A 133,863-nucleotide genomic window follows, 5' to 3' on the forward strand; every position below is an offset into this window, starting at 1 on the left:
AACCCACATCTCTCTCTTTCTCCTCTTTCGTACCTTCTTCTTCCCGATCGAGCCCATTTCAGGCCGGCCCACTGTCCCAGCCCGCATTCAGATACCTAGACGTCTGCTGCTGACAAGTGAAACAAACACAGTGACAGATCGCTACCCCGTCTGTCAAAACAACAAACTGCTCTGATCTCAGATTGCTCAACATGCTGCAAACAATGCAGAATATGTGTGTTCCAAAGTTGTTTCCATATGCGCATTTAGATCCATATACAGGTAAATGAACTAAATGTTCATGTTTTAGACATAAATTAGATTCAGCGTTCAGATTGGTGACACTTCTTATTTGTGCCAGCCTTGCATTTACAAACCACATATGAAACTGTAAAGATATTATTGTAGCATGAAGCTGTAGTAAATACTGACAGGACAGTGTAAGGCTCTTTGTAGAATAGCATCTGTCAGCAGTTGGGGGGGTGGGGGTGTCTTGAAATTGGCTGTGAAATTAAGGCGGGTTTAATTTTCAGAATTAGTCCAGATGGGATTCACAATAATATGAATCAGCAGTCTATCTATCTACATCTTAATGAGCTCCAGCTTGGTTTATTTTCATTCACTTCACTGAACTGCATTAGAAGAGATGTAGCAAATTGTCTTTGAAAGAACTATTAAAGTCAAATGTCAGGGTGAGGGAGTGTGAAGAACCGCACATCGTAAAAGCCTTGGATCCACTTATATGTTTAGCCCAGAACACAAACAAATGACACTACGTTTATATTTTCCACGAACGCTCATGTTCACTTATTTGCATATAAGTAGAATATAGGAAGAAAGGAAACCACCTACTCATGCTTTAGGAACAAAGATGACCTCAATGAGGATTACACCTCTTTCATGTTTTGTAAAAAATGTAATTGTCCCAAGCCTTTATCACGAGACATTATTTTGGCAGCAATTATTTAGATGAAATATTGGTAAAAATGTGAAAGCAAAGTGTTATTACATCCTGCCCGCCAAATATCTTCACAATGCAGATAGAAAGATAAAACAAAAAGCAAATTACTCGGGCAGCAAAGGGCATGAAAATGAGATGATGACCTTAACCTTGGGAAAACTAGGTCAAGGTCAAATTTCTACATTTGTACTCATTGCAGATTTTTGGAAGGCAGTCACGTGATACCGTACACGCATTCTAATGGCGGAAGTGCGCTACGTTCCGTGAGTCTCAGACTTCTGTGAGACACAAAAGTGCTTTAAACAGTCGATAAAAGTGTAGGAAAAGAAAACATAGATAGAAAGTGGTTTAATATCAGTATGGGGAGGGTTCATAAACGTTTGAATTGCCGTAAATAATAAGATAAATAGTTGGTCACTCTATCGCGGAATTTGTTAATTGCGTGTGGTTCCTGGAACGCATTAACCGCGAGAAACGACGGTGCGCTGTATATCTTTTTAGGTACACATCTCTGAAACCTGATGAGATGTAATCACAAAACAAAAAGCAAAATTTTTAGGAATCCAGACCCACAAAAATGTGTAGGTCAGGGTAAAACGTTGTCATGGGATGTTGCAGTCTCTTAATGCTTTGTTTTCTCTGCATTTGATTACTTTGACAATGCAGTTAATCCAACACCACACTGTACATTTTTCAATATTTTGTTTTCCTTTTTAATACATGCAGAAATATCAAATATGATTTAGACATTTTTAGGCATTAAGAATGGGTGGTATTTTTATTAAGCCCTTGTCTTATATCTTCTTGTACAAGATATCCTCTGTTGTTCTGGTTTGAAACATATCCCCCCTCGTTCTATTTTTAGACAAATTTGGACATTTTGTCTGGACCTTTATGATGCATACTGGGTTGTTCGGCATCTATCACACAGAAATAAATAAATCTGTGTAGAGGTTTCACCTTTTTCTTTCCTTATGTCACTGTCACACATTCCTTCTTATTGATTTTTGTTCACATAGTCAAATAAATAGCTCCATGTGTCAAAACAGACATAAAAGATGCAATCACAAAGACTTGATTACTGTAACTGACCATTAAAATGTCTGATAAAGGCCTGCATTAGATGATAGAGGTCTTGTTATGATGTGTGACTTTTTAAAACCAACATGAAACAAATGACAAATGACTGAATAAGGACATTATAAATAAATTTTTTTTGCACAGAACTGTTTTCTTTGATCTGCTAAACCACCATGCATATACAATGATAGAAGGACATTCCTTTAAGATAATAGGACTGTGATATTCAGCTTAATAACACATAGATTTTGGGAAACATGCACAACTCATCAGGGATGATGGAGTGCAGGCAGGTGGTCTCTGGAGGCCAGGAAGTAGGTCAGATGTATTTATCTCCTCTGTTACAGAGAAACAAACATCAGAGCATGTCACAGGTTTTTTTCTGACATGCATATGGTGATGACAAGCAGCATCCTGCAAGCTCTCTCGCTGAAACTGAGTGCATCTTAAAATAATTTTGATTTGATTTCCCAATGGTGTTGCTAAAAAAGAAATAATTTAAATTTTCAGAAATCTTAATTTTTCCAATGTATTTGGATAACAATAACAGCTGATCAGCTAAGACCTCATTGTGCAGATCAATTTTACTTTTTCATACGTACGTCTGAAATGTGCGGGAGTGAGTGCTGTTTAAATGTCTGTTTTGTACCCCACAATTACTGCCAGTGCCTTAAAACAATGCTAGTGCTGGAAAATATAGATATATTAATCTTTATGAAACAATTTATTAAACATATATTTTTATAAATATTTGATATAGACTTAAGGTCACACACTGCATTTGGAAATAAGAAAACATGATTAGTTTTATTAACCTATTGAAAATTTGAATTCTTCTGCATTTAACACCAATAATGCATAGAAAACAAGAAATTGGCTGGCAAACTTTTCAAAAGTTTAACAGAAACCTGCTAAACATCCTAAAGACACAAGGCCAGTGTGGGTTTTTTTTTTTGTGTATGTACCCAATGGTTGGGTTGAAAACAACCTACTTTGGTATTGCCAACCATGAATGTAAAACCACCTCAGATAATTTGTCAGGTTTATTCAACTTCCTCACTTGCAAATGTATTCGTTTTGGCAGCCAGCCTGTTTTATCTCTAGGATAAGATTGTCGGTATTATTTCAAAACATTGTCAGTATTGGCTGGAAGTGAAAATGTGGATCTCAGATACATTACTACTCCTGTTACCACACATGGTGGTGCCATAGGACTTGTTTCATGTAAAGCTTTATTACTTTGACATTATGGATTGAAAAATAAATAAATAAATGAAAAATCCCCTTTAATCACCTAGACAGATTTACTGTCAAAAACATAGAATGATATTGTGCATGCATCCTTGCCCCAGGAAAATCTAACTGCACCCCTCCCAGCCTATAGCATGTCAGTGAAACAGATCCTGATCGTGGCAGAGAATATTCCAGAGATTCTTTGACTTAATATAGTTTTACGAATCATAATTAAGCATCGACGTGACGTTGATTTAAAGGAAAAGCTCTTAAATTTCCATGAAAGAGAGGAAAAGCAGCTCTCCTGCCGACGCACTTCTTTTGCGTTGGGGAGCGTGTTTAACCAGCAGGATCGCGTGGCACGGGTGGGAAGCGTGGCTCGCATTCTAATGAGAGGTGGTGTGTCGAGGGGGGGGGGGGGTTCGCTGAATGAAAATCACGACAGAGTCGGGTGGAGGAGGAGAGAGGAGGTGGAGTGTGAAAGAGTGGGAGGGGAAGCAGCTGCTCCCCAGTCCATTTTCAGTCCAACCTCTGCTTCTTGCGCACAACAACGCGCACGCACACGACCGGTGGTGGTGGGAGCGCAGCAACCGGACAACAAAGGGGCGCACCTTCGGGGCTCAAAGGGGGGTCTCTGCAGCCAGGACAGGACTCCTCTTCATCAGCTGAACTAATCTATTTCTTTTACTTTTATTCTCATATATTTACTGCATAATAAATAATCAGCCAGTCTGGAGGTAAACGTCACAGAAGCTCTAATTGCTCGCGTAGGTAAGTCCATCAATCATCTGATGCATTGATTAATTGCTTAAGTTAACACCTGCATGTTCTTTTATCACTTCTTGTGTTCAAGGATCCAGTTTGATCAGATGAAGAAAAACTGAAGGAATGGGTTTTCTAGATTTTAGCCGTTGTTTGGGTGAAATTCTGTTTATTTTGGGGGCCTCAGTTTTATGTTGCGCCACTCCCCGTGCAGACTGCCATTAGTCCCCCTGCGCGAATAATTCTAGAAGGACTCCAACAGACTGGTCCATTCGTGACATCCGCGCTCTCTCGAACCCTTTGCGCGTTCAGATCAAGCGCACTTTAACGCACAGTGTTGGGCCGTCGTGATGCATGCTGCCCCCAGCTCGGCTTAACAACACTTAATCTGTCATTAAGGGGTTATTTTGAGGCGGCGCACTAGAGACGGACACCGGCTGACCTGCTCTACAAATACCCAACATCTCCCCGGTGATCTTTCCTCTACGTCTCTTCTTTGTATTCACTTAGGTGTAAACTTTTCTCCTTATCCTTCCTCTTGTTGTATCTCCCAGAAAGTACAGCCGTACTTGTGAGCTTCAGCACCGACATGGAGATGGAGCATTTCGACGAGCGGGACAAAGGTCAGAGACAGAGCCGCTCCAGCGCGAAGATGAACGGCGTGCCGAGTCCGACGCACAGCGCGCACTGCAGCCTGTACCGGACACGGACCCTGAAGACTCTGACCTCAGAGAAAAGAGCCAAGAAGGTCCGCTTCTACCGCAACGGAGACCGGTACTTCAACGGGATCGTGTACGCCATCTCCGCAGACCGGTTCCGGACCTTCGACGCGCTGCTGGCCGACCTGACGCGCTCGCTGTCCGATAACGTCAACCTGCCCCAGGGCGTCCGGACCATCTACACCCTGGATGGCTCCAGAAAGGTCACATCCATCGATCAGCTGATAGAGGGCAAGTATAATAAACCTCAATAAACTCGATGACTTAGTTAAGTTTAAATGTTGGCAGGACTTCTCCTTTTATCCACCTGAGCTCTTGGTCATGTCAGCATCCAAGACGTCTGTCTGTCTGTCTGTCTGTAAGAAGGATCCCTGTTGTAGGAAAGCAGCCAAACAGTATGAAAATGCATTTAAATTTACTGACTTGTTTGAAGATATACACAACAACTCTGCTCCATAAAAATCGAAACCCTTTTAACAGACTGGAGGTCTTTTTAATGACGTTTTGGCTCCGATTAACTCTGGATGTCTATAAGAAGGGATAAGAATTACAACTTGCTGCTGTTACTTTTGGTTGATATGAAAACTGAGAGCTTAAAACTATCCAGTATGAGTTTGTTTTATGTTTTTATTCTGTTTATCAGTGTTTTATCCATTCTGGTGACGTGAGAAAGGCAGAACGGCTGTTTTTGCTCACAGTTTTACTCACAATTTTAAAAGAAAATCTTTTCTCCCTTGTCTTGACTGTTTTGTTATTCATAAAACTCATCCCTTTAACCCTAACAGGTGATAGCTATGTCTGCAGCTCCATCGAAGCTTACAAAAAATTGGATTACACAAAAAACGTCAACCCCAACTGGTCGGTGAACGTCAAGGCCTCGGCGACCTCCTCCCGCGGTCCTCTATCTCTGGGCAGTACCAAAGCCGGCGCCCCTGAGATCCGCGAAATCAAGGAGTTCATCCGTCCGAAGCTCGTGACGGTGGTGCGGAGCGGAGTGAAGCCTCGCAAAGCCGTGAGGATCCTGCTCAACAAGAAAACAGCCCATTCGTACGAGCAAGTCCTGACTGACATCACCGATGCCATTAAGCTTGACTCTGGAGTGGTGAAGAAGATCTACACGCTGGAAGGAAAGCTGGTGAGAGAAAAACATTTATGTCATTGTGGCGTTGTCGAGGGCTGGTAACTCTGGGGTTGCCCGTTTGTGTCTGTGTCAATCGATCTATCTGACACAGAGAGATCCGACTGATTCCATATTTTTAAGACCACCTTCTCTTTTTCATAACTTGATTTTGTGAAACAAGGGTTCCCATTCAGAACCGGGAGCCGTGACGAGAGAGTGACACGTGTACTGAAAGGAGCTGAGAGATAGGTGAAGACGAAAGGAATCTATGAATGGAGTCTGGGCTCTCGCCCACGCTCTAGTGGCGGTGTATGCCAAAGCCTGGACTCCGAACACGGAAATAAATCAGAGTCATGGCCCCCTTGATAGTCCTCCCACCCATTCAGTTCCCACTCTCAATGGCGAAGGGAGACGCTATAAAAAGATCATGTTTTAAAGCTGCGTAGTACACACACAAGCATGAGGATCCTCTCCACTGTTGTGCTTCATGGAATACTGCATTTCTTCTAGTGCATCAGTGTTTCGTATTGTTCGTGACATGCTTTTCCTCTCCAGATCCACCCTGTGTGACAGAACTACTTTTCTCAATAGGAACATTAAGAGTGACACCTGTATTTTGTAGTAAATTACATTTGACATCAAGGTTGCCCTGCCCTTTTATCTTGTACAGAAATAACATTCCGTGAAAGACCAATCTGTGACTCATTCGCACGAATGTGCTCTTTTCCCGACGGGCTTTTCATGTCTAATTTCCATTTAGTATCGCTGTCCTATACCGATGAAATATCGTATGTTAATACTAGTATGCCATCCTTGTCCGACAAGCCCCGCCGTCTGTTTAATGATCCACCATTAACATGACCTGCTGTTACATCTTAGCACCAACCAATAAAATCCCCAGATCAGGTTTCCCCTGAAAAACCTCCTGCTGGGGATTAAACTGACGATGTTGAACAACGGTCACTCACTCTGCGTTTGCTATTAGTTGTGCTTACCTTGGAGATTATACAATAAATGTTGTCCTCAAAATGTTCACCCCTTTGAGAGTGAATAAAACTAGTATGATTATGCTATTTTTAGTCACAGCATTGGTGGGGCCTGTTGGCATGGTAACACATTCACTATCAAATTGGCGGGGTCAGGCTGAGTGCAGCTCCTTCTCTATTTCTGATGTGCGAATGTGTATGCTCGTGTGGGTTAAAGCATGTGGGAGCGCCTGTGATTATTTTTATTAGGAGAACAGAAAATAGAATATAGAATGAGACTGCAGCAAGATTTATGTGGAAGAACTGGATTTTAAAAATACTCAGTGGATTGGATCGGTGCTGCTGTTGCACATAGGCTGAGTCTGTCTGTCAGTTGCATGACAGGAAATCCTGGTCACGACCTGAACAGCCTCTGAATGGGTGAAAGGTCTCAGAAAAACTGTGCATGAGCTTGTAGCACATTTAAACCCCAGTGAAATGTGGTTAATCCACATTAACTTCACCAGTACTGACACATACGCGCACACACAGACACACAGACGCTATAACAGCTTCCTCAAGCTTCTGTAACAGAATTAATAAAACATTTCAAATGATGAATTGAGAGTTACACAAACTAAAACACTTCTGGATGAGTGAAGGCAGGAGGAGTCCTGCCACTTGACAATACATTATCAGCTATCAGGTATGCTAAAGTTAATTACCCAAGTGTGCATTGGGATAAAGTTACTTAAAGGGTTAAGCAGTGTGTGTGTATGTGTGTGTGTGTGTGTGTGTTTCTGGAGCTGCCGCTGTCAGCTGAGCCGCGACAGACATTGAGTCCACAGCTGAAGTAGGTTTCTGGGCCTGCCAGCCGGTAACACCGGGTCCCTGCGGACCCAGAGAATCCTGGGAGAGAGAGAGCATCTGAGGGGCGAAGCTCCGGCTCCTCGTCTTCATTAACCTCCATAACGAAGTTGGAGACAGGGGGGCAGGATGTGGGAGCATCCTCACCGCCCCCTTTTTCTCCTCCTCCTCCTCCTCCTCCTCCTCCTCCTCCTCCTTCTCATTCTAATCAATCTTCTTGTTTTCCAAAAAGGTTTTTTAGATATTTGTGAAAGTTTTTACAGACGCTCAACTCTGTAAAAGTAGCGCAGCTTAAATGTGCCAAATGAATAATTGATTGCGTTATTGGCATGTGAAGTTAGAAGAGGAGTTCTGCTATTTTCAGCCGTGGTCTGCTGCCAGCTATCCAATAATGAGTCTTTGCTGTATGTGTGTCGATACAAATGTGATTCAGTTGGTTTTCTGGTTTGGACTCCAAAAGTTGTTTTTTGCTTCGAAGAATGCAAAGGCATCTAGTCAACTATGGTATGTTTTCTGAATATAAGTAGTCACACAGGAACTTTTCAGAGTACAAACATACAGAAGATACTGCAGTTTTGCAGTTGAAGTAAGATAGAGATTCTGATGAAATTGTGACAACACAAACTTGATCAGCATTTGTTTTGTGCCAGGTACTCTCTTCGCCCTCTGGGACCTTACTCTGTGGTCCTTTTGGATATTGGATTTCAGGTTGTAACAAGAGCAACTGAGTGAGAAACAATATACCCCCCCCACCCACCCCGCGAGCTTAATTCACTCTCTGTCTCAGGTCTCACTGCATCCGATAGTAGGTCCTTTTCACTTAACACCCAGAGATACGTCCGCCCCATATTTCACAGTAAACTCTCCGCTATGGAAGTTTTCTTTCATTGGTTTTGTGGGAGGTGTGTGTGACCTGCTGTGATGTCACACAGAAACACCTCAGGGTGGTGCAGGCGGAGCGGCCCGACCAAGAAGATAGACGAGCCCTAAGTGGCTTAGGACGTGGACATGGCTGGACTATTAATACATCTAAGCTCTGTTTACACACACACACACACACACACACACACACACACACACACACACACACACACACACACACACACACACACACACACACACACACACACACACACACACACACACACACACACATGCCAACACACACACAGACAATGGATGGGACCCCAGCTGCCACCTTTGAGCCTCTCTAGACATACTCAGACGGGGACACGTGCCTTTTTTAAATGGACTCATCTTGATTTCTTTCGCGTCACCAGAAATTAAGAGCAGGAAGTGATTCCATGTCATCAACTCTTAGGTCGTGTTTCATTTATGAGCTTTGTGTATTCAGTGTGGTTAGAGGTTTTGTTTCCCACTGTGACCATCCACGTTAAAAATTCAGCTCTGTAAACGCTCTCACGTCATCCCAAAAGCGAACGGTGTCCCCGATCCCCCAACGCAGGCCTGTCATTTGTTTTCCTGCCCGTTTGGTGGGGGATGTTTAATCACAGGTTGTATCTAGAGATTGTGGATGAGTCGCTTGTTCACCATCTGCAGTGCAGCTCTCAGCTCTCAAACCGCATTGTTGGCCTGTTCTTCTGCTCCTTGGCAGAGCTGAAGAGCTTTTAATAAGTATTTATCTTCCTCTGGTGTTCCTCCCTACTGTCTCCTTCTCCTCTCCACATCTCCCATCCCTTTTCAATCCCCCCCCCCACCCATCCATGTTTGTGCTCCTCTACCTATCAGCATTGTTTCTCCTCTTACATAATATTATTTTTCTTCGAACACGCTCGAGCCGTCACATCACTCAACTGTCGACACTCCCTCTCATCTTTTTCCTGTCTCACTGTCTCTTGCTGTCAGCACACCATTGTTTTACGGCTGTTTAGTCGTCATTTAATTAGAACGCTCTGTGTGCACCCCCATGTCCTAGAGCTGCAACATATGGTGTGCCTCCCCCCACTGCCTGCCTTCCCATCTCTCCTCCCCCTCTCTCTCTCTGTGTGTTCATTCCACCTGCACTTTTATCTTTATTTATTATCCTGCACTTTTTTATTTCATGACTGTATTTATTCCTCCCTGTCTTATTTCTGATTATCGATCTGTGTAATACTGTACCACTGCTGCACGGCCCTCCAAATCGTTTTATTGGTTCTATATATGTTATATATTGGATACTGAAAGATGCACGGATTGTGTTCTAAGCATTTATCTGTTTGTAAGTTTGTTAGACTGTGTTGGTGATGTCATTTTGTTCTGCATAGGAGGATTGTAGGTTGTTAGTTCCATCTGCTCCTGCTGATCTGCTGAGTCACAGTCTGCTTTGTGTGTGTGTGTGTGTGTGTGTGTGTGTGTGTGTGTGTGTGTGTATGTGTGTGTTTGATTATCAATTCTCAATAGAAAACTTTTAATGAAATTATTTTTAAGACTGGCAGTCTGTCTGTCTGTCTGTCTGTCTGTCTCTCTGTCTGTCTGTCTGTAGTGGCAGAGGGCAGAGAACTTCATCACACCACCTCTTCATCACACACATGCACAAACACACACACACACACACACACACACACACACACACACACACACACACACACACACACACACACACACACACACACACACGCGGCTCTGAGTCATGCTCTTCTTGATTCAGTCACTCTCTAATCTGTCTCATCTCAATCTGCTTCCAAGGACTCTTGTACTCGGTGCTTCTAGTTGCTTAAGGAGAGTAAAAACCAGTAATCGTGACTTATTGAGGGATCCTCAGAGGATCTTGGAACATTTGGGACAATCTTCTTTTGCTTTGGTAGCAAATGCCTGAGATGTGGCTCCATCTTTGAAAACAGAATTAAATCGTGTAGATTGTGTTCCCATTTCAGTCCGTAGATAAATCTTCCTTCTGTATCAGTTGTAACTTTACAAACTTTGTAGATAATAAAGGTCTCCTCTACAGAATGCTTTCCTCTGTCAATGACATTTCCTAGGGTAAAAAAAAAGCTTAACACTTTTTATGTGTACCTAACTTTGCACTTCTAGCTTCAAATATTATATTTTGTCTTTTTTTTTTTAATCTTTGTGTGAAAGTGATAGAAATAAGCAGTAAGAAAAATGGGGGAGAAAAAGTTCCAGCGTTTTTTATGTCGTATCCAGTTCCTGTATACGACGTGTGTCAGCTCTGTGGGGATGTGGGCCACTTAAGGAAGTTGCAAACAATGTAAAAAATGAAAACCCATTTATGTTACCAGTTTGGGTAAAAAAACAATCGTTTTCTGATGTTCATCATTGTTTTCTGTAAACTTTTTCATGGCACAAATTTGTTCACACTGATGTCAGACACTGATCACATGCAAATTAATGAACATAAACACAACACAATCATAAGAATTAAGCTGAAAGATAGTATAGTTATAGTTCTTTTCCTATTTCATACCTAGTATCATATTTTAGTGGATGTTTTAGCTTCATATAGAGAGTTTGGGAAGAGACGCCATGCTGCCTCTTATAAAACTAGAAACGCTGATCAAGTCTGAACCACAGTCCAGCTTATTGCTAGGAATTATGAACCACTGGGGTTGGAGGATAGGGAGAAAGTCGGATAAAACCAAGACTACACGAGATGACCAAAGCCAATCAGAATTGGAGTGTGACCAGACTAGAAGAGGGAGTTGAAGTTGAGGCCAAAAAACAAACAAAACAAAACTAACTCTATTTAGGCTCATGATTGACGCTCAGTGAGAAGCACCGCTCCAGAAGAAGTGCTGCCATCCCCGTGTGGAGAGCTGAAGCTGTTACATAAGTCGTTATGTAACGGAGCAGCCAGCCAGTCTGCTGCACTGGTTTGAGGTGAATGCGGTACTTAACAGAGGTACCAACTCAGCCCCATGCGCACTTTATTAGGCTCCCGTCCCGACTTCCCTCTCTGCCAGACCCTTCAGTCATTTCCCTTCCCCTGTCAGCGGTCCGATGAGCGGTGCTGATGGCAGGGTGTCTGTGGGGGTGTGACTTCCCTCGGGATGCATATGGTCTAATCCTCAACTCGTGCCTCTTTCAGATCGTTTCCTGCCTGCCTCTTTTCTCGTCAGCCGGCACGGCTCATTGCCTGTCTGCTCCTTGGAGGAGATTATTCAAATTTCCCCGATGTTGTAGGGAATTTGAGCGTGAGAATGTTTTCATGAGGAAATTTTATAGATCTATATATTCCCGACAGTGACAAGGGCTTTGACCCTAAAGGACCCTGGTACCAGCTGTTAGCATAACTTATTTAAATTATGTGCTCGGGTCAGATGGGTCACTGGGATTTAAAGCAGCATTTAAGGGTGATTTTCCTTTCCTCTTCAGTTCTCTTATTATTGTCCCAATAAAAAATCCCTTATAATAACATGGTGAACATATGGTGCCTCATTGAGCAGTAAACATAGGTGTTGTTTCTTGCTATCTTTTTAATTTGTTATAAAAACAGTAAATAATACATTTCTCTTCAACATTAAATCCCCTGGTTTTTTCTAATGAAAGTTAAACCTGTATCGATCGTAGTTCATCGTGCTTCAGTTACTTCCAGCACATTGATCATTCATGTTGCACATAAAACATGCTGCTGAAACAGGCTGTCAGTTTCCAATCCTCTGTTCCTTTTCAGCCCCTCAGTTCAGAGGATCTGCATGTTTCCAACAAATACTTAGTCACTTCCGTCCCTTTTTTTTATCTCTTCAGAACATTAATCTGTTTCTGTCAGTCTTCCTGCCTCTCAGCGTCCATCTGTCTGTCTCGCTGGTATCTCTGAACACAGACAGCAGCGTGGCGTGTCCTGTCAGACAGCTGCAGCTGGTTCAGCACCAGGGACAGTGCCGCCGGCTAATCCCTGGCAGAGTGCAGCTACAAGTGAACACTTTGAAATATGCGCGACATAATGCTGACCTGAAAACGCCCTCTGTGTAACCACTCTGGGTCTTTTCAGGAAAATCAGTACTGATTAATTTCCATTACCTTTTCTTTCTTGGTTTTTAAAAAAAATTTTTACTGCAGTTTGCTCCTCTGAAGAATACCTTGAATACCTTGTAGATTTTTATTGTAACGACTTTTTTTTTTGTCATCGGTGGACATTTTATTCATTAATTCATCAGTTTTTTAATCTATGAATGTGAGAACATTTTTAAAGTCAGTTTTTTCCTCAAAAGTCTTGTTCAAAACATCGACATGTTCTACAGTATATAGCAGGTTGTAAACACAGATAAACAAAAAAAGTCTGTGCTTGTAAGAAGTTGGAACCTGTTCTTCTTGATAAATGATCTGAAAATTCCTCAGATTTGTTGATCAATTATCTGGAGAGATGCTCATCATTAATCCTTTTTGGATTTAGACTAATAAACTCAATTGCTCATTTGCTACATAAGTGTGCATATGTTTGTTCTTGAACATTTACAGCTCAGCTGCCTCTAAGTGGCTGTCAGAAACACCCTCTAAAGAGAGAGCAGCTGACAGATGAGTCCTCAAGTAGACCCGAAATCTGACAGGGAAACAGAAATAGCAGATCTAAATGAGCAGATTGAGCAGAGTTGTCAGTGATGGTTTGTTCCCAGCGGCTCATCTGCAAGAGGAGCAAGAAGAGTTGTGTGTGTGTCTGTGTGTGTGTGTGTGTGTGTGTGTGTGTGTGTGTGTGTGTGTGTCTGTGTGTATTTTTTTATTTTTATAATGAGTACGATCATATGTGTGTTTGGTAACACCCAAATGAAACCTCCGTACTGCAGCTCTGAGCCTCTATTGTGACAAACAGCAGATAGAAATGTACATTTTTACTGGTTGACTTGATCAAACAAAATCTTCATGTGATTCAAGGTTTCTTTCTTTTCCTCGGATCAATTATTTGAGCATTTATGTTGTGTCTTCCTATCCAACGTTAGCGAAATTGACATCCAGCTTGTGTTCCTTTTTACTGCTGTTGATTTGTTGCCATGTGGGATGGATTGTGGTTATTAAACAGCGCCACCATGTGGCAACAATGATGCACCATCGCAGACTTGCAGCAGCGTGTCCACCCATCTCAGTTCATATCTCAATGTGACTTGTAATTACTCTTAAAGGAAGGCAGACAAAAATAAGCAAGAACACACACAAGCCAGGAAATGGTGGTTTTCTTGTTGTACACTAGGGGGCGTAGTGAGAGTATAAATGAAGACTGACTATATCCAGGGTAAGTTATTTGTTGTGTAAGGCAATTCAGAAAGACTTGATGTTCACATTCATACAAGGTCACTCTCTTGATGGAGTGCTGTCCTCTAACAGCTCCTCTCTTCATTTCTGTAACAAATACTCCTTTTCCCTTTGTCAGTGATAATACAGGACGAGGTGAGGGATTGTCAGGCCTCACAGATGTGATGTAATAGATAAATGTGTCAACAAGGAGATTGTTTTTTATACTACAGTATTTGAATAAATAAGCAGTCATGGAAATTTAAAGATGATTCATCAAGAAAAAATCTTAAAGCACCAATTTATTTGTGACATCTCAAGGTGATGAAATTGCTCGTCTTACTTTCATCTCTTTTTGTTTCTCTATCCTGGTTTTAAACACCATGGATCTTGTCTAGCTGTGCCGGTTCAGAGCACCGGTGACATCAGAGGAGCTGGTTTTGTCTTTGAGTTCAGAGAAGGAGCTCAGAGCAGCAGTCAGGAATAGATTTCCGGTTTCCCTCTGTCTGATTGATTCTCACAGACTGCAGCGTAAAACTGTAACTAGAAGAATTCAACAATCATTAAAATAATCCTATTTTTCATATAAGTTCTCCTCTTCCATCTCCTTCCTCTCATCACCATTCCTTTGGCCAAGAGGCTTGTCCCTCTTTTTTTTTTTTGTCATCTTATCTAACAAGGATTATTTTGATCTTACCTGGGTCGTGAACCACTTCCTGTTTACATGTGAATTGGTTTGATTGGTGCAGTTCTGTAGAACCCACAGTAGGTAAAATATGAATGATATACCTCGTATCACAGAGGGCACAGCGTGCAATTAGTAGCACACACCAGCCATGTAGCGATGCCTAGAGGGCATTATCACCATGGCAACCATACTTTTTCACACCCATCTTAGTAATACCATATGTGTTTGCTCCATATTAGGACAACCCGCCTCTCGAAGGTGCCTTCAGAGGCTGCCCGACTTCTCATCGTCGTCATTGCTGATCTCATTACATGCTGCGAGCGTTCTCTCGTTTCCATTCACCCAACGTTTCTGGAGTGCAACGGCATCTATCTCAGGATGAGCAGCTTCAGAGAGCCTCCAGCAGCACCAGTGATCAGACTGGATGGTCAGACACGTCTTACAGAAATCCTCCCCGATGGGAACAAAGCTCTCAAAGGGACACATGAAACAGGTTATTTATATACCTAAAAAAAATAGCATTCTTTTAGGTTATTTGGTGAATTTATTTGTCTCATACAAAATAGAAGTGCTGTTACATTTATTTATTGGTTAAACTAATATCGATTTCAATCAGAGAGTGAATATTACATGATTATTCAATCTGTTGAAGTCTTCGGTGCTTCGACTATAGCAGTTATTTATCTGTCAAAGCTTAGATGTTAAATGTAGATGAAAAGGGTTCTAATACACCAGTAGGATTCACCATTATTTCACTCATAAATGCATGATTCCACGTCTTGGAGTTGATTTCGTGTAAAGATCACGGTAAAGCCACATCACTGAGGTAACATAACGTAAATGTTTGCTCTGCAAGCAACACATCTTTGTTTTGCTGCTCCATGAGGAATTTGTGTTGACATATTGTAGCATGGAAACTATTTTGTGATTGCTTAGGCTTTGTGTCAGTGGCCTTGGTGGAGGCAGGCGCTCTCTCAGCTTCTTTAAGTCTAATTAATGTGTTAATTGTTTCATATTTAAAATGACTGGAAATAATGAGAAATTCCCATCACCGTTCCCCGAGCGGAGCTGCTCACAGATAGCTGTGGGAGAGCCTGTCTAGGAAGATGCTACAAAACTTAAATGCAATATTGAAGCAAAGTTATTGTCCTCAGTAAACATGCATACTATAGGTGCACAACAAAAAGCAACAGTAAATTAATGTAAAGAAGGTCAAGTAACAATGTTTTCAAATTAAAATACCATTAAAGGTCTAATGGCTAAATCCACCTACAGCACCGACACACACGAGTGTTTATAACACCGATATCTGTATCACAGGCATCTAGTTAGAAAGTGGAAGCGCTTGTCACCGAAATAATCACCGGCACACTATCAGGGGAGATCAGGGAACAAAGCAATATGCGCTGCTATGAACTGAGAATATCAATCGCTCAAACACACACACAAACAAACACAAACACACGCACTTTAGTATCCATGTGCTGCGCAGGTGTGTGTATTTTCATGTGATGTGTGATTGGAAGCTTGTACACGCAGGCACACACACACACACACACACACACACACACACACACACACACACACACACACACACACACACACACACACACACACACACACACACACACACACACACACACACACACACACACACCAAGCCTTGATTTGAAAAGTTAAATGAAAGCTATCGCTGCTCCACAGAGAGCCTGTGTCTGAGATTAAACTTGTTTTTTTGCTTCCCTGTCGGCTCATTTGGAGTCTGCGGGGGGCAAAGCAAAAAAAAACACACACACACACACACACACACACACACACATACACACACACACATACACACACATACACACACACACACACACACACACACACACACACACACACACACACACACACACACACACACACACACGCAAGCACACACACACACAAGAAGGCCTGTTTTTATTGGGTGTTCTGTTGATAAACCTGTTAGATCAGCTGTGACTTTCTTTTGGGGATCGGTGGCTAATAGCAATCTAAATTAATTCTTGGATGTTAATTACCAGGACAATGGAATAATAGCATCATTGTGTTTGTATGCTAACTCCAGGCGGTGCTAGACATGCGTGCAGTATAAATTATAATAGCTCTTAAATGGGTTTTTGGGGGAGAGATTCGTCATAGTGGATGAATGAACCATTATCTTCCTGCAAATCCTTTTTGAATTTACCACTCTCTATTTTAAAAGAGAATTTGTTGTACTGATTGCAGGAGGATTGAAATTTGACGGTTGGCTTGTAGGGTGTGATTAAATGTACGTGAATGAATCATGCAGTGTGTATCACATATGGAATTAAATCATATAGAAAATAATGAGCAGCTGCACGTTTTTTTAAATTTATTTGCCATATTAAGCCTCCTTTTTATTCTAGGAGAATAAAAATAAATAGCGTATGACCTGTGAAGTAACAATAATCATGTAATTAAGCTTCTGTAGACACCTCCTTAAAATAAACAATGCAGTTGGCTCTTCCTCTGTGATCAGACAAAAACAAACTTTAACTTCTACACTTGCTAGCCTCTCTGGCAACCTATTTTTTCCGTGTCCCTCTTTACCCTCATAAATTCACAATCTTAGTTTGCTACTTTGGTTGGTTTAATATTTACTCATTACCATTCATAAGATGCAAGTGTTCAGGAAAGAGACCCCCTGCCTGCCGCTCTGGATGTTTGGTCCACGTGCTTGAATGCATCAGCAAATTAGTGAGTCAGCAAGGTCTCTTTATAGTTGCTGGTAGACTGATTAACTGGAGAAACAACACAGCGCTGCAGCTCAGGGACATGTCAGCCATATTCAGACGCGTTCACAGACGAGCAGGATGCAGACACTCCTTGTGCTCCTCATCCATCTCCTGGGGCTCATTGCATGTGCTTTTTCACCAGAGCACAGGAAGTTTGTGAGCATGTGCAGAGCAGAGGAATATGTGGGTGTCTTTGTGTCTTGTGCATTATACTGTGTATTTATAAGCATACATAGCCTAGAAGTAAGGAAACTATGTTTCTTTATATAGAGTTGCTTGAAAATGTTCCGTACAATGAGAGGGGAAATTGAGAAGATCTCATTTCCCTTGATGAACAGCTGAGGTGCCCTTGAACAAAATCATTCATCTGGAGGCTCTTGGCAGCTCCCAATCCATTAACTTGGATTCTAAGAGAAATAAAGGACACAAAAACATAATTTCTGAACTCAAAATGTTTGTCTGTGCTTCCAGGTGTCATGTCTGCAGGACTTCTTTGGCGATGAGGATATTTTTGTCGCATGTGGACCGGAGAAATTCCGCTACCAAGATGACTTGATGCTGGATGAGAGTGGTGAGACGGACAGTTGTTGTTCTGACATTTCTATACCTGTCTTTTGTGTTTTTACTCCCATCTGATGGGAGTAAAAAATTTCAACCTTTGAAAGCAGATGTTGACTGCTTTCAAAGGTTGAATCATTCTGTACAACCATACTGTGACAGAACAGGGTTGAAGTGATTTTCAATATTTCTAAAAGATATTTCAAAAAGTTTTTACCACCATGATAACTGGCAAACATGATAATTTAAAGGTTTCCTAAACACACACCTCATCATTGACATAACAAGAGAATAAAAGATAGAATTATTGAGAAAGAAATTAGATAAATGAACTTATTCTCCACTTCCCAACCAGTTTCAACTGTCATCTGCCTTCCAGCATCAATGCAATTTATTTCCCCACAACACTGTTTTTGTGAAGCAGTGACTTGATTCCCCAGAAATTCATAAATTGAGCTCAGATGGAGGCTCACTTTGTTCAATCTACATTCAAATGAAAGCAGAAAATGGTATTCCTGAATTTGTCTCAGGCAGGGGAATAAATAAAAAAAATTGTATATTACCTAAAAAAACAATAGAAATCCAGCAAATCACGTAATAACCAGACAGAGCAGAGAGCACAGACTTCTGCCACGCAGCCCAATTTCCATGTTATGTCTACTGAAAACCAACAATCCCTTCATTATGTGACTTTCATATTATGACTCACTGACCGCAGAGATATGCTGCTAGAATTTGTAATGAAATGAAATTGGTATCAATATTGACTTTATAGTCTTCAGGAAAGAAACAATATTCCACTAATGTGAGCCACGTCTGTAACCTTTGAAGATCAGCCAAATCTGAAACCAAAGTGAATCAGCACAGCTTTGGTTTTATTATTTAGTCTGCAGCTTCATTATTTTTTCTCTCACAGTAGCAGATTTTCCTGGAGCACTAGATCTAGAGTTTACTTGGACTTGGTCGATCTTATTCTGTGTACAAACCTCAAAGATTTCTTACAAAAAAAGGTTAGAAACAAAAAAAAATCCAAATAACGATCCAAATGAATCACCACAGACAATACAGAAGCATACAAAATCCCATTTTCTGCACAAGTCTGGATATGGTTTTCTCTGTTTAATGTCTAAAGCAAACCAGATTAAACTAAAAAAAAAGACAAACACCGTCATATTGTTGGAATTGAATGATTAGCTGGACCAATATTTATCTGCCTGTATTCTTTTCTTTATTTGTTTTAGCTTGGGCATTATCCATATTCTCCTACTTGACTTGTAAAAAAAAAAAAAAAAAATCAATTCCTGCTCTCTTCCTCTTCCCTCCATGTGACACATTGCCCTGGTTCACTTGGCAGAAGACTGTGTGGGCTGTCCAGTTCATTACAATTCATTCCCTCACCAGACCTCCTTTCCTCTCCTCTCCTTTTTCCTCATGGAAGGAGAGGTCTCCTGCACTCGAGCCATCGCCTGACTTTTTGCACTGCTGCTCCTTTTTTCCCCCCTTCTACTCCTGTCTCTCCATCACGGTCTGCTGGGGATAAACTCTGTCCTCACTTCACCCATCTGTGTTTCTCTGCCTGTCTCTCCTTTCAGCTTCACCGTCTGGCTGCTGCTGCTGCCATTTAGTCCTCATCTGTATTCTCACCCTCTCATCTCTCCTCCTGTCTCCTATTTGCAGGAGTGTGCCGTGGCTTTTGTTCAGATTCACTTCATTTGTTTCATGTGCAGCCTTTCAACCATTAAATAATATGCATCCCACCTGAATTGCTGGCCTCCCCCTCCCATCCCTTCTTTCTCCTTTTTCCTCCCTCTTTTGCCCAGTTCTTTCCTTTCATTTGTTAAATATAACTGCTGCCTCCACTTTTATTTTGTTAGTCTTCCATTCTGTTAAAAAAACGGTTCTTTGGAAGCATTAGCTACTGATGAGCCTCTCCACTCCACTTAATAATATATAATGATAGTAAGTTAAGCATCTCTTATATTCTCGATGTTAGAGTCATAATTCCTGTCAGTTATCACTTGTTCATAGCATGTGGAGTTACCAGTGTAGCACAGGTTTATGCAATAAATATAAGTACAGATCAGGTTACATGCTGGTCATAAAGACCAGCAGGTCTAATGGCATTTCTATGACAACAGGCTCATCTTGCCTATACAGTATTTTCTGCACTATAAGGCGCACTGGATTATAAGGCGCACCTTCAATTAATTGTTTATTTTATAATTTATTTCACATATAAGACACATCAGATTATAAGGTGCACTGTAGGTGTATGAGAAAATTATATGCTTTTAGGTGTGCCTTATAGTGTGGAAAATACTGTACTCTTTTTTTTATTTTTACATAGGCAAAACATGGCCTTGGTGCTATTTTTTTTTAACCTCTGTCAAAGCCAAGGAAATAGCAAGGGCAATGGTGGAGGCAGGTTTGGCTACAGGTTGTCCAGAGGGAATTTTCATTAACACATGTCATCACTTAGAGACGGGACAAATGTAAAGACAAAAGGAGGCAAGACCCACCATGTTTAAACAGTCTTACAGCTGAAACACTGAACACAGCCCTTCCTGTTCTTAATATGTACATAGTAGTTTATTATTGCAGGTTTGGAAACCATGTTGTGGTCAAAGGAGGATGTGACAGGGTTTCTTTGTTTGGTGACACAGTGCCTTGTGTGTGTCACGCTGAAAATGATGCAATGATATGTTTGTAGGTAGTTGCTATGGTTATCAGGTGCACTGTCGTGTAAGTGCAATCGTACCAACAAAAAAGTGAGTGGAGAAGTGACCCAATACTTCAGGCTAAGAGAAGCACAAGTCGAGGCAGAACTAAACATACACGGTGAACTGGGAGACAAACAATGGATTGGATGGGATGTCAGACAAAGTTCATGTGGTTGTTTGTTCACTGATGCTGTTGAACGTAACTAGAGTGGAACAATCAGAAAATAACTTTTTATTTCCCAGTTTTCCTCTCTGGCTGATCCAGTCACTGCTGTCTTCATTGCATCAACCACAACGGGCTCACCTTGAGTGTTAACAAACCAAGTTTGCATAATTTATCAGTACTTTTAGATTGATAGTCTTTATCTGCACGTGTGAACATTTAAAAAAACCACAATGGTGCCACAAGCACTGTTTTCTCTACCGTGTGCATCTGTGTGCCTACTGGAGTGCATGAGGGAAAATGTTTGAAACTTATGTCTGAATTGTCGAGGAGCCTTGAAAATGGAGTTGAGGAATGCCGCATTTCCCTCCAATAATCCTTTATAATCTCTTGCATACTTGGCGGTTCTTAATGAAGCATTCAGGAGCTCCTTACCAACTCAAAAATTAAGAAAACATTGCATGATTTCATCTCAGTTGCTCTGTAGGATTGCTCCAAGCCATGAATTTCTATTAAGCCTCCAACTCAAATAAGTTTACAAGGCATAAAATAAGCCCTGCAGCTGACATCCTTCATTTTAATGCATATACAGAGAGAGAGAGAGAGAGAGCGCAGTGGGCAAAGGGGGGGACAAGAGGCTCAAGACAGAAGCAGAATGACAAAAGGAACAGACACAGTAGAGACGTAGTCGGAGTCAGATCTGCAGACAACTTCGCCTCCTGTCTGCATCGCTATAATTATCGCTTCTGCCTCAGCTCTGGCAAACTGTCATGATGTTAAAACTCTGCATTGAACATTAATCACCAGGCCACAATGATTGTCACACACAGACACACACGGACACACACAGAGGGATAGATGCTCAACCATACTGTCATACAAAGACACACACATGCAGATGAGGACACACACCAGCCTGGCTGAGTGTAATATCTACTTCCCCCTGGTCTAAATTGGTAATGAGCTATAATGGGGCTGAGGTAATGAACAGGAGAGGAGCAAAGTTTTGGAGATGAAGGAGGCAGGGAGGATGTGTGAGTACCATCACATGGCTCATTTAACAAGACTGTGTGTCTATAAAATATCAGACCTCCATGAGTCATAGCTGTCACTCCCTTAACGCTGCAGTAATTGCATGTAGAAAGCAAAGCCCAGTGAAATTCAGAACTCATTTTGGTGGGGGACCTGAAGGCAAAACCAGTCACTGCTGTGTTAATAGATTAGTGATTCTGTGTAAAGGTCAGAATCAATCAAAACTCTTACAGTAGTGGAATAGAAGACTGTGTAATTTGAATGCCATATATTAAATGCTCATGGTTGTAATGTTAAAGATGTATTTTACATCCACATCACAGAACACAATGCTGCCACAGTATCACACTGAATTCTCACATGTAGACTTTTTTTCTATTACACACAGGTATGCCGGCTTGTGACTAAAGAATTTTACGTGACAAAAATATGTATTTTCCAAATGGCATTTGACCATCGTTTTGCTTGCAGAGTGTCGCTTGGTGAAATCTGTAAACTACGGGAAGATGTCTGGCTCTCTGGGTCGGGGCTCCCCCAGGGCAGTGGTCCAATCAGGACGCAGCAAGTCCCCTGCTTCCGGTAAGAAAATAAGTTTATTTTTATTTTTCTTCTGTCTTTGCTCAGAAAAACAATAATGAAAACATTTGTCAATGTGATTTTTCACGACTAATATCATGATAAGATGACATCGAGTTGAATTAAAACTAACTGTGAATAAATCAACATTCAATTTTTTTTTTGAAAAAGATGAAAATATGACGTAGCTAAAAAAAACACACACTGTCAAAACATTTCTCTATTCCTGTTCACAAAAAGTGGAAACTAAATATTAGTTAGTAGAGTGTAGATTGTTCTGTAGAGATGGGGCATGAGTGTGTGTGATAGAAGCAGAAAGATGGAGACGTATGTCTGGGCATGTTGAAGCTATAAGAGACTCTGATGGAGGCAGTAATCACCCAACCGGGGTACAGAAGGAAAAAGCTGGAACCATCTGGTAGCTGGTTTTTTCCTATTGCCCACAAAATAGTTGGTACTTATTTGGTCTTGCAGTTTTATCTGATAAAATGACTTAAATGACTTGGGTTGAAATGATCTCAACTTATTCTCCATCTTTGGGTGAGAAGCTGCGATGACTGGTTCGAAACCGAATGTGCTTCAAAATGAATAAACAATTTAGAAAATGTTCCACCTCTGAATTCATTCCTTATCTTGATATCACCAGACTCAAACCTGCATTCTTATTCGAGTGGTTTTTGTTTTTTTTTCATAGAAAACTGTGATAAATCTAAAGCAGAAAATAACGGTTTGATTAGGTTTATTGAAAAGTTCAAAAATGACCTGATATCTGAGTGAAGAATAAAACTTTAACACTTCTCATTCAGTAAAAGTATCTGAAAGTATGGTTTTCTTTCACAGAAATAGTACTATAATGGTGAGACAAAACAGGATAATACTGATTAAATTAAATTAAATTAAAAAGTAATAGAATAAATGAAAAAGAGCTGACAGCTTATATTATGTTCTTTCCAGTAACCTATTCTTTTTTTTCCTGCATGCTGTTGTTGTGTGCTGGGTGTGTCTGCTTCACACATGATGGGTGATGGTTCTACCCTAACATTATTTGCATGAGTGCAAAGAGGGGTTTTTTTTGTAGCTGATTACTTAAGTAGTATTTCACAAATAAAAATAGTATGAATCAACATTTCACTGGCAGACACTGCAGACACTGCAGGGTGTGTGTGTGTGTTTTCAGAGAGAGAGACAGAGAGAGAGAGCTGTGTGTTTCGGCATGCAGAATATGAATTGAAATGAGAATGATTTCACAAGGGGGGTGGAGAAAAAGGCAAACAGGGATGAAGGCGGTAAAAAAAAAAAAAAAGGGAGAAGCTGGAATGAAGATGATAGGGAAAGAAGAGGGTTGGTGACTCAATCTTGCAGCCATTATTCGCCCGACAAATTAATGGAAGTACTAAGATGGTGTGTACTTCACTGTGTCTGGTAATGACCCTTTTACGAACGTCTCACAACAAAACTCCCTCCTCAGCCACGTACGAAACACAAACACAAAATAGAAAAAAAACTGGCTCACAGTAGTCCTAACGACTAGATGGGGTGGGATGGGGCTGGGGGGGGGGGGTGATTCTTTTCTTGATTTGACCTTTCATCATTAAATTACATTAGCGATCTTTGTTTGTTATTTTCTACTTTGTCTGAGAGCGTAGAGACACACTGGGGGGCCAAATGAGTCTGTGGGTGATGCAACCCACAGAAATGAGCCAGAATGAAGCTCCACGCTGCTGTTGCATGTACACACACACACTCACACTCACACACACACATACACACACACATGCACAGAACAGGCATGTAGCAGTTCAGAATGAAACTACAGTTGTGAATACAACATGTTTTGTGATGCGATGTGGAGGGAAATTTAAAGAAGGGTGGGGGAGAAAGAGGGGGGGAGGAAAGGGGGAGTCAGAGTGCAACACCACTGGCGTGAACAGATTGCTCTGGATTCTGAGGGCTTGAAAACTTTGGCAAAAGGTTATGAGAGTGAGTCATATTCCATCTGATCTCATTGACTGTAGCATGTCTGGAATGACGGTGTGTGTGTGTGTGTGTGTGTGTGTGTGTGTGTGTGTGTGTGTGTGTGTGTGTGTGTGTGTGTGTGTGTGTGTGTGTGTGTGTGTGTGTGTGTGTGTGTGTGTGTGTGTGTGTATGTGTGTGTGTGTGTGTTTGTGTGTGTGTGTGTGTGTGTCTGTGTCTGTGTGTGTGTGTGTGTTTGTGTGTGAATGAGAGAGAGAGAACTAAGATGGGGTGGGTGTCAAGGGGACTCGTCTTGGTTTCCATAGAAACCGAGCACAGTAAGAGCAGCTACATACACAACAGTCTGTGACGACCATATATGGCAGTGGCTTCCTGTGAAATGGCTTGTAGTGGAGAAACGTACGCTTGGTCCTAGAATCCCGATTCAGTCTCGACATTTCCCTCTTCTGAGGAATGCTGTCCTTCATCATCATCATCATCATCATCATCATCATCATCATCATCATCATCATCATCATCATCATCATCAGTGGTCCTCACATTCTGTTGACTGATTTCTCCCACTTTGAATAAAACATTAGTTCATTGCAGAGAAGTTCAGGGTGTAGCGACAGGAGGAATTTTAAAAATAATCGACTGACCTGCTGTTTGACCTCGCAGTCAAAGCAGGTTTTTTTTTTAAGTATCCTAAAAAAAGCCCTCCATGTCCTTCTTCCCTCGAGGACAGTTTGCTCATGTATTATGCTAGCAGTCAACAACAGCTGATACTCTGAGCTGTGAGTTGCGGCTGCTAGCGTTTCTCCTCTCATTTCACATAATCACTAATAAATTATACATTAAATTAAAAGATAGAGATCAGATACATTATGACAAAGACATGACAGATGAGCGTAAGGAAAACCATGAAACAGCAATGTAAGAGGGAATACTGTATCTCCACACTTACTGTTTGCCAAAGTTATTTGTGGTTTATATGATTCATAAAACAATAAATCAACACTTGGATAACTAATAATCACCATTCTATTTTTTAAATAGAATAAAGATAAATGACGTACATTGAGAAAATTACTCAGCTGGAGCTGTATATTAGTATACGGCTAGTATTGGTATATTAAATTTAATGATCACATTTGACTGAAATGAGGAAGCGTTTGACTGGAGGTTGGCCGTCTGCTGGTTCAGGGTCAGCAGCTTCATCTGGAACATGTGTTACCGTTGCATCATCATCATCTACATCATCATCATCATCATCTTCAGGTTGAATCCTCTTGTCTCATGTAGAATATGTAACTGCAGGATCCTCATTGTGTATGCACAACTTATCAGCGGTGACAGAAAGAAGATGTCTGTCATCTTAACATAAAATAACACACTGCATACTCCAGGATAATCTCCTGCTGAAAAGCTGCATGTCTCTAATAGTTTTACACGAGACAATGGTGTCAGGATTTAAGCCCATTAACTCTGCAGAATACTGCATTCAAATAAAGGTTGATTTATTATTCAAAACGGTGTCATCAGTTATTTAATTACAGCGGCACTCAAAACCATTCTTTAATCCAAGACCCTGTCAATGAAATTAACTGTATGAATGTTATATAGTCTTTGTCTTGTCATCTATAAACTGTAGCTACAATGATTTTATTAATTCTCATCTGTATTTGGAGCCAAGGTGCAGCCTTTAAGTCCTACATTTATTTTCCATGCAGTCGACACAGACATTAATAACAACCAGGACAGACAAAGCCGTACACAGATGATTTGAGGCTTGAATTATGTTTGGGATTGAGAGAATTCAGGAAACACATGCGCTGTCCTGCCCCGCCTGGTGTCCTCGTCACCCCTGACGACTGAAGTGTGTGTTCTGGACAGATGAACATCCAAACACAAACACACAAAGCAGACAAACAGAGGATCTAAATTCCAAATCAGAGATTGTGCATTCTATTCAGTGTTTTTTTCAAAAAATTTTTTATGTGGGTCAGGTTAATAAGACTTGGTAAACTAATGCATGTTTGAGTGTCCAGTGAATGTTTGTTTGTTTGTTTGTTTGTTTGTTTGTTTGTTTGTTTGTTTGTCAGCAGGATGGTTCTTTAAACTGCTGGTCAGACCTCCACGAAACTGAAAAAGATTACAATGAAATGATAGCTTTGGCATAAACAAGTGGCACAGCTCTGTGATTTTAAAGTTATTGGATTTCGAATAGCGTCATATTCTAAACAAATCTGTGAAAATTACAATAAGTGAATAAGTGTTTATTTACATTTTGCAGTTTCAAGGCAATCTTACTTTGAGAGAAATACAAAACCATTCCGACCATTGTTTACCTGCATGTGTGTGCGTGCGTGCATGTGTGTATGTGTGTGTGTGCGTGTGTGTGTGTGGTTATGGGCAGGTTGTTGTGCGTCACCCCTCTTCATTCTGTCACTTTCTTACACAAACCCAAATGAATGCCTGTTCACAAACAGACCAAAATAAAGTGAGAAACAAAGTGCCCTCAGACGTAGTTTCTCTCCCTTCCTCGCCATCTGTCTCTCTGCTCGCCTCTTGATTCCGCATGTCAGCCATATTTAACAAAGAGCTGCAGATGGTGTCGGCGAGCGTCACTTCTCATGCTTCAGGTTCTCACCTTTCTCTCGCTGTCATGAGCTGGAGACGTGACACGTTGAACTGTGACGATGTCTGCAGCTTTCGTCACTTTATGTGCTTTTAAAAAAAACTATTCTATTCAGGACGAGTATGATGGTACTCTCTGAGGAGAGAGAAGCACAGGGATGTAACAAATTAAAGAGGCCGCAAGAAACAAGAAAGTATTTACATTCACACCAAAGGGGGATAATGACAGTCCTGAAGGTAGAATTGTACAGTATTTGTGAAACAGCATAAATTTAACATATTTGTCCGTATGTTTTGGGGAAACAGTTGTCCCAATCATATCTTGAGGTGCAATTTGGACTTTTTTTTTAATGTCGAATTTTCCAGAACAGAATTAGCAACAAAAAAAAAGAAATCTGCACCATGTGAGTGTGTCATTATAATGTTACATCTTAAATAATTGAAATTAAATGAAAAGATTACTGTAAGTGTTTCCCATGATGGAACAAAAGTATATTCTTCTTGCATGGCAATATGAACTGACCCACATAGGTTTCCATACAGATAGCTGTTCAACTGCTTTGGGTCAGAATTAAAAACTCTTTAGGTTGAATTGTGGTAACTTTCTTGGTTCCTGAAATTTTCTAATATCGACTGTATAATTTGCCCTACAAAAATAATGACATTCCGAAGAACTCAGATGTACATTTTGTGTTTAATATTAGTGCTAATGTGCAAATTTGTTCTAAAAATTTGCATCACTGTCTGCAAAGTAAGCGTAAGACATTGACCTTATAGTGGGTGGAAATCGTAAATATTCAGCTTGAATGATGAAAAAGCACAGGGATGCATGCACACACAAACACACACGCACACACAAATGCACGCACGCACGCACACACGCACACACACAAACATATTTAAAGAGCTGTTGTGTAATTGTCTCTACAAATAGATACAAAATACATACAAAATCCTATCTAGCTCACATGTACTGTAGATTTGTGATTCAGCAGACCTCACCAGATTTGTCAAAAAACTAGTCGCTGTGATTATTTTATAAATGAAAAAGGCCCACATTTAATTTTAGTTTGTGAAAGATACAATCAGACCTGTTTACATAAAAAGATCACTCCAGGGACATTATAGAGGAACCTTAATGTTAATTGGGAATACAATAGGACTGCTGGTCGTTACCGAACCAGCTTTGACTGTATAATATTGATTATCTATCAGACACGAAATAAAAACATACTAATCACTTTTAGTTTTTGTTACGTTAGTATTGTAATCGTGAATGCTGATTGGTCCCCCCACTACCTAGATGTTGTGTAGTGAATATTTTTATTTTTTCTACTTTGACATTTCCTACATTTGACTCATATTAGGCCCCTAGTTGTCTAATTTTAGCAGCACGTGTTATTCATGTTATATTCCATAACCACTGTGAGGAAAGGTTTTCTTATTTCCAGCATGCAGCCTACTGGCAACATCCGGCAAATCTCACAGCAGAGGCAGACACATGAGGAGATCGCTTATTTTCATTTCTGGCACAGCTCCTTCATGGAGTTTTATGCAACCAGAGTATCTAAGATGGTAGGCGTTCAACAACCTGAACACCATCTTTATCTTCAGCGGATCTCGATATGTGTCAAAGCAGGATAAATGTGGACAGAAGGATTTGGGCTTCTACCCACAGTCAGTGATAAATTATTGGACAAAAGGCTCCATCGCTTTACTCCGTTTCATACTTCTATCTATCCATTATGCTTGCAGGGTTGGAGATGATCCGTGTGGTACAGCAGGGGAGTGTTGCCAGTTTATCATGGGGCCAACACACAATCAGATTCAAACCCACGGGCAGTTTAGTCACCACTGCATGTTTCTGCAATAGGAACCCACACAGAACATGCAGACCCCACAGAGATAGTGAAGGCAGCTGTGACGAGACAGTCAGTCAGAAGACCACCATCCTGCATGTTCGCTTTCCTAAAAGATTTATCTTTGATGTTTCACATTTTGAGACGTTATTTGTGGGTTCAGTCTACCTGAGGATAAAGAGGAAGTTAGAGTCTGATGCGCACCTGAGGATGTTTGGAAAAATGACTGACTACCTCCCACTGCTCACCAAGTCCCCTAGAATGATGCCCTTTGTGCTGTACTCTCTCTCTTCTGTTCTCACTAGGAAACTATGTTTCACTGCTTCCTAGACTGTCAGAGATTCGGCAACCTACTCCTGTTTTTAGAGGGAATCTTTCTCTCATTCGATCTTGTTTTTGTCAAACAGATATACATTATAGGTTTGAAACGCAGGAAGAATTAAAAAATTTTAAAAAAGGATTGACAGATTCTAAACTTTCTTCTGGGCCAAGCCAAGATGGCAGTTCATCTAAGCAGGAAGGAAAAAAATTGAAGGTTCATCTGACTGCAGTGCGGAAATAATTTAACAAGAATCAGTATCGATTTTAATTATTTCAAAACTATGAATGATTTAGACCCTTTTACCAATCTATGGTGGGTCAAAAGTGTCTTATGTTCCGTGTTAAATGAGGAACTCATGTTCAGTCAGTGTTTGGTTTAATTCAAGTATATTTTACCCACATTTTATGTGATTTTTTTTTTTCAAGTGTGTCTTCATGTTTGAGTGAATCTCTCATGGATATTGTTAACGTAACTATCTTGTAATATGTGATTTTAAAATGTGTAATGTGATTTTAAAAAATCAAATCTCTCTCTGTGTGTGTCCCTCTCTCCATCGCTCCCTCTCTCTCTCTCGCTGCCTTCGGTGCGCGTCAGAGTGTGCGCAAACATCCTCCCCGCCTCTCCGTGTAGTTTAGCGCCGTTCGTCTCCATTCACCTCACTTTACTATCACACCGGAGCGCGCGTAGAGGTGCTGTTCTCCTTCTCGTCTTTACCCCCTCTGGATTATCACTGTGTTTGCCATCATGCTGGAAGTGGAAGGTAGGATCTTCAAATGACGTCTTTATAATAAGCAGCTTTTTTTTTTTTTTACCCCATTTAACTTAAACTTTAATCCCATTGATTCGGGTGGGTTTATTAGAACGGAACCTTATTCTTCCGATGCGCCAAGTCTCGTCCTGGTGCCACAGCGCCGAAGCGAGCTGTAAGGTTTTTATAACGTGAAATCATCGAGAGACGATTTCAAACGTTGACGCTCGTCGTTGTGTAACCGGGAGGAGTATCTGTCCGTGTGCGTAACGCTGATGCTGAATTTCATCAATGAAAATGTCCAGGAATCGCTGAAACAATTGCTCGTTTCTGCGCGTCGTCCTTTCAGGACGCGTAAGGGAAATAAAAATATTGCCGGGATGCGGTGGCAGTCGGTGAGAATTCAGTCTCTTCTGTTTAGAATTGTAAAAACAAAAAAACAAAAAACGATTTCATCTCAGCGGGGGAATTATACAGTGACGCCTGGACCACTTTACCCCCATTGGTTTTATTCCTCTGCTGCATCAACAAGGATTGTCTCCGAGTGTCAACCACATCTTTTCAATTTAGATATCTAAAAAAAATGGAGAAGGGTGTCTCTCTTTTTTTTTTAACCTATATCTCAGTTACATTAAATACTGACATAATTTATTATCAAAGTATCCTGACAGCCTTATTTTGCATCCAGGAGATTTTTTGGGTTTTTTTTTTCTTAATTGTCCATTCAGGGAAGTTTTACATGTAGACATGTAGGTCAGACAAAGCAGCTTTGAGTTCATTTGAGTTGAGGAGGGGTGTTATTGCCATGGGATGATAGCTAATTTTTTAAACTAAATCAAGGACAAACTCACATTACGTGCAGGTTAATAATGCCTTTTTAAATCTCAAATTTTTCTTGACCACACACAGGATTCAGCTACAGCGTTAATTAATCCAGTGTTCTTGTTTAATGAGGCAGCGCTGCTGGGTTTCTGTGCTGTGCAGCAGCTGGAAAAGTAGACCAAGCTGAGGTCATGAGTGCGTGGAATAGAAGAGCTGGTCGGAAACGAGGACAGGATGACTTCTGGCCATGCAGCCATAACATGCTCTGTTTATGAGATGCTCATTATGTTCACATGCTCAGATGTGTCTCTTTATCTAGGGACATAGGAGCAACAGGATTATGATTTTAATTGATAAAATGCAGAAGAGTGCATTTTAGTTCCTTCACTGTCTTAGTATGCCTTTCTCGCCCTCTGATCCTCCTCCTCTGCCTTGTTCTTGTAGATGGATAGATGCTGAGGGCGGAAGTGTAGGTTGTTGCTGCACGCAGAAGTGTGACTCTTTTTAGAAAACATGCACTGATTTACAGGAACATCTAATTCTAGATTTACTTCCATATCAGCCTTTCCTTTTTCATTTACACTTTTTATCACCTTTCCCTCCTCCAGTGAACGGGACGCCGGCCAGTCAGCTGTCCACTCCTCATTCGGGAAAGTCTCCCAGCCCCTCTCCGACCAGCCCGGGCAGCCTCAGCCGACGCCGAGTAAGACAACAACCAAACACAAACAGTCATCTATAACGTTTACTGACACTAAATCCTTAACAAGTTCTCTATGTTCTCAGGAAAAGGACAAAGCTGTGACTGAGCATAGGCCAACTACATCTTAGAATCACTAGAATATGAAGAGTCTACCACAACATCTATCCCAACATCTTTAGTGTCTGAGAATGGGCGGCGCTTTGATTTATGACCTCACGCATTGCTACTCAGAGATTCCAAGCATGGCAGGCTCATGTTAGCATCCTCTAATGTTACATCACAGATCCAGTGTTGATCATTTTCTTTGGCAGTTCCTCCTTTGCTGTCGCTTTCCTGTCACACCCCCTCATGTGGCAACCCATAGTCTTTGGTATATCCGTCACTGGTAGCTCAACACTGACTGATGCTCTCACTGACTATTTTAGTCAGTAATCTGTTTAATATCTGATCTAAAGAAGAGGTTTGGAAATAAGCAGCCTGCTCCAAAGTTCAGGTCTGCATTTATTCTGGAAAAATTCTTTTTAATTCTTGGCTAGCTATCAAGTAATTCAATATTTAAAAAAAAAAGAAAAAAGGAATCAGTCCCTATGGCTGAGCTAGTGCTGTCATTTTGTACATGTACTTTTGTGAAAAGCATTTAGAGACATATTTTATACTAGCAAATCAGTTTTTTTTCAGCTATTGTTTTTTTTTAAAATAATTTATTTTGTTGTTGTTCAGGGTTTTTCAAAAAATCCCTATTGAAAAATGTAAGTATGATAATCTGATTTATTTAGCTGACGGAATGAGGAGCATCTGAGATGTGAGAAAACTGTGTATACTGGAAGGCTGTTTATTGCCTGACAGAAAAGGCTACTGTGCAAAGAGGGAGCATGCAACTCAATTGGAAACCGTTCAAGTCCACATTAAGGAGTTCATACTTATGGTGTTATGTGCGTGCATGTGCGTGCACATTGAGATCAAAGTATTAGTTTTTGACATTAATGATGTAGAGCTTATAATATTAGCCTCAATCCTTAATCAGGCACCGCTTTCTCACAGCAGCTCTGAGCCCGCTGCTGATTTAGCTCTTTTTCCCTCATAAGCAAAGGCTGACAGGCCTTCAGTTTAAATCACCCACATCCGCAGACAGACAGGAGTTTATGCAGCCCTGTCATGCATTCACACTGGCTTCCCACCTGCGTATGTTTGTTTGTGTGAAAGCGGCAGCACGTGTGCACCCATTTTCTAGCTGACAGGAGGATTGTAGCTGTGATTCATTCGTGGTTATTTCGCTATTTGTTGGTGAAGGTGTGATGCGTTGTTTTTCTATGAAACAAAAAGGCAAGAGTTTTGGTTGGAATCAATGATAGGACACAATGTAAATGGTTTGTGGAGTATTTCTGTGTATGGTTTTCAGCTCTGTATGCTAAAATTAACATAGCATAAAGAATTAATATCTAGGGCGTGGTAGCTTCAATCTCATGCTACATTTGTTGTGCCAGGAAGAATCAATGGATGGTTAAGAGCCCGGCCCCTGGGCGTCTGACTCCATCAGTGATAAGGTTGTATTGATGTGATATAAAGGTCAGCCAGTGCAACAGAGCACATCAGATTGTAAGTCCGGGGAAGAGAACAAGGTGTACGTGAGTTTCAGCATTCATCTGTGAGATGGAAGTGGGTCACCATAGATTTTAGTGATGAAAGCAATAGAAGTTGACGGGTGCACATTGGTAAACTGTCTCCTCTGCCTAGCTCTCATTTAAAATCAGCCTCTTACGCTCCCTGATGGTTTCCTTAGCCTTTGTCTTTGCGCGTCTGTTTTCTCTTCACATCAAACATTAACATTCACAAATTTCCTTTGCTGTGCATTTCTGACCTCGACATTACCGTGGGTCAGTCGTACTTCTGCAGGAATTCACGAGTTAAGTATGCGTTTCCTGACGACGGTGATTATTTTGCTCTTTGTACTGGCTGGCTGTGCTGAGCCTGCAGTGGATGGGATGGAATGAATGGAGGATGCTTTACAATCCTTTATCTCTCCTCTCCACTCGGCAGCTTCACACATCAGCTATATGACAATATAATTCTCTCTTCCACATCTTAACGTCTTTCTGTATCAGCTGTTAGTCATTCTCTCCCTTCCTGACAGTTACTAATTACACCCTTTCTTTGCATCTCCCTCCCCAATTTTGCTATCATTCACTCAGCCAACTGCACCTTTTCCTTTTCACTTCCCCATGTGAAAGGGTATTAACTTCATACAGAGTAAATTATATTCCATACTTTCCATCTCTGATAGATTCTGAGCTCCTTGGAAAAGTTACTGATTCTATATTTGAACACTATTATTCACAAGGTTGTTGGATCCATCCCTGAGCCCCTGCTACATGTGCAGATGTCCTTGGGCAATACCCCAAACCCCTGGATTGCTCATCCATCCAGCCCAAATGCATAACTAAATTCAACCATAACATCACAAAGAAATTAGCTTTCTCCTTAAAATGAAACCTGAATTTTAATGTCTGTATCCTTAAAAGAACCCTTGCAGCTAAAAAAAAAAATGTCTAAAATCAAAAGCTGAATCCATTCCAAGGCAGCCACAGAGCCTCGCTGACCCACTACGAGTGCTGCATTTAAAAAGTTCACCTTTTTAGACCCTGTATTTAAGTACTTAGAGGCACTTTGCTGCCTGATGTAGGTTACTGCCACAGCTTGGACCTATTTCCCCGAGCACGATATTTAGACAGGATAGCACCATGTTGTTGTTTTTTTTTCCTTTCCCTTTTCATGCATGCACCGCTGCAAGCACACATCTGAGTAAACGGACACGGAATCGATTACACAGTCATGCATGCCAAAGAAAAATACACTTTTGTAAGTGAAATCACTAAGCAGACAAGTTGGCTTGATGCATGCAAGCTTGTATGTGTGCATAGATGCATTTGATGCACACCAGCATGACCCACTTTTACCCATTTTACACGCCTGAAAAACAAAACAAAAACAAAAACGGTCACCATTCTCGACATAATCCATCCTTCTCTCATTCTTTTTCCTTCTAAGTTATTTCAGTACCACAAGCATCACTGAGAGCACCCTAGCTTGCTGTATTTATATTGCCTAAATATTTTATATAACCATACAGAGGGATGCATGAAACAGACCCCGTATATTTCTGTTTTGTGTGAATATTCTCTCAAAACAATGTAAACAGATGAATCATATGTGCTGGTGAGGATTTTGTGGTTGTTTCGGAAATTCAAAGAAAGGAAAGTAAATCATTTACAATCACAATATGTAGGGAGCAGTGACTGACAGATTTAAGGCAGGACAAGCAGAGGGTGTACGATGTCGACACAGCAGCTGCCTTACAGTCAGTCACCTGTTTGTCTGAGTTTATGTGAGAGAAAGAAAAGGTAGTAGTCAGTGGTAGTATCATCTCCATCCTCCTCTCACCGTGAGTCACCCGTGTCCGTAATCCATTGATTTGCATGCTCCACCTCTTATTATATAGTCCATGTTTTGTGTTGGGTGATTCATAATTAAATTGTATGTGTGTGCGTGCGTGTGTGTGCGTGTGTGAGAGAGAGACAGAGAGAGAGAAAGTGAGAGAAAGACAAAGGCAGGGAGAAAGCAGCTTGAAAGAGAATGTATGTTTTTTGAACGTGTCTGTTCTCATTTCACTACCTGAACATCTTGTTAATTAAGATTGTATGTGTTATTTGTCTGTTTGATGATATTTCTCATTTCATGTTGTGTTAAAGTTTTTTTAGCAGCTTGTCCACCTTTTGTTTTGATGCCAGTCAGAAAGGCAGAAGAAAGTGTTAAAAAGTTTAAAGCTCACACACTGTTTTTATCACCTTTTATCCCTCCAAATTTAAATGCCCGGCTCGTATATATGTAAATTTAATGGATTCAAAGTCTGTAATGTCACAATTACCAATGGGCTTCTGGGTATATATTTTTCTACACTGCCATTTTACAAACATGTAAGACATGTACAATAATTGCAAAATGCAAAATTGTCTGTGTGTTCTAACAGCACAAATTATACTTGATAAGTTGCTCCATTGTGATTTTGTCATGTGAGTCTGCCATCTCTTCTTGGCTCATTGGTTTTTGTTTGTATTTTTCTTTCCTTAATGTATTAATTTCCATTTGTTAATATCATCATTAAAGTCATTGTCATTTCATTTTCATTTTGGTGTCTTCTTCTCATGCTCATTTGGGTCCCACTCGCATCATGTTCGCTGCATACAAAAACAAATATTTGCGGTCGACGGTGGATGATCACAATGATGATTGTACTCATTTGCATGCTTACGATGGTTTTTCCTTGTTATACTTGAATCTACATGCAGAAGAGCAGGAGATTATGGTACAAAAGCGGTCCCAGAGGTGTGTTTGTGTCCCACTGCTTCCATTCTGGATGGGCTTTTTTTAAAAAATGTATATAAGCGAGACAACTCCCCCCTCCCCCTTTCTCTTTTTTCTTTCTTTTTTTTTTTTTTTTAGATTTTCCTGAGGCATTAATCATGTTCCAAAGATTTCACCCAGATTTGCAGTCTGAACACAACATGATTAGAAAACAGCCCTGTGTCCAAATGGCATTCAGTGCAGAGACACTGAATCCCCAAATGTTGTTGATCTCCTCACAATAGATTATGTTTTCTGTCTGTCTAGACACCATAACAGACACGAAATATCGTCTCCTGTACTTTGTGTTCTTCTGAGAGGCTGAGTAGGGACGCGGGACAAAATAAAGTACCTTGTTTCTGTTGAACCTTATTGGAATTTTCCACCAAAGCACACACCAATAAATCCTGCTTCGGCTGGATATTTCATGATAGTACAAGTGACAAGAAATACTGCTTGGAGAAGAGTGGCAGAGAGTAAAATGGTTTTAGGATGTGCTTCCTAGTGAGACTCAAGCTGATGCATCGAGGCCATGGTGAACATCGCACCTGTGCTGCTTCTGTGAATGTGTGGTGGAGTTTATGATGCCAAACACGACAGGTGACAGACTTCATATCCTCTGCTGCACATCAGCTTCTGCCATGACGTGCCGCGTTTCTGGTCAATCACACACATCCTGTTTATTCACATTTTTTCCACGGAGAGCAGCGTCCAGCCGCTGAGCGATGCCCTTGGCAGGTTTTGAAAAGCAGCGGCCGCAGTCATGATGTAAAAGGTTTGGTCTGTGTGTTTTTTTTAGTTGTGTGAGTCATAGCCAGAGCGAGATAGTAGAGACGTTAGAGATGTCGAGCCAAGAATAATGTATGTTGTACTTGTTGTGCAACAGAGACAAAGCTGGATGTTCTTGAAATAATAATACCGTTCCTGCCAAAATGTAACGGCAGACCCGTCGCCATACATCTTTTCCTCTGTCTCATCATTTCTCCTCCGTTCCCCAGCCAGGTTCTCGTCCTGTCTGCCATTCCATCTGCCTAGTAGTTTTTCCACACAGGAAAAGAGAGACACAATGTTCACAGAGGGTTGAACCACTTCTCAACACAGAGACAGGAAACGGCCATATATAGGCTTCTGCGTCCACACTGGAAGCCTCATAAACCGTCTCCTCTCTGTGAAGCAGTTTCCACAGCAACAGTATTTTGTTTCCCTCTGTGGCGGCGAGCGAGCGAGATAGGAGTTCAAAATGAGAAAGCAGGGCTGGATGAGAGATAAGAGCACAATGGAGGTAAATGCACGGGTCGGGATGAGAAATGAAAGAGCAGGAGGAGGATGTTTTTGTTGATAAAGCACAGCAGGGTCATCATCTTTCCGGGCATTAAGTGGGTTTTCTTGTTCCGGGATGAACGCCCATCCAAAAACATTACATAATTACATAAAGCGGAGCCAGGCTGACTCACAGCTACAGTTACTCAGGTGACTTCCAGGTCACAGCAGTAGAGATGAGTAAAAGAGCTGACAGCCATTTGAGCAAAGATAGAATACAGCTCCACAGTTTGTAAAGTTTTCTGATCTCTGTCATCATCCTTCCTCCTCTTCAGACGGCATCTTATCCGACTGGACACCAAAGGAACATTCAGGCCGAGATAAATGAATAGAAACCCAATGAAAAAGTACGCTGTTTAAACCCCACTGAAGAAAATCTGAATAATGACACAATTTCATAGGTTTGAACAAGTTTTGTGCAGAAGCAACTGGGGTGTCATCATAATGACTGTAAGAAACACTCATTTTGAAAGTTTTTGTGCATCTCCTGATGTGCGATTTATGCTGTGTGAATTAAACATGACAAATTATTTAAAAAAAATATTCCACCTGCACTGAAATGAGATGAAAGAAAGTCCACAGAGGTCAGGCTAACAGTAGACTGCTCTTTGGATTCTACATCACAAGCAAGTTGTTGATGAAGCTGTCTTCATGCGTCTCACAACAGTGCAGACCATCTAACCCTCAAACTGCACTGCTTAATAATTCACATGGACTATTGCGCTTTTCTTTAGCAAAGTGATCGCATTAAGGATTCAGAAATACCATAAAACCACAGAAACGTTTCACTGGCCTCAGGACTGACTGAGAAGAGATGACAGTGAAGGGAGACTAATGAGAGGGAGAAAAGACAGATATGGAACAATAAAAAAAAAAGCTTATCTTACAAATGAAGAGCCCGACCAGCCCGACAGGTTCTGTTTATGATAAATGAAGCAAAATGAAATTGTCCAGGGCAATAAATTGATTTAAAACTAAGAAGATGAGGGCAGGAAGATTGAGTGGAGCGGAGGGAACATTCTCATTTACAGTCCTGACTAGACCCTTACTCCCCATCCTTGTTGCTCCCATGACAACCGGACAGGAGTTTATAGGAGGTGGAGGGCATAATGAGTTTTGTTGTCTTCAGTTAAATGCAAATGCCACATCTCAGCCACTCTCTTTCTGCCTCCAAATTACCAAGCAGATGAAAGGCTCTGTTCATCTTGATTACTGTCACCAAAACCAGCTCTTTATGATCTATTAAAGGCTGTGATGAGGAGTAAGAGGAAGGTGCAATTAAATGGAAAATACTTTAAATTGTGTGGCTGAGATGGACTCACACAGATGCTCAGCTGAATAGGAACAGATGAGCAGCACAAATCAGCACACAGACACACAATCAAAGCTGAATTTGAAAGTGTCCTTTTTTTTTTTGACATGCTGATCTGTTTGGGCTGGGGTTGTCACAGACGTTCGGAGTGGATCACTAAATATTTTGGGATTAAAATCATGGTTGGCCTCCTTTCCTCTTCCCTCCCTACTTCATCTGTGCAGGGATCACAGGGTTCTTCCACCTGTCTGTCTTCCGCCAAAGTTTCCAGCTCAGCCGAAGATGGGGATGGACTTGTTAATGAAGGTGAGGAAAATTCATGTTGCATGGACATCCCATCTGCTCGTTGGTGGGCAAAGGAGATGTATCTGCTAGTATCATGCATGTCTGAATCATGTTCCTGACCTTTGATGCATCGATGTCTCACATCTCTGTCCGCGTCCCACTTTGGATCTGTACATCCTGTTCTCATCACTTTCTTTTCCTCACTTTCCCTTTCTCTGGTCCTTCCTCACCCCTCTCACCACATAAGACTCACCCCAAACAATGACATAGTAATGTGCTCTCTTTTCGTTCAATACAAGAACCTTCTTAAATCTGTATTTACAATTAGCTGTTTTTATCCACAAGAATGTAAACAAGAATTCAACTGAACTTGGTTTCTACTGTCACGTCAGTGGCTCTTAATCCTGTGCTTCCTCCCTGCAGCTGAGATTCTTGTTGATGCGGTGCCGGCTGTGCCGTCCTACATATCAGATCGCTACAAGGTGGGACGCATGTTAGGCGACGGGAACTTTGCAGTGGTCCGAGAATGTGTGGAACACTCCACGGGACGGGAGTACGCACTGAAGATCATCAACAAGGGCAAATGTAGAGGCAAGGTAAGTGATGACCTACAAAACTGAAGGAGAGCCATACGGTCCAATCATGTAATATATACGTATATACGTATATATATACATATATATAAAAACATGGTTCCCCGAAGATAATTCTGAAAAGTTAAGCTAAATGTAGGCAAATTAAGAAAAAGACAATAACAAATATGATTTGTTAGATACTTTCTGTTTAAAAGTGTCCCTTTATTTATCTAATTCAATCTAATTGTCTCACTTGTCTAAAATCTATTCCTCTCTTTACTTCAGGAGCACATGATCCAGAATGAGGTGGCCATCCTCCGCAGGGTCAAACACCCAAATATCGTCCTGCTCATTGAAGAAGTGGACACTTACAATGAGCTCTATTTGGTGATGGAGCTGGTGAAGGTGTGTAGCTGTCTCTGCAGCTGTATTTACATGTTTATTTTAGGATATTAATGCATCGTCTGCTCTGGGCATAGGCATGTTGGGACATTTAGGTATTTTACTCCAGTGCATGTTCATTGTCTCCAAGTTGAGTGCAATAGAGAGGAGCAGGGAGGCAGAGAAAGGGGACAGAGCATCAGCATTCAGCCGGGGAAACAAATGACGGATTCCAACCATTCATACAGTGTGGAATCAAGAAAATTGGTCTGTGGCCTCGAGCGGTCGTGTGTTCACATTCTTTATTCCTTCCCACTTTCTGAGTCAAGAAATGTTTGTGCATAATTCAGGAGCCAGGAATGTGATCCATCTGTTCCTGTTGCAGCGTAGAGTACTACAGAATATAGATGAGAGGCAATCTGTCGAAGGAACGTGTGTACGTGTGAGTGTGTCCAAATGAGAAGGAACGAGTGGAGTCTGTGCATGAATGAGGTGGAAATAGACACTTCAAGAGTGACGCCGTTGAGAGGAGGAGAGAGACAGATGGTCCCATTAAAATGGGAGGTGAATTAGGCGTACACTACCTCGTGTCCCTTTGCCAGGTGCTGTTTCTGTCAGGGTTAGGCCCCTTTGAATTAAGGCAAAACTGGCAACGATCAGGCTACATTAGTGGCCTTTTAATTGAGTGGGACAGTTTTTTTAGAAGTGAGTTGTGGCATTTTACAGTCCACATGTCTAAGTTTTTACTGTCGGACTGATAAGGAACTCTTTTAACTCGAGCGAAAGAGGGAAAAGTAAGAGGATGTTAGGATTCATGTAGAATGAAAAACCTGAAGAATTGAAGCAGAAAATAGACTGAGAAAACAAAAATAAATAGGAAATATTGGAGGTGTTTCAGCCAAGGTGAGGAAAAAGGACACAGTTTACCTCTCCAGCTGCTGAGCAAACAAAAACCCCTTGCAGCTAAACCAACTTTCTTGCCAAAAAGTCATCTCAGCAGAAAAGATGAGCGTGTGTGAAAGCTCAGATGTCAATTTGTCAGAAGTCTGTGTGTGAAATTGCCCCCCCCCCCAAAAAAAAGTTCCACCTCTCAACCTGCCTGTCCATCGGGATTTATCCGCAGGGGGGAGATCTGTTCGATGCCATCACCTCTGCCAACAGATACACGGAGCGAGACGCCAGCGGGATGCTCTACAATCTGGCCAACGCCATCAAATACCTGCACAGCCTCAACATCGTGCACAGAGACATCAAACCAGAAAACCTGCTGGTGAGTTCACGGAGTGGATCCATACCGGATGCACGGTGGTATAACTGGCCTCTCTTTATTGCTCCACTTTCTCAATGAATGGTGAACTTATATACGCGGCTCCGGGCTCTCGCTAACGAGAGGGATGACTCATCCCTTCTGCCCTCACACCTCCGTCACACTCTCACTCCAGCCTGCTTCATTTCTTCATCCTCCCTTCTGTTGATTTCCTTGTTTTCGTCTCCTCCTCGTCCCTCAGCGGCTACAGCTTCATCACCTCCGTTTGCCCCATTTCTGCCACCCCGTGTTGCTCATTATAAGTGATGGTTGAGTCAGACTCTCAGCTAGCGTTGTCCACATTCACCTTTACTAAGACCGAGCCATAACTCCTCTTCTCCCGTCTCTTCATTGCTCTGTCTCTATTACATACAGTATATACTGCTGATTGTGAGCGGGCTGCCAAAAGAGAGATTTCTGTGTGGTGGATTTTTACTGCACTTTAACTTCAGAGATTTATTTCCAATACATGTAGCAGGTGAAGACCTGGCACAATGCAGTGTTTAGTACAATATACTGTATTATCAAATCTGCTCTCCACAATCAGTAACAGATGTGTCACTACACAGTTTTAAATACACATTGCAGTCTATTCATCTAGCAGATGCTAAGCATCACTAACCCTTTTGCAAGCCAAGTATTATTTACTTCAGAATCAGCTTATAAGTGCATTGGCCTTGGGTTTGGTATATAATATTCAAAGGACCAACATTCTTCTTCATGGCAATTCTGCTAAATGACAGGTTGTTTTTCTTTGTGCAAAATGCCAAGGGCTTTTAGTAATGTGTCTAACTAACCAGAATTTTGGAAATTGGACAGTGTGGTTAATCATAATCATAAAGAAGCTGTGGCACAACAAAGCAAACAAAAAAAAACTGCAAACCCTTGTTCTCAGAAACACTGAGAATGAAATAATTAGGAAGAGGCTGTATTGACTAAACAACAGGTATTATGACTTGCAGTGTAGATTTTGCTAATGTGAATATTACTCTTTTATATACTGTGATTAGGTCTATGAGCATGCAGATGGCAGCAAAAGCCTGAAACTGGGAGACTTTGGTTTGGCGACTGTGGTGGATGGACCCCTCTACACTGTCTGTGGGACCCCGACATATGTAGCACCTGAAATAATCGCAGAAACAGGGTAAGGGCTTCGAGGTCGCAGAGGAGCGACAGAAGACTGTCATAAGGGAGTTGGTCGTGGTTTTTACAAAGTTCTATTTCTTTGTAATTGTGCAGGTACGGTCTGAAGGTGGACATCTGGGCGGCCGGAGTCATCACATATATTCTGCTGTGTGGTTTCCCTCCCTTTAGAGGGTAAGACAACAGCAGCAAAATTTCCAACATTACTTTGGCTGCTATTAGAGTTAACCTTTAAATGGATTTTAAATATAGTTAGAAGGAGTTGTGTGTGAATCCCTCTGATACTTACTCTTTACTCCTGTGAACAGTGTTTATGAGAGTAACATTTTTTTTTTTTTTTTGCAGGAGTAGCGATGATCAAGAAGTGCTTTTCGACCAGATACTAATGGGACAGCTGGAATTCCCTCTGCCGTACTGGGACAACGTTTCAGAGACAGCCAAGGTGACTATAACATCAGTTTATGTTAAGAAAAGTGTTGACCTAAAGACAATAAAGCCTGACCGCTGTGTGTTTGCTGCTGAAGGAGCTGATTCGATCCATGTTGGAGGTGGAAGTGGATCAGAGATACACTGCCCTCCAGGTGCTGGAGCACCAGTGGGTCACAGTATGTATTGTGTTAAATGATTTGAGCCCTCACATCTAATGAGTGATATTTTTTTCCCATAGGTTTTAATTAGTTTTCTCCTTTGTGATGCAGGATGAGGGTCTATGTGAGAACGATCATCAGCTGTCAGTAGCAGGGAAGATAAAGAAGCACTTCAACACTAATCCAAAAGTCAATGACACCACTGCAGGAGTGTCAGTCATTGCTGTAAGTCATGACTTCCTAGATAACATTGGACACATTGTGAGCTTCATGTAAAAATATATATTTTGTACCGAGTTGATATGATTACGTAGATTTCCCTCCTTTGAATGAAGTGTCTCTCCGTGTCAAAAGAATTATTGTTTAGTTTGTTTTGCTGGTTTCTCTTTGTGTTCAGCTGGAAGACAGTTTTTCTATGCAGCGGTCTGGGTCGTTGGATATCTACCAGCACCCGGCCATGTACTGGATAAGGTACGCCAGGTTTCCATAGAGACACAACCGGGTAGATGGTTGTGAACCTGTGAGAAATCATAACAAACCAATAAAGTGTCTCTGAAATTGGCATCCCCCTCCTCTGTGTGTGCAGCCCTGCTCGCCGGCTGCTGCTGCGCTGCTTTGATAGTTCACGTTGCTCCGTGGTCTCGCTGTTTGGCTTTTTGCTTTTCTTTTCATCCCTCTCTTGCTGTTAAAAAAACCTTTTCACCACAGTATGTGCATCATTGTTTTCTGTTTTTTAGAAAGACGTGTCCTGGATGTCACGTTTTTATATCGATGTTTCAGTGAACCTCTGAGTGTGAAAAGAAGGACGTGGAAGTTACCTTTAAAATGACCCATTAGACCCTGCAATAACACTGGAAACTTATACCCGGCTGGGATTGGATCCAGTATAAACCTGCGATCCGGATTCGTATAAGCAGTGATTATCCATCAGGACTTTTCCTCTAAACATTGAGGTGTTCACTGAATAACAGTCAGGTGTTTCTGCTAAACAATGTTTTTGTGAATGCTACCCCTAAAGAAAAAAACAAACCCTGTTGTGTCTCAGAGGGTTTGAGTGCTTGTTTGTTGATGTCATTCTTCCCACTGGGCTGCCTTCCACTAACACCAGAGCTGTCCGGCTTCTGCTGTGTTTCACTGTTGCAATATGGAGGACCTGGAGGTTCATGGTGTCAAAGGTCGTGGTTTGTTGGTCCAGTAATTCCATTAATTGGACACCAACAAGAGGGATTATTGACTTGAATTGACTAAACTGATAACAAATACATGCATGAATAAATAATTAAATAGAGATTATTACTTATTAAAACTTTTTCAGTGTTAACATTTAAAATCGAGTCTACATAAACATCACATAAATCCAATTTAGGACAAACAAATTTTCACTTACATATGATTTCAGTAATTTTTTTTCCCTGTGTTATTCCAATTAAAGATGGTGTAATGATTTAATGAATCAGGAGCTCCTGGTCCTCCATACTGGATCATCCTCTATGCTGCTGGATCCAGCAATCAGAAGATCTAATAGCTGTGTTCTCCTCTTCCTCTCATGTTCAGGCCACCCCTCTTGATAAAGAGAGGCAGGTTTTCGGACGAGGACGCCACTCGCATGTGAAGCCACTGCTTTTGCAGATGATGCCGTCGGCGACAACACTGACAACAAAAACTCTATGGGCGGAGCCTCCCAGTTGCCTCCCCGGCTTGTCCATAGCCCTTCCCCCTCTGACCCCTGACACTTGCTCCAACCCTTCTCCGAACCCTGGCCTCCCATCTGACTCTGATGACATCTCCATCAGCTCAGCCAGCACTTCCTGCTCCCCCAACTCACTCTTCTAGACCGAAGGCAGAGGGAGAGGAGGAAGAGGAAGCGAGGAAGGAAAATCCTTGTCCAGCTTCTCCGTCTATTCGGAGGAGGAGGAAGAGGAAAAATTACCCACAGTCCCATCTCAAAGTCTGGGACTGAACTGGCAAAAACTGATGAGGAAAAAAAAAAGTCAGATAGAAATCTTAGACTTTCTGATTCCATCTTTCTAAACTTTTGAGGAGAGACTGAGTGACGGTTGGGGAGAGGAAACAAAGGGTAGAGAGGTTGGGAGAAAGACCTGAGGGGCAACAAGAAACATATATCATGAAGAAAAGAGAGAAAACATTACAAGGTGAAAAACTTTTAATGTATTTATTTTGACGTTCTCTCATCTGAGCAGGTTTTATAGCTCAAGGAGCCAGAAAGGGCATCCGCATTATTTCCCCTTTCAGTGATGATCTGAGCTCAGCGTGGACACTTCCTCATGATGGAGCAACTCTGAAAGGCAATATGAGAATATGGACCAACGTTCATGTTTTATTGAACCTTATTTATTCATTCTTTATTCAATGCATTTTTTGATAATGTATTTCTCTTTTTCATAAACGATAAACCTTTGTTGACTTGTGCTAAGAGTTTGGTGGGATGGAAAAGAGTGGATAAGTAGCTACAAGTAGAGTTCAAAGATTGTGGATTAGTTGACCGTAGACTTGACGAATGGTGTAATTGTGACAGAAGGAGAACTACATCATGTAGAGAAATGAGTTGTTGTTTTTTTTACACAAATGTGTTTGAAGCATTGTTGATCGATCAAAGACTGCATTTGCGCTCTAATTCTGTGCTCCACACAGCACTGGCGTTGCCTTCCTGTAACGATGGATCGCTGTGTTACAGTTTACATTTTACACAGACTGATAATGGTGCATTTGATTCCTGTTTTTCCAAATGTTTTTTCTTTTTTTCTTATTCTTCATTCATGACACATTGACACGTATAATTCAACAGCATTCGAATGCTTGTGTAGCAAACTAAACATTGGAAACGTTTTCCTCAATGCACACATTTCCATAGTCACTCTAGATATCATGTTGATATTTTTTGATGCTCATGTAAACATAGGAAGCCTTGACTACATTTCCCCAAATCCAACACATATTTCATCAATGAGTTCCAGCTCTAAAGACAGGCGTAATGGTTGCAGATCAGAAGCACCACTTACATGCTTTTGGGGAAGTGGTTTTGAAGGAAAATGTTTATGAGGGAAGCTTATTTGCACACAGTACTGCAGCACAGGTGCAGTCAAGCAGGCCTGAGCAGACAAACAGTATTGATACCAGAGAACCAGCAGTACAGTTAAAAGGGTTGAAGAGGATTTATTTCAGCTCTGTGCGACCTCATTCATGGCTTCATTTATTCAGATGGAAGCATGACAGACATACAGTAGCCTATTCTTATAATAAAAACGGTTCGTGTTGGATTATGGTTTATATGTTATGTAAATAACATAACTGTATTTATTTTGATAGTTCACAATACAGTATATTTCTTTACTTGTAGTAAGTCTATTAGAACTGTATAAAAGTCATATATGTGTATCCGTCAGTCAGCAGAGACAAAAAAAAAAATCTTGACAATGTCAGGCTGGAATGAATCAATTTGAGGAAGATTTTTTAAACCTGATGAGAACCTGGATGAATCTACATGTACAAATCTCATGAACATGAGATCTTTGAGGTCTTTGTCTCTTGTCAGAGACTGGGAGTGATGTTATTTCCTTTGCAAAAGCAACTAGCAAAAGGATTTCCAGTAGTGAGTGTAAAGAGAAGAGATGCCAGTGGAGTGAAAGAAATGCAGCGATTTTATTTAATTTTTTTTTTACTGATGGTCTCTCTGCAATTACTACTCTTGTCTATAAAAGGTTTCTGTATTTATTCTCCTCGTCACACATGGACAGTAATGTGCCGCCATATTGACCAGATCAGAATGAATTTGTTGTGCTGTTCGAATCCAAACTCTGCAGCACATGGACACATGCGGTTTACCAAAGTGCTCTCACAGCTGCACTACAGTATTACAATCTGTTGCAATACCAATACCTGTACCTCTGTTCAACAATGGTCTATTAATGATAATAGTAATAATTAAAATGTTTCAAAACAAATGGTCCGTGTCTGTTGTTTAATGGCTTTATGTCACATTCTTAAGACCTCTGAGTTCAGTGCTTAACATTGCATCGCTACTTATTTCAGAGGTTGTGTTTCATCTTACATTTGTCTCATCAAATAAGTGCACATCATCGTACTAAGACCTTTTTGCCGCTCTTAACTATTTCTGCTGGGAACACACTCCATTGGAGGAGTACTTGATTTGATGTACTGAATCCCATAGTTACAGAGAGAGGTGCAAGTTCTCACAACTTCTGTTCTCTACAAGGCAGGTGTTCAAAACAGGTGGTGTGGAATTAAATTTATTTTGGCTTTACCTCAGTTACATAAGAAAGCCATTTTTATGTATATAACATAAGGACTTTGGCAAGCAGCAAAAACAATAAAATTGTTTCTGCCCTTCGGCATTCTTCCAGAGCACAGCTTCCTAGTTCATTTAAAGCAAAAATCACATGCAAATTGCAGGCATTGAATGTCTACACTGTGTAACAGTTTACTGATAGACCTGATGCTGCGTTTCGTAAAAACAAGCTGTCTGCTGAGCTCTCAGCTTCTCATCTGCTTCATCTGGTGGTGCATACACATTAAATCATGCAAATCAAATCAGTCACACATACTGGTTTACCTTGAAATGAATCATGATGTCCCTCCACACTGTTGGCATTTTTTTCTATGTGTGTTTAGAATTTTGTTTTTCAATGCAATGCCACAATAATAACATCACTCTATCTATACATGATGTAAAATCAGCATATCTGCTAACTGTTTTAGTGGACAATCACGTCTGTCAGCCATGTTCTCTGCTACCACACGTGTGTGCGCTCTTTCAATGATGACAACCGGATTTGATTGATTTGCCGACAACCTATATTTTAACAGAGGAAGGATAACTCAAACTAAGCTTTTCAACTAACAAAATGAGCCAAGTTTTTCAGCTTTAGTCCAGACATGTGACTTTCATGTCTCTAGTCTCATCCAGAAGAGACTTGCTGACAGTAATTCAGACAAGAGTCATGATCCTCCCTGGTTTCCAGGGTCTTCCTGTCTGTTGGTGCTGGTGATTACTCTACTTGCTCATGGCTTATGGCTGCTAACCCGTATAGCACAAGTACTATGACCCAGTGTTATGAAAGTTCTTGCGTATCCGTGATTCTTGTTATCAAGTTCCCGTTCAGTAATCTCAGTTCCAGGCGTATGCTACCTCTTCAGGTAACAAAATAACCAGGTGCATTCTTCAAGTCTCCAGTCTTAATCAGACGCTCACAGTCAGAACCAACAAAGTTCTGTTCCAGTTCCAAGTTCCACTAAATTTAACACAATCCACAAGGAATAATCAACTCCCACTTCCAATGCTATCCTCAAATCGCCTTTCTATCCCTCTAATCCTAAATTGACCAAACTCACACTGCTATGACAACAGTGTGTGATTCAGTGTTGTAGAATTTGAGGTGATAGTTTTGTTAGATATTCTTTTCTTCTAAATCTGACATTCTTCACTGAAATATAGTGTTTCAGTCAAGTAAGACAATTTTGTTTTGCGGACACCGTTAGTTTATTTAAGGCTAGATTAAAATCGTGCTTATTCCATAAAGTTTAGAGTCAGGAACAACCCATTAAGAGTCATGCTACAATAGGCCCAGACTGCTGAGGGAGTTCTTTCTCTCCCGTTCAAGGGAGTGTGGAGCTTCTATTTCTATTTCCTTTACCCTCCTCTGCATTTCCTCAAGTTCTCCCTTCTCCTATAAAAACATAAAAAATGATACTGCTGCAGTCTCTGTGTCTCTTTGGCAGGCGCTGATCTAGACCTTGGATGGCAGGTACTGGAAACATTCCTGACGTCTTCACCTCTTCAGCTGAGGCCACGACTCAGGACTCGGGATACACTCGTCCATCTCATCTAAACATAGACTCTTTGTAACTCAGCGGTTTTGTGTATATGTTTGGATGTTCTCCTGCTGGCTCTCCTTGACCTATCTGTCACTCTGGTACTATCTCTGTCTCTTAAATTTTCTAGTTCCTTTTTCACCCAACCGGTCAAAGCAGAGGACCAGAGAGTCTGGATCTGCACCAGGTTTCTTTCCAGTGGGGAGTTATTCCTGGCCACGGTGGCTTTATGCTTGCTCTCGGGGGCTCAGTTGGTTTCTTATTTTTCTTCTGACTTTGTAAAGCGCTACGAGGGACCTCTGGTATGATTCGGCACTGTATGAATAAAAATTGACTTGACTTTTTAGAATCAGAAAATGTGAAGGAAACTACTGAGCTGCAGTAGAACTGTAGATAATTCTCCGTGATGGAAATGTCTCGTAATTTGTACTGATTTAAAAGACTGACAGCTCCCTAGTTTGACTAACTGTTGTTACACTAATTGATTGATTGATTGATTGATTATTGATTCCTTGATTCATTGATTGATTTGTTATTTTGTTGTTAATAGCAGCACAGCTTCTTTGAAAATGTGAGAAGAGGCTTCTACTGAGGGAAATAAACATTGACTTAATGAAGTCAAGTCTTGGTTGGGTTTATTTGAATAGATCATTTTTACTGCGAAGAGTTAGATAATTATAATAGTATAATTGTCCTCATTTTGTTAAATTTATCATGATTTCAAAAATATATTGTGTGTTCATAAAACATACTATAACTAAATTTCATTGTATTTAATGATGTATTTCTTCAAATGAAATACAGCTTTTTATGAATGTTTCACAGTCCAATCAGTTGTGAAAATAGCAGCGTGGTGAAGCTAAAGACCCTGAACTTGATTTTTATTTGAAGTTTTCACCTCATTCACTTATTATTACCATTTAAATTTTGTTTTATCTTTTCTGTCTGTTCTGTGCTTGAAACTTGTGCATTCCTCCTTTGAAATTATCATACATGAACAACTTCAAGACCATGTGGTCCAATGACTTTTACTCAGCTTTGGCTGAGTAAAAGAAGCAGACTGTTCAGCTTGTTTTTCTGAAAGCTGCAGAAAATCCGGTCAAAGCAGACAAGACACTCAAACCAACATGTGATGATGCTCTTGAATATTTTATTTAAACATGATTAATGAACATATTTAGCCATAGAGGCTAATAACTTTCCTTTTTCTCTCTTGCCTTTTTCTCTCTTGTCTGTGAAATCTTGTCAGCCACAAATAGACAAATAGTCAGAGGTTTGTGATGAAGTCCATCAAATCTGAGTCAGTGCTTGCCGACTCAAGGCCATATTAGTCTTGGAGCGAGACATCCTTGTATTCTCCGGTAACCCTTTTGTTGTCTCTATTCAGTGCAGTGATGATTTAGAAACGGTCTGTTTTATCTGTATACTTTGTTTTAACTGTAGGTAGAATGCTAGTTAGCCAGACATGTTAATTTATCTAATGGTAGAATGAACAAAAACACTGTTTAAAGCTTTTGTCTTTAGCCAAATGAACATAAACTGTGATTGGATAGATGTTGGTCAAAGGAGGGGTTTAGGATATGATCATTCACAAACAAACTGTCACATTATATTGCTATCTTCTTCCTGAGCAGAGACATTTTACTGCTGCCTACCATTGCAGTATTTGGATTAGTTCCATAGTCCACATCTAGCTGTATGATTTGGGCGTGGCACTGATGAGCCCTGTCACTGACTGCTGATCCAGGAAGTAAGGACCTGCCAGATGATGTCAAGCACATCACCTGTGACTCCTGTACGAGGATTGTACATCCCACCAGGGCTCAGGTTAGTGATGGCACTACCGATGGTGAATAGGTGGATTAAAGAATGGTACTTGAATAAACCCCATGGAGAAATTAGTGCATTTGGTCAGGTATACTTCCCAGGATAGGTATAAACTACATTTATGATCACATGACATACTGTTTTTCCAGGAGGAGTCAGTAGTGTGGTTACGAAATATTGATTTTCTTGAGGGTTTGGACTGGAACAGCCTCCTAAAACAGCATGTCCTTCACTTTTCCAGTATAATTTGGTTGGAGATTCGATTTCTTGGAAATGTCTGGTTGAAATTTAATTTTGGATTAATATCACATGATTTTTTCATGACTTTCAGTGCATAATGGTTACTGCTGTCTTCCCTACAGGCCTGAATTGTTGGAACATCACCCCTGTGTTGCTAACATCATGAACAGCAACCCTTGTGATGATGAGCCTGCAGCAGATGAGCTGACTGTCATTAACTCCTGTCACGACGAGCCTCCTGCTGATGTGAGGCTCACAAACAACAACTCCTGACTTTATGTCTCCCCTGCTTACACTGACTCATCTGTACTTCTTTGACTTCTGCACAGTTGTCTTTGTTGTTGTTGTCCAACTCCTCAGCCTGTGCTAATATTTGACATTGTCTGTAAGTATGTGTATGTCAGATTTAAATGACAAAAAGACATGTGATGCGACTTCTTTATGAAATGTTTCCTGGATAATCACCATCAACAAAATGTGTACCTCTTACCCATGTCCCCTCAAGCTCCAGGCGTGCAGAAGTCCAGAGAACCTTTCCCTTGTCAACTTACTATCAGTAAATTCCAGACACACAAAGGAACTGTAGGAGCAGGAAGAGGTAGATGAAGGACTCAGTGGATGTTAAAATAGGAGCCAAGAGTGATTAATTACAGTCCATAAAGAAAAAATATGAACTACGTGTAACACTTGTAAAATAATAATTAAATATTAATCACCTTCAGACTTACTTTAATCTTAATCTAAAAACATTGCATCTGATTAATGGCTTTGTATTTTTGGTAGGTCATCACAATGAAAGTTCTGAATTATTCTTGCTGTAATTGAAACAGAAATGAAACCAGCATTTTATTTCAATGTATTATCTTTAAGTCAGGTGTTTTGAGGGACAGCAGATGTTTGGCAGACCCTCTTCCTCCATTGTCTCTAAGAAAAACGTATTAAAATGCATATTAAAATGTAGATTTCAAAAATGTGATAGACTTCACAGAAGAAGTTAAAAAAAATTTTTTTATCTGCTTAAAATTGCTTTAAATTCTACCCATGCTTGTTAATCATGATCAATATGTAAATTTGCAAGAGATTCAGAAATATTAAGGCAGGGAAAATGGTCCATCCCTGCCAAGACACGTACCGGAACACCTCAAATCACCTTGAACCTTTGGTGGATCTTTGCAGCCCTGTGACATTCATTCATTCATTCATTCATTTATATTTTGACCGCTTTTGCGGGTCACGGGGGTTGCTGGAGCCTATCCCCACTGTCTTGTAGTGCGCCCTGTGATATTATTTAGTATGGCCGGTCGGATGAGCAGCAGTTCTCCAGCGCACCACTAGGGGTCGCTGTCACACCGAAACAGACAGCACAGCGAAGAAGAAAAGCCCTCAGCTGAAATGCAGACCAGAGCAGTGAGAGGCCGGGGCTGAATAGGTGTTATGGTGACAAGAAGTCGTAATACCGTATTTATTTAACAAATTATGACGAAATTATGACATAACGCATTCGCAAATAATCCAATGTATAAATGAAGGTAAAGAAATGTATGCAGCATTACAGGTCAAATGTTAATTAATGGCTGCATTAGCGAAATAATCCAGCTAGCATGAGCTGACTGACGGGAGAACAGCTGCCTAGCCTGCTGCACCCACGTTAGTTCACCGCAACCATGAGCGAAGATGACAATTCAGCATCAGCAAACAAGGACAAAGAATCCACTCTCCTGCTCACTAAAGACGGACAAAGGTACTACGTGAGTAAGAGCGGCGTAGTCGATAGTAGAAACGTGACAACGCCGCATGAATCAGAGAACAACGTCCCCTCCTACGACGTGGATGATCCGGACGAGGAGAGCGATGTTCTGGACACTTCGGATCCCAGGGACAGCACCGCTAGTCCGGAGGAGCTCAACGACGAGGAGACCTCGGAGGGAGACAACGCTCCCAAACAATGCACTTACGAGGGATGCAAGGAGACTTCCACGCAGGTGGCCAAGCAGAGGAAACCGTGGATGTGCAAAAAACACCGCAATAAGATGTACAAAGACAAGTATAAGAAGAAGAAGAGCGACCAGGCCATGTCCAGTGGCAAACTGGAAGTAAGATCTCAGCTTCATTATAAGATTTTTATTTCACATTCATGTCAATATACTGTTTGTGTGACTACTTCAGTGTCAAATCTATGCATAAGAGCACACATTTCCAAATCAGGTGTTGTTCAACTCTGTTCCAGCCTTCTCAGATTTACTGTGCCAGTTAGGGCTAAATTTAGTGGGTGCAGTATTTTTATGAATCAGGAGCCATGGCTACATTTTATAAATGGTTTGATAATTATACCTTCAAGTAATTGTTGTACATCAGAAAAATGTAGCAGATAAAAACACTTTAATTTTGAGCTAGGCTATATAATAATGACATATTTTTCTAATTATGTAAAATGATAGAATATGGTATTGAATTGCCGATGTAACAATATCACAAAGTATCCATAAGAAGTCATGAAAAAAATGTTTTCAATAATTTTACAGCGGTCACAAAAGTTAAGATTTTTTAAAAATTGCATTATGATGTACAGTAGATAGTTACCAAGCATGAAATATTGGAGACAGGACAGTGTCGCTTCAGAATTTAGCTGAGGTCCTGTGATCAGGGGTAGAAGGATTAAGCTGATGCTGAATACTCCTGCCTACAGTGAAATGTTGAGGATCCTCTGGGGCTGCATTGCTTTACTATTGGAAACCCGCAGCTTAGAGAATAAGATGGATTCCATCAAGTATCAGGAAATCCAGGGGGAAAAAAAGTTGCTGTCAGGAAGCTGAAGAATATTGGACATTCCAAATGGACAATGATCCTAACTAGACCTCAAAGTCTACTGATGCCTGGTTTTAAGGGAAGACCTGGAATATTCCAGACAAGCTTGATGTCTATAGAAAATCAGCGGTGGGATTTGAAGAAGGCAGTTGAAGCCAGTAAATCCAAGAATACTACAGAACTGCCTCTGTGCATGAGGAATGGGCTAAGATTCATCAGGAACACTGTCTGTATCCAGGTTACAGCAACTCACAGGAGAAAAGGGTCTTCCTCAGAGGTGGTTGATATTATGGGGTTGAGTTATTTTGAGACTGTTATAGTCAGTAAAAGCTTTTGGTGTAAAAATAAAAGCCATTTTGTTGTACTGAGCTACTATACTTTTGTGATTTTGTCAAATAGAAGTTTTACTCCTAACTACGTTTGTACTTAAACTTAATTAATTTGAATAATCAGGAGACATCACATTTAAATTATTTTTATTGGTCAAAAACATTTTCCCCAGTTAGTTCCATGTTTTCATGTCTTTGTGTGATAATTCAGGAAAATACGGAGGAGCGGCCTGTCTCTGTGAACAAACAGCGTCTCGGTACCATGGGGGACCGACCAGCCAGACCCTCCCTGATAGAGCAGGTCCTCAATCAGAAAAGACTGGTGAGTCACAGCCGGTCGGATGGAGCGATTGTTCAGTGATGCAGCTCCTCATAGGTGGCAAATTTAAAAAAATGACAAGCTTAATCAACCAGGACATTGTATGTCCCTTATATGATTTGCTTTGTTTTGAAATTCACCATCATGTTCAATGTCTTTTACTTCTCTTGTCAAGGTAGAATTAGGATGTTGATACATATTCATTGTTTAAATTTCACCATGTGTCTTTCAGTCTCTGCTCAGGAGTCCGGAGGTGATCAGCTTCCTGCAGCAGCAGCAGCAGCTCCTGGCCTCACAGGGTCACAGCCAATCACAGCAGCACTTCCAGAGCTGCTGACGCTGCATTTAGGAAACACTTGGGAGATAGCGGCACTGCAGTTATGAATGGGTTTTGACCGTACACTGTAAACATGGAGTTCCTCAGACGGACAGGCAGATAGTTTAACATGTTAATGGAGGGTCTTTGTGAATCTCAACTGATCTCAAAGAAATATTCCTATTTCTATCAATATTTCAGTTAGTGTTAACTGATTGTGAATTTCTTTACGAAGTGGGTACCCAATTAAATTTCTGTTATTTACTCAGTGGGGCAATAACTGGTCAGTCAAATTCAAACCTCAGTTGAGGCTCAGGAGTCCCCTATAACTTTATGAAACCTTGACCAAAAATCAAACTCAGAATACTTCCTGTAAAATAAATACCAAACCCCCTAAAAATTTGTCATCAAGAGAAATTATCTCACAATGTTGAACATGAAAAAAATTCCTATGTCTGATCTAAAACTTAACACGGCCTAATCTGACCTGTTTCAGGTTTCATGACAATATATTCACTAGTTTCTTCATCAACATGAACATCTCTTCAACCATCACTCACTTGCCACTGGTGCTGAGGCAGTCGGATCATTTTTGTTCTGTTATGTTCAGATGTTTAAGAACTTCTCACTAGAATGATCCTGAACTCACCTGGATCCTCCATTGTTTTCCATTTCTGAAAGCAAGAACATTTTCTTTGTGTGTATTTATAGATTGTGTGATTCTTTTAACATTATTGTTTGAGAAGTGAACAATGTGGTTTGAGTGGTTTTTTTTGTTATTCCGTGTGACAGTCGCTGCTGTGATACATGTAGTAGCCTCTTCTCAGTCAACATGAGACAGTCAGGTCTTGTTTCTAACATTTTATAAACTTTTTTTGATAAATCTGTTACCCAAACAGTAAAATCTAACTGAATTAAAAAAGGTAGCTATTTGCCTGTAGCTTTGTGTCAAAAGTGGTAAGACATCATTTAGTTTTTGTTCCGTGTGTTTTTTTTTGTTTGTTGGATTGTACAATATATATCCACTGCTGTGAATAAAAGTAACATTCTAATGCTAACACTGACACATTTCTAAGACTGCATTCCTGGTTTTTTATTGCAATGTAACATGAGAAAGAAACTGGTGCTTAAAGAAAAAACAACTTTAATAGAAAAAATAAGCAACACAAAGTCAGACAGACATCACATAGACGTACAGTTAAGAATGTTCTTCCATAATTACATTTAGTCTTGGAGTACCTATAAATAAGTCCCATTTTTCCTGTCTTAAGAGTGCAGTAACTGTCCCAAAAAACAGAGGATAAATACTTTATTATCATAATCTTATTGAAATTAAGGAACATGTTATAATTTAACTACATGAGCTGTAAATGATCCACAAAATGCTGACGGATGTGTCACGATGTGAAACACTTTTTTTTTCTGTGAGATGTCAAGGCAGGCAGTGAAGCCAAACGTAGCAGAACATACAGAATTTATGACTAAATGTGTGGACAAATAAGAACACCCTGAAAAAGTGTGTTTTTATGTTATGACACTGAAGAAATGGGGTTGTGCGGGGAGCCCATCTGAGTGAGGACCTTGTCTAACCACTGCAGGGGTCCATGCAGGTGTACCTCGATCCAGCAGGGGGTGCTAGTCACATCTTGGCGGTGGTATTCAGCTCCCCATCCCTGAGGAGAGGACAAGCATTTCTCATTTGGCCTTTTATATTCCGTCACAACACGATGCATCGCCCCATATGTTTGCTTTATAAGAGAGGCCAGTACCTTCACAAAGCTCATGCGGATGGTGCACATCTTAGTGAGCTCATAGACCACCTCGAAGCCGTGGTTAACCGATTGGGCGAGGAGCTGGGCGAACAGCTGGTTGTTGAAGATCTTGAGGCTGCAGCCGCTGGGGATCTTGCACACGGTGGTGGCGTGGAAGCCATGCTGGAAGTTACAGTTACGGCTCTGGACGAAGATGCTGCTGTCGCTCAGACACTCGGCGTACACCTCGCCGCCAACGTAGTACAGGTGTAAACCTGAGACGCAGGGAGGATACATCCAATTGGTTTTAATTGATAAAGAGCAAGTAAGTACTTCAGATGTCAACCTGGAAATGTTTTCCTCTTAAGTTGTACTCTTGTAAATGAAATAATGTCTAAATAGTTTCATTGGTGTCCATGAGCTGGGGATCAACTACACAAAATCACCCAAATCATTGAAAACCACACACATCCTTTCAGTATGCATCTTATTATAACTGAGGGGAGCTGGATATTTAGCTTCACAAACTCTTACAGTGACAGAAATATGTCTGAATTTCTATCCCAGGTCACTGAGCCTACCTTTGCCGATGTGTCTGCGTGTGTGTTCGATGGTGGAGTTGCGGTTGACGTTGGAAAGCAAGCCCAGGCAGAAGCGGTTCTTGTTGTTTGACGGGTCTGTGAAGCCGTCCACCAGAACGCTGCGGGACGACGCGTGGAAAGTCTCTCCCACCCGGTTGTTCAGCTCGTAGTAAGCTACTGAACACCAATACTCTGGTTCCTCATAGCACACGGGCCGTAAGTCTAAAGGTGAGCATCGGGGATTAAATTATTTCTACTCTAATATATTTATATATTTTAAAATTTCTATAACCACATGTATTGAATCCCATTTTGCACAAACTGACCTCTGTGTGAAGATGAAAATGTGAGTTTGATGGTTTCCGTGGAGTTGCCAGGCTTAACATCCTCTGGGGGGCTGCTCTCCATCATGCTGTATGGAGGTGGGGGAGTCTCAGCTGGAAAAGCATGTCAAAATGAGAAGTATTTGCTTTACACTCAGGAAATGGCGTTTCAGATTTTATCACACAGTGATTAATGAGAGGTAAAACATGGTGGGTAACAGAAGCATCCCCTCACCGGACCTGAACCCCTACCTGTCATGTGAAACGGACTTCCGGGGTCTCCTGAGCTGTTGGGGGAGTCGGGGTAACCCTGTGAGGTGGGAGACTGGGCAAGAGAGGAAGAGGAGGAGAATGAGGAGGAACAGGGCAGTGGAGGGAATGAGTCCGGGTAGGTGGCGTTCTGGGGCATCAGAGGTTCATTGTGCAGGGAAGCATTCCTAAACTTTGCCAACAAGCTGTGCTGAGGGTTGAACTCGCTGTGGCGTGGGACCAGAACCGGTGGCAGCACTGAGAACAGAGAGCAAAGGCTAAGAGGGAGCAGACGCAGACAAAAAGCCAGACGCTGTTTGAACAGATCAAGTTACTGCAAACGCTTTTGGCTTGGAAACGCTGTATTAGATTACTGTCAAACAACTACCCCGGCAAAAAAAACAAGAACCAATACAGTCAGGGACTTCAACACCCTGCGACACCCCTGAAATCAAAATTTTACCCTCACCTACTAGCATAGGTCAAAGATCAAAGCTAGTGCTCTGACCTACTGTCATTGATCATAGCACTAGCTTTGATCTACGGTCTTACTCATACTAGCCTTCTCCCTCGTCTTTCTATCTTATCCTGTTCCTGAGTGCACAAAAGTACAAATTTGACCTTGACCAAGTTTTCTCAAGGTCAACGTCATCATCTCATTTTCATCCCCTTTGCTGCCCAGTTACGATATCATAAATATAACCGCACACTTTTCAGGTTCGTCTAGACAATGTTCTCTGATTTGGTGTACCTGGAGTCTCCACGCGCCTGTAATGGTAAGGGTTGACGCAGATGTCCTTCTGCTTGGAGCCGAAGGCGAACTCGCAGCACTCCAGGGCTTTCAGCTCGTGGTGGGACTGCAGGTCGGGCCAACGCCACACCCGGCAGTAGATGACGTGGGGCAGGCCTTTCCTGTGGGACACCTGCAGCCTGCCGTCCAGCGAGCGAGGAATCGTCACGCACTTACCTGAGGGATTCAGACAAGAGGACCATAATACAGCTTGTTTTGTGTTACAGTATTTGAAGCTTTAATATGTGAGGCAGTTTTTTTTTAACGTGGTGACTCAAAAAAAAAAGAAAAAAAAAAAAGAAGAGGACTCAACACCTGCTCCTCTGCAGAAATATGCTTCATGCTGTTAATGCCAAGGAAGCACTTTTAAAACAGAAGTATGCAAGATACAAGCCTGACTGAGACCTGCTGTACTGTTGTGTTGTTATGTTCTATATTGATATGAATACAAACACAAATAATGGGAAACGATGCAATAAATTTCTATATTTCAATATAAATGACAAACTAGTATAATTTCACATTTCAGGTGTTTTCGTGAAGTATTTTACAGCTCACTCAGGGTAGACAAATTATATCAAACTTCCTCACAGGTTGGAAACTTTCCCTGAAACTGAGTGGAACCCCAATAAAACCCTCTTTCCAATTCTTAAATGATCCGTAGAAGTGTCGCGTTCTGCACAAAAAAAAACAAGAAAAGCAAATTTTGACTAACAGTAGCATGTTTTGTCTTCCACCCTGTTAATCGTCTCAAGGTTTCCTTTGGGAGGATCTGACCTCCAGACTGGAGTTCAGTGTACCGACTGAAGCTTTAGAAGCGTGACACTCACTGGGTTGCCCCGGGCAGCTGAGGGCTCTCTCCAGCTCCTCCATCGCCCCTTTCTTCTTCTTCAGTTTCTTCACTAGTGAGTCCACAGCCTTCTCTGCCCACTTCTCCTCCTCGTCGCCTTGCTTCCAGCCGAGCAGGCGCTTCACAGCTGGGCTCGTGAAGGAGAACAGTGACGTAATGGAGGCAGACGAGTTCATTGTGAGACGGGGAAATGGATGGCGAGATGAGCTGACAGTTGCTGTGAAGGGGGTTTAAAGTGCCCCTTGAGGACACAACTGTGAAGGCAAATAATGAGATTCCAGGGCAGAGGTAATGCTAATAGAGGTAGAGCGATGGGTCTGTGTAAACAGAGGCTGTATTTTGATTTCCAATGACTTGAGCTCTCTCCAGTCTCTGCTGGCACAAAAAACCACCCAGCAGCTCGAGATGCAAAGGCTCCCGCGGGGAAGTTTGTTCTTCACACGGTCAGAAATCAGGTCGAGTTTCAATCATCTGGCAAGACAAGTGATAGACAGTATCAACTGCTAGATGGAGAAAATGTGAAGTTAGATAGGAAAAAAAGACCCCATTATTCAGAGTGGAGGCAAATTTGGCCGCAGTTAATACACTGGAGTATTATTCTGATCAGGAGCGTATTCAACAACTGACCGCCAAGTGACAATCTGGGAATTACTGGTGAAACTCCAGAATGTTGAAGCTGTATGTGTGTGACAGTGTTTCAGAGCTAATCTGATCTCACACAAACTAGACACGGTTATTATTCTCCAGGAAGAAAAGAACAGAGTACATAAACTGTCTTCAGAGAACGAGCAGGCCAAGATGACCAGTCTCATTTCTAGATTCACCAACAATGCGGAATGTCCTTACTGGCCTCTGTCTCTATGAACATGCCACTGACGCCCAGGAGCCATTCTGTCTGGCCAGAACACATCAGAGGACAGGAGGGGGAGAGGGAGGGAGACAGACAAAGAGAGACGGAGAGTTCTCTTTCCTTTTTCTGTTTGTTCATATTTAAAATAGACAAAGAGAGACAAACTACTCTACCTCTATAGTTAGTTATGAATAAACTTATGCCACTAGTTTTGATCTCAAAAACTCTTCAGTATGCATAATTCCAGCTGCATCTTTGTGATAAATCACTCAAGCTTTTCTCAGATATGCGTACAATGAAGTCAGTCTGAGTCACAGAAGTTTATTATGGTGATCCACTTGTTTTATCTGTTGTTGAGCAACATGTGAAAATAAGACATGTAAGAATGTTGTAAAAACAGAGCAACCTTGATTTTTTTTTTTTTTTGAAATTATGTTGCATAAGGTGTTGCACAACAATACAAACAGGTAAGAAGAGGCAGATTGTGCCAGCATACCTATATTATTCCGTGTTCTCCCAGACAGGCAGACAGCTGGGGGTTACAATGACAGCCAGGCGCTCCAGCCCAATGCGGTATCAGTCTGCTGCGGTTACTTTATGGAGCCTGGCGTCACCCAGTCTGCAGCGCAGATAGCCTAATTACCTAATGCTTTATCGCCAGGACACCCATTCCCAAAAACGTAAACACGCCTGCTTCCTTTTTACTACTACTACGAGTCACGTTACCGTCAGAGGATCCAGGTTCTGCCCCAATCCCGGAAAAGCGCATCTTAAACAGCGGCCCATAATAATCTGTCATCTTGATCAAAATCAGCTTTGTTAGTTTAATATCAACAAATTCTGCAAAGAGGCACATATAGTAATAATACTTTAATATTGTGTGCTACTTGGAAACTCATATTGCAGATTTTATCATTGGAAAGCCTCTGGGTCAATTAATGATGATGAAAACAGATTTATTCCACATCAACGCCAGTGAGGACATCACTGGGAGTAAAACAGCCCACTTGATAATTTAATTAGGAAACAGCCTTCAATAAATTAATACATTAAAAAGTCATTCAATCAATCAAATTCTGGAAATGCACAATATTTATTATAATCGTATATGTCTCCTCACCTCTGTTGTGACAACAAGAACATCACAGACGACTTCCCTGTCTACAGACGTGAGGGTCAACTCACCGTGGCAGCGAAGGTGCGTGTCTGTCTGTTTGTGTGTGGATGGAGTTTGAATTTGTGTTGACATTGAAAGGTCAAGGCAACCTCAACACGAATTACATCCAGCAGCGTATTTCAAAATAAAAGCGTTTGTTGTTTAACGCGAGCTACGTCAGCAGGTGTCTACATAAAGGACTATTTAAATTGATTTTATCATGTCATAAAATACTGAATGTCATCCAAAAAAAAAAAAAACAGACAAAATGAGACCAAATCAAAATACATACATAAAATACTATATAAAATATAAGTTAAATATTGATTTAATTAGTATTCTTGTTGCCTGTGAGTTTACAATTAAGACGGTACAGTCCAACAGGTATTGACTGTAAAATTTACCTGTGGATAAACATCATTATACAACTAACTAGGTAAAGCTATAACATTGCACTTACTCTGATTCTGGACAAATCAATGGTAACAAAATATTTAATTAATAAGGGAACAATCGTGCCTATTACAAATTAGTTAAATCCAGTTTGTTTACATTTATTTCAGAATTGACATTTACACTTTACGTGATGTCAATAATTGATTATTTGCATTACATTATTATAATATTTACATGCACATATATATATATATATAAAATATTTGTTCCTTTATATATTCACACACATACACACACACACACACACACACACACACACACACACACACACACACACACACAATATTTGATATATTTACTCTGTGTGTGTGTGTGTGTGTGTGTGTGTGTGTGTGTGTGTGTGTGTGTGTGTGTGTGTGTGATTATTTAATGGAAGGTATTCCCAAATAATCTCATCTAATTGTACTGGGAATTAGAAGCAAGGAAGAATCTAAACTTCGAACAGCTGTATAGAATTAGTAAGTCACATGTTTGACAAAAATGTTCACAATTAGTTTAAAAAAAAAAAAACAGGCAACATTTTTCCTCCAAACCAGTCTGTCTTCTGATGTTTTTGCATTTAATTACCATAAAAGTGAGCAACTACAGTATTCTGTTCGGCGCTGCTTTTATTGTGATGGTCCACGTGTACCGTGTTCCGGTATCCTCCCGGCCGTCTGCGGTTCCATTGATGCAGGTTTGAGGAGCCGGAGTCTCGCTCCTGCAGCAGCCCCAGCCCAGCGCCACAGCCTCGACGGCGTCAGCCTGGCTGGAACCGCAGCGCCTGCATGTAAGATCCCTCCGCCTTCCTCTGCCTGGAACTTTCCCAGGATTTCAGATTCGGGCGCCGCAGCTGCGTGCGAGCGCGCGCGTCCAGGCGCGTGAGTCCCACCTGAGCGCAGGCTGTTCTTCCGGACACGAGACCAGGAACTACACCGATCACACCTGTTCCCCGGTTCACACACAGCTCTGATGCGGTCACGCAGCAGTGTGAGGACAGTTAGTGATTTTTTTTTTTTAATTCATAAAACTCTGGGTCTATTCTTCCATCGCGTTCGATTTTTTTAACCTTGATTACATGTTTGTAAATATATAATTTACGGTATTAATAGAAATGACAGGTCCCAGTGCAACGCTAATGGACAGTCACAGTCACCAATTTCAAGATTTGTTTGTATTTCAGTTCCTGTTTTCAGACTGGACTGTAGGTACTGTAGCCTGCGGTAGGTTTTTAAATTAATTTTGGGTCTTTAGTGATTCGGATTTTAACGACCTGCGACGCTCTACAGCAATAGATCCTTACGCCAAAGGGGTCGAGTATCTGCTGTTAAACAACACAACCGACACACACCTGTAGGCTGAAGTGTGGCAGGATAACTGCACCTAGAGGAGGCAGCAAGCTATGCAACACTAATTCAATGATGTCAAAATAACACTTCCGAGTTTTGCCCTTCATCACCAGAAGCCACTTCATCATCTGTTGTGGGCTCTCGCTCATTGCGGATGGACACGATCCTTTATTGGGAGTGCAGTGACTGGTCCGTTTAATGACGCAAGCCCCACTGGCGACAGTGAGTCTACAAGTTTGACATTTTCAGTTTACAGCAACTGCTGTGGAAAGTAACAATACACCCACCACGAAAAGAAACCACTCGAGGGATTCCTTTTAAAACCCCCATGCCCCCCACCCCCACCCACCAGCAACCAGGTGGATGATTAAAGCGCACCAACACTACCTGCTAAATAATGACCCCTTTGGTATTCTGGTAGATGTCTGTTATCTACCTATAAAATATGTATACGGAGTTATATATAGTAAAAAATAAACTACATCCCTAGAAGAAAGGATCTCATCCTCCCTTCCACTTCATAGTGGGATCCCTCCACGCTCCCCACTGACTGCCTGTCGGGCAGGGAACAAACAGGATGCACTCCCGGGGCTCTGGGAGGCCCCAGCATCAGTCCGGACCAAAACAGCACCAAGATGACCCCGATTTACTCAGTTTGCTAAAAACACGACCCAATAAATTATTAATAATGAATCCCTACCTTCAATAAAATTGATAATCTCAATTTCTTTGTTGGATTTTAACAAAGTAAAAATGAACTAAACCAAGTGCAGCCAGATCCTGCAAATGTAAAGATATCAGACTGACAGACCTTTGTCCTTGATATGAGAAACAGTAAAATAAGATGCAAATGTGAACCCTCCACCCTGTTATAATACATCAGTTCTATTTTGCATTAAAAAAATTCAACACTACAAAAAAAATGACAGACTTTAAAGGTATGGGCAACGGAAGCAGGAAAGGAAGGAGTGCAGAATATATCTTAGTGACATTTCAAATGCTGGAAAAACTGCCAAGATAACCTGATGTAAATTCAACAGGTCACATTGCGAATAAAATGTTAGATCTTCCCCACATCATCGCCGTGTCAGCACCATTCAGGTTTTGTGAGATGTTGAGTCTGAAAATACATTTTATAGAGAAATATCCACAATTCTTTCATTTTAATAATCCCAAATTACCAGTCTCTTATTAAACTAACCCACCTCTATAAAAAGACAGAGTGGGGGGAAAATTACTTACGGATGATTTGCCAGGGCAACACCATCTCCATCATTCCATCATGTCAGCTGTAGGTCTGGAGTTCTGGACTAGTCAGCGACCAGCCTTGATCTAAATCCCAATAAAAACCTGTGGTTGGATGAATGAGCATCGAACCCATGCAGCTCTGCGTAAAGAGTGGGCCGTAACCCCCCAGGATGATGTACCACTCCTCTAGGAGGATGATGACTGTTGTAATCAACGCTGAAGGGGGGAAACTGGGTAACGTGTTTCATACTCCAGATGAATCACCACATAGTTTTGTTGCCATCATATTGATGTTCTTGTTAGGAATTGTGTTACTGATTAAATTAAGATAATCATTAAAAAGGTTATGCTAACAAAATACAGGAAATGTTCATTTGACAAACTACACTATCCAATTGTTAAACACTGGTGTTTTTAACATGTAATACATTCACACAGAACGGGTCTCTAAAGTAATTATAATTGATTATTAACAGGACAAAGGAGACCTTATGTGTTGAACACAGGTGGATGTTCCTGCTTCCTTCTTAAGTAACACTATAATATTAAGTCTTCGTGAACACAAGTTAGTGAAATGGAAAAAATCTAACAAATATTATGACAATATGTTGGACTTTATTTCGATTTTCCAATGTACTTTTTACACGTTTGAGCCCTTTGGGGTATTAACACCACCTCCAGTCCTCTTAAGTACTTTAGAACTTTAGAAAAATGTCCTTAAATATGTTTTTGAAATTAGGCTGATTCTAATGATTATTTTCAGAACTGCCTCTAATCAAAAGTAAATGTAGATAATACAAAATGGAATTTAAGAACTTTCAAGAGGCAAATATTTTAAATTTTAGTTTGACAAAATTTCAATCAATCGAATATAGTTACCAAACTGAATTTCTGTTCAATAACTTACGTTAATTGCCAAACTCTTGTTGCTTTATTTATCAGTTTAATAGTGATGATAAAATAATAAATCGGATGTCTTTATTTTGGTAAGTTGCATTCGTCCAATCAGGCCAATTAACATCAACATTCACTCCATCCATCCATCAGATGAAGACAGACACATCTTCAGATCCTCTGCATTTCACTTCAGCTTCCTCTCTTAGTCGATTGGCAACAAAATAAGTAACTCGCTACACGGATCAGTCATACAGATGTTGTGTAAGCCGTGACAACATAATGCGCATGTAACGTGGCCACCACAAGCCAAAATCACAATAAGAAAAAGAAGGCAGGACCACAGGTTGGTCACGATGGTGTCATTACTTCACGTCCAGAGCATCTGGAGGGAAAGGATGTGACCGCCTGTCAGTCAGTCTTTGTTGTTGTTTACAGTGAATGGTGAACGCGTTGCTCATTCCACCACAGCCAAATTTATGGGAGCCCTATCACAGGGCTGTCTCTTTGTTAACAGGGCTGCTCTCATTGGCTAGTCAGTCTTAGTTGGTGGCTGTAGTTTCCAGGCACCGGTGAGGTAACGTAGACGGATGAAGATCAGGTCTCTTCCCATCTGTAGCCAGCTCCAAAACGGGACCAGCTTGGACCCTGGTAGAGGAAACAGATGATGCCTTTATAGAAGTTTCAATGGAAACACACCTTAACTGACATTAACATTAAGTGTCAGTCACGTTGTCAATTTGTGACAAACTGAACAATGCAGAGAGAAAAGACATACAAAGATATGATTTTAGAACCACCTACAATGGAGTTTTTTTTTTTTTTTAAATTGGATTTAGGATTAAAATAACCACAACAGTGAGAAATAAACATTACATCAAACCAGTCACACACTGGCCTGAGATATTTATAGAGCGGCAGATAAGTGGTACAATGGGACGACACATGCTCACATATTCCATGAAAAACCTACCTTCTATTTCAGTCCAGTTTACAGCCACCTCTGCTATGGGGATTTTAAAACACTGAGCAATATACAGGAGCTCCACATCAAACGCCCTGAGAGAGGAATGATTGAAATGCACAACAGATGTTAAAATTAATGTTTCACTGCAGTTAAAAAAACCAAAACAAAACCCAGTGGTCTAGTCACTATGGCTGGTTATGACACATCAGTACTGATCTAAATATGCTCATAGCTCCGGGCATTCAAAATAGACAAGCATTATAAGTTTGCTTTAGATTTCTGCTCAGATCTTATTTACTGATTTATAGAAGATGAGAACTCCTCCAGACCCCCACACAACCTACACAACAAATACATCAGTATGACATACCTGTTATTTTTATGTCAGGAGATCAACAAAATTATTGAAGTTCTTAAATAGCAGAAAACACCACGGCTGCAGTGTATAGGAAGTTTTGTGGAAAAAATATGAAATAGTGAGTTGCCCTCTGAAAATGAAACGTGACGGACCAGTTCCTATGCAGCCTCTTCAGTTGGTTCTTTTAGAACATTATCCAAAACAGTATGCTTCACTTCATATGTTTAATGTAAACAACATGATTTAAAACTCAGTTTCATATTTTTTAGTCTCTGAGGAGGGAAACTAATCCTGACTACACACTGATCAGTTACAGCACCCTCAAAGGATCAAAAACCTTTATTCAAATAAGGCAGTCAGAGACTGCAACATCCCGCGACACCCCTGAATTCAAAATTTTACCCTGACCTACTTTCATAATGGTCGCAGCAATTAATTCTATATTGTACTATTGAGTATTTGGCTTTTCATTTTATATTTGTAAGTTGACCACTGCTAGAGGTATACTGTAGCAGACAGACTCAGGACAACCTGCAATATTGTTCTGTTTAAAACTTGAAATTTGACCTTGACCTAGTTTTCTCAAGGTCAAGGTCATCATCTCATTTTCATCCCCTTCACCACCCGAGTAATGTGCTTTTCCTTTCATCTTTCTATCTTGCAACGGTTGTGAAGATATTTGGTGGACTAACGGACAAACGGATGGACGAACACACAAACACTGACACAATACATTACCGCTTTGCGGGTGACATAGATGAATGACATGCCAAAAAATACCAAGATATAAATGGAAACCATTGCTTTTGAATGCCACTTTATACTTTTACAATAAATAGCAGGGAACACTGTTAAAAAAGACTGATAAGCATTTCCTGACCACAAATTCATGTTATAGAAACAGCCAACGAAACTTTCCAGAAAATGGTGCAATTTTCACAAACTGATCACTGACCACATTCTCAAGTAATACACTTGGCAAACGTGCTCCTGCAACATAAGCTGCATATTTACTTTATATAAACACCATTGTTTTCCAGAAATCCAGCAGGAACAGTACAACGGGCTTACTCTAATAAAACAAACCAACTAACGGTGGCCACAGTGGTGCGAGGCCTTACCATCGCTCCACATGGAGAGAGGAGAAGGTCTTAAGCGCAGCCTCGCGGGTAAAAAGCTTGAAGCCACACTGGGTGTCGTTGATTCCTCTCACGCAGAAGAACCACACCAGGAAGTGAAAGCCATACATCAGGAATGTACGGAACACAGATCGCTGCAGCAGACATGACAGTGGTAATTTAATGGTGTGAAGTCTGTTATAATATGGTCCTCATGGAGAAAAAAGTCAGATTACCTTTGCTACAGATTCTTTCTCCAGGTGAGCTCTGGAGCCACAGGAAATCGCCATATTTTCCTAAATGTATAGAAAAGCATTTTCAGGATCGGACTACTATGAATAGTAGACATTTGTGTGATAAGAGGACAGATCATGAACACTACTGCACCGGCTTAGGGTTGAGGTCATCAAGTGCTGCCTCCAATTTCTCAATATCAGGAAACTTTGTGGCTCCATCAGCATCTGCCATAAGAATGACTTTCCCTCTGGAGCTCATGGTTCCCTTTTTTTTAAAACAGGAAAAAATCACACACTCAGTTCCATACTGCTACTTCACTGCTCAGCAGAGACATACTGTAGACTGACATCTGCAGCATCACCATTCTCACAGCTCCTCCTTTCCCCCTGTTCTTCACCAGCGTCAGCACCCGAAATTTATCTGCACCGTACGTCCTGGTGTAGCGCATAGCAACCTGGTGACATCACATAATAAATGTTACCAATACTGTACACTGAAAAGTTAAGCGAGCTGCAAAGGAACAGAAATGTTTTACAAATACTACCAAAAATATTTAAGAACATCACCTCTGTGGTTTTATCTTTGCTGCCATCATCAACCACAATGACCTCATAGGTGAAGAGGGGGTGTCGCCTCTGCAGTGAAGAATGAGGAAGTTACACATGAACCTTTTTTTTAAGTTGAGTGCTTCCACCTAGTGGCAGTTCTGAGAACAACCGATTCATTCTTATAGAAAGATTAGAGTTCAAGTTGTGTCCGTTTAACCAAACCACAACTAAGTTGATTGAAACATTTAATAATGTTTATTTTGCCCGTCTGGGGCAGAACACTTACCTGTCTGTTTTCCAAGTATTCCATAGCTTCATCCAACATCACAGGCACTGTAACAACACAATCAGATCATTGTAGCATCTACAACCTGCTGCAGGTAACAGAGACAATACTACCATGGAATTTAAAGTGCACCAACCTTGAAGGCAAGTAGCCAACAAATGATTAACAATTCATTGTTCGACACAGATTCATCTGCGCCTTTATTTACTCACACTCACAGCAAGCAAATATTAGATCCTTAAAACCAGACTTCGATTGTTTATAACACTGCGATATCTTGTAAATGTGCAGTTAAGCATTTCCATATCTCTTTCTCAAAGAGGGTAGTGTTAGTGTTTACAGTCTACTGCATCTGCATTTATACAAAGCTGAGCAGCGATGGGACTTCAACAGATAAAACAACTTCTTGATAGACACAAGAGTGTCACACCCACACTCCACCCGACTCACTTCGGAGCTCCTCATTGTAGGCCGGGATCACTACGGACAGCTGCCTGGAATGAGGATCATGCAGGCTTGGGAACGGCTCCTTCTCTCCTGAGACGGTGATGAAGCATTTCTCCTTTTCATGGCGTGCCAGCTTCATCTTACCAGCAGTGAGATGTGCTATTAGGAGGACCTAAACAGGACACAATATAACTCTCCTTCTTACTGACGTTGGGTATTTTTTTTAGAATTATTAATATTTATGTCTTCTATTTTTGATAATGAATATCAGAACTGATGTCTATAATGTAGCTGAGACATAACAGTCTTTGTGATTGTAAAGAATGATCCACTTTTAGTTAAGTTGTGAGATGTTCTTGGTACTGATTTCAGTACATTTCCAGTTAATTTGTCAGTTCAACCAAATTCCAGTCTGGTTTAATTCCTTTGACTCATTTGTCATCTCTGTGCATCCATGTTGGTCTGAATCTGTGTTTCTGATGATTGCATTTCATATTCTCTACACTGGACAAGTGTGTTGAAAGAATAACCACAACTTTAAAAATAAATTTATAGTGATAAAGAACCAAGCAAATGCTAACCCAAAGACATGCAAAGCTAAAATGATAGATTGAGTATTTTCAATACTATTTTAGAATATTTTTCTAATAATATGTAATGTCATATTGAGATTACAAAAACGACTCAAGCGGTGAATTAGTTCATTCTTTTTGTATAAATTCCATCAAATCTTGCTAAAACCAAGGGAGAAGCAAGTGGAAATTAAAAACAGGAGCAAAACCATGAAGCACCAGCAGAAGGTACAGGATGAACGTGAGTTGTAAGCACTTTAATAAACTTAACCTGACCACCGATACTGTCAATTAGTCAGTGCAAATATTCATATTAACATTACAGCCTTCAAATGTGAAAACAAGCGACAAGATATTTCTGTCAGCACAACAATAACTATTATATATACTTACCACAATGAGACCCAGAGCTGCCAGTGCGACCAAGGCTTGAACTACTTCACAGAGGAGCTCCATCTCTTTAGCCGCTGACAACCACTAGCCGATGCGGCTAGCGAAGGATAGCTCCCGGTCCTCTGAGTGTCTGTTCACCGGTGTTCAGGTGCACCGGGTCGGACAAGAAAACACAGGCTTAAGCGACTGTTACAGAGACTAAAATGCCCAAACACAATTCTTTCCATAAGCTTCCAATCACAAACGAACACAAAGACAACGCGGAAGTGACAGCTTTCAAAAGACACATCATCAGTTGGAGACATGAGAACACCGAACTGTGGCGGCCTCTAGTAGACAGACCGCCATCTAACGGCCGGGAGGGGAACAACAACAGCAACAGCAACAACTCCATACGTGACTATTTAAAGAGAACTAACTAAACCAATACAAATAAAACACCATAATAATTGTCACACGTTTATAGAACGATTAGACCTTTTTCCACATCACTCTTACACCTGGAGCTCTGAACTCACCTCTCATCAAACAGGCCTCTTCAATTCTAATTGGATGATGGGGACGTCCAGATATTTAACCCAGTGGGAGTTGTCAAAATCTTAAAATCATAATGAGAGTCTCTGGAATGTCATAGATTTAACAAAGGCTCAGTTGGGCTACCCCTTTGCAGTTGAAGGTACATTTTGGGCCTGATGGTTTTTAGGGCCCCAGTGACTCTGAGTTTGTGTCCAAAAAAGCCAAAGCCAATGGAAACATAGAAAGCAACCATGACCTGAATAACTCAGAAGTCTAATATATGATAACATAAAAAGCAAAGATGCAACTGATAAATATAGTACATCATGCATTAACAATTAACAGCATTAACATACCTGTATTCAGGAAAACCACACCAACACAGTCAGACACCTGCTTCATAATTGAACTATCAACATTACATTACAACAACTCAGGGTAATATTTGTTTGGTTCCTCTACTTAATTATTTTACACAACATCAAACAGATAGTCTTAATTTGTTGTGCATACAGAAAATTAATTCTTCAGTAATCAAATACCTCAAAGACATTATTTCTGAATTACAAATAGAGTTGTGATTTATACAAACAGACAAAAAAATTGAAGTACTTGACAAAAAACTTTTAATTTCAATTTCAATTTCAAAGAGGAAGACACAGAAAATAGAAATTGCCATAGAAAAAGATGACAGGCTGTGGAGACCCCTAAAGGGACAATCTGAAAGCAAAAGACCTGTAACTTTACAACTTCTTCACACACACACACACACACACACACACACACACACACACACACACACACACACACACACACACACACACACACACACACACACACACACACACACACACACACACACACTTGAAAATCCCGTTACAGTACAGTACTTATTTCAGGCTGTGGACAAAAGTCGCAGCTTCTGATCCTCCCGGCCACCGTAGTTCACAGCCCGTTCACGTGGTTTATCAAAACAACATGGCGGCTGGTTACAAGTAAGACTAATAACTTTTAGCTATTATATACTAAAGATTATTAGGATGTGTGTTTTAGTTTTAGCCACGTGTCAGTTTTGTTAAACGAGTTTACTTAGCACTAATAATTTATGAATTTCAGTAAATTTTAAAGCAAACGACTCGCGTTGGAAACCCATGTAATTCACTGATGAAGTTCGCCCTGTTGTACCGTTATCCCACACATTCACATCATATTAATTCTCTGTAAGCTGGAAACTACATTCCTCTTCCTGTCGTGTGAACTTGTATTCCAACAGGACTGCTGAGCCTCTGGAATACCACAGGAGCTTTCTGGTCAGTGAACGCAACACTTTTCCATGTTCATCCCACGGATAAATGAATGAATGAATGAATGCATGAATGAATGAATGAATGAATGAATGTTCTGCTGAGTGACGAGGGACGGTTTCTCATTTATTCTGTTTCAGAAGGAAAACTGTCGACCTGATGGGCGGGAGCTGTCAGAGTTCAGAACCACAACGCTGAACATAGGTGACACACACACACACACACACACACACACACACACACACACACACACACACACACACACACACACAACACACACACACACAGTGACTTCATGTCCTTCATGATGCATCAGTGTGTTTACCTTTGATCTACCTGTTCAGGATCTATATCCACTGCATGTGGTTCAGCCTTGGTGAAGGTTGGAAACACTACGGTCATCTGTGGAATCAAAGCGGTAAACGAATATAGTTGAAAACCTCTGAAACTAATCCTGAAAGTTAAACAGAAACCTACAGATTTCTTGTTTCTCCGTCACAGGAGCTTGCAAACCCTACAGTGGAGGCACCAGGGAAGGGTTACATCGGTAGGTCAAATCAGGGAAATAAGTTTGCACCTCCTTTTACTAGTCATGTTTAAAATAGGATTTTTTTTATTTTTAGAATTTTCTTTTAATAATCTCCCATATTGTTATTTACTAATTGTAATTCTATCAACAGTTAACTAAAGAGGCTAATTGTGTAGTAATATTTAATTTTGTAGCATTTATCTGGTGTATGTAATAGACATTATGTCATTTAAATTTACTAAGATAATACTTATTTAAATCCGGATGACGTTTTGTGATTCAGTAATTATTGTGTGTATTGAATGCTTTTGTATTAGCTTTTGCTAAATGACACTTACATATCCTTGTGTAGTGCCAAATGTGGACCTGCCCCCTCTGTGTTCCACCCGGTTTCGGCCGGGTCCACCAGGAGAACAGGCCCAGGCTGCCAGCCAGTTCGTCGCTGATGTTATTGAAAGGTGCGAGATTTTAAACTGCCTTGATACTCACTTCACCACACATACAGGTGTGTTACACCTTCTGAATACCTGCCACTGTTCTTTGTTTTTTGGGGTGTTGCAGTGCTGAAATAATACAAACGGAGGACTTGTGCATCGATAGAGGGAAGGTAAATGCAGAATCAGGGACAAACACAGGACCTGTCAGATTGTGTTTGTTGTACATCCTGTTCTTTGGTCCTGATTCTGCTTCCTATCATTGTAGCTCTGCTGGGTGCTCTACTGTGACCTGATGTGTCTGGACTATGATGGGAATGTGTTGGACGCCTGTGTCATTGCCCTGCTGGCTGCTCTGAAGGATAGTATGTGCAAGAAAAACCATAGTTTATCGCTAAATAAAAAACAACACTTATTTGTCTTTAACTGCTGTAATAATTTTTCACAAATAATTTTTCATGAACACACATGCTTTCCCACCTCCTTTCCCACCAAGAGATCTGTTTTATTTTAGTGTATTGAAGTCAGTTGTCTTGTCTCTGCAGCACAGCTTCCAGAGGTCACCATTAGCTCAGAGACATGTGCACCAGTGGTGAATACAGAGAAGAAACATAGGCTGCACATTCACAAACATCCAGTCAGCGTCTCCTTTTGTGTCTTTGATGAGTAAGTGTGTTGTTGTCGGTGTGTGTGGGTTATAAAATCTGCAGTCTGTGCTTGCAAGGATGACAGGAAATGTTTGCTCTCTGTGCAGCTCCATCATGGTGGTCGACCCCACAGTGGAGGAGGAGAGTCTGTCCACCGCTCAGCTAACAGTGGTGATGGATGAAGAGCAGCGACTCTGTGCTCTTCACAAACCAGGTTAGGAAGACCGTCATTATTGTGTGCAACTTATGTTGATTTTTGATGGATAACACAACAGAAAAACTCTCCAGAAACCCCTAATGTCAAAAATGCAGGATTGAATAAGCTCATCTACCATTGATTTTTTGTTCAAAAAGACAAAGGTTGTATTTTAACCTGTACAATTAATACTGTTATCTTAGTGTTAGTATACTTAAGCTTTTTAAACTTGTATTTTTAAACTTGATGAAGTTTTTATAGTGATCACTAAACCTGTCTCTAATCATTTTTTTCATCCCGAGCACATCTGGTTAGTTCTTCATTTATATGAACCATGATAGGTAGTGGTGTATTTGATTATTTTTGATTTAGAAGTCTTTTGAATTTTTCATGGGTAGACTATTTTAAAGTCACATAACAATAGACTTGTTTATCACCCTTTGGTGCATTGCAAGGACATTTCATTAGTTAGTGATTTTATTAGTTTGTGAGTCTTAAAACAAATCCTCAACTTTAGTAGGTAATCAAATATGTTTTACCATAGTTGAAACTCTTTTTGCCTCATGTGAGACAAATTCTACCTGCACTACTCTGAAGGAGAAGATTTTAGAGTTTGGTTCAACTCACTGCTAAGCAGAGGAACTCATGCAGTATGAGGAAATCCACATAAACATATTGTTACATAAATTTATGCCTGTGATGTTTTCCCTCTGGTTCAGGTGGAACGCCGCTGTCTGGAGAGAAGCTGCAGGAGTGTATCAGCAAAGCAACGACCAGACAGAGAGAGATCCAGGCTCTTATCGATCGTGTCACATGTAGTGTAAAACCCGTGAAATAAAGAGCCTCATACATGTATTTTTATCTAAAAGCTGTATTTTTCAATGTCAATATATATACTTTTTAATAACAATAAAACTGCTGACAAAGACTGCTTAAAAAATTATCTGTGTGTCCAGAAATGTCTCACAAGAATACGCTCATGGCTCCTGAACTCATTAAAAGGAAATAATGCCTTTTCAAAATGTGCTGTACAAAAGCAGATACACCGTCTTGCATGTTGATTCTGAGTCCCTCGGTTGAGCCCTGTGCCTAGACAGCAGACAGAAGAAGCACTTCCAACAGACTGAGAGGTAGAGAGCTGCCCCCAGGCACTGCGCCGAGATCAGATTTGCATCTTCACAATGTAATGGTTACGTGGAGGATTTTGGTGTCGATCAACGTAGCTGGGATCCGTGCTTAAAGGGCAGATACTACCAGGGTCAACCAAAGCAGAGGCAGGCTCATTTGGAATCCTCTGAGAACGTGCATTCATTATCCTCTTGATTCACGGGGGGGTTGGGGGGGGCACACCCATAGTGAAAAGTTTTCCTGAAGGGGCGACACGTTACTGTGAAAGTCCGCTACCTGTGAGAAACGTCTTCTTATTTCATCTCGAAAAAAATATTTAGATTCTTTTAGTGCAGGGCTCCCTGTTCTAAAAAACCCTTCCTCTATGGCGGACACAGTTTTGGATTCTCCAAAACTTCTGACGATCGTTATATACAAATTTGTCAGCTAGAAAAAGACACACAGAAAAAACAAGTGTTTTTTCTTTGTCTGCAGTGTCCACAGTGAGGCAGACAAAGAGCACAGTATGGATCATTCATGTTTTTTTTTGTGTGGCGGGGGGGGGGGGAGGAGTTCTTGGGCGTGATTTTCCTCATGACTTAGGGAGGGGCTGCGGGAGGCTCCTCTTCCTCTTACTTCTTGGTTGGCTGGCGGTATGTTGTTGTGGCGGCCCCCCCTGAGGAGCTGCTGCTCCCATAGCCATTTGCTGCTGCTGCATTTGGTGCTGCAAGAATTGCAACTGTCCAGCAGGGGAGGAGGGTGAGAAACAAAACGTGTCAGAGGAGAATTGAGTGCGTTAAAGGCAAGCAACAGAATGCACGTGTGTGTGTGTGTCAGTGGAGTTATCGTGTGTGTGTGGAAGCACCTTTAGCAAAGTTAAAAACTGGCACGAGTGTTAAAATGGGCTCTCTTGCTGAAACTGGAATCAAACGGTACTGCATCGTAAACATCTATGGCATGTGTTAGTGAAGCTGAACTGAAGACTGATATGACATACAAGAGGGGGGAACAGAAGGGTGGTTAATGGGTTGCAGAGGGAGAGGGGAAGGAGATACAGATCTGGGGCAGGTTGGAGTGTGACATAGGATACAGTCAAGCAGCACCAGTGCCATTCTGGAGACATAAAATTACTGGCTGTGATCCCGATAACAGACATGCAGCTCAGCAATGTTTTCTGCCTTTCTGCTGACAGTCAGCAACTTCAACAGGGGAAAAAAAACAAAAAAAAAACCCTCTTCCAGCACCTCAGGATTCATGCCCACGGCCAGTGATAGCTACTCTGTCAGGACACAACCAGCAGCATTTAAGCAGGAAGCAGCCCGTCCTGCCGTTAAAGAGAGAGCATGCCTCCCGGTTCAACACGCTGTTAGTTGCTGCCGTTGGAAGTGCCACAAGCTCTGGTGTGTGTGTGTGTGTGAGGGTTGCTGGGAGTACTGGTACTGCTGCGGTGTTCATCAGACAACATATTAACGAAACATACAGCACATGATGGTGTGAATGGTGTGGCTCTATAACAGATAAAATCAGGCCAGTTGGTTACACAGTTGAACTACTACTACATATACCCTCATTCAAAAGATTCATTTGCCACAGAAGAAACAGTAAAAGCTTTGCTATAAAAAGTATTTCTTACATGGTTTGTACACTAAACGCTTTTAAAAGACGAGCCTTTAAATTTCAGGGTCCTTTTGAGACAGAAAATTTTTTGTGACATGTTGTAAACAATCATTTAAAAAAGATTTTATCAAACTCTACTCAGAAATGATGTGAAATGATCATCCCCTGACAGCTTGTAGTTTAGCACAACACACACCAACCCGCTAGGTAAAGGCATGGAGACTCGGCTGATGTCTCAGTGTCCTATTAATGTGAATATGTGTATACAGATGTTAAAGTTGCAGCATTACTTGGATCTGTGGCTGGTGCTGCTGCTGAAACCTTGGAGAAGGCAGCGGGGGCCCAGACCCGTCCAGCCCACAGCCCAACTGGGACAGCACTAAGGGGGTAGGAGGGAGACAGGGAGCCCCAGAGGATGTAACGGCAAGTGGGAGAGAAGTAGAAGAACGATGGAGTGGAGAATGAAGGGAGGAAATGCACAAAGGGAGGCATTGAAAAGTTTGGAGGGGAGGATGAGGAAGTTGTAGTTTCAGCGAAGTAAAATCCCGCATAAAGAAAGAGAAAGACGAAAAGAGATAACGAAGGAAGCGCCGTCAGCACAAGTAAATATGCACAGACATTTTAAAGTGTTTTATGAGAGAATGAATGGAGTGGAAAGGTGTGAGGATAAAAGGACAGGTTGAGAAACAGGATAGCGAGACAGCACAGAAGGGAAAGAAAAAGGGATGGGGGCAAAAAACAAGAGCAACAATAAAAAAAAAAAGAATGTAGCAGAGAAGAAGGGGAAGTTGAGTCTCTCCTGTCAGTTGTTAATGCTCCACTCAGAGAAACAAAGGCTAACTACAGTCAAACCATCACAACAAATACAGACTGTGAGCCTAATGTATAGAAACAACAACAATATATACAGTAGTAAATCTTAGTACTATTTAGAGACATGGTGTCTGTTTCTCAGAAGCTAATGGACTGAACGAAAGAAGAGATGTAGAGGGTTTCATGTGTATTTCTGTGTGTGTGTGTGTGTGTGTGTGTGTCAGTGTGTGTGTGTGTGTGTGTGTGGTTCACACCTGCTGCTTGTGGAGACATGAAGCCCCCGACTCCTAGGTTGATGACGGCGGTTTGCTGGTTTCCTAAACTTTGATCCGAGCCCTGGTCTCCCTGCAAAGAGGGTCAGAGGTCACACAACACGACAAAACACACCAGGTCAAAGAGATTTCACCATCCACTAATGACACATATTTAAGCAGCAACCTGTGAAAAAATCTAATTAAACGCAAGCTATGAAATTCCTCTCCACTTGTATGTCAGGACTTTACAAAGACGATTCTCTAACACTGCTCAAAGTAACAAAGAAAAGAAACAGAAAACAAGAAGGAATAAGCACAAAATCTGATAAAGTGTAAAAGTTTTCCAAATGGAAAAACTCAAATTGTACAGATTTGGATAAAAAGTTAAAGACAGCGCTGATAAAATCAGCAGCAAAATACTAACAGAATTGAAAAAAAAAATCATTGGTTAAAAAAGTAAAAAAATAAAATAATCCACACTTCTACGGACCCGACAAAGCAAGTATGAAAATTCTATGGATTGTGACCAGCAGTTTTGAGGAGCTGTATATCGAAACCATCCTGTTAGTGTGTGTGTGTGTGTGTGTGTGTGTGTGTGCGTGCGTGCGTGTGCATACTGTATATGAAAAACAAGCAATGCTGTCAAAATCTTTTTAAAGATTACACTTTGGTCTTCAAGATGACTTTGATGTCGGCCTTTCTCTGGGTTCAGCCGTTACGAGGCTCTTTGGGAGTGGTTGCAGCGTTGTCTTCAAAATGTCAGAATCACCTCAGCACAGATGGATGCTGGGCTTTTCTCTCCTTGTTCCTCACACTCTGGTTCACACATGCAGCAATTTCTCAGTTGAAAGTCATACTGGTCCATTTGGATCACTCCGGCCCAAACCCGTATGACTGACTGGCTTCGGTTTTTCTACAGTGGTCCTTATGTCATTTGTCATCCTCCCTAACCAAACTAAGTAGTTTGCATTGGATTACTGTCTGTACATGCTTTTCAGTGTGTCAATGATTTCTGACTGTGTGTCTCACCGTCTCCCCCTGCTGTTGAGGGCTGGAAGTGGCTGACTGACTCTGCTGCGGTGAGAACTGAGACAGCTGCTGCTGCTGCAGAGAGTTAAAGATGAGAGGACCGGTGGGGATCTGGAGATGTAAAACACCAAACACACACACACATAGATACACACAACAAACAAACAGTGGAGTGGGGGGTGGGGATAACGAAACGGGAAATGAGAATTAAGTTGATGGAGAGATGGAAAACAGAGGGTGCACAAAAGGACAAAAGGGAAACGGGAGAATTAACAGCATGATCTCATGATGCAAAATAACACGACCGCTACGCTATCTGGGTGTCAGGACTAGAACAGCCCCAGGAAGTGGGGTCACTACAAGCCTGCAGGGAGGTTCAGGGGGGTGGAGGAAAGTGAGCTGTGCATCTGATCGACAGACAGCTCTTCACTATTCCAGATGAGGTGACACTAGTGCAGGATCAGGATGGGTTACTGTACCAAACAAATACTCAGTGCATGCTCCTACCAGTATAACAGACGGACGGGCAGAGTCGTACCTGCAGTAGGTTCAGGGGTCTCAGCCCAGCACTGTTGTTCAGGCCAAAATGACTCCCTGCAACACAAAGCAGGGTTACACTCAAACAGACGTGCACAGAGTGTTCCTCACTACTTTGTATAATATATAATTACTGCGCTGGTGCTGCACACTGTAAATGTCTCATGCTTCCTTTTACTTTTACAACATTCTGCTAGGTTTATTGAAATGTTTTGACTAACTCAACCAATCATGGAAGGTGGAGTTTGCTGAATAATTTCTTCCAAATCCTCCTCCAACTTTTCACTTTATGTAATAGCAATTTATTGAGGATTTTTTTTTTTTCCTGAGAGGTTGGGATGGGTCTGAGTGATATTACATCCTTCTAATACACTGTACGTTATACAGAGTTTGAAGTATTAAGTCACTCTGTTGGTTCTTAGAACAGCTAATGTGTGTTCAACCCTCTCAAATCATCACTGAGTCACTCATACATACATGGACTGCATTAACTCACCAGTTTGTGCTGCTGACTGCATGGTGGGCATCAGTCCTCCAGATGGAATGATTCCACTCAGGTTAAGGCCTGGACCCAGCATTGGATTGGAGCCACTCATCAGGGTCTGAGGGCTGCTACACAAACAGCACAGATTTGTCACGAACAGCAACGATCGGCAGACAAACGGCATCGGATGTGATGTATTCTCTTACCAGACAGAGCTGACCACGTTGATGATATTGAGCCCTGCGGGGTTGGCCATGACCTGCGATGAGGTGGTGCCTGTGGTGATCGACGTACCCATGGTGGGCAGGGGAATGGTCATAACGGGCAGGGGCTGGCTCAGCGCCAGCTGCTGCTGGGCGAAGGACGTGAGGAGGGCGGGCTGCGACTGGTTCTGAGTCAACGGAGGATCCGATGGGGTCGGGGTCACCGAGAGAGGAGCTGACAGGACGTCAGCGGGGTGTGGGGTCGAGCACGGTGTGTTGGTGGGTGTGGGAGTGGATGGCTTAGGAGTCCCCGATCCTGAAACAAGAAATTTAGTAAAATCCTTCTGTAAGGCAGACATGAATGTGAAAAACTTTAATACATATTACACGTAAATTTATTGTTGGATTTGTGAAGTATTTACTATCTAGTCGCACATAACAGGGTTAAAGGCAATGACGCTCTTTTCATGTGAAAACTTCACCTCAATTTCTGATCTGTGTAGCAGCTGGATTTAGTCATAATACTACCGGGAAATGCGTGTTCTGATTTCATATTCCACGTGCTCCAACTGCGCTCAGATAAGTCCCTGTAGTTATTCTTTCGTGTTCCGCCGTATTATTTAAGAACTGGAACATTTCACATTACTGGAGAAATGGAACGTTTTACATCAGCTCTACTCAGCTTGAGAGGAGCTGATGTAAAACGTTCCGTTGCATCTCACTCTCAAGTGTGACTGATGAAAGCTCCACAGTTTCTCAGCGCCAGCTGTACTCACTCTGTGTGGAGCCCATGGGGGAGAGAGAGGCAGGCGACAGCAGGCCCAACTGGCCCAGCTCCATGGAGTGCTTCCTGTTTAGAGACTGGCTTTTGGCCGGAGGGGGCGTAGGGCACTTGAGTAGACCACTGGTGGTTTGTGAACTATACGGGTTACCTGACGAGAAAAAGAGATGTGGGGATATTTACTGCACCCCAACCAGGACAACTGAATATGTGTGTCTCCACTCTGGCTAGTGAGCAAAGGCTGTATAACAGCAGCGGACGCCTCTGGGTCTGAAAAGTGACGATCGATGTTGTACCTTAAAGCTGCAGTATTTATAATGGTCAGCAGGAGGCGACTACAATTGTTTCAACATGAAGAATAGTGATTTTAGGGTCTCCATTACCAAGTTTGTTTTCACTGCAGTTCAGTCCGGCTAAAACAAAATAGCTTATACTTTATAAAACTATTCCCCAAGCTCCATCCTTTCTTCAGGTCACTTCTTATAATTCAATATAGCAAAGGAAATAAAGGCTTCAAATCCGTAGTCCACAGGCTGCGTCCACTTCTATTACACTGTTTATGCTTGGAGGCAATTACACAGAGTCCATCACTTAAAATAGAACTCTAGGTTAAATAAGCGTATGGTCACACCATGGGTGTGACCTCTTACTTCAGTTCTCTTGTTTCTGACCTTAGTATCTGTCAGCTGCTTTAATACTAGCCTTGAAAGGAAAAGCAAAACCTCCGACACTTCAGAGCTGTTAGACTTAATCGAACGATGACGTCTGATGCAGACCAGAGATTTTTCTTTGTTGCCATTTAAGGTTGGTCTCAACCTTTCTCCACCAATCTGTCTTGCCTACTTTAGGTCATGATTGTCTTACAATTTCCAGAATTCCTTTCATCAAAGGGTGAAAATTTAACCCTTTCATTTTCAAACTATTTGGTGGTCTGAAATCTACCATAAATGGCAACTTCGGGATTTTTTTAAACACAAATCAAACCATTAAAACCATTCTTTTTTCTCTCTGTGTTAGTGTTCTGTGAAACTGCCCTCAATCCTTTTCATTCTCTCTACAAGCTGTACCTGAGGAGCTGCTGCTTGATCCTGAAGGCAGTTTGATGGGAGGGGGTCGGTGCTTCACCCCTTTTCCCAAAACAGACGTCTGGACCAGTGGAGAAATACCCTCACCCTGCAGATGACATTTAAAAGCAGTTTTTAGCCAAGTAATTGTCTAACAGAGTTGATCCTAAACCTGAAGTGTTGTGCAGGCTCAAAACATCAAAAATCAAAGACGTATTTTTTGATCAATTAAAAGAAACACCGTATATCACACGAGATTACTGTACATGTCAGCTAAATCAGTTCTCACAAAGTAAAGGAGAGCATAAAGTCATTCCTGACGTGATTCTACAGCCTCATGAGGAGGATTCACCTCTTCTTTGCCTGGCGAGGGGGGACCCGGTCCCACGCTGCCTGAGTTATGGGACATCTTGACCTGACACTTCACATCTCTCTCATACACTCCTTTGTACTGAGTGAGAAATCTATGAAACACACATAGAACAAAAGTTAAACCAGGCTAGCAGCCTCAGAGTCGAACATGTTTAGCTTCTCATCAGAAATAAACGACATCGACTCACCGATCTGCATCGATCTTTGAGCCTATGAGGAAGCTGTGAACAGACATGAGAGATGAAGATGAGCAAATCTAGAGCGGAGTATCAGACTGATATACTGAACTGGTCGAACAAACAGGTCTCACGGGGGGTGAATGAGCTTCAGGTCTGTGCTGTCCTCCTCGGCTTTTTGTTCTTTGGCACAGTAGATCTTTCCATAAACCAGCGGGTCTCCAAGTGACTGGAAGATGGACACCTTGGTCTTCTGGGCTTGGCCCCCCACCTCACACTCAAACGTGTAGTCATCTACAACTTCCTGGGTAAACAAAATGGAGAAAGAAAATGAACAAATGAGTTCAGTGTTGTCACACTTGTGCCGACCGCCTTTGGGTCAGCCAAAAAAATTGGAATTAACTCTCCTCTGTCATGGATTGATTATGATAAGTTCATTGCATTACTTTTCTCTGTTATTTTTTCATACTTAGTCTAAGGATCCTTATCTGAAAAGCAATCTGAATATCCAGTTTTCAATGTGTTTGTCTGTTTCTGAGCCTTTAAGGCTTGTTTCCCCTCCAGCCAATAACAGTACACACAGTGTGAGGCTAAAAAACACTGCAACCATTACATCATTTGACATCTTTCCTCTGCTAGGTCTGTCATGGATGTAAAAAGAGCTGCAGACGTGTGTAGTTTGTATGAATTCATAAAAAAATTCATCAATGCTGCACCTTCCTGCAGGGCTGTGTGGTGCTGTGGGTTATTTGTATTATTAACGCTTCAGATTGCCTCCACTGTGAAATCAGAAAATAACTTGTTTCTTACACCGATCTCAATCTATGTTCATTATTTGGCTCACTTCTCCACCACCGCTAAGAGACGGCGGGCTGATCCAAAACGAAAGCCTACACGATCAAAATGAAAAATAATTAATGCGTCTGCTCCATGATGTGGAAAGACTCCAAAACTTAATAAACTTAACAAGCACCTTTTCATGTTTCATTTATTTAAGTTGATTGAGTGTCTGATGACTTCAGTGTATTAAAATCCAGTAGGCAAAATACGGCAACATCACTGTGGCAGTTAAGTCTACTGAGCATGTTAAAGAAAAATAAGTGCTGACTTCAGCTTCTGTGAACAGTTTTGACTTAAACAAATAATAAAAAAAACGTTTACGACCAGGTGACAAAAGACAGAGGATGGATGGAAAAGAGAAGAACAGTGACGGCACAAACCAAGTAAACAGTCGTCTGATTGTAGTCACAAATGTTAATACTCGGTTTAGCAATCGGCCTGATCTTTTGACCTTACCTGGGCACAGCATCAACAGTTTTATGGCCCAACGACCAGAAAATATTACTTTCCATCTCAGCGAGTTTCATAAGGGATGAAAAATGTTGGAAATATGTGAAAAAGAGCCCAGCGCCATTAATAGATGGAGAAGCTGTGATGTGGTGAATGTGCAGTCGGAGACCATCTTTTTTTTCCAGAATAGGAAAGACATGTGTAAGACTCAGAAATGTTTCACATTTAATGCAGTTCCATGGTTGGTCAAAAATGAATCTGTTTAAGGTTCTCTCTCCACTTGGGAGATCAATTTTCCATGTTCCAAAGCCAAGAGGCTGTATGGTCATTTTGAACGAAAAAAAAAAAAAAAGTCCCATTTTATTTCACAATGGACACAAACGCCCCCTGGGCTATTCCCAGCAGCAAACGGCCATCCTTGACCTGTATCCAGAAAGTGTTAACAGACATATCACACTTACCTCAGCAGGCCAGATTACAGTAGTGGGCTGAGAGTCCTCCAACTGCAGCGATCGCTCAACCACAGCATACCTTTCCACCTAGAGCAACACACAAACAAATCCATCTGGTGTGTTAAACCCTTTATTAGCACTGCCAGACTATGAATTGAGTGGGTTTTGAGTGTTGTTGGCTCAAGTGTGCAAATGATGTCTTGCAGAGAGGCATTGTGCTACTTACATCAATTTCCTTTGGTACAGTTAGTTGGCAGTTGTTTTGCTTCCACATGTCAACACACTGCAAGAGATGGCAGTCGAGGAGAAAGGAGGACAGAAGCAGAAGAAAAAAAAAAAGATTGGACGATGACAGTGTGCATTGTCCTACGATGATGAACGTTAAGAGATTTTCCAACAGTCTTAAAGGAAAAATCTTAGAGAAATTAGAACACATTTTAACACAACTCCACATAAGTCTGAGAAGCAATTTCTCCTGGTTTAGATTGTGATTTGTGTTCTGATAGAGCAACGGATGGGTGAATGACTGGAAAATGTGTACACAGTAATCCCTCGTTACTCGAGGTTAATGCTTTCCAGGACCACCCGCAAAACACGAAAATCCGCGATATATCAACCAACTATTTATTTTATTATTTATGTATAATTTAATTGTTTATGAACCCTCTCCATACTGACATTACTGTATTATTGCTGTATTACCTTTTCCCACACTGTTATAGACTGATTACTACACTTTTCTAAATTTGCAAGAGGAACTGTGAGTCTCGGAACGCAGCACACACACGGATGCTGTCAGCCAATAGCATACACGTACGGTATCACCTGACTACAGCTCATGGGAGACACTTGCTCCTCGCCTCTCGCTCTCTCCCTTGTCCTCGATGAGATGAAACTTACATCTTATCGAAGACAATACATAATACTATGTATATATAATTTTAAAAATATGCGATGTAGTGAAGCCGCGCTTCTTGAAGCGCGATTAAGAGTGGGAATACTGTACACACCTTAAAACTGCGTACATATCGACTACTCACATTTCCAATCTTTGAGATCTTCAGGTCTATGACGGGAGCAGGTTTCCTCTCCTTCCTCCTCTGCAGGTAGTCGTAAAGTCGTAGTTGTGGCGGCATGGGCAGGTGGGACAGCTCCTGCTGCCTATTCAGGGCTGCTCGAGAGTGTCTCTTGAAACATCTATGGGAGATAAAAACAAAAGTATTCGGCTTGATTATGAAAACCATTTCTTTTAACAGTCACAGAACTTCAAACTTCATGTCCTCCATTCACAAATGAGGATTTTTTTTCTCCATGTACCGTTTCATGGAGCGAGTGTTCATTTTCTGTTTGTTGTATAGCAGACGGTTGGCTGTGCAGGTGACAGAAATGGAAGGGTCCAGGCACAGTGGTTCAGCTGTGGCCAAAATCAACTGACTCTCCAGCTGCAATTTGTCATCCTAAAGCAGAAAAACAGACGCTCTTGAAAAAACCTGTGCCAAATGCTGAAAGGACTCAGAAAGGACCTTCTATACGACTGAATTAAACTGTAAACAGATAATTAGCTTACTGTATTTCTGTAATGTCAAATACTAAAAAAAATAATATAATTAGAGGTTCAAGCTGTATTGAATAAGGATACGTTTAAATCAATTGGACATAAAAGGCAAATCAAGACAGCAATGAAACACTGGAAGGACCTATTCTTCTGTTTGGAGCTGAGGTAGAAATATGATACCTCACCTGTGTCCACTTATGGTGGTCACTGGTCATGGCATGTACATCACAGATCAGAGTCTGCAGGTAAGAAAGTCAGTTCAAAACAGTTTCTGGTCAAAGTCAGGTTTGTTAAAGGGCAGTAGAGTATTAATTGTTTTAGCCAGTATGAATGAAGTTTCCACATTCTGCTTTTTTACCTGCATGGTCGGTCGCAACAGGATGTGTCGACTCTGATAGGTGGGCATCTTGGTATTACAAGACTGCCTGTAGTCTCTCACCTCGACTATTACACAGCCACAGTGGAAGATGTTCACCTGAGCCAGAATGCAACATGTGAGCCAAAAAAGGACGACAAAGCAAAAAGTGATTTTGACAGTGATTTAAAATTATTTAACTAAATATGAAACGTCACAATCAGAATGTTTGAATTTGAAGTTCTTGGGGATAAATCCTTACAAAATCTGCAAATAATTGACATACCTGTGTACAGACATTTGTATATGTAAAGATATGCACACACCTGCGATTTCTCCAACAGATCCACTAGAATAGGAGGCAACTCTTCGGCATCCAGGTACTCCAGCAGCTCCCCTTCTTCATATGGCAGTCGGATGGTTTCAGAATCTAGCAAACAATGCCAGTTTGAATGTTAAAGTTGGGACAATTGTGGTGCAGAGACCAGAAAAACACATGGATGGTATTTATTTCATTGTCTTCTCTTACCAGATCCATTCTTGCCCCTGAGCATTAAAGAGTACCCTTCATTCCCAGGGTACAAATTGACCACAAGACATGATATGGACTCCTGAGACAACAGCTTCTCCAGCAGATTCACATTTCTCCTCAAATTCTTCAAAAGGACAACAAACAAATACATTAGAGACAAATCCTCCATACTAGCAAAATAAAATACAAAACAACCACATCAATTTTATGTGAAAAAAAAAAGAACCGGCATCATTTTCTGAAAACGTTCTTTATGAGTTATAAATGTAACATAGAGGATTAATACACTCATATCCAACAGAACTGAAAGATTCAATAACTGCACAGTCATAATGTCTGTGTAGGTTCTCATTCATCCAAGTCATGGTTATCCAAAGTTGTTTAAATCAATCCACTGGACTTTAGGAGAGTTCCATGAAGACGTTTCACCTCTCGTCCAAGAGGTTTCTTCAACCACCACAACACAAGGGCATGGCTCAACACAGAGGAACCAATTCCTCATGAGAAGGATTCAGCAGTCTTCCTTCACCTCAAGGAAGAAGGACACTTACTTCAGGATACCAATGTTCAGATTTTGGCCTTCCATGTCTAAGTGGAGAAGCCATCTCTGAACAAAGGGGGTGGTTGGCGGCATCATCTTTCGCCGATTTACAAATAAAAACCTCCTCAAAAGAACTACTCAACAGATTGACTCGGTTGAAGTGACTCATGTTAATGATCCCTATTAAAATACAAAGGCAGGGTGAAACTCACATTTCAACAAACCCCCTTTGATAACCCATCAATCAAAAGCCAGACGGGTCTTGATAATGGTCATTAGAATATGAATAGCACTGACCACACCTCACGCAGGTCAAAGGTTGAGAATTGAAGAAACTTCTTGAATGAAAGGTGGAACGTCTTCAAGGAACTTTCTTTAAGTCCAGTGGATTGATTTTAACAGCTTTGGATACAGAGTCATAACTAACCTTTGACTCCGGCTCTTTCTCACATTCCTCCATATAAAGCTCATAGAGCTTCTGATACAAACTCTTCCTCCCACCGGATGAAACTCTCCTTTTGGCTGGTCGTTGGCGAGCACTTTCAACAATGTACTGAGAAACAGAAGATGTGCTGTATTAATGAAGGACGGCAAGAATAGTGTCTGGATGAAGCTGACATGTAATGAACGCATCTGAGTAGTTGAAGTATATGCTATTACTCTCTTCTTACAAACACACATAAATACACAAATTAATAATAACAACAATAACACAAATAATAGTTTTTACCTCGGCTCGATCCAATGCATATTCCAAAACGTGTTGCTTTGGGGAATAAGAGAAAAACAAAACAGATCAGCCAAAGAGGAAACAAGATGCACTGGTTCTGCAGACGTATTCTGTTTGGATGCTTTATATATACACGTCACTTTCGTTGAATATATACGTTTTCGTTGAATCCAGACAGATGAAACTCACCATTGTGGTCCACCGCCAGCAGCGAGGCGAGTGAAGGTAGACGATGCTGTCCTCTCTGCAGACAGTCACCTCCCTAGAGACACCATTCACACCCTGCACAGCAACACGCAGCAAACACAACACATCATCACGGAGACACTGGTTGTGACAGGTTAATAAGGCAGCTACACACCGATCAGTCACATTCCACACACCGACAGCGAGCAACAGTGCATTTAAGTTGTTGCACATTAAAAATCCTCATTAAAGTTAAATACATGTATAATATGTCTCAGAAGTGATGGAACTGGTCGCTCACGTTAGTGAACTCTGGTGACTGTGAGCCCAGTTAAGACAGCGGTTGAACAGCAACAAGCTCGTTGATGCCTGACCGCTGAGGCTAGCACGGTTAGCATTAGCATGCTACCCAGTTCCTTCTGGGTAAGCTTAAGTTACAAGCTACCCTGATGATGTTACGTCCTCCGAAACGCAAACCAACAAACGGACATCAGTCTGAGAACACAGGGTGGACTCGCCTTTTGGATTGCATAGCGGTCCACTGTAGCTCCAATTCAGCAAAACGAAATGAAATTGAAATATCAGTGTCTTCATTGAAAAAAAGTCGGAGTAGCAGCCATTTTCTTCCAGTGTGTCAACAACAGCTGAACTTCCGGTTTCGGTGTCGGTGGGCGGAGCCACAAGTGTCCATAACTGATGCTCTGCTAAAGGAGACTGTCCTCAGTCAGTAAAAAAAACAAAGTAAATAAAATCAAACCTATAAGTACGAAGTCATAAGTCTATGAATAATTTTTAGGTGAAGAGAAAATCTCAGGTGGTTTTTTTTATAGAAAAAAAAATCTGAATTCCGAAGTTTAGCTTCGATAGACCAACAAGCTGGCCTCTCTGAAGGAGAATTTACACATTCTGCTATAATGTCAAATTGCTTTTGTGAAATTTCCCACACAATAATCTTGATCTCAGGAAGAGATAATAAAATTCTCTTGCAGTTCAAGATGATTTTTCATTTTCTTTAACATTGAAGACTTATGGGACAGGATCATTGATTTGAACATTCAAAAATGTTTGCTGATCATATCAAATCCATCTGGATTTGCCTTGAGATTCATTCAAATGCATTCCATATGTCTGTGAAAGGTAAGACGTTCCACCTAGATGAAAAATTAATTATCCACAGAATTTGAGCAGTCATACTTAAAGACCTGATGAGAAACCTGTGTGTCCAAATTCTAAGAGTAAGTTACCAAGGGCAGTGACTATGTGAGATCGATGTGCATAAATCATCATTATCATCAGAAACCGAGAACGGAAAGAAGTGATTCTGCCTGGAGGAAGCCCAAGGCCCACGTCTGGAGCCAGGCCACGTATGGAGCCACCACCAGGCGCTCAGCAAGCGCCTGGTGGCTGAGTCTGCCAGAGGGCTCTGCTGGGCTCAGCCCGAAAAGGCAACATGGATTTTTCCACTTCTGTGGACCCACCACCCGCATGACAGATTGATGGGGTCCGGTGCACTGCCATATGGGTGGCAGTGACGACAGGGGGTCACGACGAATCACACCCGAGTGGCAGAAGCTGGCTTTGGGGACGTGGAATGTCACCTCACTGGTGGGGAAGGAGCCGGAGCTTGTGTTTGAGGTGGTGCGTTACCATTTGGATCTAGTGGTGCTTACCTCCACGCATAGCCTTTGTACCCGATCCAAACTCATGGATAGCGGTTTGACCTTGTTTTTCTCTTGAGTTGCATCAGGCGTGAGGCGCAGGACAGGTGTGGGGATACTCATAAGCCCACCGCTGAGCGCCGCTGTGTTGGAGTGTACCCAGGTGGATGAGAGGGTCGCCTCCATATGCCTTAAGGCTGTGGGAGGGAAAATTCGGACTTTTATTTGTGCATATGCACCAAATAGCAGCACGGAGTATTCAGAATTCTTGGGGTCCCTAAATGGGGTCCTTCATGGGATCCCTGTAGGGGACTCCATTGTTCTTCTGGGGGGCTTCAATGCACATGTCAGCAATGATGGAGACACCTGGAAGGGCGTGACTGAGAGGAATGGCCTCCCTGATCTACACCCGAGCGGTGTTATGTTGTTTGACGTCTGTGCTAGTCACGGATTGTTCATAACTAACACCATGTTCTAAAAACAAGGATGCTCACAAGTTTACCTGGTACCAGAGCACCCTGGGTCCAGAGGTCAATGATCGATCTTGTGATTGTATCGTCTGACCTTCGACCATGTGTTTTGGACACTCAGGTGAAGAGATGGGCAGAGCTGTCAACTGATCACCACCTGGTGGTGAGTTGAATCCGCTGACGTTGGAAACCTTTGGATAGTCCAGGTAAGCCAAAACGAGTAGTGCGGATGAACTGGGAATGTCTGGAGCAGTACTCTGTTTGCGAGGCCTTCAATTCACACTTCCGAAGGAGCTTCTTGTGCATCCCTGTGGAGGCTGGGGACATCAAACATAAATGGTCAATGTTCAAAGCTTCCATTGCTGAAGCTGCAGCTGAAAGCTGTGGTGTCAAGGGCTTGGGTGCCTCAAGACGCGGCAAACCTCGAACACCGTGTTGGACCCTGGTGGTCAGGGATGCCGTTCAACTAAAGAGGGAGGCTTTCAGTGGTATGCTGTCCCTCGGGACTCTTGAAGCAGTTGCAGGGTACCGACAGGCCAGAAGCACTGCAGCAATCCATGCTGTGATGGAGGCAAAACAGAGAGTGTGGGAGGAATTCAAAGAGGCCATGGAGAAGTACTTTTGGACGGCACCAAAGTTGTTCTGGAGGACTGTCCGACCCCTCAGGAGGGGAAAACGGGGGACCATCCTAGCTGTATATTGCAAGGATGGGATACTGTTGACCTTGATTGAGGACGTTGTCAGTTGGTGGAAGGAACACTTCAAGGAACTCCTGAATCCAAAAACCCCAACTGACCCGTCCTTTGTTGCAGAGGCAGAGCTGGAGGATGACTGGGGATTCAAATCAAATCTCTGGGCGAAGTCACTGAGGCAGTTAAACAACTTCATGGTGACAAAGCCCCTGGTATTGATGAGATTCGCCCAGAAATGTTGAAGGCTCTGGGTGTTGAGGGACTGTCATGGATGACACGCCTCTTTAACATTGCGTGGAAGTCTGGGACAGTGCCAAAAGAGTGGAAGACTGGGTTGGTGGTTTCTCTTTTTAAAAAGGGGGACCAGAGGGAGTGTGCCAACTACCGAGGCATCACACTCCTGAGCCTCCCTGGGAAAGTTAACTCCAAGATGCTGGTAATGAGAATTCGGCCGATTGTCGAACCTCAGATTGAGGAGGAACAAATGAGGTGGGTTCAGTCTTGGTCGTGGAACAATGGACCAGCTCTTTACCCTCACAGGGATCCTAGAGGGGACTTGGGAGTATGCCCATCCAGTCTACATGTGTTTTGTGGACTTGGAGAAGACGTACGATCGGGTCTCCAGGGACTTACTGTGGGAGGTACTGTGGGAGTATGGGGTGAGGGGGTCTCTCCTCAGGGCCATCCAATCCCTGTACGCCCAAAGTGAGAGCTGCGCTCGGGTTCTCGGGGGTGTCGGACTTGTTCCAAGTGGCTGTTGGCTTTCGCTAGGGCTGCACTTAGTCACCAATTCTGTTTGTGATTTTCATGGACAGGATATCAAGGCGTAGTCGTGGTGAGGAGGGTTTACAGTTTAGTGGGCTGAGGATTTCATTGCTGCTCTTTGCTAATGATGTGGGCCTGTCTGCGTCATCGGCCTGTGACCTGCATCACTCACTGGTTCAGTTTGCAGCTGAGTGTGAAGTGGCGCGGATGAGTATCAGTACCTCCAAATCTGAGGCCATGGTCCTTAGAAGGAAGCCAGTGGACTGCCTTCTCCGATTGGGGAATGAGGTCCTTCCACAAGTGAAGGAGTTTAAGTATCTTCGGGTCCTTTTTACAAGTGAGGGAACAATGGAACGTGAGATTGGACGGGGAACTGGGGCAGCAGGAGCGGTATTGCAGTCTCTTAACCAAACTGTTTCCACAAAGAGGGAGGCAAAGCTCTCCATCTACTGTTCAATCTTCGTTCTTACCCTCACCTATGGTCATGAGCGATGGGTCATTACTAAAATAACGAGATTGCAGATAGAAGTGAAGGAAATGGGCTTTCTCAGGCAGATGCTATTCATGAGGGGCTCAGAGTAGAGCCGCTGCTGCTTCGCATGGAAAGGAGTCAGCTGAGGTGGTCTGGGCATCTGGTGCGGATGCCCCCGGGGAGCCTCCCTAGGGAGGTGTTCCTGACACGTTCAGCTGGGAGGAGACCTCGGGGCAGACCCAGGACCAGGTGGAGGGATTACATCAGTCAAACCTGGTGGAAGTGACCAGAGAAAGGGAAGTGTGGGGCTCCCTGTTGAAGCTGCTGCCCCCACGACCCGACTACGGATAAGCCGTAGAAGATGGACGAATGGGTGTTAAAGGAAATAATGCAGATGATCCTGAGTTAAAATAATCCAATCAGTAGCATGAATATTACAGCCTAATAAATGAAAGACCAATCAGATGGATTAGATCTTGATAAATGGTTCAGATATTACAATTAGTAGCACAATAGTAGTAATTGTATCTGATAAATTATTGAATGAAACGGAATGAAATATTCTGCTTCTTAACTTCACCAAATATTTCTAATGAAACGAAATAATAACATAAAATTAGCAACGCTCTTCTGTTCCACGCTGCTGTAAAGTAGTAGTGATTACTTTCTGAATGTATAAAATAACTGATTTAATAAATTTTGGTATCCCAGGTGGATAATGTTAAACAAGCAGAGGAGAGTACAAATGTAGATACTTCAAAAATGACATCGGGATTTTACTTTTTATTCTATAATCTATTTATTGCATTGAAATTCCTTAATTGTACAGTAGGGGGAAGAGCAGGACAGCGGATTCATTAGGCTCAATGCCACCGTTCAGAAGTCTTACTGGATTTATTCCACAGAGGTGACAACATTTCATGCATGCAAACATGTACGTATTAACAGCAGTGTTTGACATTATGGTACTGAATCACAATTAATTGTAATACCAAATTAGTTTTCATCCTGATGCACAAAGCATTTAGATGTGTGACCGCTGATAGTGATAAAAACCAGCCTTTTGAAATTAAAAAAAAAATAAAATTCATATGACTTTGTGTGTAATGGAGAACAAAATAATGTTTATTTATTAGACTGACAGGTTCAAACAACTTAATCAATGACAACATTCACACACACACACAGTTCTGTACATACGTTTTTTTTTAAACAAACATCGAAAAAGAGCCCTCCACCCTGCATTGTGTGCAACTTACACTGAAGCTTGCTGATACAATGTGTAGCTCTACATTAATATATGATGTGTGCCTATATAAGTCAATTTAATGATCTGATTAAAACCTATGAAATACTGTAACAGAATTCATAAACAGGAAAATGGGATTTATTCTTGCTCACAACAGTATATCTTACAATATACAAAAGTGAGTGATACATTTTTTCCCCCAAAATTGAATGTAGTTCAGTAAAGTTCATCAGTTTGCATAGAAAACACAAAGGCAATAAAATATCAATTATGAAAAATAGTTTTGATAAGATGTACTGAAATGCTTGACTTTTACTTTTTATTTTACAATGCGTTCTGAACCAGCTAAGGTTCACCCTCCTCTACGCTGATGTCACACATTGCAACAAATGGCTGCCTGTTCCCAAGGGTCAATGTCTTCTCTTTCTCCCGAATGTATGACTGCATACCGATTTACATGTTTGATTACTTGATAAGGTAGTGAGTGAAGTAGTGTGAAAGTATTTGAACGCAGCTTTACAGTTGCACCGTTGTGTTTCTTAACATATTTAACAATACTGGCACATCTGAAAGTGCAGCGTATTTAAGCATGTGGGTTATGTTGAAAAGTTCCATAAATGAACTGCAGCCTTTATTTGTTTAAGCATCAGTCTGGCTGTCCACCTTGAGAATAGTTCTTTCAACACTGACATCTCAGCTGTATAAGCAGTTTCTTTATGAAAGACTGGGTGGGGCCCAGTAGTTACGACCAGTTCTCACCTGTACACACATACACACACACACACACACACACACACACACACACACACACACACACACACACACACACACACACACACACACACACACACACACACACACACACACACACACACACACACACACACACACACACACACACACACACACACTGCTCTGTACAAAAGCAACACGGGATTTCCCATTCGGCCACGCATTCAGCTTAAATGAACATATGTTGCCAATTAAATGTCCAGATTGTCTCACTACTGCAACCTCCTCCAAATCCCAGAACATTCACCATTAAATGACTAATTAACAAGGAATGAGACATCTTTGGTTTTAATTAAAGTTGGCCACAACAGCACCAGCATCTGACAACTTTTGTGAATGATCACTCTGATATTGATCACTGAGGTCTCTGACTGGTTTTCATCCAGTAACAAAGATTCCAGCCTGTTGATGAACTGAAATACATCTTCACATGAGCTCACTCTTCATCATCATTTGCAACTATTAATGATCAAGCTTATAAAACTGAACAGCTTAAATAAGATCGGAAAGTGTTGACATCCAACATATGAAAAAAGGCAAAAGTCTATATGTGATCAGTGTGTTTGCTCTCAGAAATACATTCATGCCATGCAATCCTCTTTTATTAAAATCAGAAAATCCTACCAAAGTGAGTAAAGGAATGTTTCGGGCTCCAGGGTGTCTTAGGCAAATGCTGAGTATTCACATTTGTTATGTAACAAGGTGTGACCCAAACCCTACAGCATCTTCTTGGACTACTTGTGACTCAGTTGCTCATCTACCAATCACAGGCTTGACAACGTGTCCATCATGGTGCCAAAGATGACTTAGTTACTGGAGGGGCAATTATGTATCAAGGAGTTCCTCTTTGAAGAAAGGAATGTGTGGGAGCCTGTTATGATAAATCATAACTGACATGAATTCTGACCAACCTTTAAAATAATTCCTTTTTTGCAGCCATGTGGAGGAACATGCAGTATTTGAGGATTTTAAAAAGTGTTTTCTCCATATTAGGATCTGAAATAGACTCTTCAGCTTGTCCAAGGTTTTTTCACAATGTAGAGTTGGCAACCGACCAGAGCTCTAAATTAGTGCCTGAGACATCTACCTAAACAGCATTTTGATTATAATGCATTTTGATCTTTGTTTTAAGTTCATCCAGAGTCGAGACCTCGGAAAATACTTTTTGCGGTTGTAGGTAGACAGAGTAGGCCTTTGATATTTGTGTATATATAAAGTTCATTCAAGGCAAGGTTTCCATGCGATTGATGTATGTTCCACACCATTTTCATTTTGAAATAGCAGTCTCCTCTCTAGTGTACTGTGAATATAGAGATTGTTATTAAAGTAGAATAATGCAAAAGTCTTGTAAAATAAGTAATATAACATGTTTACATCATTATTTCTATCTGGAATATATGATTTGCAGATCTGTTACTCATTAGAAACCCACTCTCACCATTATTTAATTCTTCTCTTGCAGTCATTTTATTTGACCCACAAGTGAGTAAGTAGTCTCCCAAACTTTTACAGCTATTTTAAAATGCAAAAACCAGTAAATATCAACTTTACACATGAAAAAAAAATTGTTAATGTTGTATAGGGCAACAGTGAGAAACAACAAGGCAAAGGAAAAAAGGGTTGAATGAGTTTTAGAGCTCAGTTATTTAAGCACAAGATCCAGGAGGCCTTAAATTTACACTGTATAGAGGATTGGCAGATTTGTATTGACAGATCTCTCACTCTTTTATGCATGTAAAAAAGAAAGAAAGATGGCTGGACTATATGTAGATGCGATCAATTTGTGGTTTTGTTGGCTTCACATTGCCAGTCCAGGACATTTGAATGAAACCAACATTCCCTGGAGAATAGAAGATGGAAGACGAACATGCCTCATGTGTTGATCACATATAGTGTTTTTGTGTGTCTACTCAGCATGACAAGAATATCTTCAAACAGTTGGCATAATCAGGAATGTATTACACGTACATCTAATCTTGCTTTTCTTCCCTCCAAGCCTTAGTCTAGTCATGTATCTCATATTCACTGATGTAGAATGAGAGACTTTTCCATCTCGGTCTGTTTTTTCTGTTAAGAAATGAAGACTGCAGCTGTGTGAGAGTTTACAGCATCGACCTCTGCGACGATTTTCCAAATTGAAAACTTTCTTTTTTACGTCCCTACCAAAGGAGCCATGTTGAGTCACCTTCGTCTGTATATCTGCCTGCACCTCTTTATGTGGAATAAACGTACAGAGACAGACTTTGGCCCATTCAGCTAAAATCAAGTTTTTTCTAGTGCTCAGGGCAACTTTGTCCTTGGGCATAATTTTCTAGATTTTCTTCTTAAATATTTAACAAATTTGTTTATTAATAGACAATCACAAACAAAACTCAACAAAAGATGTAAATACAAACTGCCTACTGCAACAAAAATAACATAAGTCTTTAAATTTTATTGTACGTGATTGTTCTACATAAACCTCAAACGGAGTGTTTGTTCTGTCTGAGCGGAAAGTGGAGGAAGTAACATTGCTGATTTGACTTCTGAATAAATAAAGTGAGCCTGTGAGGTGGCGGGACAGGACAGTGTTTGATGATTTGTCAAAGTAAGGGGAAATCTGAAAAGCAGCCAGCAGTATTTAGCACAAACACAAAGAGGAAGAAAATCCACCCAAAACATTTTGAAATGTGGTAGACAGCATGAGGTCCGGGAACAGGCTTTGATTTGTACTGTAGAGTAGAGAGTAACACTTTATTGATCCCTTAAGGAGGTTCCGTCAGGGAAATTAATTTCTCCATCGCCCTACACACAGCACAGTGAGTACACAAAAACACAGAAAGAGCACACAGAAAGTACCAGCACATAGAAAGTAGTATCAACACCAAAGAGAAAGAGTAATAAACAACACATCAAGAATATACAAATAGAAAGGCATAAATAAACAGTACCATGTTTATGCAGTGTTTGCTTGACACATTGGCAAACGAAACATGAACGACCATGTTGCTGTGTTATATCCTACTAGGGGGAACCCGCGGAAATTCCATGATTAAAAAATATCAGACTTCATATCAAACATACGAAAACAAATAGACTGGTATTATAAACCAAGCTCACCCATCACAGAGTTCTCCCACCAGCAGACAGCACATCCTGGTCTGACCCAGAGTGGCGTCTTTGGCGAGGAATGTGAATGAATGAATGAATAAATAAATATATAAACTTTATGACTCATAAAAAAAGAAACAAATGAACAAATATCCAATTGTCAAGCATGTTTATTAATGCATCTTTGACGTGGAGCTGTTACGTGTCAGAAAATAGCCAGTTTCAACTCCATTCTGTGTGTACATGTAGACACGGGTCACACACACTAACGTTACAGTGGTTTTCGTCGCAGGGAGACGCCCCCCAGATAGAAAAAGCAGACCCGGCGTTTTCAAAAAACTTCACTTTGGCCGGTGTTTTCGTCCCGGATACCTGCGTTGTTATGTGGACGAAAGGCGTAACCGCAACAAAAAGTCTTGCAGCCCAATGCCTTACTCCATATTGTTCACTTGATTCCTTCTGGCAGATGTGCCATGATTGGTTGGTCGGTAGTGGGTAGAGTTAAAACATGACACCGTGAGGTTTTCAAAGTGAGCTTATTCGAATATATAGGTGGGGAGAACGTGGGGAGATACCTATTTTTCAAGCAGAATGCTAATGTACCAGGAACCAGCACCTGGTAGAAAAGAGCTTGCAGCACTTTAAAAGCAGTCAGGCTGAAAAAGTTTTTCTTCATTGCCTCTTACCAGCTAAATTATTATCTCACATCCTGAAACAGACTTGACGTTAGAGATTTATAGTTGGTCCAAATTGTCTCCCTATGATAAAGAACGAAACATGAAAACAAAACATTTTATTGTTGTGTTCTGTGACGCCATGAAAGCATTTAAAGTTGACCACCGGGTGATGTTAGGGTCTCAAGTGGTCCTAGGGGGATTACTGCTGCATGTCTGGAATCTGTATACCATGAGCTTTTGACTCATCGCATTACAAACAATGAGCTAGTTTGTCACATTGTATAAGATTACAGTCGTGAAGAAAAATCTCATGGTTTCACATGAGTGACGAGCAAAAGACCCACAGAAAGTTGGCTCATCAACCCAGTGAGACATCTGACTTTGTCCAGTAGAAGCTTTTATTTATGTTAGAAAAATGAAGCTGTTTCTGTTTTAATCAAATGTTTAAGAGTATTTTCCTTTTCGTATTTACCGCATGAGGCATTTCTTGTGCTTTAAATTGTGTATCTCATTAGTTATTCAGTAATTTGGTCGGAAGAGTTGTTTCATTGCTCTTGCTTGAAGATGGGAACACAGAGAGAAGAAAGGAGGACATTTTCTGCAGAATTTCTTCATTTGTACAAATAAGATTCAGTTCAAAGGCCTCTGTTCCACTGTCATTCTGTAAGCATGTATACTGTAGAAATTATTATTATTTTCATGTTTTTCTTCAACAGCTGCAGCCTCTCTTTCTGTGAGGTCTAAGCTGATCTCATCAATCATAAAAAAGGAAGCCATGCTGGGAAGAGAGAGAAAGACACTGTGAGTCACATTTCTCTAGTAATTTCCTCATGTTCAGACTCAACCTTCCCCAAAGGCAAACAAGAATTTAAAAACTCCTTGTATTTACGTGTTTTGCTTGAGTGAAATGTGGAGATTTGGATGAGGATTCGTGTCAGAGGTTGTAGCCTCTCTAAGGTCACAGCTGGATCGTCTTTTTTTTGACCAGCGTCAAGGTAATGACAGACTTCAGCATAAACACACGGTCTCATGGAAGTTGCTGTTTTCTTGTAGTTTTGGCCATAATTTCTATAAATATTGACAGGAATGGCACTCACTCATTATTGAATAAGAACAATCAAACAGCAATCAGAAACATTCATTCATTGCTTTCATCTTCTTCCGCTTTGTGTCAGGATTTGCAGTTGCTTCTCTCTCTCTCCCTCTTCTGAGTCCCTCATAGTTTCCACCTACCTGGGTGTGGCTGTTGCTGGCAGCAGAGCACCGCACCTGTGACCAATCTCCAATCTCCAGACCTTCATGAGGACCAGTTTTCCACCATTCATCGCCAGTTCGTTTGTACTGCTTGTCAGTATCCACACCTTGGCTCACTTTAACTTGCACCTTGACTTTTTGATAACTCTGTTCTCTACGTGTTCCAGTTCTGGTCTGTTGCCTGTTGAACTACAACCATTTCCAGCCGCCTGCTTGTTTTCTCCTCTCCTGCCGATTTACCTGTTCAGCCTGATCATCTGGTTCATCATCGCTTCACATTTATTGTTAAATAAATCTATTTTTTCCTTTTACCTGACATCTGCGCATTTGGGTCCTACAGTAAACCTCAACACTTTGTCCGCTGTCACGGGTCGCGGGGAGCTGAGGCAGGGTAAACTCCGTGTACGACGCCAGTGCACCTCAGAGCCACACGGAGACAGACAACAGTCAGAAACAGTCATATAAGAAATTATCAAATTTCAATTATTTTAAGAGAAAAATATTGCTGCAACTTTAACTTTAGGCTTGGGGTTAGAGTGTTAAGGTTAGAGGGTTAGGGTTAGGTGTCAGGTTAGGGTTAGGCGTTAGGGCTTAGTTTAGGGTTAGGGTTTAGGTCACTCATTTCCCATTGGCCCCGGCATTGCTGCCCGACGGCACCATTGTTTGATAGAGGTCAAAGGCAAGACACGGGCCGACATACAGTATGTTACTTCAGAACCTCCTGATTCTTACCCCTGGTACCAGAAGTGATAACATAGAGTTAGAAGTATATAGAAGGGATAGGATAGAAGAGTGCTGAAATAGAAAGATAGGGTCATGGTAAGGGGCTATTGTTAAGATTGGGGGTTAAGGTTAGGATTAGGGTTAGTTTTAAGGCTAGGGTTACGGTCTAGAGTTAGGTGTTAGGGATAGGGTCAGTGGTTAGGGGTGAGGGTTAGGATAAGGTTAGGGTTATGGTTACGTGTTAGAGTTAGGATTAGGGTTAGGGTTAGGGTTCGGGGTTTCCTTGGAAAGGAGCTCAAGAAAAGGATGAAACAGAGTGGGAGCCATATGGGGAGGGGTGCAGAATGTGAGAGCATATAATTAGACTAAATTAATGAATTTTGAACCCCGTCCCTTATAACCAAATGATTCTATGTTCCCTGAACTGTTTTGGTGAGAGTTGTCAATATAAATGGAAAGATTAGCTAAAACATAAATTTGGGTTCTGAGGTGTGAGGGAAGCAGAGGGATTCCCCCTCATATCAGAATATGCCAACAAAAAGACCATCGACACAGAGTGTTACAGAGCAACTTTAAAGTCATAAAGACAAGACTGAATTATGTCCTCACAGTTTCTCCTCTTCGCTTGTCTGGCAGTAGACTGTATGGCTGCATTTCAATAATACAACTATTTTACACACCCTGTGATCAATGATAGAGTCACAAGTGAACAATACATATGCCAAAAATAATTAATTTACTTTGGTGCCACTAGATGAGTGAAAGCAAACGTCAATGCTGGACACAGGAGCAACAGGGAGGAGATGATGTAGGTGGAGGAGTCGAGTAAAGAACACGGCTTAATTTCAGTATGTTAACACTGTGTTGATATTAGTTTTGGATGTATATCTTCTAAGAAGCCTTAATAATCAACAGCTTAGATTTAGTAACTGTGTAGTGAGACCTTCAGTGGCTGAAGGAGCGGTGGTGGAGACGTTAATAAGTGATATGTTCTTCCTCTACTCACATTGCGGCTACTAAATCAAAACTTAATAATCTCCTGACATTGGTAAACTAACTCTCATCTCACTGCAGTTCCAGCTCAAAGTACGTGAAAAGAGGCAAGAACTGTTGGCAGTCTCTCTCTTATGTCTCAATCACTTTCATTTGTTTGGTGGAAAGCAAAAAAACAAGAAAAAAAATCACATAGGACACGGTTTGTGCATATGAGTAGTATAATTATTACACTACATAATTGAATTGAACTGGTTTTGCTTTGTTTTTATGTCAGACATGGAAAAGACATTCTTGGACAAATGAATTAGTGAAATGTGTTCATCTGAAAGCCTTCCAAAAATAAGAATGCAAGAAAAAAAGAAACATTAAAAGGCTGCACCACTTTTTAAGGGATATTGGTGACAGACAGACTGGATTTTATTTCATTTAGGATTCAATTATCCTTTTGTTTCTTGAGTGTCATTGTAGTGATTGCAAAAATAGGAAGAATGGGTCTGTACATCAGTTTGTGACTGAATAAAGTCCAGTGAGGATTCTTCTGCATTTAAGAAATTGGCTGGATTTATATAAAAAGATGATACCTAACAAGTTCAATGAATTAAACCTGTTACCTGCTGAAACATGAAGCAACCATACATTGTGATAGAATTCCTGTATAATAAATGTATCCTGAATTGTTAACAAAACAAATAATCCAAATGATGATCAAAGATGCTGGAATAAGCTGAAAATACGAGTCAAGTCGAGTCAATACGAGTTGCTTACCTCAGGGGAGGAAAACTGAATTGTCTGTTTTGGCAACAGTTGGACCTTCAAATCCTCTGACAGACTCAAGTATTTGGAATGGCTCCTAAAAGTTTAGGTATCTTATAATTTGAATTATTATGAACTGCATCTAAACAGGTGTGGTTACGTCTTTCTGAGTACACGCTGGGGAGTGCCAGCGCTGACTGAAGAGCACATTTCCATTATACAGGGCTGGTCTGGAGATGAGTTTGATGCTTCGTCCTTTGCTTCCCTTAGGTCACTGCTTTGAGAGCTCTCTGATTCTCTGGCTGAGACTTTACATGCTTTCACATTAGATCCTAAAATCTCCGCCAAGAATTGACAGTTGTGTTGCCATTGGCGGGATGACTCAAAGTTAAGCACAGGTTATGATTATATTTTTTGGAGAGATAGTCTATGGTCTGGGGAACAATTCGTTGGATTTTGATGGTGATAGTCAGGGTCCAGATAGATTATTTACCCCTGCAGGATAGCAGCATACATATTTGTTTCTTCTAACGATTTCTGGAAAAATAAATGATTCAATGTCATCTCATTGAGCTCTACCACACGCCAAATCTGATCTGGAGCCAAGTAATATTTCAGCTCTGATGATCCTGAGTTTGGACTAAAAATTTGCTGTTGAGAGGTAAATAATAATGCTACTGGAACCCAGATAAAACTGTAGCTGAAACAAAGCAGATGCAGTCACAAGCCAATTTTGTTCAAATGAAACTGGCAGGCACCTGCAAAAATTGAGATGAGTGGACAATCAAGCTAACAACACTAACATTATAAATACTAAGGATAGTTTTTTTTTTTTTTTTTTTTTTTACGAGGTTCAAACTATTATTGGCCTGGTGGTTTATGTGTTGTACATAATGGTAATCGTATGGCTGCCTCAGTGGAGTTTTGTGCTCTCTGAGTGCCGTCTAGCTTGTACTTGTTTATAAGGTTATGGTTTTAATTGGTATGCCTGTTTAAAATCTCGACTTTGTGTCAACACATTGTGGTATTTTACACACACTGGAAGCAGTTATACTGTAGTACAGACTTTGAGTGGGGGGAGGGAGACAGAAACAGGGAGTGGAGGAGACTGGAATAGCCTGATGGGACAACACAGCATGAAGTCCTGGCCAAGAGAAACTCCAAGTGAGCCAGCAAGTGAACACGTCCCATTTTCCTATGTACAGACCAGTTTACTCCATTACACTACACACTTTCCTACTACAATTGTCTGAGCATATTAAGTGGACATTTGGGACTCATGCTTGTAAAATAATCGTCTCAAGTCAGATGGAAAGACCTGTCATGTAACTAAAAAGACAACAACATTGGATCATCAAGCCCCACACAAAGTCCAGAAAGCTCAGATGATCAGGTTCAGAGTGGCGTATGAAAACAATCAAGTTAAAATGAATCATAAATTCATGGTTACAACATCCACACGGCTGCACGGCAGAGTTTGCGGTCATCTTGCAGAGCACGGACCTTACATTCTCGCATGGCACATATCGTTGGCCCATGATTCTTTAACTGTCTCACTATTAATTTCCTTCTGGCAAAATTGTTACGAAGTTGGCCAAAGCACACAGAGACTAAATGAATCTACAGAGTTAAAACAGCTGACATTGGTTCCTGCTGGCTTCAGACATTCACACTTATTTAAGTTTATGTTTCAATATTTGGCAGAGGGAATTAGTTTGACTCCTTTGATTTGGTTTGAAGATTTTAGTGAAAAGCATGCTTAATACGTAGCAGATGAAGTCGCTTGAATTTTGATGCTATTCCAGCTTCTGATGATTCTACAATGACCAGTTTTTCTTAGATGAATCTCCAGAATTATTTAGAAAAAACAAAACAAAAAAACCCTGCAGAAATAGATTTGCAAAAGCCCTAAAAAAAGTTCATTTAAATAAACAGAACACCAATTCACCTTAACAATTCACAGATTTATAACTATTTCAGTGATGGTGATTTTTTTGTCTTGTTATTACCAACATTTTGTGTTATTTTTTTCACAAGCTTTTATGGAATATCAAATGAATACTATTTCATTGTATTTTCAACGTCTATGGAAAGACAATCACATTAAATTTTTATTAAAATGTAGTGCCAACAAATCAGACGTGTCAACAACAACACTGAAACATCCCCATCAATCAAGATGTTTACACATGTACAACACTGACAGAACACTCAATTTCGATTGGTTTGTTTTAAATAAATGAGCAAGCGACAGTTTTATCAGCGCTCAGGAAACACACAGGAAATGTTTGAGAAACACAGAAACGCAACAAGTCCCATTGTATCAGGATGTCTAGGCTCAGTGTGTGTGAACCGCTTCAAGGCTGAAGGTTATAGAAGGAGAACTATACCACATTAAAGTTTATTGCTTGGCAAAAATCCCAGCAGTCAGGAGTTTGAATGTTTCCTCCAACTGGCTGCCAGTGTAAGTGGTAATGGTACTGTGGATCTGCTGCCTGTGGTTGCTGGAAACCTTACACCACCCCAGGTCTCATAACTCTGGCTCACTGTTTAGCCCCGTCACCAATACAGTTGGTTGTTGCTTTTGTGTCCCGTCTAAAAATACTAACGACCTACTGATTTACTGCTCTGTGATGGGGGTTCACGATGGTAGCTCTGTATTGAATTTCAATTCATGGTATATGCATGTTATTAATGTAGCCCACAAGAGGGCACAAGCCAGTGTTTTATTGTGCTGGTCCCAAGCCCCAAGATAAACACAGAGGGTTGTGTCAGGAAGGGCATCCGATGTAAAACTTTTGCCAAATCAAACATGCGAATCAAATCTATGACTTGCATACTGGATTGGTTGAGGTTATGTATATATGTTATTATGGTATTGGCTGAACAAATATGACACATTTATTTGCTTTGAAAAACTGCGAGCAGGCCAAATCTTAACTGAGGACTGATGCTCTATAGTAAATATGCTGCATTTAATCATTACATCTGTCTTTGACTTTTTTTTTTTACATAAATATGACCATAAACAAAATGTTTTTAATTAACACCAGACAAAAACCACAATAAGAATGCCTTAGAGTTAATGTGGGTAAAAGTGCAGCAGAGTCAAGACTGTAAATCACTGTTGCTCTCATTTTGTTCAATTATTAAATGTTATTTTGTATTATTAGGCTACCCACAAACCTTTGCTAAATTGTTTGCATGTGATTTAAATGTGCTTGGCATACGTGTTTGTTTACTCTCTGACTAATTTCAGGGTCACATAAACACAAAGTTAGTCATCGATTGCCTGTCACCCTGAATGGAAAGACTTCTCTTTTATTTGGAAATCAAGTGATTTTACTGGAGTAAGAAATTAATCACCCTCAATCAGTTATGTGAAAATAACACAAAAAGTGGAGAGCGGGAAGAAAGTGGAGCAAAATCTTCTAGATTATCCTGGATTGTGATCGCTTTTCAAATATAAATGAACTGCTTGTAGCTAAACCTCTGTTGACATAGTGTTGTTTTAATTACCTCAGGATGTCCTGTTTACATGAATCAGTTCAAGCATTCTTCCAAGACGATGGGACAATGCCTACAGACATACTAATTCCATAATCCGCCCTGCATTTCGCAATAGGTTATATACAGAACTACAGCTCTGCGTTAAAGCCGGTCAATAAGTAAGAAGAATAATAAAAACGTTTACCCAAGTTTTTGTACATTGTATTTTACTCAATCGTGTCTGGTAGGTAGTAACTACTTGAAAATTAAGAGTTCCTGTTAAAATGAAACATTAGATCCATAAATTCTACATTGTAATTTGACTTCTTATATCTCTAATGGGTCATGGATGTAGCTCAGAGGTGGAGTACATGTTCACCATGTCCCCACCATCTGCAGCCCTACGGGGGCACAAGCCAGTGTCACCCGTAGGCCGGTCCCAAGTAGACGGTTGTGGCAGGAACGGCATCCAACATAAAAAACTTTGCCAAACAAACACGAGCATTCCTCTAAAATTGAAAAAAGGATGACACACTGTCGTGATCCTTGACGAAACAGTTCTTTTTATACCTATAATGTGCCACATTTAACCAATATTTCTCTAATTTAGATACTGTAAGCCTCATTAACTCTAATTACTCTCGTCTGCAGAGGCAAGTTGAGGTCATGTTTGCTAGTTCGTGAACCTTTCATGCACCCTCTGCTACATTCCCTAATAGCTTATAATGAGATTTTCACATTTGTGCACGAAAACAATTCTATTGAGCAACACTAATCCATTACAGACAGAATACATGCAACATCAAGACAACTGGAGTGTAGAATAGGCATGCCCAGATTAAAACTATTCTCTCTAAAAACCCCAACCCTCGATATCTGCTGATGGGATTGATATGAGTTATAGTCCTCGTTACTAAGGCTGAGAACACTCTCACCATTACACCTCTGACACTTTCCAAAGAAGCATTTTTACCAACAGCAACACCACTGGTCTGGATAAGATCCTCGTTGACCAGTCTTCACTACAGTTCAACTCAAAGCAGAAGTCACGGTGATGATATGAATCATCCTGATGCAAACAATGAAAAACTGACATGTGTTTGTCAAAACAACTCGTATTGGTTCAGTTATCATGTCAGGATGTCCCCCTGTTTCTTTCCAATTTTAAATTTAATTGTTCTTCATCTGGATTATATTGGTCTGGTGGAGTCAGTAAGGCGACCCTACTAGCAGCTTTGTGTTGAAGGGTCTAATGCTGACAGTGTTGTGGTTTGCCATTCAAAATAATAGCAGACAAGGAAACCTTCCTATTGTGCTCCACATGATATAAACGTGGTGTTTCCATCAGTAGCGTTCTCTTTGACTGAGTCATCTGAACTCAGTGGCTCTCCATCAGCATTCCATTGCACTTTTGCCCCACATAAATCTTCACAGGTTTGTGTTTGATAAGGGCTGGCCCAGACATGAACGCCACTCTCTCTCTGTCTCTCTCTCTCTGTCTCCCTCTCTCTCTCTCTCTCTCTCTCTCTCTCTCTCTGACTGTCTGTCTGTCTGTCCGTCTCTCTCTCTCTCTCTCTCTCTCTCTCTCTGTGTGTGCGTGTATTCAGGTTTGTAATGATAACGCTGTTTTTCATGGCACACTTGGATAATAAGTTGATGCTCAGGTATTCGTGCCTCTGAAGCCCAATATGAAGTTGCCTATTAACTCTTCAACTACACATCTACAGTATGTACCAGGGCCTCCTGACTGTATATGTTTGTCTCTCGGTCTTATCGATTGCCTCATGTCGAAAATATCAGGGTTATTTCTGATTTTTTTTCTTACGTTTGACACACTAATACATTTCTTGGTTATAACGAGCTTCTGTTCCAACAGTTTAAGTTGAAATAAAATTCTCTTTTTCTTTTACAGACTTCAGGAGGTCACTCATGTTTTTATCACTCTCTGGTTGGACCGCTGCAACGCTTTATACCAGGTAGCAATCAATGACATGACCAGTGTTAAAATCACAAACCGTTCTCATGCAGTCCTGATATGTAGGTCCATTTTTATACAGTATTTTAATAACCCTGCTTAGACAGTTTCACAGGACACTTTTTGTTGTTTGTTTCTTAAAAATAGTGTTTTTTTTACACTTGTTCTTATTTATACTTTGTAGTGACTATTTTTTTACTTTGCTGAACACTAAGTGATCATTTTAATGTGCTGTGTGAAGAAATGGACTTGACCTGGACAGCTTTGGTTGACCCCTGTGAAGACCTTGGGTGCTAAAACTAACTCACATATAGTAGTTTCATAGCAATACATTGATGACAAATAATCATTCACAACCAAAACAAAAACAAAATTAATCAATGAGCAATAAACTGGTCAATTCTCTAAAAGAGTTACTATATTTTGTGATAGTGAGTGTGTGTGTCTCAACCATGTGTTCATATTGTGTGTGATGCAATGTCAATTGCATCAAACTATGAAAACCTAGCATAGGATGAAAAAGCTTTATATGCAGAGTCAACAGCCTTGAACCCCCACATATATACCTTTGTTATTGCATAACGTCACCGGTCAGAAGTGTTTACAGCCACACTACCAACAACAAAACCCCATGTGACCTGGATGGATTACGACTCCTGACATGAACATATTTGCTTGTGTTTGACAAGAGGTGATGTAATGTTTGAGCTCAAATGGAGATTAGAATTTGGTGTCACAAAACACTTCCTTTCGGCTCATCCCATTAGGGGTCGCCACAGTGCGTCATCTTTTTTCCATTTTTTTAGATGAATGCTCATATTTGTTTGGCAAAGTTTCTTTTTTTATTTTACCTTTCCACCACAACCTTTTGCATTTATTTGGGCTTGGAACTGGATTAAATTTGTGCTCAAGCAGATATGTTTTTGCAGTGTGCTCATTATCATTCAGCATCAACAGCAGAGAAATAGTTCCATTGGAATTATTTTACATCTTCTAACCAGGATGAGTGTGGAAACATGATTGTGGCGCAACAAATGCAAATCTATTAACATCTGCTGGACTGCATTTAAGAGTGGAAAATCTATAACCTTAGCAGGTAAAGAGAAATTGTCTGCATTGTCAGACACTAGCATGATTAAGTGGGAAAATTATGTGTACTTTTCCTTGTGGTTACCATGAACTGACCCATTAAAATAAGGATCCCTGCTTAGTTTTAAATGTTTGGAACAATATCATGTTTTTCTGTTCCTAAGGGTCTGTTAAGTTGAATTTTATAGCTCATTTATAAATAATTTGTCAGCAGTGTTAAACCAGAACCAGTGTTCTAGTGCATATTGCACCTCATATTGAGTTAAGCATTCACACTAAGAAATATTAACTTTCTGTAAATCACAGAATTTGTAAAACTAAAGAGATACATCATTTAAGTCATTTATCATAGTTGTACTCAGAGGGAACCTTAACATTATTTTGTATAAGTGTGTTAAAGGGGTAAAGCTGGGTGTAGAACATCAGATCTGGCAACATGCTTCGGTTGTCCTCCAGATGTAGACTAATGTTTCCCTATCCTGCTTAATCATTCATACTAATTGAGGAAGAAAGCTCAGCATTCTGGCCATGTGTGCTATGGCTCCCATGCTTTGGATCATCATCCACAACTGCATCCAGTTGAAGTCAATCTCCATACAAACAGCAGGATATAGACTTGGTGCCATGGAATACAAGAGATGACATGTGGACGGCATTGAGCAACTGTCCAAAAGCTCTTCAAGAAAGAAAGGATCAAATAAAACAGGGTGAAAAGCCAGTATTCTGTGATGTCAATGGGGAAACAATGGTTCTTTTTAAAATATGAGATTTAATGCATCATTGAGTTATTGCTTAGGATAGGATGGTTGTTCTGTCTCGCAAATGTTTGATCATTTACTGCAGCAGCGTCAGCAGCTGGGTTTGACTTTAGAAATTTATTTTCACATTCATCTGCCATGGGGCAAACCTGTCTCTGTGCTGGGGTTCCATCTGTACAAACTGTATGAATTTGTTGAAGCCAGTCCGGGCCTTGATTACAGACAAATATGTTTGATAGGAAAAATTTAATACCGTATTCCAGAGAAAAACAACCCACAATTGAATAGATTCTGCCAGATGTCCAGATGTTAAAGGTTTATGAATGAACAACATTTCCACAGTATTGCTTCACAAAGCTTTGACGGGTTAGAAGGATTAGGTGCAATTTTAAGAATTTAAAAAGAACTACACTTTATTTGTAGGGAAATAAAACAGTAGTGATATGTGTTGTTATCTGTGTCATAGTTGTTCTGATGAGTGTGTCTCATCTTTACGACAAACCTCTTTAAACATGTTGACAGTGACTTTATCACCATGTTATTTCTTTTAAGTTATTTTAGTGATAATTACTGTTGGCACCAGGAAATCATGTCAAGTTTATATTTACAGGAATGTGCATCCAGTTGAATGTTCAACACTTATAATATTTTGTGTAACTCTTTGAATATTCTTTGTATTCATGCAGTTAAATTCCATTAGATTAGATATACTTTAATTATTCCAAACTGGGAAATTCACAACACCTTTATATCCTAAATACCCAACTTTTAAAACCATTGTTTACACAGTACATTAAGTAGACATGATAGCATTGTTCCGATTTAGAAACAGCTGTCTTGCTTTAAACTTCCATCTATTGTTTACAGCTTACAGTGTATACTGTATGACTGTCATGCTGGTTGCTTGCTTCACTGCACAACAGTCAGCACATAAAGTAAAATATCTGTGGCCCATTAAGCCTCACCCGCTAACACCAGTGGTTCTGAATCTGTAATGTCAACATCATTTGTCAGACATACCTGTCAATGCTTTATTACGTACATCACAACGTATAGATGTGGATTAAACTATACAGCAATAACTTTACAATGAAATGTTCATGAAAAATATGTTCATTTCTTAAAGTGGTATTATGAGTTACAGAGTGATTGATTCATTCATTGATCACATTTGAAAATACACAGCTTATTATGTGATAAATCTTTTATCCAAACTATTTAATTTCATGTGTTTATCCACATTACTTTAATGTTTTATATTTTATCCAGATAAATATCATCATTCATTGCATTGGTAAATATGAAATCCCGAAATATGAATGCATTTCACTCTGGACTGCAGGGATTTTTTTCTTCTATTGCAACAATTAAAATTTTACAGTTGAAGTGGTAATTTCTTTTTGGACTGTTATTTTTTGTGAATGTGCAGCTTTGAGCTAAAGTACTGATTTCAGCCAGACCAGTTAAGGATTTATGTGCCAAATTTTGTCCAAAATTTTACAAACAAACACTGATGTTGAGTGGAGTAGGATCAGCAGCAGAACATGCACATTATGCCTGGTTTGCCGTGTTCCTTTGATGAAATTAAACAGTTAAAGTTACATTCTAGTGTCCAAAAAATATCCCTGAAATTAAGATGGATTAGAGGAATAATAAAACACAGTGGTCAGATGTTGAATGTTCCAGGTCTGCAACAGTTGCTTTGATTCATGCTGCATCACAACATTCCATCATCCAAAGGAGAGAAAAATCTTTCACAGTCTGTCAGTACCTCTCTAAACACAGTCCTGGAAATGTGAAGGTGTCTGTCATTACAACAGAGTTGGGGAGCTTGGCTCAGGAGGTGGGCTGTACTGGCTAGGAGCCAGTTGGCACCTCATCCAAAAGCTAAATTCACAGTTACAAGTCTTTGAATTGGGAAACACTGGGCACCAAATTGTGTTTTTGGACACCCATATGGTAGACTAAGCATTATAAAGTTACAAAGAAGTGGTCCAGTGTAGAATAAAACATGATGAAGTTCCATCTAGGCTCCTCGTGTGCTTTAGGTCTAAACGTAAAGCAAGTTTCAACAGTTTCACCATGAATGCATCACGACTTTCTGCACACTTAAGGCTTGTGATGTGCAGCACTTTTTATCTTTTCATTCTCAATCCTCTGACAGCCTCAGTCAACCGATGCACTCTCATTGAAATATAATGCCTTTAACTACATTTACTTTAAATGGTAAATCAGTAAATATGGGTGTAACAGGACACGTGCAGTTGTTGCTTTAGTGTTTTCACCTGTGGTAATACTAAAGCAACAACTGCACACACACCCTTTGCACAGTGGTGATTAGGGTTAGGGTTCATCATGTGTCAGATACCTCGGGAGCTGTCATCCATGTTCCTTTCCCTTTAATCATGACCCCGATGACGATCAGAGGGATTAATTGTGAATTCCTTAACCTTAACCACTCAACAAACTGTCAAACAGACGGGATCCTGGAAAAACTGACTGAGAGGATAAGACACAAAAGACAAAAGGAGGGTTGTACATTATCGCTCGCGTGCATCTTTTCATTGACTTCCCTGGCAATGCCTGTTCGACTGCAGCATCGATGTCTGTCTGTTGATATATGATATTCCTTGAGCGGTGGATCAGATGGATTTTTCTCAGTCCTTCGTCGGCGGATTCACCCTGATGAAACTTACAAACTAACAATGCTAATTTAAAAAATGCTCGGAAACCTCAACGAGTTTCCAGACTGATAGAACATGTTGTATTAAAAGAATGAATCAGTCTCCTGTCTGGCTGTAGACAGAGTGAGTTAATGTTTTTATAGACAACTGATAAGTAGCGACTAGCTAGGGATGAATAACAGCCAGAGGTTACAGCAGCCTCTGTTATATGATATTTATGGACAACAGAAACAAAAAAAGAGCGCTGAGAGGGTAGGAAAAACTCCTCTCCTTTGCTTTCTTCCTTCCTTCCTTCCTTCCTTCCTTCCTTCCTTCCTTCCTTCCTTCCTTCCTTCCTTCCTTCCTTCCTTCCTTCCTTCCTTCCTTCCTTCCTTCCTTCCTTCCTTCCTTCCTACCTCCCTCCCTCCCTCCCTCCCTCCCTTCCTCCCTCCCTCCCTCCCTCTCTTTCTTTCTGTCTGTCTTTCTTTCAAAGACCTGAATAACTTTGGGAACATCTGGTGTTACAAAAATGTCCTATGCACTTAAGTTGATGATCAACTCACTTTTGCAAACTTCCTGTTATAATGCACTAATTTTTATATTGTATTTCCCTTTGTTTCTTGGTGTTTAATGATTTTGAGTGCTTAGTGTTTTTGAAATTTCATCTAATGAAAAATTGTAAAATGTTCTAAATGTTCTAAATGTTCTAAATGTTCTAAATGTTCTAAATGTTAAATGTGATTGAAGTTTGTTTGGAAAAGATGTTCTGAGGCACTTAAATGCTTTCATCTAATGTAAAACTGCAAAATGTTTGAATGAGATTAAAGTGTTTTTGCAAAAATCAAAAAAAAAAATCTTTCTTTCTTTCTTTCTTTCTTTCTTTCTTTCTTTCTTTCTTTCTTTCTTTCTTTCTTTCTTTCTTTCTTTCTTTCTTTCTTTCTTTCTTTCTTTCTTTCTTTCTCGTTGTTTGGTTAGTTGATACGAGATGTCTTGCATTGAGTTAGAGTGACTGAACTTCCCAAGGATTAGATAAAGTGGCAACTCCAAGTCTGGCTTCTGTCAAGAAGAAAATTTAATGAGCTATTTAGCACATATTTTATCTGCAAGGCTAGAGCTAGTAGAGCTTTAAATTTATAATAAGTACAAGCAATGCGAGTTGAGATGCAATACTGTATGTGTTGAACACACATGATTTAACAGTCAAATCAAACAATTTCTTTCTGTCTTGTTTGGCTTATATGAGCAGCTTTTATATAGTTTCCCAAAATGTGCGGTGGGCTTTGAAAAACAAATGCTGGGCCAACTAAGGACATAAGCATGAAATTAGAGAGAAAGATATAAGAGACGCATCATGAATTTCATTGACCATGAGTAAATGAAAGCAGACATGCTTGTGGAATGGACATTTCTCTGCTTTTCCTTGGCCTGTCTCGGTGCCGATGGCTTACAGCTGAATAATGGGTGCGTCGTGGGCCATGTCTGGTTAAGATAAACACTTGCATGAATGAATGCATCCATGCATCCACACGGAAAAGGCAGGCAACTGTGTAATCATTTTTGCAAGATTGTCTAACTGCTCTTTTCCATTATGAGGCGTTATCATAACTGAAACCCCTTATGTTTTCCCTTCCCATTTTTTATGTGAATATTTAAGAGGTAATGATTTAATTTTTCAAATCTGCTTGATTTGAAGTCAGAAATGGAAAAGCGATGTCAACACAGACCCATCCAGCAAAGGAATCATGATGGGATGGATTGATTAGTCCTAATGTTTTCAGGCCCAGTCCTTGCTGCAAAGATGTGGATAATATAGGTGATTAATAGGAAGAGAATGTAGAGTTTGGATTCAATGTCAATGTTACGTAAGCCCAGACTGACATACAGTACATGAAGTACTTTATATGACAGTGAATAGAGTGGTATAGGGATTGTGGGCTGGAAAACAATTTGACAGTGAGTATATCGGGGTATTTTTTTTGCATATTCAATTTTATATCTTGGATATGCGATCACGGGGGTGTTATGGTATTTTTAGGAAGGAGTTAAGTCTCGTTCTGAGTGGGAGACAGATCCTTGGCTCCAGGTTCAGCCTGGAAAGTTAAATTGAACCAGCCTTGGACCAGTGTTCAGATTCAGTTCAGATGACACTGGAATGGGAGGAACAGGTCTGAGTCTGGGGCCTGGGGATATAATTACAGTTGAAACCAATCCGGAGTGGGGTTTTTAGGTGGGCGAGTACAGAGTGTGCAGTGTGGTGCGGTTTGTTCCTCAGACTGGTTCTATATGTTAAACTATTCAACACTTCATTATCAGTATTTGGAGAGATTGTGTGCTGACTGGGGTTTACACATAGAATTTATATAATCTCAAATTACCACATTTCACCACATACAGGAAGGAAGTCCTGAAGACATTTATCCATAGATAAATGTCTTCATCTAGAACCTGTAAAAAAAACAAGAGCAATACACTCACATCAGACAAAAATGCTAACACCCACTGACATCTGTCTTTTTTGTTCAGTGGGAAAAAGGATTTATTCCCAGGCCAAATGTTTCAACCATTGCACCAATCAGCAACGGTTGAAACACAACACTCGAGTGAGCACATTAATTATCATGCAATCCCCTGCTATGCTTTGACACATTAGGGCATAAATAGACAGAAATAGAGTTTGATAAAGATATTTTAAATAAAAAATAAACTGAAGACTATGACTGGCCTCCCAACAACCCTGTATTATTCCCTGTCAAATTTGACTTCAAAGAAACAAGCAAACAAATACTAATTCACAAAAATAAATGAAGAAAACGTGAATGAATTAGTTTTGCTTCCTTCAGAATGGAGATATGTTGCAATGTTGAACGCTGAAACAAAGTTTCTGTAGCAACAGTCATAGCATTCCATCTCCAACAGCACTTCACCCTCATGGTGGTTCTGCAAGAGAAGTCAGAGCTCCTTTAGATTCAGCATCTGGGGACAATGAATGCCTGTACTCTCCTTTCCAGTGAATTACTGTATGTGTTTGCCTTGATAAATGCTGATGGGAAAGGAAAAAATGGACGTGAATCATTTGGTTACATCATCTGAACAAAATTATGTAGCAATCCATTGAAGAGGTGTTGGGTTATTCCAGACTGCTTAGTCCAGGGGTCGGCAACCTTCAACACTCAAAGAACCTTTTGACTGGTTTCCATAAAAAAAGAACACAATGGTGGCCGCAAATACTATCTGACAACTAAAGTGAAAATAACACTGTATATATTGGGGTTTTTTTTTGTCTGTATAAACAACTATAGTGTGTTGCTAATGAAATCCATGAAGTGCTACAGAGAAAATGAAATTTTATTTATGTAATGAACACATTTTGATCATTTCAAACTCTTAAAATAATGACACAAAACATGCCAAAAAGGTTGGATGTCTCTGTCAAATGAATTAAAAAGCTGAACTTAATCTAACACGGTATCAAACCAAAAGTACCGCGAGCTGTCGTCCTTATATTACCTTTGGGCTTTTGGAGTGTTGAGCAGAGCCTTGACCTGCATTTAAAAAATAAATTGGAAAAAAAGAGCAATTTTTCACTGAACAATGAAAAATAAATATTAGAAAAATGTCTGCATAAATATTCATTTGGGACTTCTGCACCTACCGGCTTTTGGCAAGTGTGACCTATATTTTGAATGATGAAAATAATAAAATATAATTTAATGTTAATTTTAAAAATTATAATAATCTTCTGATTTACAACTGTAATTAAAAAATGAACACAAATAAAATACACTTCAATTGGAAATCTATATTTTCTTTTCCCAAGCCACCCGGAGCTGCAGCATAAGGATGAAAGAGCCGCCTGCGTGTTGTGGGTGGCCGGCCCCTGGGTTACACTGACATAATGCTTTTGCCATCAGTGAATCCACATCAGTGTGCCTGACATGGCGAGAAAAACTCCATCATTTAGAAAAAAAAAAAGGCAAAAACAGAATATGGTGTTGAGATGGATTTTCTTTTACTTGTGATGAGGGTGAGATCCTTGAAGTTCTCGCTACATATTTGTAGGAGTGATGATACGTTGACGCCTTTCTGTTGGATGACTGTCACTTTCCAGTGGCGGGCGGTGAGAAAACAACATAACACACTGTAATGTTGGCCAAACACTGATGTTGATTTTCCAGAAGCCCACATAGATGACCTAAGAAGACAAGCCTTCAATCAGAAAATGTGCTTATTTTTGTCAAATAAATGCACAGGAGAGAACAAGGTTCACACTGAAGAGTCACTTTGTCTTTAAGTGATCAAGAAACATCTAAAGAGCAGTATCCTGTAATTTTTTTTGTCTACTATACGTGGTTTTGTCAACAGGTTTTTTTAGATGACAGGAAGCCGGAGAACTCTGCGAGAGCCCATGCAGAGAACATGGGACTCGAACCGGGAACCGCCTTGCAGTGCGGCGACAGCGCTACTCACTGCACCATCGTCCTATAACAGCTTAAAGTATCAACGATGATGTGTAAATGTGGTAAACAGTGTTGAGAATTCTTAATCACATCACATTTAAAGACATGAAATCAATCCCAATTCACTGCCAATTAGATGTCTAAAGCAACCAATCAGAGAGCAGCTTCAGGTCGGCTGCTTGCCAAATGCTGCAGGAATTCACGTTTCCTGCCACCCCTGAAAACAAGCAGGTCAGGTGTATTGGTCTTTGTGTTTGTGAGCCTGTGTGGTGGTTTGTCCTGCAGGTAGCATCTGAGATAGGCTCCAGCAGATTTTTTTTAATATTCACTCATATAATCTATACGTGTGTAATTTCTTTCAACAGCACAGAAGGCTGTGTCAAAGCGAAGTGAAAGTGAGACTGTGGTCATGACTAAGTGTAGCTTTGTTACAGTCACTATTTAAATGACCTGATTTGTTGCTGACATTGATTCATTCTTTAGAAGAAATTACTTTTTAAAACACTGTTATTAAATATATGGTTCTCCTGCACAGTTGGGTTAATAGTGGTGGTTTTGGCGTGTGTGGCGGTGGTGTTGACACAGAGTGATTTCTCCACAGCTCACATCGCTGTGGCCTGAACCTTTTCACTCTTTATGGGTATTTACAAAAGTCTCTCTAATTTAAACGTTAAACTGTAGGAAGTTATGGAAGTCTTTGAACTCAGGATGACCAAACTATTCTATGTTTAACACATGTCCTATTATCTAAACACTGGTTGACTATAAAAAATATTTTGTAAATGGACCTGAGTCTCTGGTGCCTAAACACACAATCATATATGGTCTTAGTGTGGAGTCAGTTAATGTGTTTCCCTTTATACAATGTCATCAGTTTTGTTTGGTCTGTGTTTGTGTACTTTATGGTTGGTCCTGGGCCTATAAATCTCCATCACTGTGCATCTTATTTACAGTAAATACACCACAATCAGTCTCCTCAGCCCAAAAGCTCAGGAAGCAGGCGAGATATCAGGTTTCCCTCTTTCATAAGAGTGCACACACAATCTACAGACTGAACTCTGGACAGTCCAAACTCTGTCATGTCATAAGAAACACATTCTGAGAGTTTATTCCAGCTCAGTGAAAGCACACAGATGGAATATTGGCATGTTAGTGATGTGAGGACAACTGCACAAGGATTCATATCCTCAAGGATTGGAAAGAGCTGAATGCAAAGCAATCAGCGGAGGTATAACAATCCACACAGTTTACTGTTGTGTGCAATGCATGATGCAAAGTTTATGTCTTGATCAGGTTTGGCAGTTGGAGCACTGCACAGCTTCAAATTTGGCTCTGAGTACTTTTTTAAAAGGATACAGTTAAGTAGTTGAAGTTTGAACAAAGTGGAATTTTACCAGTAAATCCAAAAGTGATTCCCATGTGGGATGACGTACTGCAGATATGCCCTTTCCTCTTCCTGTGAATGCTAGTGTTGCACACAGTTCAGCGTTGTCCATGAAGATTATGGGGCAGAATAACAGTCTGTGCGAGCCATTCTCTTTGATTGGGCAAAGTTTAAAGTTCCTGTTATTTCTGTTACTGTTACTTCATAAAGAGTTACTGTTTTCCAAAAGTGAACGTTTGGCCCTGACCACAGACAGAGTCAGATTTTGATCTAATTCTGCAGGCTTGCCAAGTTTAAAAATCAGACCCTACCATACTCTGAAGGTTTTCTTCCTTAAAAACACATTTTACTTTTTGATTAATTTCTGTCTACATTATATCAAATACCTTAACGGGAAATCTATACATACTGATTGCAACAAGAGGCATCTATCCATCCATCCACGAGACTAAACAGTGTCCAGGACATCCCATTCCTAACCAGTTCGTCCAGGTCATCTTGTGGAATCCTGAAATCGTCTTTGGATCGATAAAGCTATTTCAAACATGGAACTGCACCAGTGAGATCTGGGCCTGTCCAGTTTGCTGGACAGTCAGTTGGACATGGTCCTTTCACCGTTGCCTAATGCTTTCTTCAAGCGCTCACAACCTGAGATCATAGCCTGCTTCAGGGACTACTATCGAACTGAGCAAAAATAAAGAAATTGTCTGAATCAGGATCAGAGAATAGAAATAACAATGAATTATGTGTCACTCATTTATCATCCCAGTCATTCAACCCCTCATAATTACTGTTTTCAGTGCGCGTGTGTGTGTGCATGCTCGAATTTGAACGATGATTCCAGTTATCTGTCAGTGCTACTGTGATGTTGTCCATATCTAGGAAGACAGATTGAAGGTTACTGATGGTAAAATGAATTGCAGAGATCACACGTGTGTGAAACATGTGTATGCACATGTGAAGGGTCGGTTAGGGGATCTAGTAATGAAGATGGTGAAATTGAATTAAATTATATCCCTTGACAGGTTTTTGATCCTTCCCAGATTATTGAATGGTCTCCATGGTGCAGAAAGTAAAGCAGAGGTGAAAGTAGTTAAAAGCTGCTTTTGAGCTCATTGGGAATAGAGTGGATGTTATGAATATGCATTTAATGCTGCTGTTACTTTTTGTTGTTGTTGTTTAATGTAAATATTTGCAACCGTAAAATAACAGCTTTTACTTGTTAAAAATTGCAAAATGCTTCATCAGTGTGTTGGGTCTTTACATAACAGTCATTGTTGATGTAAGGTATGTTATGGTCGATTGCGCCATCGGATGTTGACTAGATGAGGCGGGTTTGCTTTTCAGTCATTGTGACATTTATGAACCCAGGAAATTTGAGAATCAGGGAATAATTTTAGTTTTTTTTAAAAATACATAGGCTATAGAAAGTTGTTTGGAAACATCTTTTCATTACAGAGGTAAATATGAATGAATATTAGAATTAAATGATCTTTAATGGATCCAATAGTTCAAATATAGCTATTGTGTTGGAGTTAAAAATAAAAACAAACCAAATAAGGAATAATAAATCTGAAGGAGCTGAAACTGTTGAAAGGCTGTTAATAGATGGAAGATGCCAAATGTTGTTTTTGAAATTTAACTTTTCGATTAAAATACATTTAAGAGAAGATGGAAACCTTTTTTCTGCATATTTGAAGTTTTTTACAAACTGGTCACAAACTAGGTTCTCCAAAATGTTTGGTTTTTAGATTTCCGTTCCTTTTAATGTTGCCAATCAATTTGCGAAAGCTGTACAATTGCTTGCCGGGGGATCAGTCAGCAAGTCTATCCTCAAAATTAAGTTATGTTTCAAGAATGAACAGTGCACAGAAAGAAATCTAATTATTGGAAAGCCTGAGCTTGCTGAAATACTGACAAATTCACTTAATATTTTTTATAATATCTGTTTTCTGTTTCAGGGATTAAGTTCTGCTAATGCAGATTTTTATTGGAATTGTTTTGGGAACTGACTTTCTCACACTCCGAATGTCCTTGAATGCCCTGACGAGGAAAGCTTTTCACTCTGCACCGATAAAAGTAACAGATAACACCTCACTGTAATTCATGATACAGCAATATCATAACATTTTCTGTTTGCATATATTTCCAGTCAAAGGTTTAGACAGGCTTTCCTTTTAGTTGGAGAGGAAATTATCCAAAAAGATGTCAATTATGTCAATGAAGTAAGTTTTTAAGGTGTTATTGAAATAAACAATTCAAACAAAGAGAAAACAAATTAAAGGCCTTTGGCTATAAAGGAGCCTGTAATCCCTTTTATATTTGATCTTTGTGAATGTCCTTTAATTCCGACTTTGTAGAAGAAAACGGAAAAAATTAAAGGTCGGTTTGCTAGTGTTCATGCGTAGGTGTGGCTCATGTAACAAACTAAGGCCCCTGTGTGAATAACTAGATGAAAAGCAAGCAGTTGTTCAGAAAGAACAAAGAAATTGACGTTTTCCCAGGGAAAAATCCATCACTTTAACAATGAGACAGTCTGTAAAGTACATCGTTTCTTTGAACAGGTTGGCACATGTAGGAGAAACTTCATCAGGGTGTATCTTGCCGTCCTGTTTGTTTTTTAAGGTTTTCATCTGTCAGCTGCAGGATCCTGCTATATCACACTGAGATCATCTCCACCCCAAGGAAACTTGAATGGATATTTTCCAAATGCACACACAATATGTCACCATAATGGAGGAGTCATTTGGCAAGCACATACCTGCTCTCTCTCCATCTGAAAACGGAAAAGAGTAAACAGTGGAATGTTTGAGAATTGTTCAACAGAAGTGACATTGACCAAGCTCCCACTTGTCTGATCAGATTGATGTGTCCGTATAGGGCTCTTTAAAGGTTCAGTTGCAAGTCATTCTCTTGAGTTCCCATAAAGCATCAATGATTTTTAGTTGCACAATTTATTTGGTTTGCGATTCTTCCAATGAAAGGGAGGGAACAATAAAAGTGTCCATTAAAAGAACGTTCTTCATTCTTCAGGACAATTCATTTAATTTCTACTTTTCTCTTCTTCAGCTCTCCATTTCACTGGGGCTAGTAGCAGAACACCCAGTGTGGGAAATGATGGCTACTAGTCTGATCCACTCACACTGAAAAGTCACCTGTGGCAGCAGTCACTCTCTACCTGACATTAGAATGACAAAGGTCTATCAGCTTTATTTTATGTAACTCATTTATTACATCCCGCTTCATAGATGTATTGTGATTGTCAGTGTTTGTGTGTTCGTCCGTCTGTTCGTCCTTTAGTTAGCTCACAAAATATCTTCGCAACTGTTTCAGATGGAAAGATGAAAAAAAAAAGCACATTACTCGTTCAGCAAACAGGATGAAAATGAAACGATGATCTCGAGCTTGAGAAAACTAGGTCAAGGTCAAATTTCAACTTTTGTACACTCAGGAACCGGATAAGATAGAAAGACGAGGTAGAAGGCCAGTGTAAGACCATAGATCAAAGCTAGTGCTTTAATCTACCTATGTGCTAGCTTTGATCTATGGCCAAAGCTAGTGCATAGATTTGACCCACCCTGAAAGGTCAAAAGCTATGCGCTTGTCAGGTACCACTTTCAGGGTACCCTGACCTACCCTGGAAGTAGGTCAAGGTTAGTCATGGAATGTTGCAGTCTGTGACTGCCTTGGTTCTTGTTTATTCTGTATTTAAAAGGTTTTACTCACAGAACTTGCAAAACCAAGTCGTTATAATACTGATTACAATATTTGTACTTTGTCTTAAATACTTCACATGTTACTCCTTTTGCCTTTTCTTGTAGGATTCCATATACACTATAAATAGTCTTTTGTGAAGCACAAAAAGACAATTAGCATTTCAGTCAAGAAGAACAAAAATGTAATCAAAAATAATTTAAAATGAAGCGTTATTGAAGTAGATGATTTATAATAATAATATCAGAGTCATAGTTCTTGAACTCTTCATTGAGATTTTGTCTGATGGGCATCCGACCTGAGTATTATTAAGATTAATTCCCTCACTGAGCCCAGAAAATGGTGGTGGTTGTTCACAACTCTCCTGGTACTTTGAGATTAAATTAACTCTAAAGGCTGAATGGTGATGGGGTGCTGAAGTTTGTGCTTGACAATAACTTGAAAGAACTAGTTCTGCACCCAATTACATTTAAAAAGACAGCAGTGAGTTCGCACTGAGTCTGTGTGACTATCTAATAGGAACAGAACTTTAAGACTGACCTCTTCTTCTTCTTCTGGCCTCGCAGCTGTGGCACCGCTTGGCCTGTATGGACCCTCCATCAGGGTTTCTAGCCCAAACCCAGTCCAAACTTGTTAACTTTTTCTGGGATGGGCTGCATTGGGTGCCTCAAGGAGTGTTGTTTTTATCAAGAGAGGAGGGGGGACAGGGCCTCATCCACCTGGCTAGTAGAATAGCCACGTTCAGGTTACAGTTCATCCAGCGGTTTCTGACCGGACCAGCGGATCTGATGTGGAGAGAAGTGGCCAGCTGCATATTCACACGTGTGAGTAACTTGGACCTGGATGCTGCACTGCTTTTAATGTATTCTAAGTTTCTAAAGTTAAATAGTTTGGTGCTACAACTGTGGAGGCAAAGACTCTCCGGGAAGGAGAGAAGCCTCCTCCTGGACTATAGTACAGGGACTGTGCCGGACAGCAAAGATCCTTTCCCAGAGGTCCACATCAGTCCCCTGTTTGGAGAACTGGAGGGTCCTCTCCTCGGAGATGAACGAGAAATCAGCCTGCACACGGCCAACAAAAAAATACTGTACAGACAATGTGTAAAAGTGATCAACAAGAAAAGCCTGTGTGACAGAGCACCCACTACCTGGGCCAACAGGATGACGGGAAATGGACCCGACCCACAGTGGAGACTTCTATACAAACCTCCCCTCAAGAAAAAAACAGCCGACCTCCAGTGGAGGATTTTACATGGTGCCGTCAGTTCCAATGCTTTTATCTCTGTTTTTACCCCTGCGGTGTCCAGCCAGTGTCCCTTCTGTCCCCTTCCAGTCTTTCATGCTTTCAGTGAGTCTGGGAGACTTGCAGTGCTCTTCACTCTTCTAACGAATGTTTTTAATTTGTTCAGTGAAAATTTTAGTATCAGGAAATTCCTCTACGGTGGTGGGTACAATAAATTGAATCAAAGAAAGTGGAAGCTTTTAAATTTTATCTCTGGAGAGGCAAAACTTGCAATTTATGTGAACAGGAAGAGGATAATTGAAAACAATACTGTTCAAGAAGCAGCTACTGTTTTTTGCTGTAACATCAGATGTCGCTTAAAACTAGAATTTGGTTTCTATAAAATGACGAAAGACCGAAATAACTTTAGGAACATCTGGTGTCACAAAAATGTCCTATGCATTTTGGTTGATGATCAACTCACTTTTGCAAACTTCCTGATATAATGCACTAATTTTTAAATTATATTTCCTTTTATCTATCGGTTTTTAGTGTTTTTGAAGCACTTTAGTACTTTCATCAAATGAAAAACTGTAAAATGTTTGAATATGATTGAAGTGTTTTTGCAAAAAAATCTTCTTCTTCTGAAGCACTTTAGTGCTTTCATCTAATGTAAAATTGTAAAAGTTTTGAATGTGATTACAGTGTTTTTGCAAAAAGAAAATAATCTTCTTCTTATTATTATTTTTATTATTAGTATTATTACTATTATTATTATCGTTACTATTATTATTATCATTTTTTATTTCATACTTAAATGAATAAATATTAATAAATTGCATAACTACATCTTATATGTCAAATGTTTGCCTTTCAACATCTTATTCCTGCTAATGTATGTAATTGTCAACTGTCTCCACGTAAACCACTCTCTCTGATCTTAACTCTGATATAGAGGAAACGTATGGAGCAACTGCATCAGAAAAGCCCCAGGCGCGAACGTTTCTGTATTATTATTTGTTCATCCACTCTTAAATTCAGACCTCCTTGAGCGATTGAAGTGGTGTCAAGTGTGCGGCTGCAGAGACCTCTCACTGATGCATGAGTCAGACATCCCTGGGTTTCCATGTGGTCATTATCCCATCCAGAGCCTTGCTGACAAATGAAAATGGCTTCAACAGACGTAAAAAAACCCCAAAAAACTTTCAAGCCATAATGAAGACTTTTATTTATTCAGACGAAGCAGTTATATAAGACACATGACATGACATACCATGGTGGTATGGCTTAGTGGGTTTGTACTGCGATGATTTTAATTGTGTATTTACATTTTGTTGATAATCATTTTAAAGCAATTACTTTCTGACAGATTATAGTTAGCATCAAGGGTGTGTGTGCCTTCCTTAATACAAGATCAACAGCCAAAATAAAGGAAACACCTGTAAAAATAAGGAACACAGATTATAAATGCTGATGGGAGAAGTTTCCTGTACGCAGTCGCCTGGGAGATAAGTTAAAAACAGAGCACACAGTGTAATTCTCTGCTATTTTTAAACATGTTTTAATGGAGTTTTTTATGAGGTGGGTTTTTGTAGTTCTGTCTTAATGAATGTTTTAATCAACTTTAGTAAAATATAAATTCAAGTCCTCGTTTGCTCTCAATCACTACATCTTTACCCACTTAAGGTCTCGCTTTATGAGTGATGTTTGACGACCGTTTGACACAATGTTCCAGACAGTCAACAAACCATTGGATGTTGGAATTTGTCATCGAAGAGAGTTTCACAGGGCTTCCTCCTCCTGCAACTTACTTGCAAGCACGTATAAAATCTGAAAGATGGGGGAAGCCTTTAATTTTACTGAGTTGTGTGGTGAGATTGATTTTCAGAATCTCAATTCCAGTTGCTAAAAAACAAAACAAAAAATTAAACATATTGGAATGTAAAACTGAGGGTGTAAAATTGGTATTTCCATGTCTCACATGGCACCAGTTAATTGTCTGAGTGAGTATTTAAAACTTTAATACTCTGTTAGTGATAAATGGATGCTCAGGTTCTTAACATCATGACATGGATAAACAGATATAATTTACATGTAACCCAATGATTCCCAGTCTGCACAGCATTAAAAGTACAACACATAGAGAACATTTATCTGACTAACTGGAAGATTACATTTATAAAAGGCAGGCCCTTTTCCATGGACACCGTTCAAATTTCCAGCTTTTCAAATGTGAGGACTTGTTGATGATATTTCTCGTAGTAAAAAAAAAAGAAAAAAAAGAACTTTTTGTAATTTTGTGTTTTTTAAACACACAATTGTGTTTTTTTTAGTTTCATAATGTCCTCTCAAGAACATTAAACCACTATTTTCACATTGATTTACACTACAACCGCTATTTACGTTCCCTTATAAGATGAAAACATTTTTACTTAAAACAAATGTTCAAATACATGAATATCTAATGTTAATGTTAATGGGATACTCTTGCAAAATTGGTTTACTTGACTTTGGTTATCGACCAAGCAGCATAGTGGTGCAGTGCTTTGTGTTTGCTTGTTCGCTGTCATAATCGAGACTCTTTCGGAACCCAGTTATTTATTCCATATGTTCATAATTTCTGTCTCTGGTTGACGGATGACATGAATGATTTTTAAGACATGCCAGCCATGCCGGCACACACACATAGTTTTATGTAGGGGAACGCTGTGCTTCATCACCCTGATGTCGCTGAGTAATTTAGCTGTGCTGCATTCCAAATCACGTGTTTCCATACTCATACTTTACCAGTCTGACTGTATAACTGTGTTCACCATACAGAGTCTGCTAAAAATACAGTATAGTATACTATAAATACCAAGACTGCATACTTGCACGTGGGCTCCAGTTTTCCTGCCACCCTGTAAAGGAATAGTTTTTGAAAAATGGACAGGTGGAATTCAGATTTAAGACCTGTAACATTCATTCACAAATTGTCTAAAAATTTTTTTACAGGAAATCTGGAGAAAATGACTGAACGATGTGAACGAAAACGAAAACTGAACGAAAACTATTTTATTTTTTAGAAAAATATTTTAATTTCTCCAGGTATTTGTCTTTTAAAATGGCATTTATAAATCTTTGGCTGAACATTAAACCAATCATTCTAATAACCTTATGAAAGAGATCACGGGTTCATCAGGTGCATGCATTGCTGCATGAGAAACAGGTTAAGGAAGCTACACTGCTGTTTAATAAACTGATCAAATAATGAAATTAAGCAGTACAAAGAAGACATTACTACCCTGTTTATTATATTGACAACATACATGGCAGCTCTGTATCTAAATGTCACACACATGTGTTACATGTAACTCATTTACCTGTTAAAAGTTAATCATGTCTGGACTTTGAAGTCAACTATGTGTGCTTAGGTGGACAAGTTGCAGCTGTCACCCGGAGAAAAGTAAGTCCATTTTAGGACGTGTGTGATATAATTGACCTTATATTATTCAATATCGCATTGTATATGTTCCTTTTAGTAAACATATAAATAAGATGCATGTTTAAATGTTTTTTTCACTTGATACAAATTCCTAACTAAATTATTCCTGGATGACATTGAAGCTGAGATTGTCTCAAATATCTTCTTGTTATATTTTAGAAACCACAAAACTGAATCGCGCCTGGGGAATATTTATGTTCGTCAGTGTGTGTCTGATTTCCTGCACGCCATCCTGTATAGGAGGAAACATCCTTGTGTTTCCGGTAGATGGGAGCCACTGGATCAACATAAAAGTCCTGCATTACTGTCATGAAGTCCTCGACTAGCCGGTACATTCCAGAATGCTCTCCCTTCCACACATCCATTCCCATTAAAATGCATAGAGTTCAAGAACTTTTAATGTGTTACTCCTGGAGCATATGACTGTTTGTCGTTTTGGAATGTCTGTTGGACCCAATGTTAACCATTCAGTCATTTACATACAAAAATCCGATCACCCTTTTCACTATACTTGTTTCTGATCTTTATTTCCAGACACAGAGAGGTGTCAGCACTTACTTATTTCAAGGTCCAAAAGAGATTCCTTGCCACAATGTCTACATTCCATTCATTGGAGTGTGATACCATTACTCAAATCTGAGCCAATATAACTTTGGTTAAAAGCTAAATAGATTCCAAATATGATCTTGTTCTTATTTGGGTTCTAGGGGATTCCACAGGATGGGAGAATTATTGCCACCGGTTTAAAGAAAATGACTCACACCCCTGAAACACACAACATGCTGGAGGAAAATAATGACTAATGGCTGGGTATGAATACATTTGGCTTGCATCTCACAACAAGGCAGTTCTCAGTTTGAATCCGGACTTTGGGCCTTTCTGTGTAGAGTTTGCATGTTCTTTCCATTTCCAGCCACATGTTGCTATGGATTGCCTGTGAGTTCTCCAGCTTCGGCTCATAGACCAAAAAGAATGCAACATTGGTGAATAATAGACCAAGAAAAAGCCTGCAAGTGTGGATGTGAGTGTGAATGGATGTATTAATCCTAGAACTGATGCTTTTTCCAGTGTTCTCTGCTTTATACCTAAAGTCTGCTGTGATAAACTGCAGTCCAACATGAGCCTGCGGGAGCAAAGCAGGTATAGCGAATGAATGAATGGATTGATGTTACCGGACATGGTGCGCCCATATTATTACAGTATTCTTTAATCTAATCTGTCAAATCTGTCCCCTGGTGTAAGTGAAGGCCTATATAGTATAGCCCAATGTATTTTTTTTAACTGATCAAGTAATTTGGAGACAGCAACCTGTAGTGGGCCTTATACCATGCACTGATATAAGGCCCATTATCAGGATTCCACAGAAGAACCTTCTTGTTCATGATGTAAGGCCTTATATATGTTGATAAAATCTTTTGTCTGCTCACAAATAATGTTATGTCTCTCATCCCTTTAGTAGATATTGTAAATAAAATAAGTTTTCCAAATACAGAACTCATCCCTGTAACTTGAGTTATCCTTTATTTCACAGATGTCTTGGCTTCACATGCCCACATTCCAACAGAAACGTCCAACTCTAAAACAAATGCCCTCATGTTAACCATAACAGCTGAATACTTTTTTTTCTTTTGGTTTGGTGGTGTTGCTAAATTTCCATTGGACCAGAGGAAATATCATACTCTACTCCAGAAACTATTCAGGAAGATTTGATGTTGAAAAAAAGAAAAAAGCTCATCAAAATAATAAAAAGATTCATTGCTGTCTTTGCCTCTTGGAGAGGCAAGTAAATCTCATATCAATGCCAGGATTCCACATAAGAATTTAACAATATTCTTATGCTTCTAATTTTTTATAGTTCCATTAATCTCTATAATCTCATTACCATCTTAAGATAAGATCATATGAAATAAGAAGACAGTCCTCTGAAATGCCTGATATAATTTAAAACAGATACACTGAAACAATCAGATGTTCTGAAGGAAGACTCTTTGTGATAAAACAAAATCTCATATGGCTTTGGTTTATGGGATGGGTGACGTTGTCTTAGCAAATCCAGCTACAAGCTTAATTATATTTACCTTATCATTTGATGATATACTGCTGGAGACTTACTAATGAGTAAAACAGATATGCTATGTGGAAGTATTCCGAGTTGTTTTGCGAGGTCTGTAACCATATGAATAATCAAAAGAAATACAGACAGAGAAAGAATATGAGACAGAATGTGTGTGTGGTTCTGGCTGTACCTAATAAGTGCGTACTGTAATTTAATGCACATATTTACTAGTAAATTCAATCTACTGTAATCTGTAAGAGTAAACCAAAATAATTACTCTAAAGATTCAAATTAGTTGCTATAAATTTCTTTTTCTCTAATAAATAATTTGATTACTTTATTTCTATTGTTGTTTTGCCACAGGAACACAAAATGTCCGCCATTAATTTATAGGTGCTGCTCTCTGCCACTGATGATATTGACAATGTTTGGTAATGTTTGACAGATTCTGAGTGCTATGTCGCTGTAATGCTACTGAATGGGTGAATGACTTTCAGATAAACTAAAAGAGTGTGATTAAAACGTAATATCTGATGCGAATGTTTCTTGTTTGTTTGTGAATCCCCTTTTACTGACAAGCTGAAAGAAGTCAAAAAATGTAAATGTAATGCAATTGCATGTATATCACTTTATTCATTTATACAAATACAAATCTAATTTAAACTGATCCTACAACATACACAAGTAGACATTATCTTGGCAGATACTACTAAACTCTGTTTTGTTGCTTCCCGGCAGATGAACTGCTTTGTTTTTGTCATTCCGAGATCAATGCATGCTCAAAGTCAAGGTAAATGCTTACTGTCAGGTTTTAATGCTGAGTCCTATATTTCTAAAGTTGCACAACTTTCATGTTCGTCCTCCACATTGTTTTCCCTGGGGTGATGTCTCAGTGAGGCCCGGGACATCCCCTGACATCTGCTTTAGAGACAGTGAGCATACACGCATGAAACATGTTGAACTCTCCTCTATCCCATCACTCATATCAGCAAACTGTGACAGAGAGCACACGGCCTTCCTCCCTTTGTGTCGTCATATCGCTTCACTGATCTGTTTCCAACTCTGTCTTTTTTCCCGATCTGACTTTTCCCCCCTCCGTTTTCTTGGAAAGTCGTTTGTGTGATTGTTGTTGGTATAGAATGATGTCAGTGTGCATGTTCTGTGTTAGAAACTCTTCAAGATTCCACTGTGAATAAGCAGGAAAACAGATCCTATATATGATGAAATAGTGTGCACATGACAATGAGTAAAAGCCAAATATACAGCTGTCAAATGATAGATATGACAAAAACAATGCAGTGACAGGTCTGTAAAGGCCTTATTTCATTTGATTTTATTGTTTTAGTGCACCTGCACCCTGTTACTTTTTACTGATCCCTGTACACCTGGACATTATGGAGGTGGAAACACATCCACTGTGGGTATTTGCCTTAGCAAGGCCACTTTCATTTCCCTGGATTCTGGACTGAAAACATTCAGTGGAAAATCACACCAGGGCCAAAGCTGACACCTTTATTTATTTACTTCTCTGTTTATTTAATGATCACACTGATGAGGTGTATTTAAAATCACTTTGTCTAGAATATTAAGAAGCTTTAGGATTAGATTTGACAGCCTGTGTTACTGCTAATCCAGACTAACCTGGATATCACTTACATGGAAAAAGTTAATTATTCTTAAATGAGCTTATACAATGTATTCACCAGGCTACGAGTGATGAAATATGGAAAAATGAAGCTTTCGATACAACGTGAAAAAAATCAAGTGTTGATAATGATAATAAATGTTGGTTCTCAGCTCCCCCTCCCAAACAGCTGGCACACACTGTCAGTTTCATATATTCTCTCTCTCTCTCTCTCTCTCTCTCTCTCTCTCTCTCTCTCTCTCTCTCTCTCTCTCTCTCTCTCTCTCTCTCTCTCTCTCTCTCTCTCTGTCACACACACACACACACACACACACACACACACACACACACACACACACACACACACACACACACACACACACACACACACACACACACACACACACACACACACACACACCAAATAACATCTGTGAGGCATGACATTATTCTCTCCACAATGATCACATTAATTGCTGCCTCCACTGAGGAACTACTGGCCAGAAGCAAAAAGCGATCCTATGAATCTGCTCAGCAACCCTTCCACTGTTTTTGTTGGGCGTTTGCATGTGTTGCTGTCTGTTTCCTCATGGAAATCACACTCATACTTCAGCAATGTGAATTTCTCATTGTTTGCCAAATTTGTTGAATCATATAGCTAAAAACATGGTTTTAAGACCAGCACTGAGAGTTTTTCTAATGAAAGAAAATGTTTCTTCATTTAAATTTTTTAGTAATGGCTTCTCTTAAAATGCAAATAAGTGATTTCAAATACACAACCTTATCTTATTTGACACATTGAGGCTCCATAATACAGTATACTACATTATACTACATACTACACTATTACTTACTATAGTAATAATGATGATATGATCGATATTTTCACTGAGTGAAGCCCTGTTTTTTTTTAATCCTACATTTAGTATTAATTAATTTACATTTAGTTAATTAATTTAAATGGTATCTGTTAAAAGTATGCCATACAATTTGGTAGCAATTACCATTTAGTTACAGTTTATTAGCAGCAAACAATTTGTGATGATTCTCAAGGAAAGCTGTGAAATCAAAGGTGATCTAATTTTTCATACTATCTTAAGACTTAAATGCTTATTCATTTTTAATGAAACAGCAACTGGCAATCTACTGCCCGTTCATTGAAAAGCCATTAATTTAGATTAGCTTTATCTGCAAGTCTAATTTATTATTAGACTTTACATTGTTGATTTTAAGAAACAAAAGGTCTGAACAGATCCTTCCAATTGTAATACTAAATAGCAATTCAAAATATGAAGGCATAGATAATAGCGGAATCATTATAGTTTACCACTGCATAGATTTATGACTAACAGATAATAACACCCAAAATCCAAAGACATTACCTCAGATCAGAGGAAGTGGTGGATTGGAGACATTTGGAAACGCTTCTACATCACAGCTCATCGATCATGAAGGGAATCCTGGATGGCACTTAGCTATTTTCTCTGCAGAGCGTACTCTCCACCACCTCCATAAATTTCCAAACCATAGCCATGGTCTGTTGGTTTTAATCTAGAGTTGGAAGACGGGTAAAGCACTGTCTGGTTATGACTTTGTGTTAGACACATTAAAACTGTATATTGGACTGTTGAAGTGGTGGTAGGACTAGAACTAGTTTTCCCATCAACCTTATTGAATAATCTTAAGGATCATTGGATGGCTTCATATGATTCATAGTTGGAATCTGTATTAGAAACATGGTAAAAATAGATGCAAAATGTGAACAGACAAATGTTTTACAAACGAGAAGGAACAGAGAAGCCAGAGCAGCATCATGCTCAAGCCAATTAGAGGTAGAATGAAGCAGATCATGACATAATAATATCCCGGATCATCCTTCAGATAAAACTCAAATCACCTGTCCCCACCTTTACATAATATGTAACTGATATACATTTGAATTTTTTTGAGTAATCTTGCTTAACAAGAAGACGATGGATCCAGAACATGTAATCTCTTGTTGGCAGAGGTAAAACCTAAAAGTGTAAGCAGCTTCAACAATCCTGTACCCCCATGCCCAACGGGTGAGCCCCAGCTGCAGCCTCTCTTGCAGGTGGAAACCAGCAAAGGTGGAAACAGCTCTGAAACGGCACTATTATACACTATTGTATGTTAAGGGAATCTTTCCCATTTTGTGGGTCTGGAGAGCACTTATGGTTTTTTTTCTCCTCTTCATATGATGTGGTGTATTTAGCATACATACATGAAAATTTTTTGTAAATCAAATTATGTTTTACCCAACACACTTTCTTCATATTGCTAGCAGGCTGCGCTATCACTGCGAATGAAAAGACATGACTTCAAACCAGGACTCTTATTCAACATGAAAAGATGGGACCATGGACAGTGGAGTAATAAAACCTGTCCAGAGCAAGTAGCAGAACAAATTGTGAAATTGTGGATGTTCTTGGGCCAGGGATCAATATGTGAAAGTTGGGGAAGATTGGATCATCAACGCTGGAGTTGGCTTTATGGCAGAACGTCAACATTCACCTCACTGACACTGATAAACAGTGAAGGTGTTGCTGTTTTTATCCAGTTGATGACAATAGGCAAGCAAGGAAAACAAACAAACAAGCCAATAAGCAAACAAATAAACAGACCAACAAACAGTCAACTCACAAAACCTTTCCATCTCTCTGTGGCAGAGGTAATGATGACTGAAATGATTCTTTTTAGATTTTTATCTGTTCAATTCGAAGTATTTTTTCCAGATCAATTGCAAAAAAAAAAAGGGTTTTCATTGGGTGATGAATTGTTTAATTTATGTTAACCATGACAACATTACATAGGAAATCAATCTGCACCTGATGGGCTAGCCAATATTGCTTTCATTTTCCACGAGTCTGTGCTAAGTTATGATGAAACAATAATGTTTTGATGAAAAGGACTCATTCACACAGAGCCATATAATTATTATAATTTACTTTACTGGCATCCGCAAACCTTCCTGCACTGTTTTCCATTGTATTTTTGTTAATATTTGCACTCTACAAAACTGTGGAGGACCGTGAGTTCATATTTGGCAGTCTATTTTTTCTGGAATATGATAACTAGGATCTAAATCATATCCATGTTCTGGATCTAGTAGGATGCTGTGAGGGTCATCCAACAGTTTTCTTTTTGCAATTTTTCATGACAGAGAGAAACCTCTGGGTCATTATAATGATTGCTAATATTGAAAACATGTCGTTCTTTCTGTTAGCATTGAAAAGTGAGGGAATGGTCATGGACTAACCAACTTACTTACTGTATATATTTTTGTACTATAAATATTTAATTTCATCGGATGTAAATAGAAACAAAGACTACATTAATACCATCCATTCCACTTAAGGAAGTCAAAAACTGCCAAAATTAACAAATACAAATGCAAACTAGTGATTTACTTTATCAGGTAGATGCTGTTTCCGCTGGACAGTGTCTGTTTATTTGCTCCTTCTTCTCCAGTGTTTGCGCTGGACATCGTAGGATCAAATGATCAACACAAGCAACGAATGATCATCAAGCAGCTTTTGCATTTCACTGTGGATTAAATAAACAAATCTTACTTAAGACACAGAATTCTGCAAAATTCCTTTTAGAAAATTCAAGAAAGGAACTCTGTTAACAGATGCTGTTTTGTTTTTGATTAATGTCTTAACCACGTGTGATCATGTTGGGCCATGATCATGAGCTCATGATATTACGTTTGATCCAAAAGAAATTAGGCACAGTTGTGTCCCTTCATAACCTCCAAGTTCCAACACATACAGTATGTTCCTGGTGTACCACATACTGCTGTGACATTTTCAAAACTTATTATCAATCCTGATGTCCAGGGTTGAATCTTCATCACGTGTGCATGTCAGCATCTCCACACGTGTGCTGTGCGGACACACCTAACAGGCTAACGTTCATCACGTTGTTATCGTCTCTCTGTGATGTCCATCATTATGGAATCTTTAAGTCCCCTCTGCTCCTCTGGACTCCTGTGTCCTCCTGCTGCTCTGGATGGGCTACCAGCATTTTAGGAATAATACAAGATCGCTCGTCTTTTCTAGCCCACGGTCTTAGGTTATTGTGACAAATGTGTTATGTTCTTATTCCAGTAGATGGCCACTTGTGTGCTAGTAATTTTTAGTATATTTCCCTGACGGAACCTCCTTAAGGGATCAATAAAGTTATACTCTACTCTAGTATAAATTCAATACGAGATTTGCTTGAGGAAGAGCTTCTCTGCTTGTGTTTATCACTTGTTGTGTATACATGTAAATATTCATGAAGGTGTATCTGTTTAAATCAAAGCATTGCAGATAACTAAATTTAGCAACTTGGGAAAGGAATGAAAATTTATATTTTTGTAGTAGGTTTTTTAAAAATCTTTTACAATGTGATACAATGGGTAAATAAACTTTGTATAACTTACTTACTGTATATGTTGAAAAGCTATGAAACCCCTAAAAATATTTGTTACACCAAAAACACAGAATCTAAGAACTTCTTGACTGCTGTGTTTTGTGCTGAGCTTTGGTTTATAAATCACATGGAAATAAAGTCTTGGGTTTTGGGTTTAGGCGAAACATGTGGCTGATGGTGGGACTTTAAAGCTTTATCCTCTTAATGGCATAAAGCTGACTTTAGATTAAATAATCTCTCCTGTACAGCCTGATTGTAAGATTTCCTTTTCTATGGAAAATTTTTACTGACTTTTCTTGGCTCCATTGTGAAGAAAATAACTCTCTTCAGGGAATAAACTTAAAGTTTAAGGTGTAATAGAAAAGAAAAATACTTAAAACCTGCAATAG

The 133,863-nt window shown here is 40.4% G+C and overlaps 7 protein-coding genes across 15 annotated transcripts; 4 read left to right on the forward strand and 3 right to left on the reverse strand.

Annotated features, from left to right (window-relative positions):
• The first annotated feature begins 2,277 nt into the window (after positions 1–2,277).
• Positions 2,278–22,448, forward strand: dclk1a (doublecortin-like kinase 1a). The gene is made up of 6 exons (XM_068330443.1): positions 2,278–2,338; positions 4,570–4,965; positions 5,520–5,869; positions 17,812–17,911; positions 22,285–22,392; positions 22,438–22,448. The coding sequence occupies exons 1-6, from the start codon at positions 2,278–2,280 to the stop codon at positions 22,446–22,448; spliced, it is 1,026 nt and encodes a 341-aa protein (XP_068186544.1).
• Positions 22,449–29,789: 7,341 nt separating this feature from the next.
• LOC137605931 (serine/threonine-protein kinase DCLK1-like) lies at positions 29,790–46,649 on the forward strand. Its single transcript, XM_068330871.1, has 12 exons — positions 29,790–29,923; positions 31,342–31,436; positions 38,688–38,769; positions 39,172–39,344; positions 39,609–39,728; positions 40,828–40,974; positions 42,021–42,154; positions 42,250–42,327; positions 42,499–42,595; positions 42,678–42,758; positions 42,852–42,965; positions 44,295–46,649. The coding sequence occupies exons 1-12, from the start codon at positions 29,908–29,910 to the stop codon at positions 44,571–44,573; spliced, it is 1,416 nt and encodes a 471-aa protein (XP_068186972.1). The 5' UTR covers positions 29,790–29,907; the 3' UTR covers positions 44,574–46,649.
• A 5,393-nt stretch (positions 46,650–52,042) lies between these two features.
• rfxap (regulatory factor X-associated protein) lies at positions 52,043–55,479 on the forward strand. Its single transcript, XM_068331475.1, has 3 exons — positions 52,043–52,750; positions 54,003–54,113; positions 54,343–55,479. Exons 1-3 carry the CDS (start codon positions 52,322–52,324, stop codon positions 54,445–54,447), a joined length of 645 nt encoding a protein of 214 aa, XP_068187576.1. The 5' UTR covers positions 52,043–52,321; the 3' UTR covers positions 54,448–55,479.
• A 74-nt stretch (positions 55,480–55,553) lies between these two features.
• On the reverse strand, positions 55,554–64,023 carry smad9 (SMAD family member 9). Of its 5 annotated transcripts, none has more exons than XM_068332016.1 (9): positions 60,941–61,036; positions 60,317–60,439; positions 58,951–59,441; positions 58,082–58,297; positions 57,334–57,588; positions 57,085–57,195; positions 56,759–56,980; positions 56,196–56,452; positions 55,554–56,099 (listed from the first exon to the last, which is right to left on the reverse strand). In XM_068332016.1, exons 3-9 carry the CDS (start codon positions 59,144–59,146, stop codon positions 55,956–55,958), a joined length of 1,401 nt encoding a protein of 466 aa, XP_068188117.1. In that variant the 5' UTR covers positions 59,147–59,441; positions 60,317–60,439; positions 60,941–61,036; the 3' UTR covers positions 55,554–55,955. The 5 variants fall into 5 exon arrangements, with proteins under 5 accessions (XP_068188117.1, XP_068188118.1, XP_068188120.1 ...); XM_068332017.1 differs by lacking the exon at positions 60,941–61,036 and adding an exon at positions 60,547–60,563; XM_068332019.1 differs by lacking the exons at positions 60,317–60,439; positions 60,941–61,036 and adding an exon at positions 64,003–64,023.
• A 590-nt stretch (positions 64,024–64,613) lies between these two features.
• Positions 64,614–70,117, reverse strand: alg5 (ALG5 dolichyl-phosphate beta-glucosyltransferase). The gene is made up of 10 exons (XM_068331424.1): positions 69,829–70,117; positions 68,867–69,035; positions 68,417–68,463; positions 68,149–68,217; positions 67,944–68,036; positions 67,733–67,846; positions 67,582–67,641; positions 67,349–67,500; positions 65,876–65,961; positions 64,614–65,550 (listed from the first exon to the last, which is right to left on the reverse strand). Exons 1-10 carry the CDS (start codon positions 69,889–69,891, stop codon positions 65,435–65,437), a joined length of 969 nt encoding a protein of 322 aa, XP_068187525.1. The 5' UTR covers positions 69,892–70,117; the 3' UTR covers positions 64,614–65,434.
• A 1,192-nt stretch (positions 70,118–71,309) lies between these two features.
• exosc8 (exosome component 8) lies at positions 71,310–74,314 on the forward strand. Its single transcript, XM_068331556.1, has 11 exons — positions 71,310–71,339; positions 71,618–71,654; positions 71,789–71,852; positions 71,993–72,066; positions 72,150–72,195; positions 72,530–72,635; positions 72,739–72,784; positions 72,880–72,976; positions 73,157–73,277; positions 73,366–73,472; positions 74,174–74,314. The coding sequence occupies exons 1-11, from the start codon at positions 71,323–71,325 to the stop codon at positions 74,290–74,292; spliced, it is 834 nt and encodes a 277-aa protein (XP_068187657.1). The 5' UTR covers positions 71,310–71,322; the 3' UTR covers positions 74,293–74,314.
• An 839-nt stretch (positions 74,315–75,153) lies between these two features.
• supt20 (SPT20 homolog, SAGA complex component) lies at positions 75,154–88,166 on the reverse strand. 5 transcript variants are annotated; one of them, XM_068331551.1, is made up of 24 exons: positions 88,051–88,166; positions 87,536–87,628; positions 87,347–87,382; positions 87,044–87,169; positions 86,073–86,199; positions 85,870–85,973; positions 85,547–85,663; positions 85,374–85,427; positions 84,951–85,090; positions 84,674–84,830; positions 83,860–83,916; positions 83,643–83,720; positions 82,026–82,195; positions 81,904–81,936; positions 81,696–81,807; positions 81,347–81,452; positions 80,275–80,430; positions 79,502–79,814; positions 79,308–79,420; positions 78,813–78,868; positions 78,275–78,385; positions 77,246–77,336; positions 76,469–76,557; positions 75,154–75,300 (listed from the first exon to the last, which is right to left on the reverse strand). In XM_068331551.1, the coding sequence occupies exons 2-24, from the start codon at positions 87,536–87,538 to the stop codon at positions 75,154–75,156; spliced, it is 2,496 nt and encodes an 831-aa protein (XP_068187652.1). In that variant the 5' UTR covers positions 87,539–87,628; positions 88,051–88,166. The 5 variants fall into 5 exon arrangements, with proteins under 5 accessions (XP_068187652.1, XP_068187654.1, XP_068187651.1 ...); XM_068331553.1 differs by having other exon boundaries at positions 77,246–77,327; positions 79,308–79,423; XM_068331550.1 differs by having other exon boundaries at positions 79,308–79,423.
• Between the last annotated feature and the right edge of the window lie 45,697 nt (positions 88,167–133,863).

The sequence above is a fragment of the Antennarius striatus genome, chromosome 13, assembly GCF_040054535.1.
Source record: "Antennarius striatus isolate MH-2024 chromosome 13, ASM4005453v1, whole genome shotgun sequence".
In the NCBI taxonomy this organism is placed as follows: Eukaryota; Metazoa; Chordata; class Actinopteri; order Lophiiformes; family Antennariidae; genus Antennarius; species Antennarius striatus.

What these genes read in the sequence shown, in the direction of transcription:
- dclk1a (XM_068330443.1), top strand. Translation starts at nt 2,278, where the DNA reads ATGCACAACTCATCAGGGATGATGGAGTGCAGGCAGGTGGTCTCTGGA. An exon ending in ACACGCTGGAAGGAAAGCTG is followed by an intron (nt 5,870 to 17,811) that starts GTGAGAGAAAAA and finishes CTGTGCTTCCAG; the next exon opens with GTGTCATGTCTGCAGGACTT. An exon ending in CTTGATGCTGGATGAGAGTG is followed by an intron (nt 17,912 to 22,284) that starts GTGAGACGGACA and finishes TTTTGCTTGCAG; the next exon opens with AGTGTCGCTTGGTGAAATCT.
- LOC137605931 (XM_068330871.1), top strand. An exon ending in GGATGGACTTGTTAATGAAG is followed by an intron (nt 38,770 to 39,171) that starts GTGAGGAAAATT and finishes TCCTCCCTGCAG; the next exon opens with CTGAGATTCTTGTTGATGCG. An exon ending in TGGTGATGGAGCTGGTGAAG is followed by an intron (nt 39,729 to 40,827) that starts GTGTGTAGCTGT and finishes ATTTATCCGCAG; the next exon opens with GGGGGAGATCTGTTCGATGC.
- rfxap (XM_068331475.1), top strand. Translation starts at nt 52,322, where the DNA reads ATGAGCGAAGATGACAATTCAGCATCAGCAAACAAGGACAAAGAATCC. An exon ending in TGTCCAGTGGCAAACTGGAA is followed by an intron (nt 52,751 to 54,002) that starts GTAAGATCTCAG and finishes GTGATAATTCAG; the next exon opens with GAAAATACGGAGGAGCGGCC. An exon ending in TCCTCAATCAGAAAAGACTG is followed by an intron (nt 54,114 to 54,342) that starts GTGAGTCACAGC and finishes TGTGTCTTTCAG; the next exon opens with TCTCTGCTCAGGAGTCCGGA.
- smad9 (XM_068332019.1), bottom strand. Translation starts at nt 59,146, where the DNA reads ATGAACTCGTCTGCCTCCATTACGTCACTGTTCTCCTTCACGAGCCCA. An exon ending in CAGCTGCCCGGGGCAACCCA is followed by an intron (nt 58,298 to 58,950) that starts GTGAGTGTCACG and finishes TGAATCCCTCAG; the next exon opens with GTAAGTGCGTGACGATTCCT. An exon ending in AAGTCCGTTTCACATGACAG is followed by an intron (nt 57,196 to 57,333) that starts GTAGGGGTTCAG and finishes ATGCTTTTCCAG; the next exon opens with CTGAGACTCCCCCACCTCCA.
- alg5 (XM_068331424.1), bottom strand. Translation starts at nt 69,891, where the DNA reads ATGGAGCTCCTCTGTGAAGTAGTTCAAGCCTTGGTCGCACTGGCAGCT. An exon ending in AAGGAGGAGCTGTGAGAATG is followed by an intron (nt 67,847 to 67,943) that starts GTGATGCTGCAG and finishes TTTAAAAAAAAG; the next exon opens with GGAACCATGAGCTCCAGAGG. An exon ending in ATGACCTCAACCCTAAGCCG is followed by an intron (nt 67,642 to 67,732) that starts GTGCAGTAGTGT and finishes CTATACATTTAG; the next exon opens with GAAAATATGGCGATTTCCTG.
- exosc8 (XM_068331556.1), top strand. An exon ending in AATACCACAGGAGCTTTCTG is followed by an intron (nt 71,655 to 71,788) that starts GTCAGTGAACGC and finishes ATTCTGTTTCAG; the next exon opens with AAGGAAAACTGTCGACCTGA. An exon ending in GTCGCTGATGTTATTGAAAG is followed by an intron (nt 72,636 to 72,738) that starts GTGCGAGATTTT and finishes GGGGTGTTGCAG; the next exon opens with TGCTGAAATAATACAAACGG.
- supt20 (XM_068331550.1), bottom strand. An exon ending in CAGGGGCAAGAATGGATCTG is followed by an intron (nt 85,974 to 86,072) that starts GTAAGAGAAGAC and finishes ATTGTTTGCTAG; the next exon opens with ATTCTGAAACCATCCGACTG. An exon ending in ATCTGTTGGAGAAATCGCAG is followed by an intron (nt 85,664 to 85,869) that starts GTGTGTGCATAT and finishes ATTCTGGCTCAG; the next exon opens with GTGAACATCTTCCACTGTGG.